Source organism: Micropterus salmoides, unplaced genomic scaffold, assembly GCF_014851395.1.
Source record: "Micropterus salmoides isolate LMB-PRFRI ecotype aquatic unplaced genomic scaffold, ASM1485139v1 Ms_hic_scaffold_12, whole genome shotgun sequence".
In the NCBI taxonomy this organism is placed as follows: domain Eukaryota; kingdom Metazoa; phylum Chordata; class Actinopteri; order Centrarchiformes; family Centrarchidae; genus Micropterus; species Micropterus salmoides.
Genome location: NW_024040263.1, coordinates 25137788 through 25281966, shown reverse-complemented (window position 1 = coordinate 25281966; position 144179 = coordinate 25137788). Strand labels below are relative to the sequence as shown.

General features: G+C 42.3%; 3 protein-coding genes across 3 annotated transcripts; 2 read left to right on the top strand and 1 right to left on the bottom strand.

Annotated features, from left to right (window-relative positions):
* Positions 1–59344: 59344 nt before the first annotated feature.
* On the bottom strand, positions 59345–94850 carry bcl11ab (BAF chromatin remodeling complex subunit BCL11A b). Its single transcript, XM_038714222.1, has 3 exons — positions 94518–94850; positions 91403–91795; positions 59345–64762 (listed from the first exon to the last, which is right to left on the bottom strand). The coding sequence occupies exons 1-3, from the start codon at positions 94570–94572 to the stop codon at positions 62775–62777; spliced, it is 2436 nt and encodes an 811-aa protein (XP_038570150.1). The 5' UTR covers positions 94573–94850; the 3' UTR covers positions 59345–62774.
* A 2711-nt stretch (positions 94851–97561) lies between these two features.
* cep170ab (centrosomal protein 170Ab) lies at positions 97562–114384 on the top strand. Its single transcript, XM_038714221.1, has 20 exons — positions 97562–97670; positions 99380–99466; positions 99769–99900; positions 100025–100114; positions 101065–101143; positions 101353–101411; positions 101911–102070; positions 103665–103802; positions 104821–105261; positions 105414–105784; positions 105920–106048; positions 106205–106337; positions 107135–108589; positions 109112–109355; positions 109559–109667; positions 109879–110040; positions 110457–110545; positions 110905–110998; positions 112561–112612; positions 112744–114384. Exons 3-20 carry the CDS (start codon positions 99796–99798, stop codon positions 113004–113006), a joined length of 4173 nt encoding a protein of 1390 aa, XP_038570149.1. The 5' UTR covers positions 97562–97670; positions 99380–99466; positions 99769–99795; the 3' UTR covers positions 113007–114384.
* An 8261-nt stretch (positions 114385–122645) lies between these two features.
* Positions 122646–142042, top strand: pld5 (phospholipase D family member 5). Its single transcript, XM_038714220.1, has 10 exons — positions 122646–123006; positions 133530–133666; positions 134665–134848; positions 135087–135195; positions 135724–135851; positions 137435–137632; positions 138349–138487; positions 138671–138849; positions 140015–140105; positions 141186–142042. Exons 1-10 carry the CDS (start codon positions 122857–122859, stop codon positions 141446–141448), a joined length of 1578 nt encoding a protein of 525 aa, XP_038570148.1. The 5' UTR covers positions 122646–122856; the 3' UTR covers positions 141449–142042.
* The last annotated feature ends 2137 nt before the right edge of the window (positions 142043–144179 follow it).

Sequence of the window (144179 nt, the reverse complement as noted above, 5' to 3'; positions counted from 1 at the left end):
CTTTGCTGCATCTTCCCATTGTCTTGACCTTCGGCGTCATACCTGCAATTCAGACTCATTCCTCAAACAACACTGTGTTCTACTTAAAGCGACCATTTATATCGGACTAGCTTACACATGTCTTTTCTCCGGAATCCAATGACCCCAAATCCTTGCAAGACCCTTGTGAACCAATTGACCCTTCGCTAAGCCATGCCCTGAATACTCAGCTGGCCAATCACAGTGCAGTAAATGACTTGCTCTAACTGTGGTCTGACACTTTCATGGCTGTGCTCCATTGACTCTAATGCAAAATTAGTCATTTTCTAGCTTTTTTTGCTGTATTTTTCCAAGATATTGTCAAAGCTGGAGTACTTTTAATAGTTACAGTCGCTACCCAGAGAGGTGGAAAGTAGAAGTACGATTTATTCACTTTCCAAAACCTAAAACAAATCCAGGAAAATGTTAGTTAACGCTAACCAACTTACTACTGAATTCAATGTTATATAACCCTACTGTTCTGCTTTTTAATGGTTGTAATAGCTGTACAGGAACAGTGTTAATCCTTAATATCGTTGTCCTCTTTCTCAATAGTCAATAATAACACAGTGGTTCACTTTTACTCTGTGATCGGTAGGCTTAACTTCTGTCTTTATTTTTTTCACGTCAGTTTGAACAACCTTAATACAACCTTCAAATGCACAATGCAACTGCAAAACTGCTTCTTTCTGAGATCGCTTTTTTTTTTTTAAATGAGACAATATTTCTCCAGGGACTGCAGTAACAGACTGTGGCAGCGCCGTGCTAAATGTCCAAAAAGTCCAACAGTTTGTTGGTTACTGAGCAACAGTAACTAAGGGCGGCGTGGCTTAGCGAAAGGTCAATTGCAACTCTGGAATCAGAGTACAACCACGTCAGAACATCTCCGAGTCGGTTCCAGTAGCCTTTCGATTCCTGGTGCCACCACCACTTCCGCCAAGCACTCTCTTTTCATGCTTTCTCGCATCCATTACCCCAGTCAATCCTTCAGTATCAGAGCTACCTTTTCAGCCTCCGCCGTCATTCCCGAGCACCTGATACATATCACGCTGGTCATCCCAAGCATATCATCATCACATTCATTCAGATCTCAAAGATCTCAGGTCAGCCAATGCTCTCACGTAACTGGAAGCTTTTGAGGGTCCACCGTGCCTGGGTGCTACGGCGGATTTCCCTATTGTAACTTCTCCACAACGCTTTCAAATGTCTATTCAGCAACTGCAAGCCTCATCCATCTTTCCGTTTTGATCATCAATAAATCATTTAATCGTAAGTGTTGATTGTGTGGTCCTTGATAGTGAAGTGGAGCTAATCAGCAGAGTTTCAGGAGCAGGACCACACATTAATCACATCATTGCCAGCATTTCCATAAATACCTACATGTCCCATATCCTCTTCTTCACTCTCGCATTCTGCATCCCTCCCCACAACCCCTTTCTCTGTCCTGCCTCCCGATCTCCTTCTTCCTCTCCATAGGTTTATAGGGGGTCCATCGTGCCCGGGTGCTACGGCAAATTTCCCTTTTGTAACTTCCCCACAAAGCTTTCGAATGTCTATTCAGCATCTACAAGCCTCATACATTAATTTCCGTTTCGATCATCAATAAATCATTTAATCGTATCTGTTGATTGTGTGATCCTTGCTAGTGAAAGTGTACTTAATGTTTTATCACCTCAATACTTTATGCTTACAAATTACTTTTTGTAATTTTATGTGAAAAATTGTTTACTTTGTGCAGAGACTGATATATAATGTTTACACATACGAGGAGTTTGGCTCTGGTCTTACATTGCTCCCAAGGTAGATACGCAGAACAAGCATAAAAACAGTAGTTACGGTAGTTATATATACAATGGTGAGACCTGGCCTTCGGCTCCCAAAATGCCTTTTCTTCAGCACTGAGAAGTAGCGATGTGCGATACCACTTAATTCCTATCCGATCCAATACCAAGTAATACCCAGGCTGGTATTGCCGATACCGATACCAATACCAATACTTTTTACATATTTTATTTATAGTTTAATGTGACCCCCCCCCTCCCATTTCTGTATTTATGAGTGAAATAAGGAGTAGGCTGTAGCCTTACCAATTCAAAATAATAGCTGCATAATGACAATCAAACTACTGTCATATTCCTTAATTATAATAAAAATATCCTGCTCAGAACTGCCGCTTCATAACATCATCCTATTATTGTGACAGACTTAATCTGAGATGTTTAGCGAAGTTTGCAGTATTGCCAAAGTATTTCATTGTCTTTGCGCACACATCACACAGAGCAACATTATTACCTTCACAGTTAAAATACAGCCAGACGTGACTGTTTTTACAGTCAGCCCATAGACTGTATATAAGAAATGGACGTATTCATCGTGACGTCACCCGTTGGTTTGTGGACTGCCGTGTTGAAGCCTCGAGTTTGGCGCCGCCATGTCGGGTTTTGCAACCAGGAAGTCATTTTAACAGGGCTGATAACTTTGTATAGCAAACAACAGTCTTAAAACTATGTACTCTTCAGAGAAAGTGAACAGCCAACTCCTAAAAAGCTACGAGTCGGCTCTAGCCTGATTGACAGGTTGCCATGGTAACAACTTGTCAATCATAGATAATCCTGCCCTGAAACATACTCTGCTTTATGGTCTATTTTAAAATAAATGGGACCATAATTTACTAAATGAACATCATTTTGTATTGAAGAAGACTTGAAACTAGCGACTGAGACCATAGACTCATCAGGAAAGTGTTTACTGGGGTAATTATTCAGCTGAGAAGAAGGGTCATTTTCCCATTATTTCTAATGGAGCTGGACTTCTTTTTGCAACCAGAAGAGTCGTCCCCTGCTGGATTTTCGATAGAGTGCAGGTTACAGGGACTTACGCATCGGCTTCATATTGTAGACCGGAAGCTTCCCGCTTGAGTCAGCCAGAATCAGTATTCAATTGCAGGAAATTTAAGGAGCTGTGGTTCACTTCAAAGAAGCCTCGTCACAGAGCCTTATTGCAAGCATGACTTTGACAGGCGGAAGGAAAAGTAGTTCCTATCAACCGAGTATAATTAAACCATCCTGGTGACAGTAAGATACTTATGATAAAACAGCGAACACCATCCTGTCACCAAAACCCTCATGACAGGACGAGATGGCGGCAACGTAGGTTTTAACTGTACTGAACGCCAGACCCCTGTCTACGAGCAGTTGGAGGATTGAAAGCACCCCCGGCAGTGGGAAGGGCACCGGTTCCAACCCCTGGTTCAAACACCAGCATTGGAATGCCAACTACTTGGAGGAGTAAGAGGACTGAGTAGAGGCAGCTCTCGAACCCTGGATGGTGCAAACCACTTCATGGGAGGGACCCTCCAGGTGCACCTCTCAGCGGCCAGCCCCACAGGGGAAGCAGACAACTCCCGATCCCCCTCCCCCTCTCCAGGGAAGTTTCCACGGCTGTCCCGCCAGCAACCGCTGGAGGCAGGGAAACCAGGACGTGCTCGTGCGCTCTGGAGCCACCAGAATCACGACTAAGGCTGAAAACTGTAGGCAGCAGTCTACATCATACAGCAACAGGGGATGTCCCGCGGGCTCAGTGAAAACCACAGGGCACACTGAGCGTTCTCCTGGTTGGCAAACAGATCCACCTCTGCCACGCCGAACCGGAGCCAGATCTGGGCCACCAGATTTGGATGGAGGCGCCACTCATCTGGGCGAGGGTCCCCCCTCGACAACAACATACTAGGAATGTACTCCGCTCTGATGGAGAGCAGATGAGTGTGTGCCCACGGGAGCGGCCGCCTGGCCAAGCCCAGCAGCTGCGCCGAGCGCACCCCACCCTGGCAGTCTATGTAGGCTGCTGCAGCCCTGTTGTCGGTAGACCAGCACGTGCTGGTCCGCACCACTTGCACCACAGAGCTGACAACATACCAACAAGTGCCAAAGCCAGAGAGATGAAACAGAACCACCTGAAGGGGGCACTTACAGCCTGTGGATACCCTAAATGGACCTTTGTGAAAACAGGCACAACAGACCAACACTACAGGGGATAAGGGGAAGAAGGGAACAACATTGTGATTCCATATGTGTCTGGAGTATCAAGGGAATTCAGGAGGATTTTCTACAGGCACAACATCCCTGTGTTTTTAAACCCAAGAACACACTAAGACAGATACTGGTACACCCTAAAGACTGCACACCCAAACACAAGAAAAGCATTCTAGTGTATGTTATCCAGTGCAGTGAGGAATGCACAGAACTGTACATTGGGGAAACTAAACAACCACTACACAAACACATGGCTCAACACAGAAGGGCTAACTCCTCAGGTCAAGACTCAGCAGTTTATTTACTTACTATCTGAAGGATAAAGGACACTCGTTTGAGGATCACCAGGTGCACATTTTAGACAGAGAAAATGGATGGTCTAAAAGAGGTGTCAGGGAAGCCATTTACACCCAGATTGAGAAGCCATCGTGAATAGAGGAGGGGGTCTACGCCACCACTTATACCCCACTTACAATGCTGTCCTTTCATCACTTCCCAGGAAACTAAACAAGCATTTACTCTTGGCCCCAGGTGAAGATGCCAACGATGGTTGTTCAGACTTAGCCATGGGTGGCTCTAACAACCATGACGACTGTCGTTACCACAGCCAGGAGCACTAACGAACCAGCAGTATCGACGATCCTAGCTAACGATCCCAGAGGTTAAATAGCTGAGTTTCCCTACCAGTCAGTCAGAACTGAAGAAGTCTCTTGGATGTGGGATGAAACGTCTTCTAGTATCTTCTACCAAGTCCAGTTGCCCTTGAGCTCAACCTTTGTTGGAGACACAGACATCTTGTAGCCATCTTGTAGACATCTTGTAACGATTGCTTGCCTCACTGCGGCAACATAGCAACGTCGAGGCCGGCGTCACTGGAGGTTGGAATGGGGGAAGCTTGGATCCCCTGGGGGACTCCTGCTCATCCGATAGGAACAGGTTGAGGGCTTCGTCCAGAGAGAGCGGGTGGACCGCCACACCGCCTTGTCCTCACCAGCAAAATTATCCGCCCGGCGCTGCTTCTCTTCGTGGGCGTCCAGCCCCGCTTGGGCCGACTTGCTAGAAGACATCACTCTTCTTTTCCAACAGGAAATCTTCTGCTCTTTGGACAGATACAAGGTGCAGATGTGTGCATCTGTGCCCTGCTGATGCAGTCGCTGTCATGACCCTGCCTGCATCTGTACAGCTGCGGGGCCCCCCATCCAGTTCCCCGACTATTACACATGGGTCTGCCTCTCATGTCGCACCATCGGTGCTTGTGTGCACGCCGACATCAATGCCACGGACAGCGGGTGACTGGGTGGCTCATTTATGGCTTTGGACAGGTGGATTTTGTGCTTGGTGGTACCATATGGGCCAGTGAGGCGTTGACTCATCCTGCTTCACCTCTAACCCAATAGCGATAGCCTTAGAGGGCGAAGCCTATACGGAATACAACAGGACAACAAGCTCAACAAAAGCAGACACAAACTACCATGTACAGATATTCACATACATACAAACTTAGTTAAACTACATAACATGTAGACAGCAGGACCATATAATACATAAAAAAATCACCTCCACATTGACATTAACCCTTGTGTATTTCAACTCTTTCTTACATCGTCATAGTTGTATATTTACATTGTTTTTTAAGTGATCTGTCTAAATTGACTGAAAAATGACTGATTACTGCTGTCTGGGGCCTCAGCGCTTTAGAAAATAGTTAATACAATGCATTTTTACACGCTCTATATCTATGACTGGTGGTGACAGAAGCCTAATTTTTACGCAGCACTATCATCCCAAATCCCAAATATGTCTATTTGAATTCCTATTAGATGTTTATTATTTGTTTAAGAGACATAATAGGAGTTAGACCTCAAACAACAGTGATGTCACTATGTAGTAGGGCTGTTCCAATGGTGGTCAGAGACCAGAGACAGAGTTTGTCTTTGTAAACCGAGGCAGGTGCTTTTTACAAAGTTGGCAAACAGCCTTATCTTTGTTGGTAAATTTGAATTTTCCTCCACACAGTGCTTCTCAGATGCTTCGTTGTTGGGACTAATTGATTAGCAGGGCTTTGGTGTCCTACTCCAATTTTGTTTTTGATAGGTCAATAGGGCATGCTACACGTCAAGCTAAGAGTGACTTGTAAGGGCACCCTCTCCTGGACCACATTGCAAGCCAGTTTGAATATTTCATCTTTTTCCAACATTCGAATGGAAGTTCAAATTGCAAATAAAAAGGGACCTACTCTGTAGATTTCTCTGTGAATGACTTTTTGGCAAACCAAAGGAATATACATTTGTTCATGCTTATCCCATTTACCATCTAAAACATGAATACTAAAAATGAATACTGTTGCACATATTCTGATAAGGTCAGGAGAAAAAGAGGAGCTGTACATGTAACTTTCCTTGGTTCTGTTAATTTTGTATGAAGTGACTATGCCCTTCACTTACACACTTTCTTAGCAGCAGCATGAATAACTTTAAAATATGTTGTGGCACAAAAAAAAAAGTTCACTCTCTCCAATATATTGACGCAACTACTTATCGCTTTTTACAAGCATCATAATGGTGATGAGTTAGGGTTTAATTCAGCACTCAATCACAGGGTTGTGGAGGATAGTCTCTGTTCTATGTGCTGTCTCGCTCCCAGCGGGCCTTGTCCAATAAGCCTGCATCAAATCCGTCAGACTGAGAGTGAAAAGTGGAGGAGCTCGGCATGTGCAAACATCAATCCTAAATTTCCAGCCTCAATACCATGATGACCTTGGTTTGGAATGACATCTATTTGCTGGCTGGCTGCACACATCTCTTTGCAAATTGTATGGGCCAGGCTAATTTGTTTTTATGCACGTTTAGTCAAGAATGTGATGCCACGTTAGCTTTTGGGAGCACTGCCAATGTGATGTGGGGTTCCGAGTGACAGACAGAAAAAGGGTGATTGAGGATGATTGTTCTGCCGGTTGTGTTGATATATGAAAAGAAAGACCCACTGAACGCATCCTAGAATGGGTTCACGGCAGATAGGAGTCCTTCTGGGACCACCTAAAGCCGAATCTCATCATCTGTGCACAGAAATAAACAATGACCTTTAAAGCTCAAATCCTGGAGTGAAGACAGGTGCTGGGTAGTAGCTTAACAAATCTTAAAGTAGAGTATGCTCTACTGTGTCATAAAAAAACGTATAAAACATTTTTATGCATGAATCACTCTGAGTAAAGAAAATTTATGGACAAAAGAATTTAAATGAAAAAAAATCTTGTCAAGCCTGTCTGCAGTATGCTCCCTTGACCTGCCTGCAAAACAATCGCCGTGCCCTCACTAAACTGAAATGTAAATAGTTCATGCAGGAAAATATTTGCCTTCCTCATAGCTGAATTGACCTCTCATCTCTACGCAGTCAACCTCAAGCTATTGTTCCATTATCTCTTCAGCGCAAAATTGAGGCTCAGGTTCTGGTGCTTTTATACATGCTGCCTCATTACCATCATCAGTTTTTCAAAGTGAGGCCTATATAGAGTAATCAACACAATGAGTTTTCATTCACAGGGAAACATAATAAAACCTTACACATGACATGACTTTACGGCAAATTGATAATGTATAGTACACTAAGAGCAACAAAACACACAGAGATAAGTCTTTATCATACACACACATACACTGCATACACTACCCCCACTCTCCCCACATGTCCTCCTATGACCAGGGCCCAGCTCACAAGAAGCCGTCTTCATATTACGTGACAGAAATAGTGTTGATGTGTTCTTTTCCACATACCTTGCACGTACACAGATTGGGCAACGCGGACAGTTTAGGTGAAAAGGGTCACACACAGCTATGGACCTGTGCTCACACACGCATGCACACACACATATGCATGCACACATACACACACCTAAAGATAAATGCACATACATACTTACAGCACCAACACTCACGGCAACACACATTTCTGTTCTCTTTTGAGAGGATCGTGTCAACCTGTGTGCAAAGGTTACACTCCACAGACATAGTTCACACGTCTTAATGATATATGTGACTTGAGTATGTTCTCTGGTCAGCGTGCTTCACACTGTAGTTACAGAGCAGACAGAAAAAGACTGAGCAGAGGGGAATGAGTTTATTTACCACTGTAAGAAACTTGTTTATTCTCTGCCTGTACCAAAAAAAAAAAAGACTCTTGTTGAAAATACTTGTGTCAGTTTATTTTTTCACTTATTCAGAGTGGTATCGAGCCATACATATTTTGGCAGTGTGTACAGAGGTTTCGAGATATCAGCCTCTGAAATCACCAGCCATTGCAATAGAGGTGAATTTTGTTTGTTCTGCTGAAGGCATTGAAAAGTATGAAAAACTCAACAGTGACATCTCTGTTCATAAAAAATGTGCCACTTAGTAAGGGTAATCCACAGACCCTGCTGTAAACAGTTTTCTTTAGGACCATCCCTTCAGTAGAGAGTAGTTCCACTGAAATTGCTCTGGGATATTGTTTATTGTATAGAGATGTTGCCTTATAGTTTTTTAATTTTGGATGTTTCATTGGCCTCTATTGTATTGTTTGTTCCTGCATTAATAGTATATATCAAATGTAGCAACAAAAACGAAGAGAAAATACTTTTTTATATCCAAATTCTTATTTGACACTTTTGTTTTAAAATACCATGAAATAATTGTGAATGCTGCTGTTCTACTGTTTACATTGCGATCGTTGGTACAGATGGTAAAATGATTGTCTCTAAACTTTGAAACTTGTAGTATCATGAACTGCTCTGCAGTGTTTTGGCATTTGACAGGCCTTCAAACTCATGTATGTAATAATCAAAGTAGACGTCCTGGATCATCATCTTAACAGTTCATGTGGCAACACACACAGTGCTATTTTCTTTGGCTCAGCGTCAGCTAACTTCTCACTCTTGCATCACAGTACACCTTTAATGTTTAAATAAAGAACTGTTACTTCCGACAACATAATGAAATGTGTGATTTTTAGCTAAGATTGAGTAGTCTACTTGAATGAGTCAAACTCGTAGCCTTTTGTCCTTGTGTTTGAGAATTCAGCATGCTCTCAGGTCCACAGATAATAGATGTCCTTTCATGAACGGGAGGCCTGATAGCCACACACTGGCCTCATACCCTTTGGCTGCCCAAGGCTACTCCTCGCCCACATCAAGTCATACGCTCGACCAAAATTTGATTGAAACTGGAATGAAGAGATACAAGAGCATGTGATATGGCTTCGGGGATGGAGGGCAGTTTGGACACAATCTCATAGACGGAGTGGTATCAGAAATATCAGGTATGCTTGTATAGCCGAAGGTTATTCCATGGGATTAGAAACCAGCATTATCTCTCCGTGGCTTGAATGTGAAAATAGACCATGTTGGGTTTAAGTGTGTGTCAGTCAAAGCATACTCAGGAATGCCATCCAAAAAAGGCTATCAAAGACATAATTTAGTATTCCAGGAGTCTTATGCAAGATATAGATACATATTCACCATATATTATTCACTACTTCACCTAAATCAATACCACTGATGAATTCAGTTACATAGCTTACATTTTTCAGGTTTAGGAGATGATACCGTATGTTTGAGTAAGAGTGAAAAGAATGAATTTGCCCTGGTAAAAGCAAATGACCTAACTGCTTTAAGCTGCTGTGCTGATTTACGCTCAACCACCAGTAAAAATCTGTTTTTTCCAGAGTTACCTGCATTGCTGTACTGTGCTCATATTAAGAGGATAAATCAAGTCCAAATGGTTACCCAAGGACTCAGCCGGCTTCTTCCTCACCTGGCCCTATGAGTTCACAGGTCATTTCCGCATCCAAAATCATCCAAAACGGCAGAATAATCACTCCTCATTCCTTTTCTGCTCTGCCTTCCTCCCACGCACCATCTTCCTGTCTTCTCATTTTTTTCCTGTCTGTTTCTCTTGCTTTCTGTCTCTCTGTCCCATAATTTTACCTTCCATCTTGACATCTCTCGGCCTGTCACTGATTCATGCTCACCTCCTCCCCCGACCCACAGCTCCTCCGTCCCTCCATCCGTCACTCTGCTGTCCCGAGGCGAGCGGGCAGCAGCCAGGCTGACTGTACAAGAGGTCTTGGAAGGGTGACCACTCCCTGCTGTCTGCTCAGCTCGTGTTTGATGACAAGACTGTCCATTTAAAACGCAAGCTGGTTCTGTGTGTATGGCGAGCTGACGTTTTATGGAACGCAACGTATTGTTTATGCAGATATTTTTTTCTAATCATTGGAATTCACAAGGAGACAGTTAGGCATATGCAACGCTGCAACAGCAGCTTGTCTTTTCCACTGGTTCCTCACTTTTTTCCAAATGGCTCACTAGCCGGACAGCAAAAAATCATATATTTTGCTGCTATTCTACTTACGAGGTCATGCTCATCCAATTGGAAGACCCGAGATTACATTGTGAACCTACAATTGCTCTAAATAGCAAATACATACATAAGCAAAGAAATATTAATGTTAACAAAGAGTATGTGTACATTTTTAGCTGGCGGTATACCTTTTTCTTTGCTTCTCTTTGCTTGCATATGTGCGTGCTGCGCATATGCTGGCTCGTCTGTGTGTCTATTTGTATTTTAGCCACTGCTGGACACAGCCATGCATGGACTTACAGTCATCACTCTATTCTCCATCAACTACAATCACACACACACACACACACACACACACACACACACACACATATCTAGGTCAAGGCAGCCAGGGGTAATGGGAAAAGCCTGAGGCGTATCTGCCAGGCAAATGATCTTATGAAATGATTAAAGAGTGGTTTCTCGAAGGCGGGGATAAAACAGACCAGCGGTGCATATGTATATGTGTCTGTGTGCATGTGTTTGTGCGTGCAACCGGGGCTAATCCAGGTTCAACAGTATCCACCCAAAGGTTCCCTGGGAAGCGTCAGTTAAGAGGCAGTTTTGGGCAGTATGGTGTTGGTTTTAGAGAAGATCTTTCAATTGAAAAAAATAGGTTAAAACCGATACAGCTGTTATACTGAAGTCCTTCAGCGAGATAAAAAGCTTCTGTACCTTACCCTGCACCTCTATAGGTTGTATGTTCATATCACCATCTCCATCTTCCCAGATAACCATACATGGTACTGTACTGTGGAAAGTATTCATGTAGTGTCAATAACATGTTTAATACAGTTTTTGCTGCACATTATATAGGCCAGTCTTTGCCCAAGGGAGATCTCGCTGCATGTTTTTGAACTCCACAGGAAAAAGGGGAAAGCTTGGTAACCGGGCTTTATTAGTGAGGGCCTGTGATGAAAGAGTGCTAAGGTTAGAAGTGGAAGTGGAGCTAAATATGTAATAATAATAATAATAATAATAATAATAATAATAATAAATAATAATAATAATAATAATAATAATAATAATATATTAGCTATTCTTTGTGAAAACAAAACAAAAGTGTGGTGTCCAGCCATGCAGATGCTCTATTGTTGCTTTTATATCTCAGTTTTTAAATGTCTGTCTGCAAGATATCTGCTTCTAAGCAAATAAAGGAAAGAAATTTAATTTATTGTGCTCACTGCGCTGAAAAAATACATTTTAAAAGGTCAACAGCTGCATTTCTTTTTGGTAAAACACACTTGTTTTAAGTGGACGGTTAATTTATGAGAACGTTCCAATGAAAACTTCTGACAGCATGTTCTGTGGTTAATAACTGGGACGTACGAGTTATTAACCACAGAACATGCAGTATCTTTATGGTTTAGTTTTGAACTTTTATTTTTTTAAAGCTTTGATCACCACAAACAAAATTCAACTCCATTGTCTTAGGGTGTAAAAAGATGCTTTGTATATTTTATTATATCCAATACTATGTTCATTGTTAGATACCACTGGACACAAAAAAAGTGAAAGAAATCTGTTTTTGTTTGGTGAATTGAACCTTTAAAGTGATAATTCTTAGGAGTTCAGTACTAGTTTATTTGGCGACACCTGTGGTTATGGATGGTAGCGCTATTAAGAATGTTTTAATAATACAATTCCCAGAGTTTTGTTTATAGTGACACTTTTATCCATCACTGGGGACAGGAAGTGTGCACTTTAAGCAGCTAATCTCTTAGAAATCCAACAGATGGAGAGAAAACTTCTGCTTTTATAAAAAAAAAACTGTATTTTTTATAAACCGCTGTAGCTATACTTCTACCGACGCAAATATGTTGTCTCTGCAAATTATCCAAATTAAGTCCCTGATACATGCTCATATGCACAAATTGCATGCCGTGTGCGTATTGGCAGGCTCTTTCATTCAGCATGTGCGTGCATGGTTTCCTGTGAATCCGTTGTGCATGCACTTGGCCACTGATAATGCAAACTAACGGTAAATAATGATGTCTATATATTTCATGTCCATGGCAAAATAAATGCCAGCCATACATACAAAATCAGACTTGATATTATGAAAAATCAACATTTTTCTTTATTAACAATTCACCTTTATTACTCACAAACAGGGAACAGCTTCTAAATGTGTTTAAATGCTGACAATGGTACAAACTTTTTTACTTGTTGCAAACTGATAAGAAGTATAAGCCCGCCATTTTTAATTTGCTAAAGGAATCAGCTATATTGCAATGTGCTGACAGATAAGCACACAAGCAGAATATGTGTTAATGACTGCTATCTTAATGCGTGAATAGCAAGGTGTTGATTAGTGCTGTTGCAAGCTGCTGTAGCAAAGACAAGCCTGGCCCACCGTTATAGCATACACCCTTGGCCAACAATAACTAACTTCTGTCCGCAGCAACAGCTCTCACAGTCACTTCTACTCTTGTCCTGACAGAGGCGATGCTGTCTTAGTACAGAACTTGCCTTCTGGCCATGTGGGGAAAGAGGGGGAGGATAAATGAAAACCTTTTGGACAGTGTTGAAGTGACCCACATGTTTTCTCTGGTCATCTCACCATCTCTTCGTCTTATCTCATTTTGTATTATTTCCCTATTGGCCATCTCTCTTTCTCTTTCTCTCCCTCTCCTCTTTTGCCTCTGCACTAATGCCGATGCCTCACACCATTAGTGTTGCCACAGTGACAGCAGACAGATGTTTGGTGCCACTTTTGCAAAGACGTAGTGCAGGACAGGAAGTACACATGCAGTCCACACATGCAAATTTATAGATGTGCATGTACTGCACAGTGACAGCTGCACCAAGCTGTGTGTGAGTACTTCTCGGTTATATGCAAAGCACTTCAAGTAAATTCCTAACACAAACACATAGACACACATACATTTCCGGTGCCCACATCAGAAGAGAGAAGAGGCTGTGTAGTTGTTGCCGGTGTCACAGGATCACCCTCACCACAGATGACAAACAGATATAATCAACTCTCCAGAGACCCATCCTGCTGCTGCCACAGTCATTACAGCTGGACTAATACATACATCAAACAATCAGAGGCCACTGGCCACTACACTATAATGACAAACACACACATTGCTGCTACATATTTAATAGACATATGCACACACAGTTATATGCACATAATTGGATGCACTGTCAACACTCATTGTTGTCATATCAACAGATATCTCATATCAAAGGAATTGTCCCTTTGACCCTCCATGGCACATAAACCAGAATAATCACATAATCTCCAAACTAAGGAGTAATATACATATCTAAATGACTGGCTGCTCCGTCCTGTCATTCCATCAGTAAGGATTTGCATGTGTGTGATGTATTTAATACTTTCTCAGGCCTGATCCACCGCACCATAATAACACAGCATGTGAATCAAGCCGGGGCTGACCTGGAGCTGATTTATAGTCTTACTCTGGCTGGAGGCACCGTCTGGGGTGTTTGAACTGACATGAGCATGTCTGTGTGGATGAATGGATGCACATAGATACACATATAGGTGTTTATGCATGTGTCTGTGTGGGTGGATGAAGGCATGTATGTGTGTGTGTGTGTGTGTGTTGGGGAGGGGTTCGCCCGTCTGATGCACGTCGTCTAGACAACATTTGTGCCCTGCGTCCGAGAAAGGGGTGATTGTCTTATGCAAATGAGGCCACGCTAGCTGTGACATGTCGTCCAGCATGTGGGTCATGTGATGAGAGAGAGCAAGGCGAAGCAGTGACAGTTGATAGCCTGCTTTTTTTATTTATTAGCGCGGCCATTGTTCCCCATCACCTCTTCAGGCATTGAAGACACTGGTTGGTATTCAGGCCGAGAGAAAGAGGACAATGTGTACGTATGTTGTGGTATATGAGCCCAACATACAAAACCTTTCCAACTACCTACATGGTAATGAAAATAAATTATACGAGGAGGTTTGGCTTTCTTAAAGACATGGTTCACCCAAATTACAAATAAACATATCTTCTTACTTACTTTTAGTAAGTATCCAGGCGTCCAGATAGTTTGGGGTTTATATGTCTATATATTAGTTTTAAGATATATTCCTCTGAGATTTCTGCAATTATCCAAAATTGGAGCCCAGCACCTTGATCTAGTCAGTAGACAAGAAGATGGCAAGAGACGTCTCTTGGCAAGTGCCAAGAGAGCATTTCTGATTTTTTTTCAATAGTTTACTCTTTATTTTTCATATAATTTGCACTAACTTTATTGTCATCTGTACCTTTTCCCAGCACAAGTTTCTTTTTTTTTCAAATGATGCTAAATGACCATATGAGTTATTATGGCCCATTTTATGTCAGAAGCTTTCTATTTGTTTTGCAATAGACACATTAGTCCAACTTTACATTAATCTGGACCTCCTCCCATTATATACATGACAGCTTTTAAAGAAAATCACGCAATACAACCCAGTGCTTTTCTGACTTCTGACCTCCTGTTGTACTTTCACTATTCATTTCCATCTAATTTAAGGTATGTGGCTGAAATATTTTAAGATTTTGTTGGCACTTACTACTGAAGTCATACAGATATTTTTGACATAAACAGATGCAGATAGTAGCTTTGCATTGTTTTATCCCCATTTCTTAAAAACTACTAGAGGTAAGTATGTTTCATCGTAATTTTGGCGGAACGAACCCTTTTACATGTCTTCTCTTCCACATTTACAATGCCATGACAATTGCGCTTGAGCAGCATTTCACATAGATCCTGATGAGGCCTCATGTCCAGCTGAACTGTGGGATACAACTCTTATTCGTCCCATCATACTCTCCTAGCCCTTTCCACCAAATGTGGGAACCATTTTCTTGTAGCTCCCAGTCAAAATGCCCTCTTTAATTATGGAAAGCCAGAAAGGGTTGCGGTGGAGAAGGAAAGCACTGTCAGGCTGTTGGGGTGGGGGGGTGGGGGGGGGTCCAGGACGGAGGGGAGTAGTGTGGACTTGACAACCCAGGGCATGAATTGTGTAAATGGATTTCAAAACAGATGACCTGCATGCTGATCTCATGATCTGTGCCTTCCAGTCCTTTCTAAATGCACGCTTTTTACTTCTCATCTCTCTCTCATCATTCGTTCTGTTTTTTCTCTCTGTCTCGTATAGACATCACCCCCCCCCCCACACACACACACACACACACACACACCACCCCTCACATGACACAGCCCGGGGTATTATCATAGGATATGTCCAGAGGTCCATGCTGACCTTTAACCCCAGTCCCTGGGATAGAAGGGGCCCCGTTCGCTGCCTGAGCATAAAGAGTGGCGGGGCCAGTGGCGGTATTGTTGGAGGGGGCTGCTGACTGACAGGTCATTTTTCAACCATTGTTTTTTTTTTCAAACAGCTATTTTATCTTGCAAAGTAACGCCTTGGCAACCATGAAAAGTGTAGCTTCAATGTGCTTGTTATTGTTAAGTGATGATCCGATGCCATTTAGAGCATAAAGGTAGCCAAGGATCTCTCCGGGGTGAGTTTCAAAAAAGGTTCATTCAGTTTAACATGAGCCGTATTTTCCTAATTTATTACTGTCTGCTCTTCTGATGTTAATAATTATCAGTTTTTTTTAATAAAGCAGCAGAGTAAAAATAAAAACGAACAGCTGTGAAATATTTCCAGACGTCTCTGTAAAACTGTACAAACCAAACAGAAAACAAACCAAGGAGCCACAACACAACATACTTTCCATGAGTTTGTTTACTCGAGGTACATGTGTGTTTACCGTTGACACACCAACGTGTGCTTGTCTCAGTAGCCACAGCTCTCAGTCATCTATTGGTATCTGGCGCTGTATCAAAGCAAGGGAACAAGACCCACTCCAAGTTTTAAATTGAATTTCATGCTGGATTAGTGGCACTCCTCTGAAATGCATGTGAGCCTCCCCTAATGACGTGCTCATCTTTACACTCCAGAGACACTCTGTGTATGCATGTGTGCTTATGTGCATTTCCCCATCAATTAGTACAAGCAGACTATTGGCACATAACAGATATGTTTGCCTTATCAGTGGAGGTAATTGCTTTGTTAGGTTCTTGGCAGACTTCATCAGACTATTTATGACAGGAAATGGATTGTATTCAACAAACTTAATGTCTGTTGAATATAGGAAATGTAAACTTATTTTAACCCACTGCAGTACTAAAGGTTTCATGAACTTGGATGCTGATCAGTCAAATTCTTCAAAATTGGAACAAATCAAATCAATCACACTTACTCACAAACACACGTTTTATTTCTTGTCTTCCTTCCTCCCTCCTTCTGTCCCTGGCCAGGTCTGATGGGGTCCAGGCAGCCTTGGGTCTATCTGTCCTTTGCCATGTGTCCTCTTTAGCACTGACCCATGCTGGAGGAGCAGGGACTGGGGCCTGGGGGCTGAGGTGGTAGAGGAGGGAAGGAGTGTGAGAGTGGGGGGGGGGGGGGGGTTCTCTGCTAGAGGCAATGGTTGAGCAAAGGGCAACAGTGTGGGGGTTGAATGTAAGCCTCTCTTTCCCTTACATCCACAACTCCACCCCTCCCTCGTGATCCTGGCCTGAATGGCATGGATGAATAACAGAAGAGATGTGCAGCAGTACAGGCTGCCCTGCCACTGACCCTGGCTGCTCTGGCCAGGCCAGGGACGGTGTGTGTATCTATATATCTATATATGTGTGTGTGTGTGTGGCCAGCAGGGGAAAATAAACAATGTGCTCTCATTGTCAAAGGCAAGGCCCTGGGCTGTAGAATATCTCGGACATAGCTCACACAGCGAATTAAATCAAGCAAAGGAAAAGGGAGAAAAAGTGGCTTCACTCCAAATGGCACATAACTGAAGCAAGTTGGTGTTATGTATACATGCATGCTTCCGTGTGTGTGTGTGTGGAAGCAGACATTTTTTGGGCTTTTGCAAGTGCAGATTTTGTTAGATGCCTAACTGATCTGATATATACATCAATTTTACTACTTTGTTGTCTGGCAAAGTGGGTGTGTATACACACTCATACACACACACACACACACACACACACACACACACACATGCAGAGTTCATATGTTTCACTATTAATGTCTTGTAAAACTCTGACAGTTACGGTCCTGAAAGATATGCACTTCTATTTATGTGTGTCTGTGTGTTGTTTGATCTGCAGATAATGTGCTGGGTCAGAATGTCTTCTCCAGCGCTGGGTGGGGGGGGGGGACTTGCCAAAAGAGAGAAAGAAAGACAGAAAATAGGAATAAAGCGCTGTCAGATATCATTTATCCTTAGATAGAGCAACAAAGTATTTGGCAGTAACTGATAAGTGTGAATAAAAATGGGAAGTTAAACAGATGTGTGAATATTCACTGCAAACTAGTCACATCATCAGATTATTTTTAACGATAGACAGTGAGGAAGGAAACACACCTTGAAAATCAAATTTACACACTGTGAATATCAAAAGTAGTATGATGGTTAAAGGCATTAATGGTTAAAGGCAAACAGATGTCAGCTATTTGAATCACTGTGGCAGGAAAGCATTATGTAGCTTGATGGCGCTGTTAATGAGCACTTGAAGTGCTTATTGCACCTAAGGAGATGAGCAGCAGGCTAAAGGTGCACATTGAGTGAGCAGTGAGTTCATATGAATTATTGGTCTTTATTTTATTTTAAGTCTCATTATAATATAACAAGAAATATTTAATTATATCGTGTTCTGTTTTAGTCTGTTCAGTTGTAATTGGTTGTGCTCTATACCACTCATCCTTATCCCTGGCTACTGTACCACATGTAAACCTTACTGTGTGGTCTGGTGATTAATGGCACAATAAAGATGGACATTTCCGACAACTGCGGTGACACGTGCTGCAGTAACGACGCTATGCAAATTTCTCAGCAATCAATCTTGGCACAGAAGGGGTTAAGTTTCAGAGGGAGGTGGAACAAAAAGCCAGCCATATTGGTGGTGCTGTGTGCCAAGTGGTAGTCATGGCCCCTGCCCAGCCCTCCTATTACGAGGCTGGCAATAAGTTGGCCTGCCCGCTGGGGAAAACAGGGAGCTGACACCAGGAACATATGCACCAACACCTGATTGCTGTGCCACCGCCACAGACCTGGCTGCCAGGGAGCACAAACACAGCACATGTAGATTCAAAACACGCACACACATACACACACACGCACGCACACACACACACAGAGCAATGCTAGAGAGAGAACATACTTTAGTATGTATTATAATGACATTTCCATACAATCTGGGTGAATACCTCAATATAAAACAAACAAGCATGTAGACTAACATATGTTTTTACTCGTCATCACTCATGCTACACAAGTATTACATCCAGTGGAGCACACGCGCACACACACACACACACACACTCTGAGTTAGACAGCAAACCCACTGGGGATTAATTTTCTTACTCAGAGTGTGTATGCCAGGCTTGGCTGGTGTGCCAGTCGCCCGCGGTGCACCACACGCTGCCATGCTGTGCCAGCAAACAGCACTGATGCCCTCCATTTGCAGTGTCACATATATCAAATGCATGCTGCTATCACTTAGCCCTCAGTAGTCTGAACCCTGCTTGCCCGCCTGCCTCACTTTGCAAATGTGTGTGTGTGTTTGTGTTTGTCTATAGCATCTGGTTTCATCTACTGCTATATACCCCGATGAATATTTGATTGACGACGGTCCAGTATAATGCCATGATTGATTGTGTGAAAATCAGAGTGAATGAAAGTGTTTTCGGGATTATCTATGACCAGACACTCACCCCGCTCTGCCTCAACACAAACTGACATTTCTCGGGATTTTATTTCCCGCCGTTTTATAGAACTTTATACCAATTCACAAACCCATGACCTCAATAATCTCACACACATGAAAACACCCCCACACACACACTCAAAAATGCACATACACATTGAAAATTGCACACAGATTTTGTACCTCTCTGGCCGGTAAACCGCAGTCAGTGCATCATTATGGAGCCTTGTGTGGTAGAAGGAAGAAAGCTTGAGAGAGGAGGGTGGGGGGGTTGTTAGAAACTAGGCCTGCATTGTCTGCTCCCTCTCAAAAGGTTTTACTGTTGTTCATGGTCACGTTCTGAACTGGATGCGACCCTACAGGTGTCCCTGCTCTCTAAATGTGTTCTCCAGACCCTTCACCAGCCCCCCTCAAGCCGCACGTCTGTGACCCCTGACCCCGCAAACCCCGGGAAGTATGGGTAATGGCAGGCTTGTCAATAAAGTTCAGGGTCACTAATAGACTAGCTTTGTTCTGCGATGTCAGCAACCAAAAAGGAAAAGATGAGGGGGAAAAAAATCTCCCTCTAGCCCACCGTCCTTATAACGTATCTGGGTCTATTCAAATTAAAAATGGGTGCTTTTGATTGTAAGCCCACAACACACCACCTTTCTCTCCCCCTCCTCCTGCCTGCCTGCCTCTCCTCATCTTCTTCCATCTTCTTGCCCGGCTCTTTCGTCTTTAACTCCAAAGAGGTGCTTGTGCGCTGGGCTAAAAGGTCTTAATGTGTCTGCATTCATGGAACCAGACCATAGAAGGCTGTTTTTAACCCTGTTTACGGCCTTGCATCCATTTGGCCAGGAGTCCTTCACTCCGCATCCCTCCCCCTCTCCATATCTCTCTCCATTTTTCAACCTCCTTCACTCTCTCTTGCTCTCTTTCTCTCTTCCACCCACATCCCAATCCTTTTGTGATAGGATATGAATGCACTTTGCTAGTTGATAATTACACTCTCCTTCTCTGCCCTTCTCTCTCTTTCTGACAGTGGGATCCACAGGCAGTCCTTATTCAGCCAGTAATTTGCCTGTCCTCCTCATTCATTGAGAAGGTACAAATTATCCCTCACACAGGCACTGGCTCCCTCTTAGCCAGCATGATGAGGACTGCACTAAAAAGAAAATAGCCAAGAATATGCACTTTGTAGCCGCTCCAAGTGTAATTTAAAAGAAGAGATTTGTGTTTCATTCAGAACGTACAGATTCCTAGTTAATATGGCAGGCAAATGGAGAGAAGTAATAATGAACACCTCTAATTGTTTGGCATTTTACAGTTGAAATTTGATTATGATGATACAGGCATCTCCATAAAAAGGATTTCAATTTGTTTTTTTACTCTGTCTAATACAAAATGTTTAGCTTAAGCACAATAATTACAGTCAACAAAGCAGTCAGCCATCTTGAGATAATTCACTGAGATGATTCCTGGCATTACAGTGTCCACACTGGACACATTTGGACATTTGCTCCTCATTGCCTTCTCATCAACACCCATAGCTGAGGTCTCACCGCCGACCCAACTGTCTTTAAGCCTCGTCCAAAATAGTCAGAGCGACAAACAGATAGTTAGCAAATGAAAGGATCCCACGACAAATTACTTACAGGACTCTGGCTTCTTGTGAGCATATGTGTCTGCAGCCATTTATATCGCCTTTATGAGTGTATAGTTTTGTCAGGATTTATGGCTGGATATGGATTGCGTACAGTATAACACCCTTCAAGGCTGGAGTGTTTTGAATCCGTAGACAGGGATGGTTTATTTCAGCATATCTGTGTGAATTTAATTACAAGTGCTTTGCTCAGTTAAGAAGTATGACAGCACCATGGGCCATTTTGGTCATTTATTTATGGGCTGCGTTGGCAGGGTTAGAGGAAACTCATTGGCTGAGAACAGGGTTCAAGCAGCCGGTGGCGATTACAGGGCAAACGTGACCACTGGACAGACAACAACTGGCCCGGGAAGTCAACAGGAAATGCTTTTTTTAAAGACCATAATCATGTTTTGTCAAGTAATTACAGAACCGGAATAAAATACCAAAACACATGGTGATAAGGGGACAAAGCATTGATCATAACCGTACAGAACAACGCCTGATGGTCATGGTGGGACAATGGAATACAGAGGCACCCATTGTTCCTTGACTCAATGAACTATGTAGCTCATTAGGTGGAGCTTCCCAAGATTAAAGAGATGGATATGAGCAGAGGATTCACAGCCCGAGGTTAGAACTGTGGGCGAAAATCGACACTCTGCCATAGCAGAGATCCAGTACCCGGGTCCCTGACCCCACAGCGGGCTACAGCCTTTGATTCCTGTCCCACATATCGTTTCATCTCTTTGCATATTATCAGATTCCACCCTGTTTTCCTCATCTCTAATAAGGAGTATCTGTCTTTTCTTCATCTTTCCTTTTCTTGCTCTCTTACAACTTGTCGTCTTTCTCTCTGTAAGGGGTCCGTAATTGATGGATTTCATTGAAGGGTGTAGGTGTTGTATGTATATCTGCCAAAAGCACTACGGCATTGATATTCTCCCCCAGGCAAAGGAAGAGAGAGAAAGAGAGACAGAGGGGGAGAGAGAGGTGACCCTACTGGCTGAGTGGCAGTGGCCGTCATGCATAGCATCTCTAAAATGGAGGGAGGGGGTTGGGGGGGTGGAGGGAGGGTGAATGTCACTTTCAAGTGTCTCCTCGGCACTCTCCCTTAATGAGAGATGGGTTCTGCTCCACAGACAGCCAAGGGGACCAGGGAAGGGCCCTCCCTGCCTCCCCCCCTCATTCCTCCCCTCCACCCCTCAGATCTGCAATCCTCCAAGGAGCTGACAGCTCGAAGATCCGCAAGCCTGCGTCTCCTCCACCTGCACAACCTCATTTCCCCATCATAACAACAACAGCAAAGGTAGGAGGATTTTTGTTTACTGGTACTGTCTCTGTCTTCCCAACATGCACATCCTCTGTTCATCACTCTTAATCAAAATGACCCCCACTTATATTTTCTCTGTAGTGGCTCATATCTTATCTTCCTGTCTCACTCTTTTCTTAAGTGAGGGACGCACACTAATGCTATTTAGCTAGCCTGGCTAGTGATTCATCCATTCCAGCTGAAGGGAAAGGTGAGAGGAGAGATCTCCCAGGACTCCTTGCAGCCCCCATCTGTCAGACGCACCCGGCCCACTGATTTACATTTACCGCAAGGATTTATGGGATGCCCGCCGCAAAACGAGTCGAAGCAGCAAGAATCATGGGGCGAGAGACAGAGCGGGGAAATTATTCAAAGCAGTGATTATTTTGGGACGGCCATTACGCATGCACACCTGATCAGGGGGTGTCACCCGTGACTCCCCCCATCCACCATGATGGAGAGAGGCCTCATCTGTGCTGCGGTCTTATTTTACCTGGCTTGCATAAAGGAGAATTCTCTTAGGCACCAGGAGAGCCTACTAAGGCTAAATTAGGCCCCCGGACAGGCAGAGGAGAAGGGAGAGAAGAGCAGATGAGGCAGTTATGTATGCACAGGGGATTGAGATGAGGGATACTGGTCAAATTCACGATCAATCTTAAACCCAATGCATCGTGGCTCTGTGTAGTTATTCCTGTATGAGGTTATTTCAACATACTAGGCCAGTTTCACCAGCTTCAAAATGTATTCACATTTAAACTTCAAATCCATAGCATTGCACATCAGTAGAAACAAAATGCAGCAAATTACCATAAATGTGTGAATTTCTGTACGTTTAACAGATGACATTTGCTAGTCCAGCTGCTCTCTCTGTTATTCAGAAGCCCAGAAAATGTCACAACGACAGCCCTCCTTTCAACATGGCTCTTAAAGCTCTGTTCACTTGCCACCTTCAGAGGATCATCACTTATAGTCATTACTTACAGCACTTTGCAGTTGGTAGCTGAAAAAGGTTAGCGTAGCCAAGTTTGAGCACATGCTCCTCTGCTGTAGCGTTACAACTGAGGTGACCTCAACTGCAACTCTCGGCCCTCCTCCCTTCTCCTCTACACTTCCCGTCTCCTAGCCAAGTTCATTACCAGTGGCCCCCAGGAACGACCTGATTTCAATTCAGAAGCACTTTGTTCAATTGCCCTACATATAGAACATAAGAACTTGCTGGAATGGGGCCAGTCGATTATGCTCTACTACCACTATGCTTATTTTATTTAATGCCCAAAACAGCAGATAATTTGAAAAATCTAGGGCAACTAATCATGAGGTTCTTTTTTTTCCCTTCTTCTTTCATTCACTGCCTTATGTATTCATTTCTTCCACATGTTATTTTACTGTCTGAGGCAACATGCTGAAAATGTTTCATGGTACACTTAGCAAGTGTCTCAGTGGTGTCAAAGAGCAGTTGAGAATTGGTGATTAGCCGTTAGCAATTAGCTGATCTTAAGATGAAAGGAGCAAGGATGAGATCTTAGCTGTAGTGATGAGGTCAACATAAATGACCGGTAGTGTATGTTTTAACCTCAGAATGAAAAAAAATACTTCAAATCTACACTGAGTGATAAGCAGAAGAGCTAATCCGCAAGTGCGAAGTTAGCAGATGTGTTTTAGAGAGTGGCTGTTATTGAGTCTGCCACAGACATTTCCCTTCTCCTTTCATGTTCTCTCAGTGTAGGCAACATGGTCTCAGGAAATTCTGTGAGCATGATGTTATTAATGACAGCTCTATCTTGATTTATATTTTTACAGAGACCTTTTTTACCTCACTTTAATGTACTGTAAATTTTGAATATTTTACATCAGACATTTTTATTTCATCCACTGCTCCCAAACTTGGGTTATTGCATTTTAAAATGTCACGGTGGTAATTTACACTGAATGCCTCATTATATCTGCATAGTGTTTATTTTTAAATATTTATTTAGACTATTTATTTTGTAGCACAAAAAAGTTAAGTTTTTCATGAAATCAAATTAGATTTACTTAACTATTTACTGTTTGTATGTTTTCATCAATAGACGTTTAATGTACTTACATTCTGCAGTTACCTCTCTATACAAATGTTTTCATTAGCGACATAGTTGACCATTCTGGTACTGGATTTGATGCGCCAGTTGCCTTTCTTTTTCTGACAAAGTAGCTGCTCAATTGACGTGTGCTGCACCTATAATTCTGGGACCTGTAGGCAAAAGATCCTTCTAAAATGTTCTTTTAAAATTCATCCATGGCCAAACTTTTTGGCTAACCCCAAACAAAACATTTTAATACCATAAATCTTAGCTATACCTCTTTATATAGAACTACAAAGTTTTTCTTTTAAGGTAAGAAGGAAACCGTGCTGCAAAGAGTCTTTGTGTCAGAGGAACTAGGGCGTTTTATTGTGTCTCTCTGGCCAAGGCTGTGATGCCCTTACCTATGAGACACATTTACAGGCATTACAGAACTGGACAAAGTTCAATGCAGAGCAGTGCAATATCTCTGTTTTACTACACAGTCTTTTCCCTACTCATTTACTGCCTGACTTCTATATAAGGGTCTTTATTGAGATGAAAAGCAGACTGAGAGTCACTATTTGAATCCAATTCAAAGAGTCTTATTCGTTCTATGATAGTCTTTTTCCTGGCAGTGAATGATCAGCTCACTAAAAATGGCCTGCTCTTTGTGCCAGCTGATCCCGGGATGATGAGTCGTTTCAGCTGGTCTAAAGGAAAGTTGATTTGCCCCCAAAACACAGAATCCTTATTTTGTCTGTTTGAAAGTAGAACACAGAATGAGAACTGACTGTGGTCCAGTTGTGCCACACTAAGTCTCACAGAGAAAGAGGCGTGAGCAAAGCCTACTGTAGGGCTTAAACAGGCGAGCAGGAGAAAAGCAGCTTGGACGGGAGAAGTGCCGGACTAGGTGGGCAGATTAGTATCACAAGGATTCCTGTAGAGGGATGAAGTGATGATGGAAGTCTGCTTTGTGTAATGTTCTCAAGTTATGCTGCTGATTTATACTTAAAATCATCACATTGACAGATTAAAGCAACATAATGCATTAACCTAAAAGAAAGTTGGAGAAAGCATGGTTAAAATTGCTAAGGACACTTTACTGGCACCATCCGACGAATGAATAATAATGAATGGACGTTAATCATGATTAGCATATTCCTCAGCACCCAGACCCTTCATACCATTGTCTTTGTCATGCATTCATACAAACCAGTGGACATGGTGATGGTGGATATGTGGCATAACATATGTGGGAAATATTCTGAGGCTTTTGTGGCCTGACGGAGGAACCACCTAATCTAAGGGACTATCAATTTCCAATACGGCTTCATCGGTTGTCAACACAATTAACAAATCAGGGAGGGATCAGTCTGTGACAACTGTCAGAGCACAACCTCAAGACAAAACCACTATTGTGCCTGAAGAAAACCTACATTCCCTGGTCAGATAGACGAGTGGGGAATAGGTAATGCCGGACATGGGGTGAAAGAGCAGAGTGTGCATATGTGGGTGCAAGCATACAGGTGCATGTCTGTTCTAGGTGTGTCTATAGTCACATAAACATTTTATACACATTTCTCTCCCTCACTCTTCTCAATTATCTCTTTAGCAGAGGCCAGTGTACCAAGCCGTACTGACGGTATATGCGGCAAATTTGCAGCGGGTTTGCTGCAGTGTTGAGGCTAAGTGCTGGTGACAAAGAGAGATGCCTGGAGGACTCTTCAAATGTCCATCCTCACACGACATGAAGCGGACAAGACCTGCAGCGGCTCTGAGATGGGATGCCCGTCTAAGCATATGTTACACAGGGACAAAGCACCAGAGAGACACACGGGAGCGAGATGAAGAGGCAAAGGGGTTAATGCAAGGCATGATAAGAGAGACAAACAGACAAGCAGGCAGGCAGGCAGGCAGGCAGACGGACGGACGGACAGACAGAGAAGTGTGGGTGAGAGAAATAAGAAACAGACTGTGCATGAAAGGAAGGAGGGAAGGTGGGGGTGAAGGAAAGGGGGGTAAAGAGAGGGGAGGACGTTTGAAGTAAAACTGTTGGGACGTGTGTGACATTAGGACATTGGGGCCCTGGCAGGAGTTGTGTCATTGGTCTATATGACTTGTGTGTTGCCTGGGTGAAATAACGCGTTGTAACAGTGGTGGAATGGTCACTGTATGTCACTGCCCTTTCCATCAGAAGCCCTGTAATGACATGTCAAAACATTTAGAGGGGCGCCGTGCTGAAATGTTGCTGATGACTAAATGTCCTTTGGCTGACAGAAATTACTGTTTTGGTCAAGAATTAATAATTCAAATAATAACACATTTATCAGGAAAAAATGTCTGGTCTTAGTATCCCGAAAACAAAAAGAAATCTTGTCTCTCTGGGGCCTTTGTGATGGAGGCCTATGTGTTTAGTTGCTGTGGGCTGATGAGACTGAGCAGAGTCCTTTGGCCATATAAACAAAACCCCCCAGAAGAGAAAATGCCAGCGTACCCCAGACCCCCCTACCAAGAAATCTGACTTGACAAGAAACAGACACAGGTTCAAGCCTTGGCCTCCAGGCCCCGCTGCATTCTTCACCATTCCACAAAACATAAAGTAGTGCGGAAATGTTGACATTTTTCCCGCATTGCACCACAAATTAGCCACACGAATGAAAAAAAAGGCTGTCTTCTCAAATTAATAAATGTGTATGTTTCTCCAACTGTATCTCTGACAAATTACTTTCATATAGAAATATTGTGCATTTACTATTAAGTTTGGCATAGGAAACATGTTACCACACAATTTATAGTAATTTATTAATAATAATGACGTTATTGTGGACACAAAAAAGATTCATAACGCACTAAATAAAACTGATACTATAAACAAAAATACAATAAACAGAGGAATACATAAAGACATAAATCAGCAAACCGCACCCACATAGAAACATAGTCATAGTCATAGGTAGTTATAATTAATTGTTTGCCAAAATAGTAAATTCAGTCTATTATAACTGTAATTTTCTAGAGAATGGGCTTGTTATTGAAAATCTACCTGATAATACTTTAACATGTTTAAAGGGCCACTTCACAGATTTTACACATGAAGTTCAGTCACTCATGATGGGAGTACTACTCATCTTGTGAAAACAGATTTTAATTTGTAATGTGGCCCTAGAAAGAGCTCTCCAAAGTCTGAGTCGCCCCCGTTTGAGTTTCCTTTTTAACTATTTAACCATGATCACCATAGCCAATATTAACCAAGTGTTTTTTGTTTTTTGTTAACCCTGACCATAACGAGGAAAGCAAAATGTAGTTGCTATTCACAGATAATAATTGTTACATTGTTAAGAGGAATATTTATTTTCACTGTGCTGTACATTTATGTGGGACATTTGTATGCCTTTATTACAAATAGTAGCAAGATGACAAGAAGTAAGAGAGAGAGAGAGATGCAACAAAGGTCCCTGGCTGCATCCTGAATATTCTGTCTAATTTGCTGACATTTCAACAATACCATAAGTCCCTAAAAAATTTGAAAATCTCCTAACTTTAGTCTGTCAACACAGTTTTGGTCTTTTGCTTTTGCGTCTGATTTTTTTGCAACTGGAAAACTTCATTCTCTTGACATTATTAATGCTATTGCTATTTCTGTCTCTATTTACAGGTAACTAATGGCTGGATGCACCGCTCAAAATGAGTAGACTTGGAAATGTTCCGAGGGGAACATGTAGGAAACACACACGCTGAAGTAGACAGAAGTGCATACAAGAGGAAAAGGAGACGATGTAAGTATGTAACAACATTGTGGGTTATGACAGGTAAAAACAACTGATATAAGATATATATAATGACTTCATAATAATGAATACTCACTCTGGAAAAAAAAAATTCCCAAAGAAGCCTGTTTAGAACTGCATTTCATGTGCTGATGGAAGCTGCACACAGGATTAAATGCTTTGTTGAATAGATTTCACTTCAAACTCTTCTTGCCAGTTTCAAAGCTTGAGTGTCCTTCCCTGTGCATTGTTGACAAACCACCAGTAACTAATAATAGAGACCGACCATCCCAATGTCAAATAAACGGGACTCCAGTTGTGAATTGCAAATTGGCCTTGGTCATACAGTCAACTAAACAGGCTATTCATTCTTCAGGGTTAATATGAAAATAATTTACTGAGAGAAGTGAGGGAAACAAAGGTAAAAGAAGACATGTCAAACTTTAATAACTTAGGAGAACACTCACTATGAGACTTCATGAGGATTAACTCTTTGTTCTCCAAATACTCACCGATCAATAACCAACAGGCTCAGACATCTTTATTCACAGACAGCGCAAACGCTGCTCAAAAGGTAGAAAAAGAACAGAGCCCCCTGCTCGCACTGCTGGTTTCAAGGCGCAGTGATATTCCTGTCTTCTCTCCTTAATCTAGCCAGCATTCAAGTTGGCCTTCTTTAAGCGCAGCATTTTTTGTGTGTGTTTTCAAGAACATATGCTGCGTCCGCATCGGGTGAGCGAAGATCACGCCAGCTAATGGATTAGAGGCAATACAAATTCTAATGTGTTCTAAAAGACACACATAAAGCAAAATATAAGTGTGTAAACTATGCAAAAGATGTACTCTCAGAAATGAATTTTATTAGGAATAGGACGAAATAACGAAACGAATAGTCTGGGGTGAAAGGAGCATTTAGAAATACCAGATAACGGATGGGAATAACAATAGAGGGCTGCATTTAACATGTGTTTGTCTACCTAATCCTGTGGCTTCACTCCCACATCCTGCCTTCTTCAGGCTTATCCAACTGTAAACAAAACGACAATCTTTGCAACATATCTAATTATTAGAAATATGACTAAATAAGAGAAACCACACGAGAGGGGTAAAAACACAGTTTTCCTCTTAAAATGTGTGTCCTCATTCCTTTCTCCCCGATGGTGGACTCCCACAGTCCTTGGGCCTTTGTGTCTGTCTCCTCTTTATGAATAGAGGCTTAACCATGGCCTGAAGCAATGCGTCTTCTGCTCCCTCATTGATAGCCAATGCATTATTCATTTATTTTCATCATATCATCAGACATGCATAAGCTTCACCAAGCTATTTTTGGGGAGCAGCATTTATTATTTTTTTTCCTCTGTTACTTCTCAGGGTCTCACGGAACATATTCACACTATTGAACCATTCATGGCCTCTCAACTTAATCAAGACCCCAGCCGAGATGAAAGCTAATCTTTATTATTGATTATCAGAGGGATTAACTCCCAGTGAAAGTTAAGGTTAGCCCCCCAGTGCCGTTGGTCAATGGAAGAGAGCCAGTCCTTTTTGTTCGTGAGAGTGTCACTGCACGCTACCCTCTTATGTGCGGGTTAGATGCCATGTGCGTATGCAAAGACAGGAGAAATAATGCTCAAATTGTACATGCATTCTTAGTTCATTCAGACTTCATGCACCCCAGGTAAGTGATGAAAAAGCTTTTTTCCATCTTCAGCAGACAAAACACAAGCGGGCCAATAGGTAAGAGGAGGAACAAAGAGTTTGAAACTCTATATCCTGTCCACAGCCCTGTGTGTAAGTCAGTGCCCTGGACCAATTATCCATAGCTCTTTCCCCTACCTTTCTTTACTTAGAATGAAAGACAAACAAAAAACCAAAAGCAGCTGGCTTGCTTGGTGCTTCTGTATGAAAGCACTGCCTTTCTCTCGACCCGCTCTTCATCCAGTGCCCACAAGTCTCCAACCTTGACCATGCATTATCTTTCAGGCTCAATGTTCCTCTTCCTCCTTATTTTTCCTCTTCTCTCCTTTTCTCTACCTCTACAAGAATAAATGCTCCTAATGACCGTGGGCTCTCAAGGGCCTGCTGGTACCCGGGTACTCGAAAGTGCAGTGCGGTGGAAAGGGGGGCACCTCCTCCTTCCCTTCCTCCTCTTTTATCACAGGTGAGAATAGAGGGTCAAGAGGGGTTAATGTGCTGCTGTTGCACAGTGGTTCGGGCTATCACCATGGCAGCATGTCGAAAACCAAGGTGCATTTCCTTCCTCCTAAAAGAGAGGTTTGTTTGTGACTTGTTTTTTTGGCCTTTGGGTTCAACTTCATTTTCAAATTGTTGGTTGAAAAGGTTTACCTTTAGATGTTGTAGTTTAGTAAGTTGAGGATGAAAAGACGATGTTTTATGGAAACTTTGTCCAAGTCCAGCAGCCCAGGAGAGTGCACTAAATCACCCCAAAGATCCACAAGTTCCTTTTTAAACACCAGGATGTTTGTTCGTCCTGCAGTCTTATGAGGCCTACAACACATGAACGAAGGGTCACAAGGTCAAGGGCTGAGGTCATATGATGGGTTCAAGGGAAGATAACAACTGGCCCATTGTTGTGAGGTTCCATGGTGCAGCAGTAATGTATACATAATACAGTACAAATAGAAAAAAGAACTTGCTTTGACACGCAGAAAAATTGTTTAGCATGGTTCAGACCTGAGAAAATGAATCATTAAAACCCTGCAAGGCTCCATGTGCTAATTTAAATTCCACTTCTACAATAAATTAGCTTTCTCCTTTATTCTTTTTCTCTCAAACTTGAAACAAATGCAAGCAAATCGAAAATAATAAATTTCAAAGGGTGAGAATTAAAGAACATTTCCATCTAACCATTCCGATGCAATTTGCATTTTGATTTCTGCGATTTCTGCACTTTTTTTATTTTGCTTCTTCACACTCTCTCTCAAGGTTCTCACTTTAATATCAGTGTGGATCAAAAGCCTTTCATTAAGGTTTTCTGCACTCCTTCCAGCATTGTTTGGCTCCTAGGATAACAACAAAGTGCTTTCCCCTACTCCAGGGCCAGGTTAGCAGAGAAGAAAGGAACGGTTATTCCTGGGCTAAGTTCACATCAAACACAAGGGGCTCCAAGTGAGAGAAGATGAAAGCGCCAAGCCTGACCCGGAAGATTAGACCAACACTGCTGCCAGCTCTGTAGCACCCAGGGGCCATTCTCACTCCAGGATCCTACCCCTCCTCTTCATACAGAACAATGGACTTTAGCACAGAGAAAGCCTAGAAGAAGAGAGTAAAATATGAGAAGAGAAGGGGATGAAGAAGCAGAGCAGAGAAACAAAGATACAAAGGAGCAGAGTAGGCAGACAAAGAAGGAGAGAGGGAAAATGGATGAGAGGGAAAAAAAAAACGAAAAATGTAATATAATTTCAAGAGTGTGAAACTGCAGACTATCCCAACCTACTTTTCTCGCCTCCTCTGCCGCCTCCTCTGACAGATAGCGGTGAGGCTAGGAATAATGCATATTATCATAATTGCTTAAAGTGTGTGTGAATATTCATGATTTCTCCAGCCTTATTATAGAAACAAATCCACACCACAATGAATGTAAATGCATTGTGATTATTTTACATAGCGCAATGCCCCCAACCCTTCTCTCCCTGTGTGTGTGTGTGTGTGTGTGTGTGTGTGTGTGTGTGTGTGTGTGTGTGTGTGTGTATGTGTGTGGACTGCAGCTGCGGGTGTCAAGGTTGGGTGCTATCTCTAACTGGCCCTCATCAGCTGGCCAAGCTGTTGCCATGCATCACATACAGAAGAGAGAAAAAAGTGTGATGAAACAAAGGGGAAAGATGGAGGGAAATAAGAAGTGGGAAATATAGAGGGGATAAAGGGGCAACAACAACAATGTGATTTGTTAGCAAAGAAAGTAAAGTAGGTGAGGAAAATAATATGTGAGAAAGTGAATGGAAAGAATATAAAGCAGGAAAGGGAGAAAAAGTGCTTTCATGTTATGGTTTGAAGTCTGGAAAAAGGGCAGAAGGCTGAAGGAAGAAAGACAGAAAAAATGAATGTGAAAGAAAAAATGTTGAGGTGCAGAAATTAGGAGTATGAAGGTGTTTGGTTGGGGCACATGGGACATAGAAAACACACACACACACACACACACAGGCCCCCTCCTGCTCCTGTGCCCATGCTTCTGAGGTGCCAGATGGCACAGGACAAACCCTCCTTAGGGGAAACAGCGTGGTGACCCCTCCCTCCCTCTCTCACCCATACTTTCTCACACATTGAAGACACATGGAAACAGAGATGGGGGTGGGGGTGACGTGGGGAGGGTGATGCCCATCAAAGTGTGCACACACACACACACACTGACACAAGCATTGCACTGACTAACTCCCGAGATGCAGCGATATCAAGGCATGCCTTGACATATTCTGAGGCAGCCAAAGAATTTGAATAGCCCTTCAAAAATGTGGCTAGCCTGTGGGCCTGCTGCACTGCCTCACGGACAGTGCCCTACATCAAACATTAGCTGCCTTCACTTTGTCTGTCATCCATGCCCTGCTACCTGAAGATGTTATCTCACCTCCGTCTGTATGGTACACAGTGACCCGCCCTTAGACCTCTGCTGCTGTGCAGCAACAGGACCTGTGAATTCTGTCCAAAAACTTTCATAGGGAGTGGTGGTGGTAGTTATGGGTGAGCAGTTCAGAGAGAGAGACAGAGGAAAAGATAGGGGAGATAGAAAGTGTAGGAATGAATGTGGGTGAAATTAGAAGAGCTGAAGCATATTGTTGTTGCTAGTAGTGGCCATATAAATCAAATCACCTCCATGGCATATGTCATATAAATGGTGGCTGTGAAACAGTTTCATAATGGTGCTGCTACAACAAAGTGCGATGGGGCCAGAAACACAAATGGTCAGATGATCAGACAGGTTGCAAACAAGCCAAATGTGCGGCCAGATCATCTGAACCACTTCAAAACTAAAAGTGAAATTGAAATTCTCAGTAACAATCCCACATTGACAAAAAACTGTTTTACTGCTATTGCAAGAACATGCTGAAGTAAGAAGTCTTATGGTAAACTGTGATGAATGTTAACGGTCAGTTTGGGTAATAGTTTTACCCTTCACCCTTATTTTCTTTTCCAAATAAGTTTGGCTGACCTGGGGGTTTGTGTCTCTTGCCCTGTATTTTTAGCAGTGTCCCTGCATTCCCAGTTCTCAGCAATTACCTTGTAGGGAACAATCTTATTATTAAGTTGAAATGAATTCAAGCTGATGCGTAATTCATTCGAACCCACACAGTCAAATTCTGAACTTCAGGGCATTGAAGAATTAATGATGTCCAGCTCATTCCTGGAGCCTCTGTTGCCTCACTTGAGTGACAAGCTAACGATACTGTAGGGCAGTTGTTTTATAAGTCAGCCTTACATTCATTGTCAAATTTGCCACGTGCGGCGTCAGCCGTTCCACACATTACTTCTCAGATAGTGTGGTGTCCATTTTGAATGAGAGAAAATAACAGCAGCCGAGTTTAATGAGGGCAACAGGGTCAGATCAGATGGACAGTGCATTTTACGAACACCTCGCATTGACATAATAAGAATTTTGAAATTTTCAAGAAATTTTTGATGAGGAATATTTCATTTTTCCCACATTTAAAATGGTAGGTAAAATAAAAATAAAAACTGTGGCAGCCTCTTTTGAGCTCTTCAATGATATTTGGCCACAGTTACATCCAAAATACCTCTGTCTTTCCATTGCTAAAGAGTGACCTATTTGATTTCGTCTCACTCCTCTCTCTGTGCGCCGGCTTGGAAGGAAAGAATGCACCGGGAGGACAGGCCAAGCCGTCCCAACGGGCTCTACCACTTATCACCAGCCTTCTGAGATTCCACCAAGATTCACCCCCTTATGAATAATCTCACCCACAGGCACAATAGAGCATTGGAAGGGGGAAAAAAGCGACAGATTATTTAGAAAGACACAGGGGGCGTTAGGGATAGTTTCAGGGGGAATGAGAAAGAAAAAAGAGAGAGGGAAATCAGGAGACAAGGGTGAGAGAGAGATGCAGGATGGAGAGAATAAAGGACGAGGGATGGAGGAGGGTGGGAGGGGACGAAGGGTAGAGAGAAAGTGAGGACGAGAGGAAGTCTTTTGATGTGTTTCCCTCTGCAGAGGGGGCATCAGGGCGGATGGTGGATCCGTGGCTGGCCCTGCTGCTTGAAGGGACTGACTGGTTTATTAAACGCTCCCACCGCCCCCATGCCTCCGAGCATGATGGGATTAATGCTGGCATAACCCTTTACTTAATTCATTACAGGGGGACGCTGGCTAATTTGATTTGATATTATTTTAATAAAGTTCTGTGATGATTTGGAAGATTGTTTCAGGCTATCAGAAATAATTTTCCAGCTATTACTGCCGTTCAGGCAAGTCCTTTGATAGCAGCAGTCAGTCTTGCTGTGTGCAGAATTCATTACCCATAAGTGCAAGTACTTTAGCTACAAAGCTACTGAAGAAATACTAATAATGAGACCACTCCAAATTGCTGAGTGTTGTGAAATGATGCTCAGATGTGCTGTGGGCAGGCGCCATGTAAGACAAACATGACAGAAGACTAAGAAGAAGAGAGGAAGAAAGAGAACAGAGAAAGAGACAGAGAGAGAGCAGGGGAGAGATATTTTGTATGCATTGAGCTTACACATGTCACTATTGTTAAATCTCCTAGGGATACATGGTTGCCTTTCAGAGGAGCACCAGTGCTTTGTGTTATTCATATGGTTATTGAAGAGTCAACTGCTAACATGGGAGTCTCAGAACAAAAAGATGGCCTATTTGTGTTTCTCTTGGCTGTGGATCTTGTTTGTCAGTGTGTAAATGATCAGATGTAAAGCATGAAAAATGACATGATAGTGTTATCCTTTGAAAATATATGCTAGTTTTGTGTACTTTTAGCAGTATTTAGTACATGTTTCTGATATGTTTAGCATATTTTATTTTCAATGTTTTTTGCTTAGTTTGTACAGTAGTAGGAGCTTACTTAGGTTCCGAATCTTTCTCAGTAATATATTGGCCCCTCTGTGTTAGAATAATCCTGTTTTCCACTGAGCCTTTTGTCCACCTCATGTCATGAGCTGTTGCCAGTTGCATATAATCCTGCCTCTGTCTCGTCACCTATTTACATATTCCTCAAGATAATTGGAGACACTGTAGATGTCTCACACTATTTCCTTAAGCCCACGTCCAGACCCTGCAAGTTTTGGAAGACTAGGGAAAGAAGTGAAGGACCGGGGGTTCTGGGAGGGGGTCGAACTGTATGGTAGTGACAATGTTTTTGTTTTGAATTCTCCTTAAACCCCAAATGACACACATTTCCCTCTGAAAAGATAAGCCCTCAGTCAAAGGCCGCGGGAGATGTCTGGGACCCTGTGAAAGAAGTGGGAGAATTACCTACCAGGGGTCTGGCATGAAGGGGGGAGGTAGGGGTGGCGAGGTGCGGGGGTTACCCTTATTCATTAGTCCGTCTGGGGTCCAAGGCGGGGTCAAACAATGTGACGGTTGTTCTCCAGACCCCCAGACCCCAGCAGACATGTTTAATGGCCACCGTTTCCTCTCCAGACAGAGAGAGAAAGAGAGGGAGGGGGACGGAGGTTGGAGTGAAGGTGACAGAGAGGGATGGACTTTTGGAGACTGAAGAGGAGGATGAAGAAAAAAGTAAAAAGAAAAAGTTAAAACACTATAGAAAGAGAGACAGGAAAAAACAAGATGTATGAATGAAGGGAGGGGTGGTGTTAGGTGGAGCAGCATTTACAGAGGAGAGACGCAATATTGGGTCATTGAGGTTCTCACTCGGAACATGTTAGTACCTGCCCTGGGAGAGAAACGACGGAGCATTCCACCTCTGGATGCCTCCTTCTCTGTTTTTTCACAAGCTCAAAGGTTCAAAGGTCACAATTTGGAACAATTATTGGGGTCAGAGTTCATGGTTATCATGGGTAAGTGGAATCACACAAATGTGGAATTTCATGGCCCACAACAAATGTTTAAAAAAAAAAAGTCTCTTGAAATTGGATGGTTTCCACTTGACACAGCACTTGACATAGCCATCTCTAAAATCCGATTTGACATAGCCGTCTCTAAAATCTGATTTAAACATTTTTTTTTTTAAATAATACAGATCAACACCTGCAAACCAAAATGGATGATGTGCAACTTCTCATCACTTATGGAAATGGCATGCAAATCATATGTATATCAGGCTGTATTTTTGTTTAATATGTGCGTTTCAACCAAGGCATTTGATAATGTCAAACTGTCAGAGGTTTCGGTAATAGCTAGCTTTCTTTTAAGTTCATTATATCCGCGGAGATAGGCTGCTCCAGGTTCAGTAGTATGGCCCCAGGCAGAAATCAATGTCCGCCAAAAGGTTTTTTGATACCACAGCAAGTAATCAAGGTTACAAAAAGGGCACACATTAACACAGTTTCACTGAAATATTCAGAGTTCATGTGCATATGTTCTGAGATTAAATCAAAAACTCAAATGTCAAGTGTAAATGCATGCAGATCCAAGCAAATAGGGCAGAAATGCTGATATTGATACTATGAGTGGAAGGTTCAGGGAGGTATGTGATTTTAAGTAATGATCACTCAGTGAATTCAAATCACAAAATAACTAATGCTTGATATTTAGCCTCTCTCAAAAATCAATTGTTGTATTAATCATCTGTTATGAAGATATGAAGGTCAGATACAACAATTTAGATGTTGTGTGAAATCTGCTTGTATTTATAGCCCAAAACCATAGACAGAACTAGACTCTAAACTAAACTAAAGAAATATATATGTATACTGTACATGTGTCATATGTCATCAAATTAACACATGTTCTGAACAAAGCCTAATGGATAATGGCAAATTATTTTTATCTAATTGGCAGTTTTTTATACCATTTACAATAGGGTTTAAGATGGAATTAAAAGATATAACATTAACTACCTAGGTATCCTTTCCTACATCCATCTCTCGAGGTTCCCTCTTAGTCCCTAGTGTGAAAGGTAGTAATTTGTCACTTTACGCCGGCTCCAATTAGATTAATTGCATTAGACAGGCTAGTTTAGTGAAACCCCCTCCTCTGGAAGCTGAGAGACACCGGTTTTCTGTCTTCTTTTCTTCTCTCCGTTCTTTATACGCTTTTTCAATCCCCAAAGGTTTTAGTCATGATCTTGAAAGATTTTGCGATCCACTCTTGAATAATTTCTTGTAAATAGAAGAAACAAGTTAAATTAATGTTAGAAAATACCTTTAGTAAATTAGTTTTTCCAAGTGTAGTTAAACATCCAGGACACTAACTATTTTCTTGGAATTACTACAACATTTAGAATAAAAAAAAATCCTAACAGTAATAAAACACCACAAACACATTCCTGTCCTACCCACCTGCGTGTCTCAACCATGCTAAAGACACACAAAAACCAACTAGTTTTACTATAAAATCCTCATTGTTCTGCACCTTGTTTTTAAAAGTCCAGTGGCCAAAACACATGGTGGTGCTGCCAAAGCCTTAGTTAGCGTCACTCACCCTGCTGACTAGAGCAAGAAGATTAGGGGTCATGTCAGCTCCAGATTATTGGAGGATTTTACATTTATAAACCTGTGCTGGCTCTAATTTAACTGCACCTTCAGGGACCTTAAAGCTCAGCTGGAATGAGAGAAACAGATGTGGGGCCCTGTTAATGGGAAAATAGCAGCGCTGGGATGCACCCGCAGTCACTTGAAAAGAGCCAAAAAAAGCTGTGGACACAAAGACAAGGCCAGACAGGCTTGCTCATTCCCCCATATTCTACATTTTTGTATCTTTTTCCTGTTCTCCCTCTTGCGCTCAAACACTTTCACACTGTTTCTCCCTCAATCTCCATCTCCTCTCTTGCTACTTCCTCTCCCCAGTCTTTTCTCTCCCGTCTCCTCTTTTCAGGTGGAGCTTTGCTAGACTAGGCTATGTTTCATGCCATGTACTGTTGAGTGGGTTCCCTGCCAAGCGCTCAGCATCCAGGGATACTTGCCTGGCACTGGCACACTGGCCAGGGCCCAGGCCTCTGTAGCTTGTGCTCTGGTTAGCTGGCAAAGCAGTTGAAAGTTAAACACCTTGGACTGTGAAATCAAAGGCATTGCAGTGATTTGACTTGTACGATCTTTGCAAAATATTATGTCACAGAGTCCTGGGGGCAAGAGGGATGAAATGGAAAGAGATATTGTGCTCTGCTGCTGTTTCTGGAGGAAAGAAGGTTTTTAGCCACAGGATAATTAGATCACTGCAGGGCAAATAATACTGACACTGACTGAAAAAGAATATTCTGGTTAACCTGCTGGTTAAGTCAGTGCATAACTGACTGATTGTTGACTGACTTTTAGCGTGTTAGCTTATGTAACACCAAATGCTAATATTTCTGTGATTCTCCCTCCTTTGGGTTTTCAGCCTGAAGTGGGTCAGAATTTAAAGGGATCTGCTTCCCATTTGAGGGCCCTCAGCCATCACCATGCCTAATGACAGAGGGCACTAGATTCCTCTCTTTTTCTCTGTCTGAGAAATCTTACCATGGAAGGACTAGCTACCACAGAGAGGGCTGTACAACTGCAGCTTTCTGAGTTATAGAGCTGCATTTACATCCATTCAAAATAATGAGCAGTATGTTGTGATGTGCTGGTAAAGATACCCCGTGGAGTTTTCTTATAAACAAACAGTGTTTACAGAGAGTGTTTCACACCCAAATGCATAGTATATATTCTTACGGCAAACAAACTTGTTCAGTGTGTTTCCTTCCACATTTAACACTTTTGTAATATCATGATACTTACAGCGTTTACGTTCTTGTTAACATCATGTTAGCACTGCCGTATTTATTGCCGTGTTGCTGCCACTAACTATCAATCAGTGGAATTGCGTGAATTTGAGCGTAGTCACACAGCTTGCTTGCATTACACATTCACATAACCATGAATATGTAAGCAGAGAATTGTTCTGAGTAAGGAGGATCTCACTGAGATCTTATTTAATTTTAAGGCATCTGGGTGTCATCGGCATAACGGTAAAGGGAGAAGTTGTATTTTTGGATAAGGTGACCTAATGGGAGCATACAAATAGAAAAATAAGGAATAGGTCCAAGTATAGAACCCTGGGGGACCCCACATGAGATGGGGCCTACAGGTAAATACAACAGATGAGACTGATTTATTGGCCTAGCTTATTAGCTTATGGCAGATATATTGTTGATATATCAGCGTATGTATGTTGATGATTACCAAGAAATTTTATAAGAGAAATGCCAAAGGTATGTTTGATGTAATTTAGAAATGTGTCACCATTATAGCGAACACTAACACCGAAGTATATTTTTAACAGTAAAATATTATGCTTGTAGATAACACTTCTTTAAAAACACAAATTCAAGAGCTCCTCATCAAAAATGTAGCCAAGTGAGACACTAAGATATATGTTGCATAACTATGAAGAAATCCAGTTTAAGCAAGAGCCAGTGACCTCTGTCCAAAGCTATAAACTATGGCTGACAATGGAACTGTTTAAGTAATGTTTAATAAATCATTTTAGTTGGACAGTCAAACTAAAGATAGACAAACACAGGCTATTGTGCTGTGTACAATTGTGTACGTTTTGTTTTAGCCTCTATTTTATTGTGCGGCAGTGGGACCATCAGGCTGAACAAGTGTCATATCATGTGTGGCCGCCTGTACAAAGTTGATAATTATAAGTTGTCCCTTTAGATCACCTTGCTCATAATGCTTCTGGCAAGTCCTATCGTCCCAAAACTGCAAAACTGAATCTTCCTCATTCACGTAAAATGACTGCCATAATGTGTCCCATCGTGTGCGCACACATGCAATGACACACACCCACCCCTGTCATACAGTGGCTTGGTGTGAGAGGGGCAAAGCAGTGCTTCATCAGTGGCCAATCAGTGGTTCTGTTCCATATGGCACAGATCGGGAGGCATCACATGCTCGCTGGCTTCCCAGTCCTACTGCCAGACAGGCCTGTTAATTGGGCGACAAGATCAGAGGCAATATTACAAGCCAATTAAAGCTATCGGGACAGATTGCCAAGTGATGAGCTCCACTGCGTAATTGAGAGTGTGAAGTGCTTGTCGCCTCTCCCTCTCTTTATCTGTCTCTTTCTCTCTCTGGGTCCATCTGAATAAGTGATGAGACTGTCGAGGACTAAAACTAGTTAGCGCATTAGTGATGTCACATGAGGCCCCTTCATCATTACTCTTAGAGCAAGTAGATTTGTGTTAGAGGATTTGGTGCTGTACCAACATCAGATCATACGGCTGATATTATACAGTGAAATTGAGTGAAACTCTCTCCAGACTCAGCCATTCAAGTTTGAGAGATTTGTTGTTTCATGAATCTCTGTTTGTTTGATTTCTGCCTTTCCCCTGGGATTTGAGATTGGCTGTGTCATTAGTTTGTTTTTGGGTTGGTTTTGTTTGTGTGTGTGAGTGTGTGTATGTGTGTGTGAGAAAGAGAGAGAGAGAGAGACAGAGAGCGAGAGACAGAGAGAGAGAGACAGAGAGAGAGAGACTGATCCATACGACAGCTACTTTAATTTGTTCTGGGAATATTATTGTACTGGTGCAGTCCACTGGGTAGCACCTGCATGCCAAGTTTGCTTAATCATGCAAAAAGAACAGCAAAATGCATTACAGATGTCAGACTGCATCCCAATAGAGACAAAGATTTGACAAACACCTTGAACTCTGAGAGAATAATGTTTGTAGTGTTCAGGTAGATCTCCTTGTCACCAGAATATTAAGTTTAGAGTTCTGCTCCCAACATTTAGTACATTAGCTGAGCATAGAGTAATTAAGCATTATCTCTGATTTCCTATATGTTTTTATTTTTATTTTATTGAGTGAGAAGGGAAGCCTACATTTATAGAAAATATAATAATTGCATAAGAACAAAAGAAATAATATTTTTTTTAAACATTTGAAGCATAAACTGTGTAAACTGTTATGGTGGAATTGGAAATTCAGTCTGTGTCACATCAAGACTATGCAATATATTCCATATAATGATATTTAAAAATAGAATAAATAAATACAAAATTAGCTCCTACATAAGCTAAAACCACTTCCAGGTTTTTCAGCTGGTTATTTGTTTACGTGTTGCTAATGTCCAATTAGCTTGGACAGAAGGCTCAGCAGCCAATATTCTTTAAAAAAAAATCTACATCTGCAGGATACAACCAGGAAATCTCACAATAGTCCAATAACAACCTCTCGTGGAACAAGGATAAATTCCATCAAAACCAAGACAAATTACAAATCTCAGCTTGGATGGGAACCAACAGAAAAACACACAAACTTAAGAGAAATTACAGCTTTATAATATTATTGTATTGAGCTATTGGAGACCTCCTGAGAATTTGAAAACAGCTGTACACCAGTAGTTACTGAGATATGTTTTCACAAACCACTGGTAACAGAGCTCATTTACTGTAAGCTCCTTGTGATTATGTTATGACAGTTGTGACACTGAAGACTTATCTTTGGCGATAGCTTCATGTCATGTGTGGTTTGGAGGTAGCTGGTATTTAGCGTAGCTCAAAACCAAAGTCTATGCCCTTTGCTATCTGTCTCTCTCTCCCTCTGTCTCTCTTTCTCTCTCCACCTCTATCTGTGTCTCCCTCCGCCTCTCCCACATCCCTCCATAATACCACAGTAGCCCTTTAATATCCAACGGCTGTGATTATCCAGTCAAGTCAGAGATTTTCTCTGATATTTTCCATCTGATTTTTAAAACTAATGGGGTGTTGGTGTGCGTTTTGTGTATGATACACTTTTGAAAGGATTGTAGGGGCTCCCTCTGAGGGCTCGGAGCCATTTCAAATAGCAGCTAATGCTAGACTCAACTGGCTTTGTTTGTTTTAAAGAGAGGAGAGTGACATTTAGCGGCTAACCAAGGGGCGAGGGAGAGAACATGAAAGTGAAAGTTTCATTTTTAAAAAGAAAATGCCAGCCTAAGGTTTCTGTTACAGGCAGGTTGTCGTACCACACACACCCTCTCAAACCACACGCGCATGCACGTGCGCACACACACACACACGGCTGAAGTTCCAAACGTAACGACCATTTTCAGTTTTCCCCATCAATCTTAAATGTTCTGCAAGGTGCATCCTCGTCACATTTAAGCACACTTCTCTTTAAATGGGCCATAACTTTAAAGGGAGTTGACAACCAACTTCCCATTACACAACAGTTACAACTTTCACAGCCTTTTTTATGAGCTTTATTGACAACTCTCCTTACAACGTGAAGCAACAGCAGTTCAATAGTTGAATTGTCCCTCTTTGCTCTTTTCCCTCTGCTTGTACTGCTGATGTTGTTCTAGTGCTACTTGGGGAATAAGAGACCTCACACTGTGGGGACTTGTAAAACCACTGTCATGTTGATGGGGAGACTCAGCATTGTGTATGTTTGCGTGCATGTGTGTGTGTGTGTGTGTGTGTGTGTGTGTGTGTGTGTGTGTGTGTGTGTTGGTTCAGACTGTGTGTGCGCCTTTGGATGTGGGTATGAGCACACTACGGAGACCAGTAAAATGCTGTCTGAATGAAGTCCCAGTGCAGCAGTGGTGAGTAGTGTTTGATGGCCATGTGATTTGTTTGTTCAGCCCCAATGGCCTTTTCTCCTGGCTAAGGGAGGGAGAGAACGGGAGGGAGAGAAAAAGGAACCAGGAGAGAGGGAGGGCTGATCGCTTCACACCTTCTCCCCTCCTAGCCCCACCAATGAGCCATTTAATCCTCCTTCCAACAGCTAAATCAACACCTCTCACACACTCCTAGCTCGTTCAGACCACCACTGCAGACGGTCTGCAGCTCTATCTGACCGTCTGTTTTGGTGGGATTTCAGTTGTCAATGGTGTGCGTTAAAATTTTTTGGAATATCTGTGTTGGTACTGGTGCTTAATGGGCATACAGTATGTCACTTCAAGATACATTTAGCCCGGTGTGGTAATTGTGTCTCTGGAGTGATATCTTTGGACCTGATCCTGGCTAAGATCAGAGAGTGAGGCAGACCACTACAAAGCAGAAAAAGAAAGAGAAAGAATTAGTCAGAGAGAAGGAGATAGAGCGAGGGAATGGTGTGTGTGCTTGTACTCATAGGTTGATGTAATTGTCAGAGTGTATCTATGCATGCACACCTGTATGACCATAATTCTATGTTTTATAGAGGTCAAATACAATAGGCGTTAATAGCAACAATGAGTCAGTTTAAATAAACTAACTGGATACATCAGGTTAGATAGTGCTTCACACACTAAAAATACAGTGTAAGTCACAGAAGCAACAGATACTCACCCCAAAGACATTTTGACATGCCGCAGCAGGAAAGCTCAGGTGTACATAATAAAATGAATGATGGCTGAATTCCATTTAGCTGCTTCAGTTTGAGGGTCTGGCTCTCTGGGACACTTGAAAACAACAGGTCATTGTTAATGTTATTAGTAACACCAGTGTTTTTCCTACTATGGCAAGTCAAAATGCCTGATGAGGAAAAGACCTGTGACCTTAGAGGATTATTCAGTGTCAGTTATGGTAGCATAGTGGTTCAGAAATCTGGCTGAACAGTTAACCTTAATACATTTTTCCCCTTTCAATTGATGCACTTCTAAACTTTATTAATGGAGCAACATGTTTCTCCTGGGGAGAAATTATGGATTAACAATGACAGCATGGCTTATAGGATGGTCAAAAAAGCCATGTCTCGCTGAAAGGACTCCAAAATGAACAAATGATTTGTTCCCTTCATCAGGGCACGTTCCTTGGCCCATCACACTTTGTTGTTGCTGTTGCACTGTTTCCAGATCTCTTGTTTTAGTGGGTAGAGATGATGCAGAAAACTACACAAACAAGTCCTAATAAATGATCCTTTAACAGTAACACTGAATGAGTTTTTGCAGATAAAAATGAGCTAACTTGATCAACCAGATTAGACAGCACACATGGGGATGCAGCTTATAATACATCACAGAATCAACAGATTAATTACCTGTGATCGTCACATGTTAAATAAACAACAGTTAGTCCATTTTAGTGCACTTCCACATACTTAGTGCACTTGACCCGCTCAGCTAATGTGTGAAAAGCTGTGAAAAGCTGTTCTGGGCTATTTTGTTGCCTGCCAGTGTACAGAAGGGCCACTACTTTGCTCCCTGCTGAAAGACCAACATACTCTCATGTGAAACACCTCCTTATCTCTCTCTCCCAGAATGACCAGGTTTGTTTCCCTGCAGGCCCACCAACTCTCTCACAAACACACACACACACACACACACACACAGTCACACACCACCCAGGGAGCTAGCACTGGACTGTTCACAGACACATGCTGATGCAAACAGAAAAATGTGTATGCAGTTGGACAAATTCAGACACAGAAACGTACATATGCTCTTGCACATCCTCTCCCCCTTTCTCTCCATTTCTCTCTCTATCTAGTGACAGCAAGAGAGCGAGGGGAAACGTGAGCGTTGGCGGTCCAAGTACCTTGGTGTCGACTGACAGATATAATTACAGGCACGGTCTCTCCCTACCCCACCACCCCCACCCCCTTTATCCCCCCTCCCTCATCTCTCGCTCCTTCCGTCACCCCCACCCCTCCTTTTTCCTCTCGCTACACCCTCTATCCCCCCCCCCCCACACCCGCCAACGCCACTCTTACCCCCTCGGCCCTAACCATTATTTATTTTAGCAGCTCCAGCCCGCTTCAGAGGGCTCAGCAGCACTCACAGGGCCCCTGCCAAAAAGTGGCTTTCTGACTGAAAGCTTTCCAAACAAGCTCCGCTGGTCCATTTGGCCAGGATCCAATGCTGTGCGGTCTCACTACTACCTCTCCCTCTCTCTCTCTCTCCAAGAAAAGAGGGAGAGAAGGAGTCTGGTTTGCATTAAGATGAATGTGTGTGTAGCCACATGTGCACCCATACTTCTAATGTCATGGTGTGTGTGTGTGTGTGCTTCTGGCGATCTGACCCAGACCCAGAGAGATGGTCCCTGGAACCTGAAGCCACACCGCGCTATATAAACAATGAGCGGTGTATTTACACAGAGCTAAGAGAGCAGGAGACTGTGGCTCCTCCAGTTCATCACGGCAAAGCCATGTCTCTGATACTATGCAGACAACCTGTTTATGGCCTTGTGTGTGTGTGTGAGAGAGAGAGGGTGAGAGAAACCCTGCTGGGACCCTTCTCTGGTCTACCCCCCTCCCAGGTATCTCATCACTGTCAGACAAGATAGGAGTATATGGAGGAGCTGCTATAATGGCCCCTCAGATAAGTCTGTGTACAAGAGAGCGAAGTGAGTTGATAACACATGAAAACGGTGGTCAGACATGGGAATATTATGTGTTCCATATTGCTGCAAGTCAGCACATACATATGTAGAAGTGTCTTACAAGTAGGGCTGAGAACTGTTTAAAATTCTTTGATAGAACATATAGGCAGTGATATCTGATCAAACCCCCCTTTTTTCATTTAACAAAAGAAGCCAAAATTCTCTACTGTTAACTTTTAAAGCACCATACAAAAACTTTGCTTAAATAAATTTGTCAAAAGCTTGCAAAAGAAGATTTGAATCTGACAAGACAATGGCGCCAATTTAGAACACTTGACAGTTTTTGATACTGCAACAGACATGTTCATTGGAAAGTGTTGAAGTTCAATACTCAGCTCTACTTACAAGACAAGCTTTACAAAAGAGAAAGAGAAACAGTGTGACTAAAAAGGATAATGAGCATGTGTTTGAGCTTGTGTGTGTGTGTGTGTGTGTGTGTGTGCGTGTGTGTGTTTGTGTGTCTAATGGCATTGCATTTGTGTGAGATATTGCAGCTGTCCACTCTTCCAGGAATCAGGAACCAGACCCAATCTCACCTGACCTCCCGTGAGTGGTGGAGTGTAACAAAAACACGCACGCATACACACGGTACACACATGCATGCACAGGCCCTAGGGGAACAGAGCAACAGGACACACACTCTTCCCCAGGCCAGCAGAGAGGAAGGAAGTAAGGGCTGGTGGTCACACAGCACGCCAACGGTAAATCTGCCTATCATACACTACAAGTTGCCGTCTCCTCTCACCAGTGTAACCTCCAAAATGAAAAGAAGACATGCAATTTATCTTGGTTTTGAAACTTTGACTCTTGATGTGAAAACTTAAAATCTATTAGAAACTATTCAACACATGTTCATGATGATGACGCTCTACAGCATGTAGATTATTATTTTTTAATAATAACTACAATTCTTAAGTCTTTTTCAGTTCATATTTGAAAGTGGATGCAACAAACGTTTTGGTTTAAAGGTGACAAGGATTCTGTATATTCCATTTAAAAAAGTCCTGAAAAGCCACAGTCCACTGTTAAGAAGTAAGTACGTCTAAAAATTTAAAACAGTATTTCCATGTGTCCATGTCAGAAATGTGGACTCTAAAACACAGTACTGCATATAATTGTCAAATTGTGAAATAATTCTCTGATATCGAGTGGAAACCTCCAAACAGACATAAATGTTAAGCGTTCCCAACAGACTTGCAAATATACCTGAACAGCCTCTCACTAGAAAGATCTTTATCTGGGACATTTTGCATGGTCATGCCTGGATTAGTGAATTAGTTTGTCATTTTCCAAAACAGGTTACAGTGTAATTTTCACTATACTCAGCACAAATTGTTTCCAATAGACTAGATATTTATTATGAACTAATTATTTTATGAAAAACAGCTAGTGTGTAGAAGCAGAGGCAGATTTCATTTAAAAGATCTCTGTGTGCACACTTATGTTCAGGTAAAAGTTAGCTGTGGAAACAGGTTGGGAGACCATACGTTAAGTGGTCTCCCAATCTGTTTCATTTGGTGGTTTAGTTTGAGGGCACAGGCTGATGAAATATGGTGAACGCAATTGTTTATTCTGCTGAATGACAGCAAACAATAACTGCCATTGGATTGGTTTACTAGTTTTATGTCACCAACAAAAATGTACAAATCTGGAACAGCTGGTTTTATGTGTGTGAACACAATGTCCATGTCAATAACCAGCATTCAGGAGCAAGGACTGAGCAATGTCGCAGAACAGAGAAGTGATTGTTCAGCTAGTTAGTTTGCAGTTGCTGTTTATCAGAGGGGTCAAGGCTGGCGGTTATTGTTTGAGTGCAGCCACTGGTCCTCTACTGCACGTAGATGACTGTAACGAGCAAAAGGTTGCCCTCGCTGATAACTGTCAGCGAACCAGAGCGTCACCACTTACATCAATCATTTCTTTGGCCGCTCAATTCACCCCTTTGTGTCTATTCTTTCTTCTCCCCTCTTCCTCCGTTTCCTTTTTCCTTTTTTCTATCTTTTTATTACCCTGCAATTACAGCTTATCTGCAGTGGTAAACTTGGCCCCTCCACTTCCTTATCTTTCTGGCTGGGCAGAGCAAGGGTCTCTTGAGTATGAAGACAGGGAGGACAGAAGGAGGACGAAGAGAGCGAGTAAGCGAGCGAGCGAGCAAGAGAGTTGAAAATAAGAAATACTGAGCAGAGAAGAAGGAGACCTCAAGCAAATGAATGGACAAGTTGCAGAAAGGAAGCAGGCTTTACTTATGACTTCCTACCCTCCCTTCTCTTCTATAACAGCCAGCACAATAAATTTCCTTTTTATTTTCACCCTTTCACAGTGCCAGGCTGATAAAGAAAATAGCTGGGTTAAATGGATTAATTCACATTTACTGAATAATGACAGTTCGAGGTTGAGGATTTTTTTTTCCTTGCACTAAAATGATTGAAAAGTTGCTCTTTATTAACTAATCTGCCAAGTTAATAGACATTTGCTTACTCAAATATTAACCCACATTTTACCATCAATGCTTGTATTCAAACCCATTCCTCTTTCCGTGAACCATCCCCCATCATTGCCTTCTTTCACTCCCTATGACCCCTCCTCAGTGTCCCCCTGTCCGTTGTCTTGGCTGGTCAGTGGGTATGCGTGTGTGTGTGTGTGTGTGTGAAGGGCCACAGGGGTTAGGGAGTAGACCTTGGCCTTGTGGTCTGACCCCAGAGAAGAGACTGGTGTCTGGGTCTGAATGCCCTGTCTGACCTCACTGCCACAGCCTGCGTGTGAGTGAGCGCGGGTGTGTGTGTGTGTTTGTCCATCAGACAAAATGCTTCATGTGTATGTCTATGTGTGTGTATATATGTGCTTATGTCTTCCTGTGCATGTTTGCATGCACGCACCCTCTTATACCCATGTGTGCATGCATGTGGGGAACCTATTTATATTAAACTATTTGCATGTGTGCAAACATGCATGAGCCGTGTCATCGTTTGTGTGTGTGTGTACGCGCACATCATCAAACCCTCCCACAGTGTGTCGGGGGGCAGGGGAGCAGGGCTCTGACCAGACGAGACAGAAGTGACAGGTATTGATCATCGTTGCTCCAGTCAAGCAAAGACCCTCTCAAGCCTGTGTGCTTTGGGGAGAGTCCTGTCTGCATCCAGGGGGAGAGAAGGAGAACGGGACAACCACAATCAATGTCTGATCCTTCTCTCTGAGTGGGAGGGTCAGTCTGGATTTACCTCTCTTTTTTGACAGCAGTAAAATAAGACATATCAGTAAACGGACATCCAAGTAACAAAAACATCAAAATGTCAATATTCATTTTCCTGATGTCTTCAGTCAAAAAAAGATACAGAAAATTGGATTAGAGAAAACAATGACGACAAAATGCAAAAAATATTTCTAGAATGATAAAAAGTCTTGCTCAAATTACTACAACAAAATCACATCTCTCTGTGCTAATTGGCCTTATTGAAAGCCTCATTTGTAACAAATAGTGCAAAGGAGTAGAGACTATGACATTGTTTTCAGGAGGGAGAGTTGCACACCTCAGGCTTTTCACCGAGTCGTCCTCTACGCTCCACAATCCCCCATCCCACCTCCTTGCCCTCACCCCTTCCACAGACAAATTGATTTGCAAGGGTCCGGAGCTGGCGAGCCCTCAGAGCACCACCTTTTTTGCATACAGAGCGCTGTAGGGATAGCACAATGACTTGGTCCAACAAAAGGCGTGGGGGGGGTTGGGGGGTTTGCGGGTGGGGGTTGGTTGCACCAGGCCAAACTCAGCAGGACGGGGAGAACTGGCTGGTTCACAGGTCCATGATATCAACTAGCACGCGCACACACACACACACACAAACTCACTCACTCACATATACGCAAATAAGCACACATGCACACAGACGCACACATGTATACACACTCCAGTGCCCTCATGTCCTCAGCCCTCCCTTCTTGTCCCTTTATCCCTGTCTGGTTGGAAAGGTCAGTGCATGTCTGGGAAAGGGGGTCCCAGGATCCCCAAACCCCTTCATTCCACACACACACATGCAAACACTCACACACAGAGACACACATGTTCACACACTCCAGTTCTTTCATTTTTATGTGAATTTGCAATAATACGCCAATAGTGTACATACTTAAAGATAAAATACACACACTGCTTGTGATGTGAGGGGTTTGAGAGAAATATATGTGTGCTGGTCAGCGTCAGCTGAACCCCCCAGACGGGCAGTGCATCTCCTTATTACTCCAGCCCACTCCTCTCCCCTGACCTTAGTGAAAGAAGAGAGTGAACACATTCAAATGGAAAACATAGTCCATTGTGTCCATTTTGTCTCCTCACGATGTAAATAGCTACACTGGCCAACAAACAGAAATGTGAAATAGTAGCAACGGCAGATAACAACGCAGCCGCTGTCAGTGATGTCATACCTACTGTCATGTGAAAAGATGTAATTTAGTTACACTTTTGCAACTTTACAGCAGAAAAGTTTGTATGTCCATGCACAGTTAATGTTATTCTGCTTTCTGTGCAGCTGTGCACTATCCTCAACAATATAATAGAGTAGTAGCATATTTTGAATAAAGTACTATGCACACATATACATGCAGACATGTGTGTACATGTTTAGGTGTTTAGTGACATGATCTGCTGTGACATGATCTGCTGTCTGGCTCTCTTACTTTTCCCCTGATGCCCGTGAGACACTGCTCTATGTACGCACTCACACACACACTCACACACACACACACACACGCACAGTCTACGAGAGGGAAACCCTCTATATCTGTCATGAACCTCCCGACCTGGAGCACTATTCAGCCTAACAGGACAGGGAGGGAAAGAGGGTGCGATGGGGGAAGGAAGGTTTTGAAGAGGGGAGAGACCGGGAGCCCAGCTGCGGTGGGGGAGGAGAATAAAAACCTCCCTCACCCTCTGCTCTCTGACCTGCTGCGAGGAGGAAGACTTGCCATGTCTGGTCCACTACATGGCTGTGCATGAGTTGTCCAGCACTTTTTAGTGGCAGGAACAATGTTTCTGTTTTACTCAATGCAACTACGCTATGATTTGCTGAACCATAATAAGAGATGCTGACTTACGCCTAAGTCCCAAAATGCATTTCAAAGAGTCACACATCCCATGCATACAGTGTAGTTTAGAACACAGTCTAATTTGTGGTGCATTTTAAATGTGTAACTGTGGAAGGATGTTCAAATTCAAAACTACTTATTCTTGGTAATAAACACATACAGTGGTGTTACATTGAGCAACATTACTACCTATATGTGTATGTATTACTACCATTTCAATATACAACATACTATGCTGACCCTATAGTGTCATCGTGTACACTGAATACATCAAACATAAATATACATGATTAGTTTTATGACTGTCAAGCTAGTTTGAATGCACCCACTGAACTTGGCTAGTCATGTTGCATTTATGGTGACACTGGCAATTTTTTTAGCAGTTTGCTGGAAAGTGGAGCACTTATTCTTCGCTTAGTCTCATTTTCTGCATCACTGCCACCAAAAACTACAGCTAAACGGTCAAAACACTCACAGATTACTTACCTGCTTCCGGTATGTTCATATAATGAACATCTGCGCAGTTTGCTTTCCGGTGGAGGCAAGCTCCTAACTGATCTTTTTTCCCTTGGTGCAAAGCATTTGTTGTTAGGAACTGACTTCAAAATATTGAGACATTGCAGTAAAGATCAATGTGTCAAATATAGAAGCACTGATAAATAATAATAGATAAGGAGCAGAAATTTCATTTACATTCTATCATTTGTCTGTGGTTCAAAACAAACAGCAGATGATGAAATGGAGGGTGTTATGCTATGTTACACTATACTAATCAAATATACAAAGGAAGATGGAACAAAGAGGATGGATGGACAGAGCAAATGATAAGACTGAAAAAAATCAACTGAAGGAATTCACTTGTCCAAAACATGATCAGACTTGTCAAGAAGATGTTTGATTGGTAACCTTGTTTACCAGGTGATGGGCTATATGTTATGTTACCCATTTCCACACTCCATGGTTCTTCTTGATATGCTGCTTTGACTACACTACACTTAATGATACCCTGCAGTATCTCCTCTACTGACAGTGTGCCCCTGACCAAAGCAAGTGACCCTCACCTGTAAATAAAAATGATGCTGTCGCCGAGAAAGAGTCTTCTTCTTCGCTGTGATCTCCGTCCTGAGAGCATCTGCCTGGAGCCAGAGAAACACAGACAAAACAGTGACATGTAAGATAGACACAGATAAGTCACAAAGAAATAAAACCAGAGTGGGACAGAAGGTGAAGGCTATATTGTGTCTGAATGAGCCGTTTGTCTGTGACACTGATGCAATACCATCACTTTGTCTATGTCTGTGTTTGTATTTGCTCGTCTGTGAAAGAACTTGTATTTTTGTGCGTGTTTAAGTGTGCTTATGTTTACATTTACACATCAGTGCTTTCAGCGAATGGAACACATGTTCACCTCGGTCCACTAGGTGGTTCCCACACACACACACACACACACACACACACACACACACAAGGGTTCCTACTGGTCCTGCCCCTGATCTGGGTCAAGGGAGACCCCATTCAGGTCCATTCCATCCCCCAGAACCCCCTGCTGCTTCTGTGCCCCATCCCCATCCCAGCAGCCTTTCACCCCTCCATGCCAGGGATTGTTTCCAAAGATTAGACCTAATATGAATATCCATAAACAGAATGGGACTCCCAGACTGTGAAAGCTATCAAAGACATATTTGCATCTAATCCTCAAAGAACCCCCCTCCCACCCCTTACAGAGAACCCCTTTGGCCCCCTGAAAAAATCCTACTAAACCTCCTCCGAAAAAACCCTCAAACCTGCCATCCCCCAGCCCCAGAAACCCTCCCCTCTTGCCCCCCGGACCATCCCATCCATTCCCCAACCGTTGGGCCAGACAAGACCAGACCAATTCTGTTGGGGATTATTTGGCTTAGTGATGAATAATGGATGACCATCTCCCCTCTGGCTCTCCACCACAGCAGCACCTCTCAATTGGCCTTGGCATCAAGCCATTCACTGGCCTGTCTGGATGGCTGCTTGGCCGGCTGGCTGGCTACCCAACCCAAGAGATCTACACAATGATTGCAATATTGGGAAAGTATGGACAGAATATTAGCCCTGAATTTTGAAGGAAATGTTGATATTCATTTAGTTACGTGCTGCCAAGGTTGTAACATGTGGATTGAGGCAATTATACAAGGTATGGAGGCAGCTATTATTAATTTAGCAAGCAAATGTTGGATATTTATTTTGGCACTTTTATTTTGGTGGCTTATGTCAAAGGACATTTTTTCAACAATAAAAAACTGTTGTTTGCATTTGTTTTAATTCTCTTTTCACACACATTTGAAAGTGTGTCTTTCTTCTTGAAATATTTATTAGAAAGCTGCTTACTAAACATGAAATTACTGAATGCAATTCAGGGAATTAAAATATAAACTGATGGTCTTGGACACTAAGTACTAGACCACGGGGCAGAGAGAGTGTTGTACAGAGCGTGGGAGAAAGGCCTGAACATTGTCCTTGCCCTGAAAAGCAAGGAAGCCACTCTTCTTTTATTCCTCCTCTCATCCTTGTTTTGCACTTTATCTCTTTTCATTCGCTGTGCTCTCCGTCTTATTTTCAATGGAGCACTTGGGGCCAAAGAGATGTCAGTGCTGTGGATACAAACGGACGCGGACACACACACACACACACACACACACACACACACACACACACACACAAGGACACACCTGGGCATAAGAGTGCCAGCTGAAAGGAGACAAGTTCATCCAAAGGGCCTGGCTAACAGTAACACAGGAGGGGCCAAGTCCCATTGTGCCCCAGGTCTGCTCAGAAGCTTCTTACCCCTCACTCTTCCTGAAGACAGGCTCCCAAGGTGCAATTTGACAAGATGTTTTTTGTACACTCATTATTTGTGACCCTTTTTTGTCTTTCATTTTCTTGTTTTACGGCTTTGTTTGTTTGTTTCTTTCAGGAGAGGGTAGAGTAGCCTTGGGTATTTTGACGACAGCTGTGCTGCCGAGCGCTGCATAGAAACAACACAAGTTCAGCACAATGACTGACAAGCGCTTTGTAGGACATGAGGCCCACAATGAATGTGTCCCCACTAAAGACCACCGGTTGGCCCCATAAAGACCAGAATATTAGAGGCTGCCTGGTTCAAGAGAGTCGACTGCATTCCTGCGACCCCCTGGAGTAGTTTGGACAACTGCACACCATCCTGCTGGATGGCGATTTGTGGGCAAACGCTATCAAAATGTGTATGTGAAGTTTAACAGGACAGACTATTTGGAGACCAAAAACGAAAGGTGTAGATGAGGGTTAAAGGGTTCATTTTGAAGATTGACATGTGAATGTCTGAAAGAGAGTGTCAGATATGAAAAAGGAACAGAAAAAGCTAAGAGAGCCTATAAAACACCAAATATGGATGTGACACAAACTGTCTCTCTCTCTCTCTCTTAGTGACAAACATGCAATTTGATCCTGACATTACTCAGAGGTAACTAAAACAAACGTCAAAACATACAAGCTCATACACAAAAACTGTAAATACTGCAGGCAGGAGGAAGTATGTGCAGGCTGTAATAAGGTCAGTCTGGCAGGTCAAGCATGTGACCGTGGCCCTGCAGACCCTCTCCCCTCCTCCCCGTCCTGCTCTCTTTGACCCCTGTGCCTCAGGAATGAACCAAGAATGAACCAGGAGTAAGCCAGGAGTGGTGCGGCAATTCTCAGAAACTCCCAGAGCCCTCTCACCCCTCAGCCTCGGCTGGTCTTAGCCTCTGTCACCCCTGCAGCAGCTGGAGTGGCTCAAGAGAGCTCTGCTGGCCCCCACGGGGAGGGTCAGTACCACCATATACACCTTTAATACACAAACTCATAGAGGGACACACACATGAGAATACATATTTGGCAAAATAAAGGATGTGTAAAGTAAACACATGTAAATACAAAAGAACATACATGTAAACAGGATACAAACAGGGCTGTAGCCAAGGTTTTAGAAATGCTGAGATCTGATCACCACACAAGATATCAGTGTTGATTCTGCAAAACCAAGGAATATTTTCAATGATATTTTGTATTCTCCACAATATCTATGCATGGCAACAATGTTATGGTTAGAGTTAGGAAGAGATTGTGGTTATGGTTAATAAAGAAGTGGGAAAGGGCACTCTAGCAGTTTAGTATTGCAGTTCCATAAAGTTGAGGGACTTGCAATAAATAGATTTTTAAAGAGTTATTAAAACTGAAGCAACAGAGGTCGACATATTCTCCTTTTTAGTCGCAAGTATAGATCAAGACTCTAAAACACTGCATCCTAGCACTTAAAAGCATATTTCACTTGACCCTCCTTGCCAGGTAAATCCTTCAAACTCCATGACCAAAGGTTGTAACAAAGGCTTTCTGCTAAAAAAATCTGTCCAAGCCCAAGCAGTAATAACCCTCAGATCTTCAGAGTATTTTTACTTTAAAAAAAAAAAAAAGTATTCATTAAAGTGTGCAATAATATTTTTTGAAAATCATATTGACCTAAGAGATGGTCTAAAGACTGTTTTCAAAGCCACCTACCAACACCTGCAAAGCTCACTAATTAACATATTATATCTTGATCATTTACTTCATACAAAAAGCTGAAGTTCTTATCATCTCTGTGAAAGTAAGCTAATTGGCTGCTGGCTGTAGCCTTATATTTACCGGCATTGTTGTGTAGCTGTGCTTAAAAGATATTAAAAATATGCAGAAAGAATCATCCGATGACAGGCTCTCAGTGTCCTCAGTGGAAGCTACAGTCCTTGACAGAACACATCAAAGACAGGAAAAAATAGTAATATCTGAAAAAATACAATTCTTATGTACTTTAGTAAAATATCAACCAGAATCAATCAATCTGAAAATCCCAACGGTCATGGGTGACTTATAGTAATTTAAGAGCTATACATAATGTATTGGCTGAGTTACTGTCCCGCTTGAGTGACACTGAAATGTAGCGGCATAAAGTGGCCAGAGGATGAACTTTAACTCTCTATTTACAGGACACAAGCGCCCAACTGTCTCACACTGTACACTGTACACACAGCTCACACACGCACTGACACACATTCGGGTGCACTAAACGCACCATCCATCCATCCATCCATCGTCATCTGCTTATCCTGCGTACAGGGTCGCGAGGGGCTGGAGCCAATACCAGCTGACATTGGGCGAAAGGCGGTGTACACCATGGACAGGTCGCCAGTCCATCGCAGGGCCACACATAGACAAACATCTGGAGAATACACACGCAGCCATATTCAGACACATGCGTGTGAGTCTTACTGTGCATGTACATGTCCACATGTAATAAAGCATAACACACATGCATAAACATATGGTTTTTGGCAGTGGTGGATGAGTACCGAGGATTTAACAGTTAGAACATGGTTCCACTCTGAGCTCTACACCCCACACCCCGCTGTTCAAGGTCAGATCATTCGGTCTCTGGAATCTACTGCCCCTGCCCCACCCCACCTCCCTCACCCACTGACCCTCCTTCCTCCTCCAACTGCCTATGCTCTGGAATGAGCCACCCCTGCAGTGTGCCAAAGGAAACCCTTTCAGCGATAGACCAACCACATACTGATACTGTACAGAGCAGCTTTCACTGAAATAGCGCTGGCCTGTACAAGGCTGGTCCTAAATGTAACACAAAGCAGCACAGTCACTTGTGGCACCGGAAAATGAGTAATATGAAGTAGAATTTTTAGGAATGTCAAACGTCCCAAAGGTCAGTAATAAAGGCAATACCTTAAGGCTCATATCTGATTGCACATCATGAAACCAAAAGAGTCCACTCAATTATGGTCAGCCCACTATTCAAGACATTCCTTCCCCCTCACCCCTCAGCGCCTGTCCTTCTTTTTCACTCCAGGGTCAAAGTTTTCACCTTATCTGGAAGCCATCTGCAGTGCCAGTCCCACCTCTGTGACTCATTTAGTTGAAACTGTTGCACGTCGTTAAAATCTTTCTCTCTAGGTCTGATAAGTAGGGGGGGGGGGGGGGGGGGAGTCACACACACAGACATTTAAAGCAATACTTCACAAGCGAGGTAATCCGGGTCTCTGCCAAGATTTTCACTGCCAGTTACAACACATATTGTCTAGCGGGCAGACTACGACTCAGATGTTGTAAAGGCGAAGGAGGAGGAGGAAGGGGGATTCTGCTGTGATCCAGTTTACTATTTTGGCTGGGGCTTTCTTCTCGCTGTGTGGTCATGGGGGAAATCAGCGCAGCCAGCAGGCACTGAGGACACTGGCTGGCCACAGCCCGACACAGAAGCCACATTGCCAGAGAAAGAAAGAGAAGGAGAAAGAGTTAAGAGAGGGAGCCTTGTAAGAAGGGCCAAGCAGAGCTATAGGGTGAGGAATGTGGGTGAAGTTATTCTGGTTTTCTCTTTTATACTCTCACATTTTCTCACCTTCTGCCCTTGTCTCATCTTCCTTTCCCTCGTGTTTCTGAAACACTTCCTCCTCGCTCTTGCACTTCAATTTCAGCCTGACCAAACTTCAACTTAAACCTTGTCCCTCGATCCATCCCTCTGTCCCTCTTTTCTCCCTTCCCCCTCCTCAGACAGACAGAGCTACCCTCCTGGACGTTTCCTTTCTGCCGGCCTGCCCCAACAAAGGTGCTCAGTCATGTGAAACCTAATCTCCAGTCCCCCAAAACCTGACCTTTGACCCCTTCAGTCTTCACACAGCCAGAGGGGGAGGGGAGCCAGGGCAGGAAAGGGAGGCTTTTGGGAAAAGGTCACATTCCCGAAGACACTTTTGTGTACACACGTGTGTCTATGTGTGTGTGTGAGTGTACACGCACCCAATCCATTATGTGGTTTGTGTTCCAGCATCAGCATGTGTGTTTGATTCTGGGTCTGCGTACAAAAGTGCATGAGGGGAAGTTTGCCTGTGTACTCCTGTGAGCCTAACTGCCTTTTAAGTTTTCATGTATGTGCATGCATGCACGTCTTTGTACAGTAGGTATGAATGTGCGCATGCATAAGCACATTGTATGCACGTATGTGCATGTGTGTGAGAAAGCCTTTTCAGCCCCCAAGCATTGCTGCCCTTAGACAAAACACAGACTTTGTTTTCTAGCTGAGCCAGACCTGTAAGTCTTGTCTGGGCAGAGCTCCTCTCCTTCCACCCTATACTGGCAGTCCTCAGATCTTTGTGTCTGTGTGTGTGAGTGAGTGTGAGGCTCTGGGTGTCAGCTGTCCTGGGTGATTAGTGCTTTTATATTGTTCCAAGGAGCCCGGACGAGGCCCCCTCTTCACTGCACCACATCACAGCTGCAGTCTGCCTCTCCATCTCTGCTCTTCAGCCTTTCTCGACTCACTGGCACTCGTGAGATGGGCTCAGGCCCAAGAAAAAATTAGCCTGAAACAGAGGCAAAAAGTAGAGGAAGAGGAATGGACAAAGAAATGGAGCACGGCAGAGTGCATTTAATATAAGGAATGAAGAAAAGAAGGGATAGGAGAGATAAAGAGGGATGATCCACTGACTGTTGACGCAAGGAGGAGACAGAAGCAACAGAGGGACGGAGGAACGCAGAGGAATAGAGGGAGAGAAGCGAACAGGGAGAAGTGGCATATTAGGAGGATTAGAGAGTCAATTCAATGCGTCAACTCTCTCCTGGACAGGATTTCCCCAGCAATGCCTGGGAGGCCTCCCCTGCTTTAAACACACAGGCAAGTCAGGACAGAGAGAAGGGTGAAGTAGGGAAGGAAACTGGAAAGAGGGAGGGGGGAATCTTTATCTTTTCAAGAGTGTTTGTGAATTAGTTTCGATTAGCATAATGAACTAATAAATTCTTGCCCTTCAACAGAGAACCAGTGTATCCCCTAAGACATGCCAGAAATTTTCATTTTCTCCAACATCTTGTTTTACAAATGAAAAACAAGTTTGATGAAGAAAAATATTCAAACAGGAGTTATTGCCTGCTCAACAAACGTTTTGAAAACTCTCCTTTCAGCTAAAGAGCTGTCACTGTTGCCTTTACGTGTTCAGGACATACGTCTACACAAGGAAGACGAGGAGGGGCGCAGGAGATGGTAGGCAAGGGCCAAGAGTCTGCTATGGAAAAAGTATGTCTGCTATGCATGGGTTTGGTGGTGGGATTTGTGGGCCAGAGCATTGTTGCTTTCTTGACACTGAACTTGGGATATCGGAGACAAGGGATGGGGTAACCACCCTCCTTAACATTATAAGTGTGTATATGTGTGAGAACACACACAGGCTAACAATCCCTCGCTCCCAAACTCACACAACCACCCCCACTTCCTTGCGACTCTGCTTTATCTTAACTGTCAACACCTGGCCTAAGCAGGAACCTCTCTCTATCTGTGAACTTTAATCTGGCCCTGCTAGGCAAACAGCGCCGGGCTCGGACAAGGAGAGCGATTAGTCTGTCACGTTGCCCTCCAGTGCTTCAGCAGGGAGAGAAGGAAACATCGAAGGGAGAGGTCGGAAGAAAAGAGAGAGATTGGGACACAGGAGGATAAATAAAGTTAGCTCAAAATGAAAAAAAGAGAGACAAAACACATGGTGGACATAAAGAAACTTAAAGACAAAGGCTGAGAGAGTGAAGTGGGGGCGAAAAAAGAGGAGGGGACAGGGAGAGAGACAGGATGAGATGGGGAGGGTTTGCTGGAGATATCACACAGATGGTTAGCTGACCTGACAAGGCCACAGACCAGAGATATGGTGGTGAACTTCCACCCTCCATGATGGGTGACTCAAGCTGAACCATGCAAACACACCTGGGCGCAATACATCCAAACAAATATTATCACAGTGCACTTAAGGACAATGCAACATTTATTAAATGGTCTGTGTGTCCATGTGTGTGTGTTCTGGTGGTTCCTTCTGCTCTGAATAGTCTTCTATAGTGTTTTTTTTTTTTATTAGACTGTGTGTACACAGACCACAATAAAAAACAAAAGCTCCAAATTCAGATATGTATGTAATACTTTTTATTTTTTTCAAGACAAAATGGCTGAGTGAAGAGAATAATGCAGACAACAGCTGAAAATAGAGTGGCATCTCCGTAACTGAAAAATAACAACAACGAAATCTGTAAGTCGAGCAAGATGAATGTTGATGAATGAATGTTGGTCAATGACCTTTGGTCATCAAACAGAGAAGTTAAGCCATCACAATTCATCAGGAGGGAGAAAAATCAACTGATTTATTTTGCAGTGACTCTGTTCTGAACAGAGCATGTGTGTGTATAGTCATAATAAATAATGTCGACCAATGCCGTAGGTCAACTTCAAGTTCAGTTCAGAACAAATAGCTTGAGAGTAAATACAGAACACAGGATGAATCAGGCTGAAAACTCAAATGTACCTCAATACCATCAGCAATAACATGTACCAATCTTTAATCTTTCTATGATTTCCATTATATTTAGAATATGCCTTGCATATGAGATGTACCATATTTAAATTATAAAGCACCATGGTTCTTTTGGCAATGGAAAAACAAAAACTAAATTTAAAAAAAAGTACTGTAGCAAAAAGAAAATGCTTTTCAGATTGGTGTTGAATTGATTGCATATGACAAAAGGTCTTTTTCAAAAATGGCTGGAATGTTATCAGGTGGTACGTGTTCAAGGACAGTAAAAAGTTGGCTACCGAGAAAACCCAACAATAGCTTGTATTACTGCATATAAAATGGCAGGAGAGAAAAATATATAAAACAAACTAAAAAGATATGTACAACCACCTGTTTTTACCTCATTGTGGTCACTCCAGCGGGACTGCCTGAAAAGGCCATTATATGACCTCTCACCCTTTGGGAACGCCACAACATTTTCTTTTTCAAAAACATACTTATTTTCAAGCATACAAATTATTCACACTATATTATCCTGCCAAATTAAGAAAATATACGGTGGCAGCTTGTTGGGATTTTTTTCACTACAGAAAAAAAGTGTACATTGAAACCTTTAAAGAGTACAGGCAAAACAGTTAAAAATACAGGCTTCAACATAAATACTATAAGTGCCTACACTAAGTGAACATTAATTTCAAATACCATTCTAAATACAGGAAAAAAGTAGACCATAATGTGTTTTGAACATAGGAACTTACATGAGTGTGCATTTTCCTATGTGTTTTAAGTTCTCTCTATATATTTATATATCATAAATCTCTCCCCAATGCAAATTTTTGTTCAACCTGAAGACTTGTGTATAGTAAAGGCAAAAAAGATGAAAGACATGTTCATTACAATTCATTACATAGTGATCAAGTCTCAGATGTCACCAAGACAGAAGAAAGAAACAACAATAAACAATAAAAAATAAAACAACATTTAAATACGATTCTCCCCTAAATATATTGAAGTGTTACTTTAAAAAACTCAACAACACAATTTACTTAATCTTTAAAATCAAATTTGTGGATGTTTAATCTTTCTGTACTGAGCAGTATATTTCTATAGTTGGTATGAAGCAGGATATTTCTATGGCGGTTCCTGCATTTATACCCTCGAGGGCCAAACTGATGTTTAGCTCTCAGAAGGAGACATGGCTGGCAACGGTTTCTAGTTTTTTTTCTTTTTTCTTTTTAATGCAAAGCAATGACACCACACTAATCTGTCAGCATAAGAGCATGTTTTCCCTTGAGTGTCCAACTGTAAACTGGGAAAATTGAACAGTGCACGTAGGTAGTCCCAGATCTGAAATCTGGTCCTTATTTTATACTCAACCGACTGTACCTCCGATTAGAGAGACAGATACAGAATCCAAGGCAGAGTGACAAGTGCTATATCATCAACAATGAAGGGGGGTGGCGATAAAAAATACCACAATGAGGTCTATAGCATGTTAACTGAAAATAACACAAAACGTGAATATTTTACTCTTAAAAATTTGTGTGGAAGGGGCAATTGGTTTGTTTTTAGAAAATTCAGATTCTTGACTTTTGAAATGGACAATTTAAGATTGTTTCCAATGTGAGTTAATAAAAAAAGATTTCAGATTACTTAAGGGTTTCTAATATTGAATGCGGTAAAGAGAATAAGCGCTATAAGGACATAAAAATTTGAATTGTAGAGACACCTGGTCAACCCACTCCCCACCCGCTACCCTGACCCTCAACCGCCCTTACCCACCGACACCCACCCAAACCCCACCACCCAAAATCCAAAATCTGTCTGGCTTAGAACAACTGAAACCCACTCTGTGGTCTTCAAATGGCTGCTCGCTACACTGCCTGCGTGCTGACACTGAAGAGACATAATTCTGTGCTACTTACAAAAAAACCCCCTGCAAACTTTTAATTTTCAAAGAAAATAAACACTCTGGAAAATTAAGAGCTTAACGTTGGTTAAAACAACTCGTCAGACTACCCTCTCAGTATGGTACACCTGTACCAGAAAACGCCTAAACCAAAACTCTACACACCAATCTCCTACTCCTTTTTAGCATGTAATATGCCAGTAAACAGAATCATAATCTGGAGAATAACAATATACATGAGTCAGGCAGATAAATGATTTACCAGAGATACACATAATCTTTTTTTTCTTGTTTTTGTTTCAGCTGGTTCCTTATGCTCTGCTAAGTCACAAAACAACATGGGTCGTGCAGGTGCTTGATGCAAGGACCTGCTTATTCCATATGTGCACAAAAATGTCCTGTAATCTTCTATAGCTGAAACTCCGAGCTTATAGCAAAAAGGAGGATTAACTAATGCAGGTAAAATATCCAAGGCACTCTTTGTTGTCATTTCACACCATAATGTTAATTTCATTGCTGTTTGAAATATTTGATGGCGCTAGTGCCTAGCATTCCATAGGCAGCCCAATTTACATATATATATATACATATATATACCTTTTATCTCAATCTTGCATGGAAAATCTTTCACAAAGATCAGTTTTAAGTGTGACCCTGCTTGTCTTGATGTTTTGATAATATGACACTGTCCATTTATGTTTGAACACAAAACTGTACATGATATGTAAAACAGTATGTACTGTATGCAGCATGAGTTCTCATAACTAACTTTTTTTTTATGTTGAAGAAATCAAAAGTATCAACAGCAACACATGTACAACCAAACCCACCAGCTGAGGACAGTTTTCTCTCTAAGTAGCGAAAACACACCGAGCATGCTGTCCAGTTACAAAAAATACAAAACGTGTAAATTATTGCACAATAGAAAGGCTCAAAAAGTTTCGCGTTTGATGCAATAGTATCGCCCCAATGATGGATCATGCAATCAGCTTTTCCAGTCAGGGATGATAACAGGGCTGTACCGTGTACTGGTGTCTAACCCTGTTGTCCTTTCCCCTCACTTATTGGCTAGTTAGCCAGGGTCGCTTATTAGCCAGGGGAGCCGAGAGAGAGCTGCAGCATGCTGCTCTTTGCCTACTCAGTCTTAATGTCATTAGCCAGAGGGCGGTCACTGTGCCACTTCTTCATGTGTTTCTCCAGAGTGCTGTATACACTGAAAGGCATGTGGCAGATTTCACATTTGTACACGTCCTTGCCCATCTGTCCGTGGGTCTTCATGTGGCGGGTGAGCTTTGAGCTCTGGGCGCACGCATAGCTGCACAGCTCACACTTGTATGGCCGCTCTCCAGTGTGACTGCGTCGGTGCACTGTCAAGTTGCTGCAGTTCTTGAACACCTTGCCACAAAACTCACAGGTGTCACTGCGGCGGCCATCCTTGGAGCTCGGCCTGCCGTTTCCACTGCCACCGTGGGGAGTGCTGGCCCCACTGCCGGTGCCGCTGCGTCCTGAAGTGGCCCGTTCCCCATCCAGCTCGCCAGGTGGAGTGGAGAAGCGCAAGCTGCCGTTTTCTGACGAGTGCTCAGATGAGGAAGCGAAGGGCGATTGTCTGGAGTCCCCACCTGTAAAGTTGATGAAGGGGTCCTTGAGTTGTCGTGAGGCAGCGTAGCCAGCTAGCCACTGGGAGTACACGTTCTCTGTGTTTGGGATTGTGGGCGTGGGGGGGTCAATGTCCTTCTCCACCTTGATGCGCTTAGACAGCGGACTGAGAGAGCCAGGGCTGACCACTCCACCCAGCAGCTTCCTTGACAGACTATCAGTGGATAGAGGTCCCAGGCCATTGATGGTACTGATGGGTCCATCATCTGCTCTGTCTGACTCCATGACCAAGTCCTCATCTCCAGGCTCCCGGGACAAGCTCCGGCGGTGTGGGTGCAGGGCCTCACTGTTCTGGTGGTGACGGGCCCCTTCTAGCCGCAGGCTGAAACGATAGTCATTCCTTCCCTCTCTTTCTTCAACACCACGCTTGCTCTCAATTCCCTCCTCCTCCCCCTCCTCCTCTTCTTCTTCTTCTTCTTCCTCCTCCTCTTCCTCCTCCTCTTCCTCCTCCTCCTCCTCTTCCTCCTCCTCTTCTCCATTTTCAGACATCAGGCCATTGTTCTCACTCTTGAACTTGGCCACCACTGACTTGAGAGCATCTGTGGCACTGCCAATCAGCTCACTGGTACCGGGTTCAGGGGAGCTTGCAGTCGATAGGCCATCATCTGACTTGGCATTAAGCACAGATGACTTGCTCTGACAGTGCGTCTTCATGTGTCGTTTCAGTTTGCTGGCCTGAGTGCAGGCATGGTTACAGAGGTGACACTTGAATGGCTTTTCGCCTGTGTGGCTACGCCGGTGAACGATTAGGTTACTCTGGAACTTGAAGTTCTTCCCGCAAAACTCACAAGACTTTGACTTGAGAGGTGTGCCCGGCTGGACCACGGTGGACACAGCATTGGGGGTGGAGCGTGAGCCAGAAGGTGACTGAGACGTGGAAACAGGAGGCGTAGCTGAAAATGGAGGCTTAGAACCTGGCTGGAATGGCTGTAGCAGCCGTTGCATAGGGCTGGGCCTGTTAGGGGAGAGAGGTGGGGAAGCCCCAGTTGCATTCCCAGCCAGCTCACGTAGACGTCTAGAGAAGTCCATGCTCGGAGGGGCTTCTAGTGGCACTGAGTTGAGCCTCATCACCCTGTCAAAGGCGCTGGGATGGTGGGTTGCCAAGGCCAGGTCATCGGGGCTGAGGTGGTGGCGTGGTGGTGGGCTGAAGAGTGGTGGGGTTCGGGGGTAATGGCCCTCACGAGGTGTGGACGCTGAATCCCGGCCAGACCCGGAGCCTGGCATCCTCAGGTGGCTGTAAGGACTGCCATCAGCCAAGTGGACAGCATGGAGGGGAGGCTGGGAGGAGGCACAATCACCCCCCATCCCAGGAGCTGCAGCCACAAGAGGGGTGAGGGGGCTGCCAGGTTCGCTCTCCAGATAGATGCGGAAGCCGTGGGTGTTCTGGGCATGCTGGAGCAGGAACCAGGCACTGGTGAAGGGTTGCTTACAGGTGGTGCAGGTGTAACTGCTGGGCTCATCTTTATCTGACAAGAAAACACAGAGAGAAACAACATTTTAAATTGGCCTGTTAAAAAACTCACTGATGAACAAATAACTGATTTAACACCATGACGGTAGAATCTTTCATGACACTTCAATGATGGAAGTGAGATGTTAAAATGTAAAACAAATTATCCAATATGATCATCAAAACCCAAGACGACATGGAGGATTTATCAGCAAACTCATTTCATTTTAAATTTTTCGCCAAATATTTTTGGACAAACTGACTGTGATTATATAGAAGATTCAAAAAATATTTAATATTTAATTGATCTTGAAATTTCACAACAAAATTGGGTGAAAACAATTTGGTTAACAAAGAGAAATATAAGTCTTGCTTTTCACTTTTTGTGATCATTAAGCATGGCACACTGCACAATGTATTTGAAAATCGTCATTACAGAATCTCAGATCTTGAACTATAACATATGTGAAAACGTGAAAACTCATTTCATATTTTTTCAAACCAGCATTCACTTCCAGTAGGTACATGCTTAACAAAAGAATAAATAAAACAATAATGAGAGATATCTCAGGCAGCTAATACACAATTTACACAGTTGAGAAGGCAAAGGAATATTTCCAATAATAATTGACTTTCAATAGCACTTGCACAGTGACTGAAGATTTGCCTGACAATGCACGCCTAATCTCGTTAAACACACTCATCTCCTCTCCAATGCCATGTTTACAGAATTAGCTAGGCTAAAGTGGGACATGTATCTGATGCTGCATATTAATGATGAATACAAATAAGAGGTCACATGTTAATAAATTGTACCACCGTTTATCATGCAAAAACACACATTTGCAGCAAAAAGAAGCAAAGGGAAAATTGTGTATGTGTGTTTGTGTGTGGGTGGGGAGGGTCCTATGAAAATGCATTTCATGCATTACTTTTCTATTTCTGATATTTCATGCTTTATGGATTTATTTAAATCCTCTCAGGTGAATAGAAAAGGAGAAGAAGGGGAAAGCAGAAGTGAGAGATATGCAAAATAAGAAGCATCCGCCACTTGCAAATGTGCTCCCTCTTTCATCTTTTGGCTTTCTTATCCTTTCTTCTCTTTTTTCTTTTTTCACTGTAGGGCATTTTTCTGAAGTCATTTGAACCCAAAACCATGGCCATACTGTGCTAGAGAGCTAGAACAAGGGAGAAGGCGAGAGGAAGATAGTCCACGCGTGTGTGATTGCGACCATGAGCGATCCCTAAGATGGTGAATGGACAGTCTTGCATGTTTTAAGCCTGCTGTGGCTAAGAGACAAAGGGGTGAAGAAGGGGCAGAAAGAGAAGACGGCTGCTGAGAGAAATAGGGATGCTGTGGATGAGCAATACACAGAACAGATGGGTGTTTTGTGGTTCTTCTTTCTATCTCATGTGTCCAGGGCCACTGTGGCCCCCTCCGAACAATCTCACTTAAAGACCAGAACACGGCATAAAATGTGCACCCAATCAAACCTCCACGCAAACCTTTTTCACTTGACAGAAAAGAGTTGGAAGGGGGTATACTGGTAAATTATGGATCATTACAATCTGCAAAAATTACAGTTAATTGCTGCCACCTGCAAGGGGCTTTGACCCACTATGGAATTTTTCCATCATAAAAAAGCCATTTGCCCGTACACGTTTTTGCTCCCCCTCTCATAAGCACAAATAAAATGTGCCCATTACATTGGCCTTGGCTATATGTATGTTTCCTGATTATGTGTGTTTTTATGGCTTTAAATAGGAAGCCCCCTATCACTCGTAAAACCGTTGCAATAACCTGGCCTCTCCTGTACACTTTACTTTGATTTGCACCCATACACACTTCCTCCATCCTGCATTAATGTGTGAGCAGAGAGTGTATATGCATGAGGAGGAGAATAGATGAATTTTTCAGTTATTGTGAAGGACGAGAGAGGGAGACGGGGGGTTGGCTGGAATGTCGTCTTCTCCTCCGAGACACAGCCGCGTCGGTCAGAGGAAAGAAAGCACTGAGGGATCATGAAAGTGAATGACGGAGGCAGGGCAACGAGGAAAGGGAGCGAAGTAGGGAGAGAAGTGTGGCGTGAAGGGGACAATCCTAATGACAACCCACCACATTTCTGAAGGACACGAGCGCCACAACACAGCACTTCAAAGCCGTTAGTCAATTCATTCTCTTATGTATCAAAAACAGCTTGTGTTGTGCTATGCAATCACAAGCCCATCTAGGGACGTTTGACAAACTGTGCTCATGCCACAAGCAGCGACGATAATTGTTATTCCCATCGAGGCAGACACATTGATGGGCGTGAACAAGCCAGACCAATGCATGCCCAGATTCACAACAACAGCAGAAACGATATCTAAATAAGCCCAACATTGTCCTTAATAGCTATCTTCAAAGGAATGGAAGGACAGTTATTCAAAAGGCAAAAGGATATTCTGACAAGGCGTTTGATGGAATTGAAGGGTTTTTTTTCTTGTAAAAAGAGCAGAGAACTGTGCGAGGGAGGAAGGATGATCTTATAAACGAGTCTGTCCTCTAATAGAATAAAGGAGAGCTCCCTCTCTCTCCCCGTCTGTTTCTCTCCTTCCATTAACTCTAAGTCTGTGGTGAGTTAGGGCTGGAGAGCAGGAGAGCTGGGGCTAATGCTGGATCTCCAGGTCCCTTTGAAATAGGATCAGCAGAGAGGAGAAACCACACTGACAACCCCTTAGCTGCCATTTCATGGCAGTGGCTGAAAGAGGGGACTTTGGGGGGAGAGAAGACAGAAAGCATACAGGAGAAGTGAGAGAGGCTGGTGGGATCAGGAGCAGAAAAGTGGAAGAACGATAATCACTAAAAAAAGAGAAATATAAAGAACTAAAAAGGCAGAGAAGAGAAGAGAGGCAAAGAACTGTCAAAGGAACGGGTGGAGGGGGGGCAACAAGTCCTTCTAAGCCATTTCAGCACATTGCAACACAAAGCTAGGCTATTATAGTGTCTAACAGACACAGTGAACCGCTATCAGGCAGAGAATATGATCCAAGGCTCATGTAAAAAGCACAAGGCCGACTGACGCAAGGCTCTACCTCCTTAAATAGCAGATATGGTCGCCTGTAGCTTCTGACTCAATATTCACACCACCGTCCCAGACAACAGTGCTGACCAGACAAAGCAATACACCCAAGCAGTCTAGCAGGCTGAGGCATCATGTACACTTTGTTCATGCAGATTACTCTATTGTTAGTGACCCTACCCCCAAAGCCAGTCTCACACGCACTCAGTCTCTCTCAGTCACCAAAGCACAGCAACAAATAAACAAACAAAACAACAGATGCCAAGACAAACATGACCTTGACCCAGTGTAAACAAGTTAACGATGTGTTAAGAAAAAAACTGACCTCCACTGTTTCTTCTTCTCTGCATCTCTAAAACAAATCCACCATCCATCTACTGTAGCGACTCTCTCAAACTTTGCAGCCATACATCCAAAAGTTAGCAGACTTGGCTTGACCTCCATATTTTATTTTGTCCTTGACCACGTCAGATAGTGGGCTTAGGCCGTCCTGTAACGACCACGCAGCTCTCACTGATATTGGTCATTTAGCTAATGGACGATCGAGCTAACAGGATTAGCTCGCAGGGCTTCCAAAAGGGGAAGGAGGAAGAGGAAGGCACAGAGACGGGGGACACGGGGCGAAACAGCATGTCACCGCCATTTCCCAATGTTATAAGTCGCCTGAGCTCGGGAGCACTCACACACACCTGAAAAGTGATTATGCTAATACCAGGTCTTTGCCAATATACATAAGTGTTTATAGGTGTTGGAGTGAATGCCTCGGGAAGATGAAGGGTTGTCAATACAGTGCCTCTTAAGAGTGCCTAAGCCATAACTGGCGTTAATGTGATTACTACTCTGTTTATGTCATTAGGGTATTCACAGTCAGGGATTGGACAGGGGTGAAGGGCGAAGCAGGAGAGGACAGGTTGAGGTGGGGAAGCAGTGGAGGCTCCAAGGCATCCATTAGTGTTCTGCATTTTCTAAATTTACTCTGTTGTACATGAGTTCCACCTGACTTGAAGGCCTGAGAGGAAAAAAGACTGTTGGCAGATTTCATACTTGTGTATTGTCTCATACATCTCATCACCCAAAGATCTTATATCAGTCTCTGCATTCGTTTGTATTTGTGAAAATACCTGATAGAGCAGCTGGCTGGCCTTGACCTTCCTCTGTACTTCTCTATCTCTCTCTGTTTGTCTGTGTTTCTCTGCCACAGCCACACACACCAGGGCTCATACACTCACTTCTTTGTCCCGGGCCAGACTCTTTGTGGTGCGCTGAGCCGCTGGACACAGACAAAAGGCTTGTTTGACCAACACTTGTTCCTGAGACAAAGCCGGATGCAGGAAATACGGTTTACTAAACAGAACGCCAGCCAGGGAATAGAACAGGCTTAAATCCCAACTTTTTACAAGTCTGATGTGGGCCACTAGAGTCACACACTATACATGTGGGAGAAGTAATAAAAAAGAAGAAAAAAAAGCAGGAGATATAGAAAAGGGCAGCGAGAAAGAATGGCGAGCTGAGAAAGCAAAAGACGGGGAAGGAGAGGGGTAGACTGGGACAAGAGAAGCCTAGCTGGCATGAACAAGCAAGGGAGGGGGGAGCCAGATCTCCAGATAAAGATGCATGGTGGTCTTTGAGGGCCTGTGCCCAGTATAAAGTAATCTGCTGGCTGCAGCTTTGTCTCCAATCAGACTTTCACACTTCTTACCTTTCCTTTCCCCTTCTCCTGAAAGTTGATAAGAGCAACAGTGGAACTGAGGCGTCTCTCTGAGCCACTAAGAAACCATTATGGACAGATGGCATACAGGGGCCAATGAATACATGCACCATACACAATAGACAAATGTTTGTATGTATGTATGTATGTGAATGTGTGAGTGTGTACGTGCTGGAGAAGTCAGTTTGTTTCTCATATGCATGTGCTTTTGCATTCGTGTGAGTGTTTCTTTAATGGGCATGCATGCTCATTGTTAGCGAGTATGACCTCATGACTGTGTCCATGTATGTGTGCATTTGTGTGTGTGCATTTTAGGATGTAATACACTTGCTACAATGATTTTAAAATTAGAGTTGCTCCACGCTGCCTGTTTCCCTGCGTAACCTTACTCCCTTTGATCTTTTCTTGGTTGAACTGTGTTTGAACTGACCATCCAACCACCCATCCATCCGTCTATCTTTCTATCTCTCCATCTCTCCATCCATTCACCCATTCTGACTAAGCCCAGCTGGACAGTTTCGTGCTTGGGTGTGGCTTGGTCCGGCAGACCTTATAATAGGCTGGGCCAGCCGTGTCTCTGATGCAGATCATTATTTGCTCTCTGCTTACCAGCGACGGTGGGAGGCTGCATGCTGTTGTTTCTCATCCTAGCTCTAATGGTACAGTGAAAAGACCTCTGGGCTTCTAAGCTTAACCAGTCTAATTAAATGGACCATTGCTTATGTAAGCATCCGCAGAGATTATTTATTGAGTTGGGATCCGCTTCACAGGATCAAACCACCATCAACAAAAGCCAACGCTCAGTGGAGTAGGTATTAAATAAAGGAGTGGAATCAAAGAAACTGCAAACTGCCAAGTGTCAGTTTAAGCACACATATCCAGGTACATAAGAAGACTTAATCAAGCAGGAGTATTTTTGGACTCGGGCAATATCCCAGATGGGCGAGGAGTCTCTGAGCACTTCAGAGGGGAAATGTGAAAAGTGTTCTGTCATAGACAAGATATGTCTCAATAATCTGCAGTTTAAGGGGAGGAGGATAGAGTAACATAGGCTGATGAAGAATAACTGAATAAAATAGAACTTAGTGGAATGCAACAAAATACAATAAAACAGAAATTTTTGCCTTCTTTGCTTTCAAAATGCAGGCTGCAACATTCAGATGAGAGCATCTGCTGTCTTTCCTTACAAGCATCATCCCTGTTTGAAATGCACAGACAAGAAAGCCTTCGTAAGACATGAGGCCAGCAGCCTGAGCTTCACTATCTCTGCATAGCTCAGCTTTTGACAGGCTGGCGTCCCTACAGAAAGGATGGAGGGGGACCAGGGAGGTCGACTAGCTGCACATTTCTGCATAAATCTCCAGATAGATAGCATCAGGAGAAACAGGGGAGGGAGGCAGGCAAGCAGCGGAGGATGATAAGGCCCCCGGGGCAGGGCATTCGACACTGTCAAAACTGCTTCGTCTCTGGCTATTGGATGAGTGGAGCACGTTATGAGCCTGCATACCATTTGCCAGGACGTGATTCGGCTTCACCGGAGCATGCAGGGCCCTGTATCTGACCTTCCCGCTTTCCCCCTCTTCAGTCTTCTCTGACGTGCAGGGAGCTGGACAGAACAGCACGGAAAAAGACTATGGACATTTGAAGCTGAAAAGCTCTGATCATCAATAGCTTTACTGGAGAATATTCTGAGCAACGTGAGGCACAAACAGATTTCATAAGAAGCCAACATGTCAGTTGCCGTACTGACACAATATAAAGAAACTAAAACCACAGCTTCAGCTTTATAACACTCTGACATTTTTAAATCAAAAGGCATACAAAGAGCTGTTATAAGTAGCAAAAAAATGTGATCTGCTGAACAATACCATTGTTTTCTCCTTGTTCTTTTAACCTTTTTTCCTATTGTGAATCCACATTTACAGAATATCGTACAACAAGAATCGACTGTATGTCATTTATTTTTTCCCCAAATAAATGATTCTATGTTTGCCCTCTGGCAGGCGCACAGCGTCAGCCAGGTTGGATCAAGAATGAGTGAATGAACCATCTTGCTTAATTAAAGACACTTCAACAGGAGTACCTTCCCCTCTCTCTTATTACAAACACAATTGAACTTTTTACAGGATGTTCTGGCGAGTGAAGTGTGATACAGATTTTCACATCCTCTAATGCATAAAGAACAAGAGGCTTTCCTTCGTTAGAAATTGTCTCTCACCACCGGCATAAAGCACTCCTACAAAAACAGAAGATCTTCTGAAAGTAAAGAATGGCCATGCTGTTCATTATGTTTTTGACATTTAGCGCACATATTGTTGGTGTTTCTGTTATTTTGTCCACCTGCTGTGTGTTTAACGCTACTATACTTACTAAATGTGAAATGACTAGAAAGAGTTTAAAAACTGTAGTATATGGCAGTATCAAGATTCACCATGCATGTAAGCATGTGCATAGACAAACAGCCACACATAATGCAGCATAATGCAAACTCACTGCACACCCATAATATGCTGAGGTGAAACAAAAAGTAGAAAGTTGGTAAAAAAATGTCAGGAGGCACCTGTGAGTCCACTTTGATGAATGACTGGGACAGTGTTGAAAGAAGGAGGGAGGTAGCGTGAGAGCGAGTGAGCAAGATCGAGAGAGTGAGAGAGACCAAGTGAGAGAGGCAGGGAAGAAAAGTTGAAGAGGAAGAGTGGGCAGTGAGGGTTGGAGACTTCGCCTGATCTACAGGCACAGACCTGCAGTCAGGGTATCTCTGAGCTGATGGAAGTTCGGACACACACACACACACACACACACACACACACACAGGCACTGGACTGAGTAAACACTTCAGCTTGTCTGGAGGATAGAGTCATTCCCTCTCCCTCTTGCTCTCCATCCTTCATGCAGCCTGCATGCTCCTTTGTTACTCCTCCTTCCATCGCGCTATTTCCTTAACATACTCTGATGACAGCACTGAGAGAGGTTAAAGTGGGTCTGTCTTTCTCTCTCTCTCTCTCTCACACACACACACACACACACACACTGACCTGCACACACATGAACCCAGTTTTTTTCTCTTTTTTTTACCTGTGAATTACTCTACCCTTGGTCTATAACACACACATAATTTGTTTAAATCTTTTTTTTTTCTTGAATATAAAGGGACACTATCTGTAAACACCTGCATCTTGATACACCTCTCATCTTCTCCACCCACTCATTTAGAGTCAGGCAGATCTCAAAATCCATCCATCAGGCCAGTGTGCACAAGTCTTTTTTTCCCCCCTATCTCTGCCTGAGGTGATCCGTCACTGTAAATAATATTTCCAGAGAAAATGAGACACACAGAACAGGCAAAAGAAAAAGAGAGGGGCAAAACAGAGAAAGATAGTCATCATTATCTTAATCTCTGTGGGGAGGCACTGAAGGTGGGTTTTGGGTTACAGATGCACTCGCAGTAACATTCCACATTTTCATGCCCTGGTGCTCAAGCAGAAGTAGGGAACTGTTAATAAACACAAAATTACCGCTAATGTTGACCTCGGTTGTTTGTTCATGAACACACTCGCAGTAGCCCCAGAAGCTCTCATCATTTATGGCTACCAGTGAACAAGGGCTGTTTTAAACATGCAGTTATTTTTCACCCTGTCCTACCACCTCAGGGTGAAAGTACGAGGGCATGTGAGCTTGGGCCAACCATAGCAACTCGTTATGCATGCTATCCTCAAGGCATTGTGGAGGGACATGGCGCTTTAAAACAAGAGGGCCAGTGTGTTGGAGTGTCCCGGGGCCTGGAGCTGTGGAGGCTGAGGGTTTAACACGCGTCCCATCTGCTGTGTGTGACTGTGCACACGGTGGTCGAGTGGTTAAGGAAGTATCAATAGCCGGACTCTTTAAATCGAGGGGTATCTCAGGGTCAGATGCAGCTTCCAAATCCATTTTTCTTAGAAAAAGAGAAGTGGGAAGTTAAGAGAGTTATGCTTGTATATGTGGCGACCGCGGAACTGATGTCTGGACTTTGGCTGAGAACTGATTCAATCACAAGTTCAGTGTGTTTTTTCAAAGGTAAAGTTTCACACATCCTCATTTTACCCTGTTAAATTAATTGCATAACCAGTAAGGTCTAAGATGTGAAGTTCCCTGATCCTCTAATAAGGACACGGCCACTAACATAGAGACCTTACTGCCCCAACCCATTCCAATCCAGTCATCCAAGCCTCCATTCCCTGTTCCATTATTTATTCATCAAGGAGAAAACAGTGCTGGGCCACTTCTCAACCCAGACACTTTCCAAATCCTGATTAAAATTGCAAAATGGCCTCCTGTTCAGCCCTAATTCAGCCCCTTCAAGACATTCAAGAGACGTGGCAAAGCGACAAAGTGACCTACAAATGTTTCCTTCAGTGCTCTTCTGCTGGCTGGAACTGGACAGAAATACTGCTCGGGCTACCCTCAGGGCTTAATGCAAAGCAGGGCCTCACCTTTATGACGATTATGATGATTTATGTTGTTTTGGACAAATGCCCCAAACAAATGGTTGCTAAATCAAATGAGTCAATGTTGGATTGTGCATTACGGGGCACACTATTCCTTCCCAATGACTCAACACTGTACGATACATACCAGAGAAAAAACTGCAGTGTTAGAACAGGGTAAAGGAAACCAGTTAATACCTACATGTCACGTTTACCATCAATAACAGTCCATAAGATAGATGGGCCATATGCTTGGTAATGGCAGGCCACACTCCACACAATTCTTCATCTCCTAGGCTTGCCATACCAGATTCCTGCCTACTAATTGAAGACATGTGGTCTGATCAACCGCTATAGCAATGCAAGAGAGGCGGGTAAAACGGTGGACAATAGGACCTAGTGCACCGCAGAGCTGTATTCCTCTGTCTTCCAACTGAAGGCAAAATTTATCAGTGATACCTTTAACTTTGTGGCACACTGAAATCGTGTTTAACACAGCTACCTGTGTCTTTCCAGTTACAACTTGTTCACACGGACACCGTCACAGGCCTGTTAAAAATAAATAAAATGTTTCTGCTCCTTCTCCTTATTCTCCCTAGAGGTGTGTCAGGAACATGCATAGGTCCAAGCAGTAGCGAGCATGATATTAATTAAGGTAGCCAACCTGTAGGTTCCTTTGTGCCCAGCTGTAGAGCATAAATCAGGCTTTTAACGAGGCTAGAGCCCTAAGATCTCAAACCGTGCTGGAATGCTACCTGCACAGCCATGCCAAAAATCTGTCTGGGTCTAGGGCTCCTATAGATCACTATGTTTATAAGGGGGGCTATAGCGACCTACCCTGGAGAGGGAAGGAGGGAAGGCGGAGCAGAGGAGCAGAAAAGGAGGGTGGCAAAAGGGGGGCAAGAGCTATTTCTATTGGGTCATCAGGTTTAAGTAAACGTGTGGTGTTTGTATATAAGTGCAAGTACGCATGTGTGTTGCATTTTATGAGGACTCTTTATTAGAAGCAAAGGTAACCAAGGAAAAATAATAAGAGACGGAGCTAATGAGAGACAGCGATAAAGACATTTAGACAGAGAAGGAGGACAGCAGTAATAGGTACAAACTTCTCCAGTGGATCAGCAACAGTCAAGAATAATCAGCAAAAAGTAACAATAAATTCCTTTTCTCTCCCTCTAGACATACTGTCGTTAATACATGTCTTTGAGAGATGCTAAAATAAGCTTTCAGACCACAGGAAGAGTTGATGAACAGGATATGTGAAGAAACCCTGGGTGCCTTTGGTGACAGAAGGATTTATTCACAGACAGCTGCAGGACGCAGGACACATGCATGTAAAGACTGACTGACTGACTGACTGATTGGCTGGCCGGCTGGCCGGCTTTCTCGTTGAATCCACCTTCAAGCGATCGAGCACAGAAAGGGTCTCTGAACTCAGACATTCCGCAACAGGCAGTGGCAAGACATACTTCCACACATGCTTACAGCCAATACACAGGCTTGATGCAAATATACACGTGTACACTCACTAGATCTCATTATAGCCACACAGAGGAGTCAGAACTCTGTTAAAGCAATGTGTTAAACGATACTGTAGTTTATTGTCCTGTGCATTAAAAAGTACATCAGTTCTTTCCAATGCAGTGCCTACCCTCCTGGAAAGCTTACCAGCTGACCAACTGTATATAAATAAGTCAGTGTGGAAGTGTGGAAATTTGGATTAATGGCTGATCAGGGGATGGGTAGAGCTGGTTTCTCAGGCTGCACTCTGCAGCAGCACCTGAGATTTATGGGCCAGATGTTTGTGCCATTGCTTCTCTAACAGACTATAAAACTTCATTTACAGCGGGCAACAGTGGAGTCCCAATGTAAAAAATCACCAACATGCTAAAATTGCTGCGCTGATGCAAATGTCAACTCCAAAGCATTAAAATATGTAATAAACAAATGGCTTTCATTATTGGGAATTCTTGTGCACTCCTGCAATTTCTCTCGCTCTCCCTCCCTGTTCTTCTTTCTCCCTCTCATGTCACTTATACAATGACAACCCTTACATGAATGTAACTCCACTCCCTGCCAACATGAACATTTTGAGAGGGGCTGACAACCTCTGACTGACGCAGAGGTCGCAGGGCATTGACCCCAGCGGACTACTTGTATTCCATTCTGAGAAATGAACTTTGTAGGTTTGCGCAAGGTCAAACTGTAAAGATCCTATATGTTCATTCCTGTACATGTCCAGCTGACACAGTGTAGGCCTACAGAGAGGCTATCTCATGTGCCTTTGACACAGCCATGTAGATATATAAAGACATAAAAAGATATGTTTGTCCTTAAAACACATGGCCTTTATTGCTCTCGTCCGGTTTCATCACCTTTGCAGTACACACAGAGGGGTAGCTGATGAAAAGCGGAATTAAGGGCAGTGAAAGAACAAGGATATTATCTGAAGAGGAAGGGGTGTAGTTGAAGGGTGTCAAGAATGGCATAAAAAGCTGTGGAGAAGAGAAGAAGGGAAAAACAAAAGAGTGGTGGACAGCTTTACACTGCAGCACCCCATTCTAGATTACATTAGTGGCAGCTGCTTCCTTTGTGTGGTTTTATGGCCTGGCCCCAAGAAAAAGCTGCTAAAATTTCATTTAATCTGCTGCAGAAACTCAAGTGTCTGACAGACACTCAAACAAGGGCCTAAAAGCACCATGCTCTCAGATAACTGAGGCAAAATACCACTAATAATATCTCTCTCCGTGGCCATACAGGCTGACATTTTGTGTAACCAAAGAGGGCTTGCCTGTGCCGCCGGTGCATGGGAAACTGGCCCGCTCTCCCAGTCCAAGGGCAGGCCCTTAATGGTGGGTGAGGAAGCTAGACAACGTCCCCCTTCTTCCGTCCTTCTCTCCCCTTTTATCTCCACCTCCTGTTCATCCTTCCAAGTCATTAGCTTATGTTAATCGCTAAAACTACCAAGAGTGACCCCCAATTTCATTTTGTATGCCAATATACTTAACAGCAGATGACAACACAGCTGCTACAACTGATTTATTAAGGTAAACTAATTGTATGACTGAGCCTATATTTTGTGCTAACTTGTGTCAGTTGCCCACTCTTATGGACTTTGACGCGTACAGTGTGTGATGAAATAAAATCTAATTCTCATACAATTACTTTTCATTTTAAAATATATCCTGAATACAAAATCCATTTGTGTAAATTTAACCCTCTTTATCGCTCATTTAATTGGACAATAATTTTGTTTTACTGCATTGTTGTCAAATGTGCTTTGAGGAACAATATTTTTACCCTACAAACTCTGCAAAAATTCCAGCCAAATGACTTTTGCCAAAAAACCTAAGTCTACAAAACGGCCAAAAGTCTAATAGGATCTTAGTCATAATTCAACAAGCTACAAACAAAATGTGCCACAAATTGGAAATGCCAACATGTTCCTTAAAAAACAAATGCTATATCTCAACTGCCTACTCAATATCCTGCTCCTGAAGACCCAGATACCCAAAAGTAAACACAAAAAAAGACCCACAACATTTTTCTGCATTAGCCTGACACAGGGCTGGAGCTTTGACAGCGGTGGTAGCTGACAGAAAGCAGCAGTACAGGCAGCGGTTAGGGGCAGCTTCCTTCCTGAGCTTTGCATTCACAAAGCGACATGTTCACATATGTCCACATACATTTTGTTCAGATAAACTGAAGAGAAGGGGCTGTTTTGCCATGTGATGCCACTGATGTAGCTTAAGACAAGAAGAACAGGAAGAGGAGGAAGAGGGGAAGAAGAACCAAGTGGCAACTTTTCCTCAACCTCTCAGATAATAAGATGACAGGAGTGAGGACATCTAGAGAAATCGGGAAGGAGAGGAGCCAGGAAAAGTCCAGGCACCAAGCAGAGAGACTGTGAGGTGTCCAGATCTCTTCTCACTCACTCTGAATGGGGCAGATCACAGATGACAAAAGTAAGCCAGTGACTCTTCCCCACATGAGCAGGTTTCACTTGTATATGCTCGTCCTCTGAGGTTTGGCTTAGGCTTAATAGACTGACACTAGTGTGTGAGGATAATAACAATGAAGTATGGCCGCCACATAATGTGAAAAGTTGTCAAACTCCTTTCTACTAGTCTTGTAAGCAGGTTTTTCTCTTTACAGTCTAATCAACACAACTCTTAGATCTTATTGTAATGCCTAATGCAATTTTGCTACTTGTTGAGCATGCTAAGTTCACTGCAAAATGAAAGTGTTTTGAGAGTTATTGTATATTATCAGTACCTATGGCCAAGAACATTTGTATGACATCAACTAATTTTTTTAAAATAATTGATTTTGGTATATTTTGGGAAACACACTTGCTTAGATTAAAATACTGATACCACTCTCATGTCAGTAAACATGAAGGTACAGCCAGCAGCCTGTTAGCTTAGCATAGCTTAGCTTAGCCTGGCTCTGTCCAAAGTTAAATGCCCTTACAAGCACCTCTTAAGCTCACTAATTATCATGTTGTATCTCGTTTATTTAATACTTAAAAAACATGTACAGAAATTACATGTTTTGGGGGGTTTATGTGCCAGACTATTTCACAGATGGGTACATTGTCTTCCTGGAGTTTCTGCTGGTTGCTTTGCAACATCCCAGTGACGACAGGACTCCAAGCTAGCTATTCTCCTCCATTCGCTGTGCATAGTTAAGCCACCTTGCTACTGACTATAGCTTCATAATTAAAGTACAAATTCTTTAATCTTCCTCTACTGAGACTGGTCAGTTTCATCAGAAAGTTTGCTTGGAGGCTATCAAAAAAGAGTACTTAGCGACTCTTCAGGACAATTGAAAAAACACGCCTGCTGAGAAGAAAGAAAGAAAAAGGAAAATTCTAAAGAAAAGCAACACAGAAGCACAAATGGGTGCTAATGAAGACATAGCAAGCTGTAGAGGGGGGGAAGGAGAAAGAAATGGGCGAGGGCAAATTAACCTTTTTAATTGGAGAGTGGTAGTCCTCTTTGGACCCTGCAGTTGGATCCAGAGTGCTGACAGATGATGAGAGGGAAATGGCAGGCCTATTACAGGCAATCTGGCCCTGCAACTTGGCAGACCACAGCAGTACCAGAGCCTGGGGAGAACAGGGCATGTCCAGCATGGAAAGCATTCGCTGCCAGACCGCTCGCTGGCAGAGAAGGGCTTGCCTCAATAAAGGGATAAATAGAGAATGGTTATCTTGGCACTTTGAACTATGGGGTAAAGGGTTGTCATAAGGGAGTCTGGTTTCTTGTCTGATAACAAAATACTACCTGGTCAAGAAAAAGGAGAAGGGCTTTGCTTTAATGAAAGAGAGAGAGAACCAGTCTGACAGGTATGAGAGAAGAGAAGGGCCAGGGAGGGAGGTGTGGGGGCGAAGAAATGCACACCGAAAAATCCACAAATCATTTGGGTTCACACGACTTTGTACTCATGCACACACACATTTTCAAACCCAATACATCTGTGCGGTGTTCACCAAGGAGCCAGATGCAAGAGAAAGACATCAGAGAGGATAACTTCCTGTCTGTCTGTGTCTGGAAGTGAGAGCCATGTTTATGTCTGGGGATACAAGGAAAACAAACATCAAGGTCAGAGAGGCTGGGTTCTGTCCAAGCGATAGATAGCCCCTTCGTAACAGGGATGCAGGGCTGTTTTAACATTGGGCCCCAGGGAGACACCAGGATTTAGACAGAACCCTTAGGCGGGATTTCATATTGAATATCCGGACCCTTAAACTCTTAGAGCTATCTCCCAAGCTGAGTACTTTTAATCTGACATCTGAAAGACAGCACAAATGATGTACTATTGTAAAAGACAAAAATATATTGTGTGCTATTAGTGCATAATTTTTCCTTGTTCTCAAAGGTTGGTCTAAGAAATTACTTTCTGAAAATCAATTAAAAGCAATCCATGCCACTTTCTCTACAATAAACAACAACCATCTCATTCATTGTCTCACTTTCCAGCAGACAGTTGATGTAAACATAATCCTGATGCCTGGCCTTCAATGCTGACCCCATTAGCCAGACATCTATGGACATCTCTAGGTCATCACCACAAAGACAACGAATCACCAATCCTTACCTCTGTTCTTCTCCCACCTCCCTTCCCCCGTATCTGTCTGTCAGGCCTTCTCTCAATCCACACCTTCTCTTTTTCTGTCTATGTCTCTCTTTGTCCAACTGTCTTTCATTATGTATTCTAATGCATTTTACACAAGGCATTGACAACACTGCAGATCACACAGGGCTGCTTTTAGACACATCATGCAAAGCTATCCAAGTATTGCTACATGGAGCTGTGTGAGTCCATAAAGTCTCACACTCTTCACATATACGCCCATGTGCATGCATAAACACAATCAGCATCCTCTGTCTATATCTCTACACAAAGTCTCACTTGAAAATTTTCTCGCTCACTCTCTGTGTCTTTGTATCTGTCTCTATCCACAAACACACACACACACAAACCAGACACATGGCCGAAGAGAGCAGACTACCATCTGGGAGTAGTGGCCAGCTTTGTCAGGGCGGGGGAGGGGGGTGAAAGCGCCGACATGACCCCCCTTGAACATACACACACATAAACCATACACACAACCCTTGCAATGGCCCCCATTGCCCTCCCCATCCAACTGCTCTAAGTGTGAGAGCTCTTCTCATACAATCTGCACATATACATATGCAAATTTGCAGGGGGCATAATAAAAACAGCCATCATCACACACACATACACACACACACAGAAGCTAGATATTTAGTTGGCTTCGGCACCAAAGTAGCCACGCAAGAGTTTTGGAAAAGAAAACGTGTTTCTGGGAAATAGAGCAAGAGCTGGAAGGCTGGAATAAAAGAGCACAGAAAAAGGGAAGATGAAAAGAAGAACCTTTATAAATAACAAATTAATGTGAGCATGTGTGAAATGCATGCAAATAGGATTGCATGCATTTATACGGAGACACACAGAAACACATGCACAGGCAGACACACAAACATACATTATCCATGTTTGCCCTGCAGCATGCATGTGGTGAATTTATACATAAAAACTCACTCAGTCAATTGAAAAGATGCATCACAACTGTCCTTAGATTCAGAATCTAATATATTGTTTTAAAGAGTTTCAGTATGATACCAAGACAGTGTTTGTTGTCATACTTTAGTTTGAGGACTATTTAACAACATCTTCTCAATGTCTCAATGTTAAATGAATAACTGTGCCTAAAGCTTCCTGATTTAGATATCTGATCAAAGAATGAATAAATGACCCTAGAATAACACCAACAATTTGATGCCAGCTTTTGATATTTGACACCTTTCGATTGCCATCCCGAAGGAAATTAATAATTTGAAGACATATGATACTAAATAAATCAACTTCTCTATGGCTGCACTTGAACTTGAAGCCTTTTGTCTAGTGTCCATTTGTCATAATCAAAATCCACAAGGCCCTGTGCGAAGACAGAAAAAGACAGAGCAAGGGATAGAAAAAGAGAAAAGAGGGAGAGAAACACACCTGCAAGGCTAGCTGGAAAGCTGACACCTAATCCACTCCCTTTCTTACATAAACCTCATCATAGCTTCACACACGTTTCACACTTTTTAGAAAATCACTTTTCTAGCCTCAGCAGTTCATGTTCTCTTTTGCTTTAGTCATGATCACATTTCTTCCATTTTACTCGATATTCTATTCATACGCATGTTAAAATTGCTTGAAGGTGATAGACAAATAACAGCTATAGCCTGAACGACGACTCACATTAAGAATTTGTACAATCCTGCAGTGATAAACTCTCGGTTCCTTGAATTCTTTAGATGTTCATGATGTGACAGAGCTTTCTGATCTGCCATCTCGAGGCAGGGTTTGTGTGTGAGCTGAAAGCATTTGAAGTGGGATGGTGAACAGCCTGGTCTCAAAACTCAAGGGACACATCCGAGTCGTAATTAGGAGACGAGCTGTGTGCATATTTTATGGCATACAGACACAGACACACTCACAGACATGATTTCCATTACTGCCATATGTGTACTTATATGATATATGGATCCACGGGTATATTCAAGTATGTTAAGCTGACACAAATAGAAGGTTTCTCGCCCACACAGCATAACAGCCCATTATGTACATCTTCCATATCAAATTCTCTCCCCCAGTTTTCACCACTCTCATGTTTGCTGTAATGTTTTCAGAACACAATAGCAGCAGTGGTGTTAAGCTCATGTTGCCCCATCAAGAGGAGAGCACCAACAACAACCAAACACGTTTCCCTCCTCTTCCCACCCTGTTTACGACTGCATCCATTCGTCTCTCGCTTTCTTCCCACGCTCCCTCGCTTCTTTTTTCTCTTCTCTGCATTGTCCTGTGCCCCCAGGTTAGAGGTTCTCTCCGTTTCCTCCTCTGAAGCCTGGAAAACAGAGGAGGAGGACGAGAGGAGGCGAGCTGGAGAGAGTCGAGAGAGAGACAGAGAGAAGAGGGCCGGGCAACAGGGCCTGTCCGTCTGCCTCCTTCGGCCTGGCTGGCTAACCGGTCTGAACTGGTTCTGACATAGGTGAACCAGAGAAGTGTCCTCTTTCGCCTCTGGACAAAAACGAACCACGGTGGCATTCCATCCACAGTCAGCAGGTACCAGGGAAGTGTGCATCCATGTGTGTGTCTGTGTGTGCATGTGTGTGTGCCTGTCTCCCAAGACCTTTGAGGCCTGGACCACTGCCAAGTTCATCTGTTAATGGACAGCTACTAGGAGAGCTGCCCCACCCCCCTCTTTCCCTCCTCTCTGTCTTTCCAGCAGCCATGCCTGCTCACGACCCCCCCTTAACCTCCCCAGCCCCCAGCCAGGCCTGCCCAGATACAGGCCCTCACTCTCCCTCTCCCTCCTCCTCCACTCCCTTTCTCTCCCTTCCCCTGAAAGCTATATCATTCCCTTTCTCCTCCTCCTCCTCCTCCTCCTCCTCACTGCCCCCAACACTCTGTGCTTCTCCTATTCAAGATAAACAGAGTGCTTCAAGTTCAGGGGACACCCTGGGACCCTTTAACAAAGCCATCTATCATGCTGTCTTCCTGAAACTCCTTTGGCCATAGCGGGCTCTGCTGCTGCTGCTGCTGCTGCTGCCCTTGTTGCTGCTGCTGCTGCTACGTCTCGCTGTCAATCTGTGTGTCTTGAGTGTAAACATACACAGGCTGGACATAGACCAGCAAGGCTGCTAATCCTGACCAGCTACTTGCTCTGGCTGATCCTGAGGTGGATATTTTCCTGTTCTCCTAGCCACTCTAAGACCAGAGCAAATTCAGACTCCCCCCTGCTCCTCCATCTCTACCAATGCCACCCCCCGACCCCCGCTCCTGTTAAAAGAATACAAAATCCTGACACGAAGGCACGCCACAGAGCGAAGAACAGCATGCGCGAAGGCCACTTTCTCTCTACACATTGGGGACGGACTTCCCTGACCTCTCTCCAATCCCCCTGAAGTCAAACTGAGGGACGATTAACCAAACTGTCAACAGCTTAATAGTGTGGGAATAAGAGACTGACAGTAGGCCTAGGAGCTGTGTGTAGACACTATGGAGATTATGAATGGTACACAAGAGAGAGAGAGAGACAGAGGGGGAGAAGCCCCTTTCCTACATGGATCCTGCAACATTTATGGGTTCAATTATCTAGGTAGCCTTTTTCAGCATTCAAGCACAGGTCTGCTATATGGAAATATTCTGTGGCAGGTGTTTTCCCAAGCGATATTCCATGCATTATTTTCTGCTCATTACAGGAGGCAGCAAAGTAGGAAAATAAGGACACCACAGAAGAAGAGCATGGTGAATCATTATAGTGAGTTATGACTTTTAAACTTATAATCAGTTCCCAGTAACAGCCATAAATCCCACCTTCATGAAGGTTGCCATGTTTTGTGTCAATTTTGTACACTGTAGTTTGTGATGCTGTGATCTGTCTTGCATTATACTGAGAGTCATTACAAATACTTTTTCTACCCACTTTATATCAATGTGGGTAGACTAGAAGTAGAGTGTGTTTTGTAATTAAATAATAATAAATAGCATTTTAGAAACAACAACACTACCTTCTGTAGGTGGAGATAATATGTTATTCGGTGTAACGCCATTGTTCCTATTGTGGCTAAGAATCTTTGGCATTCCGTATTTATTTTAGATTTCTAAATATAATTAAATGAAATGTTTTTGTTATTGTTGTTTCCACTCAACACATGCTTGAAGATTTCCCAAAATCAGGTCCCGAGAATGCAAACTGCCAGAGAGTCTTACATGAAGAAACTTATGTAGTTATGAGGCCAGAGAGTTCCCTGGCTAGCAATTGTGACACAAGAAGCTCACTCCTGGCATAGGAGAGGAACTAGCACTGACATGACGGTCCCTCTTTCAGTCCCTTTCTTCCTCTTCTTTCTGCTTGCCTCCCTTTCTGCTGGCACACAGCAGTCCCAAAAGCCCAGCAGCTGCTGTCCTCTCCAGCCTGCTAGGGAGGAGGACTGGCCTGCCGGTTTTAGAGCGCTAAATAATCCATTAGATGTTATCAAGTTGTAGCAGGGCAATGCCATTCTGCTAGGAGCCATCAATCTTTCATAAGTCCCAGGCATGGTGTGCATTGGGATGCACTACCAGAACCTCCCCACCTCTCCCAGTGCACCACCCACCCCATCCAACTCACCAAACTGCACGCAAACTTAAACATGTACACTCAGTCGGGGCGCTACTGTAACTCACCTGGTACACCACGTACCACGAATCAAGGCTGAGTACTTACAGCAGCCTCTCTCCCCTGCCTTTCCTGTCTCTCTCTACTATCACTATAAAATAAAGTGGAAATGCAAAAAAAAAAAACATGTACACACTGTCAGGGGGACATCCACGCACAAAGTCAACAAATACACATGCTGACATAAATGCAGCCAGGTACACGCTCTTGCACTCAAGCTCTGCAAAAAATAGGCCTGTTTAAAGAACATCCAGTCCTACATTTCTTGCCTTGTGTCTTTCATCCCCACTTTGCTCACCCCACTTTCCTCCCTAAACAAAACATTTTGAGCCAAGCTTCAAAATTTACGCTGCCTAAACCGTGTTTCACTACTCCCTCACACCACCTTCCCTTGCACGCTCTCCCTTTTTTCTCTCCTCCTCATCTCTCCCTCCTTCTGCTTCTTGCCATGGCCTGGCAGGCAGGCAGGGCAGACATGTTCAGAATGCACTCCGGTAATGGGCTAATCAAAAATGCAAAACAATTGGCAATTACCGCGCAGGGCCCTAATGGTCATTAGAATTTACAACAAGGTAATGAACTGAGAGTCAGCTCAGTCCATGCATATTCATAAAGCAATCAGGCCTTTGAAGATTAAAGAAGCGCTTCAAATTTAAATGAGGGCGCCAGCATGTTATCAGTGAGATTCAGCCTGCAAAAGTAAAGGGTGCCTGGGACAGGAGTGTGCATTTATGAGTGTGTGTATATGTGTGTTTGTGTGCGATGAGGGTTGGGGGTCAATTTGGCATGGGGGATGGAGTGGACGTGTAAGTATGTGTGTGTGTGTGTGTATGTGTGTGTGTGCATGTGGTGTGTGTCGGTCTCATTGGTGTGCCAACTCATGCCTGCATGCTTTTGTGCAAAGCAAACTACGGTACACCAGTACCACCATATAGTCTAAAGTGATTCTAATAACCAAATGAACACTCTCTTAAAAATGAATGATGCCCTTATCTTCTGATCATCGTTTAAAAGATGTGGGATTTGAATCTAAGATCAAATGTACAGTTAACTTAAGCTGTTAGGAGGCGATGAGCCCACCCACCCCGAGGAATATAGCAACCTATTAGTATACATTTCTGAAAAAAATGCTGCAGTAGAGATGGTCGGCATGCACACCATGTACATGCTACACACAAACAGAGGACTGTGAGTTTTCAATTGTAACGTCAGACACAGGGGCCCTCTATGTCTTGTATCTCTCTGGTTGAGATAAGGCTGGCGAGACACAGCTGTAGATGACCACCCACCCACATACAAAAGGTACAAATAGACTCGCACACACCCATTGACACACAGATTCTGACAGGCCAAGCTCAGCGCTGGGACCTGCAATGGGACAGATAGTGGAGGAAGAAACACTAGAGAGACAGATAGTGACCAGGATCACTGGGTTCAGACTAACACAACGCCCTTGTCACTGTGACTCTCCCATGGCCTCAGCATTATCACCATGGGTGTGAGAAAGCCTAAGCAGTGGTCCTTCAGCACCACAGCTTTAAACACTACAGTCACAATAGGAGCAGCAGAGGTTGAGCTGACATACTGAATGGTGATACAGGGTGTGATAATGTGATACAGACTCTCCAAGACACAAAATAATACAATCTGGATCCATTTCAATCAGTGACCTAAATGATGAGTTAAAATTTTAGAAAAAATAAAAAGAACGATGCCTTGTTAAAATCTCTATTCTCATTCTAACCCCAAACTAACCTGCCTACTTCCTAAAATACCACTTCTGTCGTTTTTGCTCTCATCCACCCCTTCCTGAGCTACAGCTGTATCAAAGACACTTTTTCTTCTCTGTTTCTGTTCTGTTTAAAAATAAAGTCATTAACCTGCAGGTGGTGAAGCCAGCGGCTGGTGTGACAGGCCCTGACGCTGTCAGATGACCCCTGACCCTATGACGTGACTGCCTGCCGCGCTATTGACAGGACAGTGGCAGGACACGCTTATTTCTGAGGATACTTTTTCATCCCACGTGACACGGCTGTGGACAAACAAGGTTGTTTCTGTCATACAGCTACGAAAGAGGCTGCAAATGTGTGTGTGTGTGTGTTTGTGTGTGTGTGTCTTCTGGCTTGCTCTGTAGCCAAATCTGAGAGAGTGAGAATGAGCTCTAGAGTGCATATTGGAAGCCTTTAAGAGGTGTAGACACGCTAATGTAGCCAAAACTTTGAGTTTCCAGTCCCTCGAGACAACACTACTGGAGCAATGCATGGAGAGAGTGCGGGTAAGAGAGGGAGAGACAGAGAGCAAAGGAAAGGGGGGGGGGGGGGGGCTGAAATAAGCATCATATGTTTCTGACAGATCTCATCAACTCACAACACATCATGGGGCCTCCGCCACAACACATTTATTACAGAGTAAACGCAGGTTCACAGGAGGGGGTATACACCATACATGTGAGTCTGTGTGTGTGCAAGGGGGTGGTTGGGGGTGCATTGTTGTGTTCATAAAACAGGTGCGTGTCTGTGTACATATGTGGGTAGGTAAGTTGGAGGATGCATGAATTTATATGAGCCTCTTTTCGTGTATATGTGTGTGTGTGTGTGTGTGTGTGTGTGTGTGAATACATGAGCTAGCCTCCACCTGAATGGCCTGAGGCTGTCGTACCGGGGTTGTTAGAAGACAAACAGAGACACAGGAAGCCCACGCCAGGAGCCCTGAGGACAGCACACACACACAAACACACACACACACACACACATACCTACCACCCTTAAGTACACACACACTCTCAGTCCCACACATAGCAGACACCTCACCATAAGACTTGCTTCCTAAACCCACAAAACATTGCTTTAGCACACAGATACACCTCCTCTACCTCCCTCTCTCTCTCTCTCACACACACACACACACACACACACATATGGGCCCAGCCCGTCCCTCAGGCCCAGCGCTGTGTGCCAAGTCAGGCCTGGCATGGTCCACAGAGGGGTGTCCTCAGGCAAGGCTTGCCAAGTCAAAGACCCTTTCATGTTCAGCCTGCACGCCCAGAGTGGTAAAGCTTTAACAAACAGCCCGACACACACACATATCCACTCATTCTCTCTCACACACCCGGAAACAGTTTAAAAAAACAAAATCCCACTCATACACAACAAACATGCGCACATACATTAGTTTGACTCTGCATCGACATTCGAGATGTAAACATCCACTAGACACTTGAATGCAGCCAGAGCCACTAACACTCAATCCAACAACAAAGGCTGACGAATCTCCTCCGACAACATTTGCGGGTGTTTAGAGCTTAGCTTCGGAATTCAAAAATGTCCTCTATGAAAAATTCATCTTAAAAACCATTCCTGTTCACCTTCATTAAAACTTAGTGGAGCCCACATCCAAAAATAGGACAGATTTTTTATCAGAGCCCAGAGCAACTGTAGGATCAAATTAGAGTCATTTTTTACAGACAAAGGAGGGCTTATGGTGAAAATATTAGCTGGTGTCCAATAATTACAATAGCATGCATCTGTTCCTTTTCACTAACAATTAAACTGATCACCGAAACAATTGCAAACACCGCATGTGAACTTTCAAAGCGACCCATATCCACGCACATACACACTGGCCACAGGAAAAAGATAACAAGAAGCCGCTCACCCTCCCACCCTCTCACCCCCACCACCACCACACAACACTCTCACTGCTCAGCCCCCCCAGTTCTGCCTGACAGATACCCAGTGTGTATATGTGTGTGCTTATGAGGGGGGCGGAGGGGGGATTTGGAGAAAGGTGGCACAGTGCCAATACGGAGCCTGCTAAATACCTTTGTCTCCACAACACACAGGGACAAACAGGACAGGCAAGCTGCTTCAGGAAGACACACTACTACAGCCACAGGGAGGTGTTACAAGTAATACCGCTCAGTTGTTAGAATGTTTTCCTCCTCATAGAGAAAAGGGGGGAAAGGTGGCTGCCATAATTAACTCAGTATCGATTCAGAGTCCAGGTTACAATAGAGGCAGTGCGCTGGAAAGAGGCATAAGTGTGAGATGGTGGTCGATTTGAGCGGCTACAATGGCCTCATTAACACACATGGCTACACTGGTGAGAATGCAAGAGGTGCTAATGCAGGGCTGGAAAATACAGGCCACAGCAGTGTGGCAATACGAGCACAAGAATGTGATTCCGCACTCATAAAATGTAGTGAGGAGAAACGATTTGTAAAAACACTAATTATGGTGTATAGGACATGATAAAGACTATATAGAGTATGGTGTGGTTCTGCATCCTAAATCATAACAATGAAAAGCATCTTGCTCCAATTGCTCAATGTAGAAAGCCCCAACAATCATTTATTGCACTGATAACAAGCGCATGTAGTCCACAGAATAATGAATGTGAATGTAAATAAAAACTATGGATCCACTACACCAGTATGCTTGTTTAATAGTGATTACATCCATAGATAAATAGATCACTGCAGTCACTTATTGGGCTATATAAATAAAACTGACTCGACTTAGTTTGTGTGAGAAACCATCATCTGTTCTTTTTCTGGGCCATCCATAATCTGGAGACAAGCTACGGTGTCCCTATGCATATCTTAAATTGTTTATCATGCAAATGATGGCACACAGGCTGCTCTGCCCTCTTCTAACGGCCCAGAGCTCCAGACTGCAGACCCCAGCCCCAGCTGCAGCCATGAGACTCCCAGACGGCCTCAGCTGTCCCAAAGGCAGTAGCTGAGAGGCACAGCTTCATCTCCAGCTCTGGGTGTATTACAGACAAGTGGCCCCCACCACCCCCACCTCCAAGTTCAACCATCCTGGGGTGTCAGCTCCTTTAGTCCAGCAGCTTCACTCCTAAAGCTAAGGCCCAGCCAAAGCCCTTGCCTGTACAAGCTGATGTCCATACAGAAATCCATCTACGTCAAAGAAGCAGGGTGGGGAGTGGAGGGGTATATTCATTTGAGTGTATGCAGTGCAGCAGGATACTGTTAATCTTTAGGGGTGTAACATATAATATATTCCCCTGGAATAAGCTGGGCATGAGATAGAGTGCGTCGGGACAGTATTGATGCCTCATCTCACTGTCAGCCTCTAACTGAGCAGGGGGAGAGAACATGGCAGCTAGCATATGTGGCATAGGGTGGCGCGCTGGCACTGCCATTCTGGATCCATCAATCTTGGACAGAAAGCGGGGGGGGTTTGCACATGTGACCGATGTGCGGTCTACCCTGCACTGTGTTATTCAAAAACACACACTTGTGTTTTTTTCAAGGAAATGCTGTAACAGGGTTATATCACAATCAGATGAGGTGTGCCAACAGGACACAACCTCACTCCGCATACAACCAAAATAATCGAACCATTACAATGCCAAGAGACTCAGGGCCTATAAATAAGGCTCCGCTAACAATGCTAGTGACCTTATGATATCATGTGAACTCCACTCCATGATGATCTAAAAAAGCATGTTCAAACAGCTGACAAAGCCAAGAGGCATGTCAGATGTGTATGTGTGTGTGAGGATGACTGTGCACATGTCCGTGCGCCCGTGTGTTCATACACAGGGCAGATGTTTAACAAACTGCACACTAATGAACACTGGTCAATCTATGTGACAGTGGGCTGACTAGCTAACAACAGATAACAGTAGTCCCTTTACAATGCCATCTGCTAAGCTAGTATCTAAGCTGCAGAGCTGACTATGATGGTACTGTAGTACAAATTATTGAGTACAACTCTCTGTGCATTTAGCCTGAATTGGCTTCAAATTAAATCACGACTGCCCAGACAATCAGCCCAATCTAGCACACGATCAGATCTGTAAAAGAAAATGAATAAACACTCAAATAGGCTGGTCAAAATCAAACCCCACTCTGTAAAACCAGTCATAAGGGACCCACGCTTGTTTGCACAGCGACTCATGTTTTCACTACAGCCTCATTTGCACAACAAACCGAGCAGCCGCCTTATGAAGTCCTTAATTACCCAAATCAAGAAAAACACTGACAATTAGTGGCTGTAGGCTTCCTCAAATAAATGAGTCTTCCTTGACAGTTCTGCATAATTACATTCTTTTCTATCTCTTTTTAATTTTAGCATTAAAGTGAGCCGTTGCAGGCGCATATTTGAGGGAACGAGAGATATGGCAGTGGAATAAGCCAAGGAGGGATACAGATACATCTCTCACCACCACATGAGAGAGAATGTGGAGGCCACAGGATCTGAGCACATCTGTGATGCAGCAACAAACCAAAAGAAGCCCATCTCTCTCTCTCTCTCTTTCTCCCTCTCTTTGATAATCGTTTTCTTTGTCTGTCTCTGTGTGTCTTGTTCACTATCTGCAAATGTTTCCATTTTTCTCAATCATTTTCAGGCCTCCTGGTCTTCATGTGGGTTCATTGCTCGGCTGAGGAAGATTCACAGCTCCTAAATGCAGTGGCAGATATTTCACACTCACTTCACATTTGGTTATGCAAATTGGATACATCCCTACTACCAGAAGCAAAACCAAGGAAATCTGAGAAAGCACTTGTTTCCTTTTAAAATAAACTCTCCGCGAACCTCGGAAAGTGTGACCCACTCCACACCTTTAGACCTCAAAGACTCACTTGTCACATTTTTTTTCTCGCTCATTTGTTCACTCTTGCATGGCAGCCATTTTAAGCTTCCTCTGTGTTTACCTGTGTTATTCTCCTGCTTAGGGATTATTCCTTGCAAGGGTGCAGATAAACAATCCTCATCCTGCGGTGACACCTGAATGGCCACCTCCACAGGGTGATACACCCTCCGCGGGTGCTGATGGTGGGTCCGCGAGTACGAGGAGGACGTGGAGAGGGGCGAGGCAAGCGGGGAGGACGGTGGCCTGTCCAGAGGTTTGTCCGTACAGAGGCTTCCGTGGCACTGCCTCCGTTTGTGTTCAATGAACAGCAAGATGTCAGCTAGGGGGAAGCGGGAGTGGCACTGGCCACAGGTCAGCAGGTCCTGGTCCCCTTTTAGGGGCTCACCCTGAGCCACTCCCAGCCTGGGGGAATCCTGAGAGTCTTCTTCTGGTAAAACACCTGACAGCGGCTCAGCTGGACGGGCAGAAAAGAAAGAAGTTCGTGAGACATAGCTCAGTGAGAGGTAGGGATTCTGTAGCACTTTTAAACAAATGTGTCAGGAGAGGCAATGGAAAAGCACATTACTGAGTCATACACTGCTACGGTATATGAGGACATCTTCAGGAATAAGGTCAAGTTGTAAAATGTGTATTAAAATATTTTTAGAAGAGACAAAGAAAGAAAGAAAGAAAGAAAGACCACACAGACTACTTCGATAAGGACTGACACGTACAGCTTGTAGGCAGCAGCCAAACGATTAAGTTGCGTGACCCTCTTTATTGTGCTGCCAATCTCGCTTTTTTAATGAACCTAACACCTCTGAGAATCAAAAAATAGATTCTAATTTGAGTTCAAGATGATTGGACCCCATTTCGTTAAAAGTGCTGGGATCTCGTGAACCAAGGTTAGACATTGAGGGGTTGGATGTGGAGTAGGTCCCTGAAGTACCGACAGAGAGGCAGAGAGAAGAGAGAGAGAGCATTTTAAAAGAAGTAATCTAGCCACACGGTAAACTACATTGGGCGCCCCGACTGGGATGTTGAGATAAGATGTGATGAATTCTTGCCGCCGGTTCAACCTTTAATTCCGTGTCGGGTCAGACGAGAAGGTGGTGAGGGACTATGCAAGATAGGCCCTGTTACCTGTATGTTCAACTGCATTAAAGATGAGGGAATTTGCTCCTATTTTCCTGGAGCTTATCTTAACCAGCTTATGCCATGGACATATAGGCGAGGTGTGTGAGGCTGGGTTAGGTGGAAAGATTTTCTTCAAACCAAATAATCTCATTTTGATGCCACGCAAGAGTGATGTGAATAACTTTGAAAACTAAAATATAATCCTTTTTTCAGACATCTGACTGCACCAGAATTTAAAGTAGTTTAGGCCAGTGTTTCCCACTGGGCGACAGGAGTAGGTCTGTTTCACTATCGGGAAAATCATTAGGCCTCTTCGTTTGCTATTTTAAACTATAATGACTCCCTGTTATAACAGTGGATCAATCATTTCCTTTCAACTCACTCACTGAAAAGTGGCATAGGGGACAACATATATTTTACACTTTCAAATGGAGTAACCAACAAATAAATGCATCAAGCATGTAGGTACAATTCCTCTCTGCTTGTATGAATATGTAATTAAGTGTTTACTACATGATGGCTTTGGTCCCAAAATAAAATTATGCAAAGTGTGATTATGCAGTCTCAAGACTTTTGTTGTTTAAGTGCATAATGTGAATATATAATATGAGCACTAAATGTGACTGAACTGAAAAGGATCTGGGTCAGAGGCAAAAAATAGAAATTATATAGGCTAAATTAATGAAATCTCTGTGTAAAAGTGTAAGTGTAAGTTTTTTAAATGTATCTATTTTTAATAAATGGTTTCAAACGTAAGTGCTTGTCTTTAAAACACTCTGTTTTCTCTTTGAATGTTTGAAATAATTAATAATGTTTATATTTTTTTCTCCTTTACAAACCATACATGAGCATTACAAGGTACATAAAATATACAATCACCTATTTCTGCTAACACGATACTCTGCACGCGCTTGGTCAAGCTGCACAGGAATAATGTGGATCAAGTTCAAGTTCATAAGTGGCCCACAAGACTACAATCATATTGCGCCCCCCACTGACAACCCTTTTGACAATTCTCCGACAAATGAAGGCATACATGTTGCAAGAGCATAATTGGTTTCAAACGAAATGGGAACTGCACGCAGACACTTTTACTATAAAAATAACTCAGGGCAAAAGATATCTCCACATAAAATTTGGGGACGTGTCCACATTCACTGACGTGCTTTATTGATTAAGCATTTCCTATTGTTATCAGACGCATGGTGGGAAATAATCATCCTGCAAACGTGAACGTATCTCGACAGCGTGAAAATCCCATCATGCAATATCAATCGATGCCCTGCAATTTTATCACACACGCGCGTAAAACGTCTTTCCACGGTTTCCTCTCCCGTAGTTGTAAAACGGCATCGCGCACGAGATCCATTTTTATTTATTTATTTATTTGATTTACACAAAATATATCTGTGAATGACACAAGATAACCTACCGAGCATTAAAAACACGGTGTTTAAAACAGCAGCTGTGGGGAATTTGTGGCATTGAAACTATATTCCCTTTAGGTTACGCACACGAGGTCCCTGCGCTGTGGACAAGTGGGTATGTAAACACACTTCCCTGTGACCAAACCAGCCCAAACCTCTGTAAATAAATTCTAACAACAGAAAGAAGAGTGTGAGTTGTTGTAGTGGAAGAGCTTTAGCCTTCATACTACACCTGAAAACTTATCAGCGAATGACAGCAGTAGCAGGCTGCCTTCATATAGGCTAGCCAAAGGTCTCTGGCCATAAAGCCCATGCATGCCCTTTAATGGCGAAAGAAACCTTGAAGGCTGCGTTATACAACACGTTAACCAACACAAGTTGAAGCTCTCTGTCACGTTGTTTCGAAACTTCCACAAGAGAATCCCATAATAAATTTAAAATAACCTGTAGTCTTGTCTGTGTTTGCGTTTTGTAATTTCACCCAGGAGAGCGGTGGGTCCGGTTCATGGCCGTACCCTACCTAGCCTATTTAAATTCCCTAAGGAAGTTGCACTACATGACAAAAACAAGAGGTGGCTCGTTGAGAGGGACAAGCGGCTAAATTAAGTCAAAATGCGATTCATCTACACTTACGCGAAAACTCCCGTTTGCTCAAGTGCTGGGGTTTGCCTTGCTTGCGGCGAGACATGTTGGTTCAGTGGCGGCTTTTCAGCTGAGTTCACATTGGGAAATCCGTTCCTACAAGGTAGACTCCAAATGAAATATCTTCATTGATGCGTCTGACATCCAAATAGGAAGGGAAAGAAAAAATTGAACGGCAGATCATACGGAGGCTGAGGCGTAGCGCGCTGCGGGCTGTGCGGACCTCCTCATGACTTTTTCGCAAAGAGAGAGAGTGAAGGGGGTACGGCGAAGCCCCCCAGAGCTGCAAGTTCAAGTGCGGACGTGACGTTCCTGCGAACTTGAACGTCAGGAGATGGACGGACTGAGACATACAAAACGTGGGCAGGGCGAAGCCGGCCAGTGGGAGGGGGACAAGCCATAATAAAAACCAATGGACAGTCATTATGGACTACCTATGGAAGGGGGGGGGGGGGGGGGGGCATCGAAGACACCAATGGACAGAGGAGATCAAGGAGGCTGGGCTAAGAGTGAGAGAGAGACAGAGGCGAGAGAGAGAGAGAGAGTGTGTGTTATCCAAGGAAGTACTGTAAAGGAGCAATAGATAGCGCGTGAAGAAGGGATGTGGGGAAGGATAAACCCAGCTTTGCTGTCTATTCATATTTATTAGAGTTTATTTTGAGGCTGAGATGAATATGCAGTGATTATGTAAATTAGCAGTGTAGACTGCATCTTACAGGAGGCTGTTTCTTTTTTTTTTTCTGTTTATTGTAGTTATTAGACTACCTAAAGTGCATTTGCCACGATAGGAGGAGACGATGTCATTTTCCATGTTTATTTTCCACTTTCTTTCTTGTTAAATTTGTTTCATTTGTGAAGTTTAAGCTTTCTATAAGAGACCAATGAGGAAGAGCTGTTTATACTGTTTCTTCGTTTTCTTTATACTTGCTTAGGTTGTTGTCCAACTGCTGGAGAGGGTTATAACCTGCTACATGCAAAAGTGAGATAAGAAGATCAAATTAATATTAATTTAATGATAAAATGATCCGGCTGTGGGCACATCGGGCTACTAAATAGAAGGAGGAAAGAAGGAAGAAGACGAGAAAAAAAAACAAAGCCTACAAAAAAAAATAATTATTACTTACTTATGTGGCCTACATTTAGAATCCAACGTCTTTTGATTTATAGGCTACATAATTTGATACGTTTAAACAGCGTGTTAAAGGTGTTAAATAAATTATCTATGCGTGAACAATGCACCAGAGTCTATATTAAAAAACTATGAAGTGAAACTGATTTGTTTTCTCCGTTTATCTCAATGTTTTCATCTGACAGGTTGTCTAAATGACAAATAAGCAGAAACCGAGGACAACAGGCTAGAGGCACAAACATAAAAGCCTCAAATTCACATTTTATGTCCATATTGGGATTCAGAAAAGACAGAAAGTTACTGTATCGTAATATTCTGTTATAACGTTGTGATAATATAGAATATCTAGCCTGTTTAGCGTCTCTGTTGAGCTTTCGATACCGTTGTGTTGTGATGTTATAGCATTTACTGTAGGCCTACAGGAGCACAGACAGTAAAGTCGTTTAAATAACATGCAACCAGACAAATAATTAGGTAAGAATGAATTAATAATTATAAAATAATAATAATTATGACAAAAACATTTTGAACAATTTTGATTCATAGCTGCAATTCTCCCGCTTACTGGATTACGTTTTCGGCATAATGTTTATATTTTATATCAAAGCTAAATGTTTCCACCGTTCAGGGACACAATGAGGATTAACGCATCAGTGAAGTGTGGCTGCACTTTAAACCGCAGGCTAATAATTGCTGTGTGAGGGGACATCAAAGCATTATCCAGCTGAAACAATGAATGTCAAATGAAGCCAACCTAAAGCCTAGTTCTATTTACTGTCTCACCTGGGCCCTGTTGTTATATTTATATGATTTACAGATATGTCGAAAATAACCTACGCAAAGGGATTGTTTTCCTCTTCTGTTTGGTTGCATATCACGAATATATTAAATCAAGGTATAACAGCTTGAGTCTGAGCCAAATTAGTCACATTTGCGTCATCAAAACTGTCTCTCTAACTTATTACAGATGTGGGCCCATGAACAACAACCAGGAGAGATAATTCATATAAGCTAGGTTTCATGGTGAGAAAAATAGCCTACCTGTAAGTGCGTTGCCTGATTGCTGGCGTTCAAACAGACTCGACAGTGGTTTTGAGTATTTTTAAGCGTGACTTTTAGTCATTTTGTTGGTGGCATTGTAGCCCCATAATTGATCAGGCTCAACAACTGTACCCAAGCCCTCGCTCACATCACATCTTAATACGTTGGCGCCATCTAGTGTTTCACCTCGAGATTGACTATAAATACAAATGATGACGCAAGTTATCGTTTAATCATTTGTTTTAGGTGCGGTTTTTCCATTTTACCTTTGCCTTTTCTGTAGGTATTATTGTTTTATTACAAGGTACAATGTAGATTTATTCATAATTTTACAATACAGGCTTGTAGGCTAAAACGAGATGAATTTTGTACTGTAAGATTGTATAATTGCCTTTTAGCCTATGTATTATTCCTTTATCACTTATTATCATGGACGAGGCACACTAACCCATCTGCCTGCTTGGACAACACTTTGGGTCAACTCTGCTTTTAAATGTGCTTTATAGATAGTGACTTGAATTGACTACTTAAATGGACTACTCTGTAACACAATATATTTTTAAAGAGGTAGCCTACATACAAATATTTTCAAATCTTAAAACTATTTTTGCAACAATATATTTATAATGTATTTTATTTTACACTGTTTTATTATCATAAACTAGTTTTTCTTGCTTACTATCATATATACAGCCTATATAGTTTAATAATAGCTATTATATATGTAGGCTATTAGCCTATAACTCACTGTCACAAAATATCACGATCACACATTTAATATGGGCCACTCACGGTTTGCTGTCAGTAAAGTATTACATAACCTCGTGCTCTTCCTTTATGAGCACGTAGCGCCACCTTGAGGCCAAGACACGGGAATGTTGGAGGAGCTGGGCTGGGCAGCGGACTTGCGGGAGCAGCAGCAGCTCCGTTCATAAATCCTCTACATCGGATGCTGATTGTCCGTATAGCACCTGGTGAGTGGCACGTATGTTCTCCTGTTTATATTTATAAGAGGCCGACCCTGTTGTCTCCTGCTGCTGTCTCAGCGCTGAGGATGGAGACTGTGAAATGAGCGTCGCTGTGTGTGTGTGTGTGTGTGTGTGAGAGAGAGAGAGACAAACCTATAGCCTATGTCGTCCATAATGGGAGAGCCCTAGCTGCACATTAGCAGACAGCCTCCATAACCTTATTTACAATAACACGTGATGGCTGTTATTGAAAATCTGTCTAAATTAGCCAATTTAGAGCGCACGTAAAGGAAGAGCTATCGTTAAGGATCAATGCGCTTCAGATGACTAATCGGTAATAAATATCCACACTGTCGCAGTCACACTATAGCTATACATTTATGTACATTATTATGTGCATGGTCTTTGTATAACATTAGATATTTGAACTGAATATTCCCCTATAGCATGGTGTCCTTAGTAAATGGCTCCATGATAAACGCTGGACTGAGACACGGCCTAACTGTGCTAATTTTCTGGCTCTGTCATTGGCCGACTATAACCCATCGGTTACTGCCGCTTGCAAGCACACTTGATGTGTTGTCATTTGCAGTTGAGATTTATATCTGAGGGTGGATGGAGCCGTGTGTGGTCAAGCGTCTAAAAGGGAAATCTGGGCCACAAGAAGCCAGGCTTGTGAAAGGGTTAACTCTTCCGTGGAGAGAGAGGGGGCTGTCGGGTCCCGCTGGGATTGAGATGATGCACAAACAGGAGTCCCAGATATGACAAAGTGTGCGTAATTAAATGCCTCAAAATCACCTATGGCTACAGCGTGAGTCAGCAAGGCCTGTGTGCTGATGATGCTCCTGCAGAGGGAGGACCGGCTGATTGTCTCAGTGAAAAGAGCCGTTGTGCTGTTTTATGGGCATGGGGATCCTGACAACTGCATGGGAATCATATGAGAGCGTCATGGGGACCAGAGATGTAGGTTTTAAAAGACAAAAACATCATTCAAATTAAAAAGGGCTTTATTTGCATGGGAAACAGTAGTTTACATTGCTAAAGCAAATGTGAAATAAAAACACAAAAGTGCATAAACAGAATAATCATGATTTTGCGGTTAGAAATATGCAGATAAGAAAACAATAAAGTAAAATAAACTAGACTTGCAGTTAAAAAATACAAATACAAATAAGTGAGAACTACATAAAGTGTGTTTGTGTGAATGCCTGCCTGTACTGTGTGTCTAGGTCACTCACCATCCCTCAGGTTGTGGCATGTTGCTACTTATTGGACAGCAAAATTTTAATTGTGAGAGCTCATTTAGCTCTTTGAACTCTGAGATTACAGAGTTGAACTTGCTAAACTAAATGTTCCTTATTTCATTAAATATTTAACATTGTAGGAGAAAGTGCACCTCAGTGACCAAATTTTTTTCTTTTGGTTGCCATGATGTTTTTTGTTATCTGTGGTCACGGAGCCTTTACTTGGTTAGGAACTCTTGTGCTCTCTTAATTTTCTTTTAACGTTTGCCTGACTTCCTGCCTCTTTCTGGCCTGTTTGTGCTAATATGTGTGTGTGCATGCTCTCTATGACTTATCATCAAATGAAATAAGCTGTTCTGATACACATGTATCACTATCTCTGTCTTTCTGGATGCCAATCTCAGGTATTACCCTCAGTCATTCTCACTCCCACCTTCTCTTTGTAAAAACTCCTCCTCTCTTTTTTTCCAGTGTTGTGGTGCCGGATTTGGTGACCTCGGGACTCTGCTGAGCAATTCACTTTGGGAGTTTAGTAGGATGCCTGGATTTCTGTAAACTGTTAGTGGATTTTTACACTCACAGCTCATCTTTCATGTTGCATGCTACAGTACGTTGAGAGATAGGCATGGCATTGTCCTTGGGTCATACTTGAAATAGCTACAGTGCGTGTTACAGACCCAAACATGCACTCATGTACACAGATGTTCATGTCATTTTTCCTCTGTAATTGTATGAAGTAGCATGCTTCATGCACGCCTGTTAGCACTGTAAGAACACATAATATCTTTTTATTGATCCAAGTATGACTCATAGATTGATAGATAGATAGATAGATGCAGTCTAACTCTTACTGTTTTCAGTGTCAAAGGTGAGCTAGTGAGGCAGAGATGAGTCTGACTTCCTGGTTCCTGGTGAGCGGCGGGGGGACGCGTCACCGTCTCCCCAGGGAAATGATCTTTGTGGGGAGGGACGACTGTGAGCTCATGCTCCAGGTACAGCACTGTAACTCCTCCAGATTCACACTCTGAGCTGTCATTCTTCATCTGGTTGGATTATTATCTGAAGCACAGAGATTAGCGTGGATTACAGTGATTGACTGGATTTTGTGTGATTTAGTCCCGCAGTGTGGACAAACAGCATGCCGTCATCAACTATGAGCCGAATAGAGACGAACATAAAGTTAAAGACCTGGGCAGCCTAAATGGGGTGAGTGTTTATTTATCCACTGTTCTGTGTCTCTCTCTACTTACTGCTTATAAAAGAAACAACCTCTAAGGGACAGACTGTGGATAGATCTCTTTTTTTAATGTGTTTTGCTGCTTGATACTTTACTTGGATGTTTGAGCTTCACTTTGTAGAATGATGTCTGCTGAAAGGTGAAAGCTATTCTGTGCTCACCTTAATTCTCGTGTGTGTACCAGCGCGATTTATGACATCACAACTAGTCTAGTCCCGTATTCAGTTCACACAAGTGTGATGTGAAAACATCCAGCGCATATATACTGGAGACTTCTTGTGTCCAGTAACTTCAGACATATTAAATTATTTGCATATAAACAGATTCTGTGTATTTCAATGAAGAACAGGTTGCAGATGTAGTTTTAGCCATTTTTAATTAGTTACCTGAACCTTTATGTGGAAAAATTATATCAGGCTCGAATGATTATTGTAAGAAGGGTATATTTTATTTGTCTTAAAACATGTCTAGAGAGGATTTTGAAATAAATTTTCTGCTGAAGTTCATGATTCAGCATCTCTAAACTAAAGAAGATTTTGTTAGTGTTGTCATCAACTAGCACCAAGCTTTCAGCACTGCTGAGTTTTAGTACGAGTCAATTATACTTTGATGAGTATTAACATATTTTTCTAGAAAATCTTTTCTGTTTTACAAAAATGGACAAACAAGTTAAATTACATTATAGGTAATGCTGTCACAGCACAAACAGATAAGACTTGTGCCAAAATACAGTGTAAATATAAAATTATCAAATATCTGCTTCCGGAAAAAGTGAACTAAACACGGATTCTCACCAAGCATTTGAGTATTAGGTTTTATGGACACAATTCAATAATTACATGAACACTACTGAGTGTCAGTACTCTAATCCCTAATCTTAACCCCGTTGTTCTAAATCACACTCTGTATTTGTTTGCAGACATTTGTCAATGATGTCAGAATCCAGGAGCAAATCTATGTCACGCTGAAAATGAATGACAAATTAAGGTTTGGATATGATATCCTTTCAATATGGTCTTGCATACCTGTCAAACCCAGTGACACGCAGCACAAGGTCAGTGTACATGGACAACACTGTAACTTTATATGTTCTTGAATAGCTGTGAATGCTCATTGCGTTCTGCCTGCTGCATTATTGATAAGGCTATCAGTGCATGTTTCTCACCCCTGCAAAGAGTTCGTTGTCTTTTACCTTAACCTGCCTCACATACCAACCTGTTCACTGTGGTTCGAGGGGAGATGCATATTCCAGAGGAGGCCCTTAAGGTTAGACTGTATGTGAGAAAGTAGCCAGAGTTCATTATGTAATTGGACATATTAGGTATGCCTGCTCAAAACAGCAAAGCCAGAAAGCTCTTGTATTATTTCATCAGTGTGTAAAAAAGCCTGAGAGAGGTGGATTTTAGTCAAAGAGAGAGAAGACTTCTGCTGAACTGGGCAAAAAACTACTTTTCAGGATTGATGAAACTGCTTTTTCATCACAGCAAACTGCCCAGGTATCTGTAGAAAGGATAGTATTTCATCTTAATAATGAAGATGAAAGTTCAGCAGTAATATTCACAGTGTCTCTCAAATTATATATTTTTGCTGAGATAAAAAAAGGATAGAAAATGTATAGTCTGGAGTTATGCACTATAAATGTGTTAGACATGTTTGTTTTCAAAGTTTTTCAAATAAAATCTAGCTGCCCTTCTATAGATTTAGCAGCATTTGACATGTTTTGCCTCCGTGTCTCTAAACTCTCACTGCTCATCTCATCTGTCAGCATGAGAAGTTCAGCAGCCAGCTTCAGCTGACCCAGAAGAAACCTCCAGACGGTGAATCATCTAAATCTGAGGGGAAACCTTCTGAGGCTGCAGCAGCACAAGTGTGCGAAGGGGCCGCCAAGCCCCCGGAGGCCAGCAGGGTGGACGATAAGACGACAGGTGAGATGCAGCATGCAGGAGACAACACTGCATGAGCATGGCACTGACAGAGATCTCAATCTTCAGGTACCACTTTCACACATTTACAGGGTAACATATTTGTGGTTAGTTATGTTCAAAAGTATTTTAGAGCTGAAACGGTAGATTTATTTGGCAACAATTTTGAATAATTTATGAATCAAAATGCCAAACTTGCTGATGTTTGAGTTTTGGTTTGTTGGTCACACAGTAAGAGCTAATCTTGGGTTTTGGGAAATTGTGATTGGTATTTTTCACAATTTTATAGACTAAACAAACCCAGTAGCTTCCACTGGGTCTGCACCCATCTACCTAAACTCCATAATACAAGTTTATTTTCCTTCTCGGCCACTACGCTCCTCCAACGAATGCCGCCTGGCTCTGCCATTCCTATACACAAAGCAATCTCAGTCACCAGCTGTTCTCATCTGTGACACCACGATGGTGGAACGAGCTACCACATGCCATCAGAGCAGGGGGCGTCCCTCTCTAACTTCAAGAAGCTCTTGAAAACTCATCTCTTCCAAGGACACTTTCTCTTAAAACACCTCTAACTTCTAACCTCTAACATGCATTTCCTGTGCTCTTCCATCCCTTTACAAATATCTTGTATTGATTGCACTTTTTGTTAACTCACTTCTTTCCCTAGGTATTTACCCCATTGATGCGATATGTGCTGTTAGCTCTTACTAGTACTTATTAGTGCTCTTACTAGTATGTATTGTCAGTTGTAGTTCTCGTGCTGTATTTGATGTTTTGTTGATGATTGTATGTTGTTCATCAAATGTAAGCCACTTTGGATAAAAGCGTCTGCCAAATGAGTAAATGTAATGTAAATAATTGGTAAGTCAGTTAGTCTATTAATACGGGAACAAACTAACAAGCTAGCAACAGGGTGATTCACATACCCCGTAGTCACTCCTCCATTCAGCGTTTATTAGCAGTATATAAACAAGCGTTATATTATTTTACATTTAACACACTATATTGTCCTTGTAAGCAAATATAAGGATATTTTAAAAGTGTTTATCATTGTCTTTGTCCAGTAGTAGTTATAAAACGAAGACCTAAAACGAAGAAGTTTGAAAAACGCTGCCAACCCCGTTTTTTGTCTTGAAACTCCAGGTAGCGTTTTAGTGTATGTCGCCGTATTTACTTTGCGACCATTTCCATCTGTTTTCTGCGGCCACAGTCGCTTTTAACTCCCATGTTACATTCAACAGTCCCAGGTCGTTATTGGTCCATGCAAAAAAAAATCTGGTGTGGTTCTTCATCTGTATTACTTAATTATTTCGCCAAATTTTCTGTAACTATAGAATAGACCATCTGCTTCATGTTTACACCAGCACGTACATGCCCAGTGTACGTGAACGGCCACTAGATGTGCGTTTTCAGTCGTTTTAATATAGTTGGAGATCAACTCTGATACGCAGCTAAAATGCTGCTGTGGACGGAGATCGTATTCATTTTAAAAGAGTAGTGTAAATGGGGCATGGGCTGTTTAAGATGTCTTAGTTGTGGTAAATTCAGCCGTGCCATTTCTTTGTAAGACCAATCTCCATGTTGTTTTTGCCAGGGGACCTAGCAGTGTTGCACAGAGGCACGCCCCTCTATGGCCAGCCCGCCTGGTGGGGAGATGGAGATGCTGATGACCAGCAACCAGGGAGACCTGAGGAAAAGAGCTCAGATCGGAAGCAAGAAAAAGTTGAAACGGGTATTTACAATGCTGCAAAAATATTTTTTTATTTGATCTCATGATGTAGCTGAGGCAGTAACAAACAGGGATGTCATGATACCAGAAATTAAGTAGTAGATGCCGATACCAGTCTCAATAGCAATTTGATACCACAGTAAAAAAAACAAAAACAAAACAGTAAAGCTCATGTACCTCAACATACACTGTTTAAATAAAAACATTTGAAGATGACAAAAAACAAGTAACCGCTGTGAAAGCTGATGAAAGTTGATTTGATGTCAATATATTCATAAATGAGCAAGCTGCTGAAATTACAACCTTATACTGTGCATTTTTAATTATTAAATGAATTACTTAATTTTCTTAACTTTTCTTTACAAACTCACAGGTGTGAAATGTTTAAGGGTGGTCACTATCTATATTGGCAGTGGTTTGAGATTTTTTTGTTCAAAAACAAAACATTTATTAATGATTGAAATGGATCGTATTGCACTTTTGAGACGGTCCCTGACTCCGCCTACAGTGACAGACATGTCGGACAGACATCTAGCTGTTAGCGCTGCAAACTGCATAGTCATGTTTGGTGATTTTTCAGGTGATCAAAACTGTGAAAATCTAAATTAGCTTTGCAACTGTGATAAATCAAGGTTTTACACAGAGCAATTGAAGGTAACAAAACTAACTTCACCCCGGTTTTCAAACTCTTTTCTGTTGGATGTTTTTATACAGTCTAAGATTGGATAAATCAAGGCGGAGCTTTCACCTCAGCTGTACTTTGCTATCTTTCACGTGTTGGGTCCCGGGTACCTTTGGTACTAAGCAAAACGAGCACCGACATGTTTTCAGAATTTTGATATCGATTTGGTACGTATCCAGTACGTATCAGTTCTTGTGACATCCCTAGTAACTAATGTGGTTTGTGCTATTTGTATTACTAAAATTGGCTGTTAGTAGTTTTAAATTTGTTCACTTTTTATAAATATATTAGTGCTTAACTTATATTTAGTAGACTTTGTGGTTGCTTAAATTTTGACAGACAGCAAGAAAAGCACAGAGGCCCCAAAGTCTACTTCCAATCAGGAGCCTAGCTACTTCGAGATCCCAACCAAGGATACTCCATCAACAGGTAAAGTGAGTGGTGAAGCCCCCTCACAAGAGCAAGAGGCTGGTGCGTCTTCTGGTGCAGAGCCCACCCATGGCCATGCCTCCTTCACCATTGAGTTTGACCCTGGGGCTACAGGTAAAGCGACCGTCAAAGATCGAGTGGCAAAGGTGGGACCGGAGACCAGGCCACGTCCTAAAAGGGCTGTCGGAGAGGAGCTGAGTCCACTTCAGACAGCCATGGTAGCAGCGGAGGTCAAAGTTGCCGACTGGCTGGCTCAGAATGAGCTGCCGTTGGCTCTGAAAGACACTGTAGCAGAGGATGACGGGGAAAGTGTGAAGAGTGATGTGCCTGTACAACTGAAGAGTCTTAAAGGTGTGTGTGTGTACAGCCATTTGTGCAGCATGTATGCATTCCTTGCAGCTTAATTTAGCCTAATCCTCCCTTCAACCCCCTTTGTCTCTTTCTTTATTTTCATTCTGACCCATTACCTTCTTCTCTATTCCTCTCCTCCTCTCCTTTGCCAGGCAGTAAACATGAGGACGGTACTCAGAGTGACTCAGAGAACGCACTTGGAGAGCAACGCAGGGCTGCAACAATGGAAGAACACTCATGGGGACTTTGGGGCGGTGCAGGGATGAAGATCAGAGAGGGTCGTGCTAACGTACCAGAGGGGCTCTTTGCAGAGGAGGACAGTCCCGCTCGTCGTCGCAAGTCTTCGACTTCCAAAGTAGCAAGTGGATTCGTTGAGAGGCGACGTGGCTCTGCACCACATCAGCAGAGTGGCCGTGATGAGTGCTATCACCACAGGGATGATTATAGTGACAGAGGGACCTATACCATTGAGCTGGAGAATGGAGATCAGGAAGAGGAAGAGGCTAGGAAAATGATTGACAAGGTGGGGAAGAAGAAACTTATAATAAAGCCCCTTTTCTATATTGAGTCAGCGTCTGATTATAACATAAAAGAATAATTGTAAAACATTATGTGTGTTTGTGGAATATGTGTATGCTTGTTCACTTACATGTTGCAGGTGTTTGGTGTGGATGAGCAGCAGGCTGTGTGTGTGTCCAGAGTGGGGGTAGCTGACCAAAGAGAGAGGTTTACCTCCCAGAGGTCTGGTACCGGAGACAGAGGAAAGCCTGGACGCATGGAGACAGAGGTGCAAAAACTGAAAGCTTTTATAGTCAGAAAACCCCCCACCCACCCAAACAGCAGTCCAACTTGTGTCATTTTGTCACTTCAAAACAATAAGAAGCTACTGCTACTCTCTTTATAAATACTATAAATGTTTTCATATGTATCTTTCTTTCTCCAGGTACTACCTGAGGAATTGATGGTTGGTGGTCCTCGCTGGGTCTCACAGTGGGCTACTCTAGCTGCCAGTCACATTAGGACAGACCCTGAGGGGTCAGGAGGGGAAAGTCACATCATGGTCACAGAGGACAGAGGTACTTCTCAACTGAACAGAAAAGGCACAAAGATTTTGGTCCGAAGTTCATAGTCTAGACTGGATTTGATTTTTTGAATTTCAAGAGATGAATCCTTCTATCATAAGGTGAAATTACCTAGTGGGGGGGAAATATAGCCTAACTATGGAAATCTTGCGATGCAATATGTCATGATAGGACCTCGTCAGAGTACTCTTTTTCTGGGGTTCAGGTAAATATTGTAGTGACTTCAGGATTTTGGTCATTTAAAGCGAAACTTTGGTATGTAACTTTTCCTGAACAAAGTCCAATGTTATCACAAGAGAAAATTACAGGGTACAGGTGAAAAACAAACAGTATAACAGCAGCAAGTTTAGAGAAGAGTCAGAAAGGCAGTCAAACTGACTCTGTAGTCACTCCAAGTTCGCTAACATCAGCTAAAATTAGCTACCAGAAGCTAGGTATAGCAGCAAAACCTCCAAGTGTATTGAACTGAGCAAGGGTGTGTATTTCTCACTATGAATTTAACTTTTCATTTGTAGGGGGAAGATTGTATAGTATGGCTTTAAGCCATGCTGTGAGTAAAGGAACAAATTCATGTAGGGCTAACTGTACTGTACACACATTTTTCAGTACTATAAAAATGACAGACTGCCTGACAATTCATTAAGTATGAAGAACATAATAACATCTCATGGTTCATTTGATAAAAAGAGAATGGTGGAATTGAAACCACAGCACCAGTGAATCAATTCTACCAGCATACAACCCACCACTGAAATGTAATAAACATGTTTTAAGTTTTTCTCTCCTTTCAGTTGAAATAAGTGAGTCCAGCCACTCAGCCTCAGAGCGTAAGAGGAGAACTCTACCCCAGCTGCCTGGTGAGGAGCTCATTCTAGGTAGGAGGACCCCAGGCTCAGGCCTACGTACAGATATGGGAGAGAAACAGGACACAGAGCTACAGGAGAAGGAGAACCAGGGGGAGAAAATTGCCAGGGGAAAGAATCGGCCTGGTCATGGCACTGGAGGTGTGGGCAGTCATGGCGGTAGCCCCAGCCGCTCTTCACCCGCCAAGTCACAGGACAGTGGTGGCGGAAGATCAGGCCAGTCAGGTGTGTTGACTAAGCTCCCCCCTCGTCCGCTGACCAGTGGGGAGAAAAGAATGGAGGAGGCACGGAGGAGGAAAAAGGAAGAAGAGAAGTCTAGGGAAAGTAGTGGGAAACCATTGCTGAGGCAGGAGAGTTTTACTGTGGAGAAACCGAGCTCCAACGTGCCCATTGAGCTCATACCTCGCATCGATGGTCTCACACACAGCAGAACTCAGAGCAGGGAGTCTGGCATTGACAGCACCACACTGCAGAAAGACTCAGAAGCTGTGGCAGCCTTTTTAGAGACGACCATATCAGACCAAGGTGATCCACCAAGTCAGTCCATTGAGGGCTCCATGTCACCAGAGTCAGATGTGGATACGACCAGCACAGTAAGCCAGGCTGATGGAGCGAGAAAAGTAGTCCAGAAACGTCGGACTCTTGCAGGACAGCTGAAGGAGAGAACAGTAGTTTGCTCATCCAGCAAAGGCCCCGCTGCAGCCCGAGAGACCCAGGAAAGGAGGGTCAAAACCAGGGCATCTGGTCCTCCACAGCCCAGCCGCCCCTGGACTTCCCAGGACCTCACTGATGATGATGTAAACTCCAACTCACTCCTCTCTGACTCCCAGCCCACCTCTACACAGGAATCTAGAAGTTCACATGCCAGAGTCCAGACTGGGTGCCCAACAGTGGGGGCTAGCACTAAGTCTAGTCGGGCTAAAATCACCCAGGCCCCAGCTACTTCTGCAGCCAGTAAAACCACCAGTGTTACCAAGCCCAGGCCCACCAGGGCATCCCTGCTGCGGCGAGCCCGGCTGGGGGACTCATCAGACACCGAACCTGCGGATTTTGACCGGATGTCAGTAGCCTCCGAGGCCTCCACTGCTAGTTCCACATCCAGGACGGGCTTGGCAAGAAGGGGGATGTCCAGGATAGAGGCTCTGGCACAGCCAAGGAGGCCGAGGGTGGGCTCACCGTCAGCCCAAAGTGACTCAGAGGCCACTGTGACAAGGAGTAGAGGTCTGGGGGCCCGAAGTGCTGCAGGTGATTATGCCATCAGACAAGGACCGAGAGGGTCTAATGTGACTTCATTGTCGGGACCCAGAGCTAGGGCTAACAGCGCCTCCAAGCTGCCTGACAAGAATAAAGGCACCGCCTCCTATGGACATGCCACACCTGGGTGTAAGTAGTTCTGTTAATATTATAAAATCATCTGTAATTACCAGCCTATAAAACTAGCTACTCCTTAAGGCTACATTAATTAATATTTTCATATAAACAGTGGGCCAAATTATTATGTATTAGGAGTCACTCGTAGTGACGAATCCACAGAAAATTATCACCTGACTACACCCACTGTACGCTACCTGCCCAGCACCAAACAGCAGACAGACAGGGTTAGCGACTACCTGGTAAACATCATGCTGCATTAAGAAGCTAAAAAGCCAGATATTGTTCTCAGTAGTTGGTGGAAACCAAAACAGAGTGAATTGGACTCGTCAGCTTGCCAGAAACACTCAAAATGTATGCTAACATTGCTCAGTGTCTGCTGGATGTGGAAATAAGCAGCTGTTTGGTAAAACGTTTGCCATGAATGTTGTGTTTACAGCTTGTTGCACTTCTCCCAAGTGGCCAAAAATGTCTAGTAATTAGCACAATTCAAGCACAATTTAAACTTAACATGCCATTCTTTCCTAATATTAGCTGGCACTCGGTGGCGCCGCGTCCCTGTGGAGTATGCCTCCACCTCAGAGGACGAGTATGGCTCAAACCGCCACATATCCAAACAGGGCCACACACGGCCATTCCCTTCAACTCGGGTAGCCCAGCTAGGAGGTTCAGCCCCAGCAACTCCTAATCCTGCAGGCCTTGCTACCGTGAAGCAGCACTCCAGGGAACAGGACGAGTATATGAGAGACTGGACAGCACACAGTGAGGAAATAGCCAGGTACGTAGGTGCGAGGTACTCCAGCTCCGTTTGAAAGCAGCAATGAGTCATGATAACAGTATTCAAACATTCTGCTCCTGCTTACAGGTTCAGTATGCAGAGTTCTTGTATGAAGTATATGAAATAAATATCACAAAATAAAACAGGACAAAATGGTTTGATATATATCAGATGGTGATTTCATATTTGTGTTTGTTCATCAGGATTAGCCAAGACCTAGCCAAAGACCTTGCCATGCTTGCCAGAGAAATTCATGATGTAGCAGGAGAGATCGACTCAGTCAGCCCTGCAGCTACTGACCCTGGCACTCTGGTAGTCAACACATTATAAAACAACCACAACACAACTTGCTGCGAGATTCAAAACCACAAAATATCAGGATTTTCATGTATTTGCTTCTACCCAGATTCAACCTGCAGTTAATGAAATTCAGCTTCTTAATAAAGTCAAATGATGTACAATTGGCACAAATAGGATGTGATGAATTAACATTTCTTTTGTGCGCATTTTAATTCTGTTTTAGTTGGAGGAGCGTGTATTTGATGAGAGCTTGGATATGGGCGGTCCTTCTACAGAGCACGGTAGCATCATGGGAACCAATGGGCGGTCTGTGGAGCTTCGACCCCGAGGCTCCAGTGGACAGAGCTCCCGCTCGATCCGCAGACAGACATGGAATAGAGATGATGTCAGTCCCAGTTTCAGTATTAAACAATACTCCTTAAAGCCATTCCGCACACCATGAATGTTGTCTCAATGTTGATGTTTGTCTCAATCAAGTCTTTATTTCAAGTACTAGTCAAGTACGTAGAAACACTGTGAAATGAAATGGAACTGAAGGTTTGCCACTAGAGGGCGCTTCCTACATACCAACTAGAGTCACCTCTCATAAGACAAACGGCTTCTTATTGGACCCAAAGCTACTGGCTAAACTAATGAGAAAGACTGTTTTAGTAAATGTGTAAATGCATAAATAGTCATGACTGTACTTTGAAAAGATTGTTAGCTTCTATAGTTTTTCTTAACAATTGCACCATCTGCATTCATTGTATTCCACTGTTAAAGAAATGTGACATTGATGTGTTTATTTCCATCCTCAATCAGGCGGTGCTAGACAGCTTACTGCTAGCATCTGTGACTCAACTCTCCACAAGGATACGTCAGTCTGTTGACAAAACAACTTGCAAAATCAGGTGAGCATCATGTTACTGAACAGGAAGACGTTCCATAAAAGAATATGCTGTGGTTGTAATTTGTTGTGAATGTAATACTATACTGAGAAAAGGGCAAATGCAGGATAGAAATGTCAAAATAGGAACATATTATAAAGTGTGTTAAGATTTCTGTCGGATCTAGGCCGTCCAATACAATTTGAGTGGCACATCACAAAGGTTTACACTGACAACCAGCTACATATCTTTCTCATTATTATACCATGCATAATGACAACTCATTCCTACAACAGTCAACTAATACTTCTGTCGAGAGCTATATAAAAAATATTTTTTATGTATTTTACTTTCATCTATTTTTGCACCAACTTGGCCTCCAGGATCCTCTTCAAGGATAAAGAACAAAAATGGGAAGAGATTGAGAACAAACTGCAGGCAGAGCATGACTCCTTACTACTCAAGAGCTCCAATAAGGTGATGAACCTGTCCACTTCTAACACTTGGTCTCTTTTATGTGCTGAAGCCTTGTGAAGTAAACAAGACAGCCATATTTTTAGCCACGCTAGCAGCAGGGCTCTTGGGATGGCAATGTTGGTTGGCCCGCCTTTTGTCTAGACTGAAATTTCGCAGCTATTGGATTTGATGAAATTGGGTTCAGACATTCATGTTTCCCTCAGGATGAAGTTCACTTTGGTGATCCCTTAAACTTTCCTGTAGCGCCAGCAGGTCCAAATGTCACATTCTTCAGTACATGCAAAACAAATGACATCACCCTCAACTGTTTGTGTTTATTGCTAATTAGCAAATGTTACAATGATAACACACTAACTAAGATAGTTCCTAGTAAACATTTTACCTGCTAAACATCAACATGGTAGAATGCCAGCGTTAGCATTTAACTCAAATGCAAAGCTGTGCTTGAGTACAGGCTAGCTGCTAGCATGGCTGTAGACTCTTTTAGTGTTGTTTCAAAATGTTTGAGGTGAGGACTTCAGTACAGTCTCAAAATATTTAGTTTGAAATAAACGTGAAAAACACTTTTTAAAAGTTATGGCTGAATGATCATGTGGTATATCCATGGCTTGCAATAGCTCTAAACAACCCTGGTCACAGAAAAAAAGTAAATGAGTGTCTGTGTGGATGTGCATGTGTGTGATTATTTTATCTACATAACTTTAAAAGTATTATATAATTATTATTATTTAACTACGTATAATCTGCTGAAGGGTGTGGAAGAACACCAAGACTGTCAACATGATGTGGACAGCTAACTTTCTCAAAACTAAATCTGCACAATCATCATTTTTGTGTAAAGAAGTGCATGCAAGTGCGTGAGGCATTTTAATACAGACAAACGAATTTCAGGGTAGTCTAATCAGCATAATGTTTGGTTTTTGGCATTCATTTGGCATAAATTAATACAAGAAGAAAGAGACTGAACAGCAGTTTGATATGGCTACAGTAATGAAATATTTTGCCTAAGAATTTGTTTATGTTAGTAATCCATTAGCTTTTCATTGTGAGGGATTAATCCCATACAGTATTAAATCCACTCCCTGCCTTTCTCTGTAGGCATACAAACCACACAATATCTGATTACCTACTGAAGCAATCATATTGAGTGCTGACAGTATTACAGCTGTCTGGGGGATCAAATTAAAAATGCACATACCAGTTAGATTACAATGCAAATTCCTATTTTGGAGTGCAGAGCACACCAAATATGGCTGTTTTGATGGAGAAGAAAGACTTACGAGCTGTTGCTGCGGGTGCAAAAAGTCATAGTCCACAAAACTAAATTGTGGTCATAAATTCTGCCTTTAAACCAGTGTGGCCTCGTGTGAACCCCTGAAAAGATGTCCATCCACCACACCGTCACAGGGCTCATAAAGCATTACTGAGTGTACACGGAATGGTTCCAGACTTATTCCTGCAGCAACGAAGAGATGAATTGAGCTGATTTATTTGGTGTATGAACTTTCACTTACTTAATCATCCTGAACCAGTCCTATTTTTTATTTATGTTCTCTTTACAGGAGATATCAACCATTATTCAAGACTTAAAAAGAGTGGAAAGACAACTTCTTGGTATGTATGTGATGCCCCTCTTTAGTGAACTAGGAACATAAAATTACAACCGTGTGTAATTTGTAGTGTTTGGAACTGTGTTACATTTATGAAAACCCATTTCAAATGTTTGTTCCGCGCTAATCCTACAGTAATCGACATTATGGTGGACCCAGACGGCACCCTGGATGCTCTGTCCAATCTGGGCATGACCAGCCCTCTGACTGACCAGAAGATCAGCCCTGGGCCGCAGCAGGGGGTGTCGGTGTTGCACCCTGGAGCTGATTCTTCCTCCACCACACTCTCTTCCGCCAGGCCTGAAGGACTGGCCACTGAACCTTGTGGACTCTCAGATCATGGACCGGTGACAGGGCAAGACCCACGGCCCGAACAGACCTCTAGATCCTACAACTGATACACCAAGGACATAATTCATAATGCAGAAAGTGCTGTGAGGTTAGAAGATTTTATGTAAGTATTTGGTTTCAGATGAAGGAGGAAAGATAGGAGGAGAATGATGCCTATTCCGTGGGAAAGCCTGACTGCCTGACTGCCCTAACTGTCACTCAGACTCAATCGTGATAGGACTTTGTAAAAGTCAAACACTACCAAATAGCAGCTTTTGGGGTGTCAGATATACAATATGAAAAACATTTCAGTATTTATTGGTGGGTTTATGAAGAAGCTGTGACATAATATACATTAATCCTTCTGCATTACAGCTCATTCTTACTATCCATTATCCTTAATAACAAAAAAGAACAGATGTAAAAGATGAGAGGGTGAGAGTTTTTAAATCAGAGCTTTTACAAAAAGTAAAATTCAGTCTTGCTCAGTAATTACAAGCTTTGAAATCTTTGTGTTCCAATCATAAGCTTGTCAGTCAGTTGACTTAAGGCCAATGTAGAAACCCAAACTAGAATAATTTTAAAATGAATATATTGTTGGCCTGCTGCAGTTGCAATCCCCAAACGTGTCTCAGTAATGATTTTCCATCAGAAAAGGCCACGTTGCTTATTGTCTTGGAAAAGAACTGGGTATGTACAGTATGTACCAGTGTAAATGTTTATTATAGCTAAATGAAAAACTCCCATCCATGCCTTTTTTCTTGTGGCAATGTCATTTGAAACCAGTGTATCAAAGATAGACCATGGGTTTTAATATAAACTATAAAATCAAATGTAGCTCCCAGAAAGGTTTTCCTCTTCCAAATGTATTTTGTCACAAGTGCCCTGGATCAAACAATCATTACAGTTGGCGATAAGAGGTGTTACAGTGTTTTAGAAAGCTGATATATGTTAATATTCATCTCTGAGGGACCAGGACCTGACGTGCCCCATGACGCTCCTTTATCATGTTGATGTCCTTGACCAAATACAAAGCAGGGTGAATGCCAGTTGCCTGTAGATGAATGCTTTGTCAAATTATTTTCTGATCACAAACGAAATGTTGTGTTTGAACCAGCATTGACAGGGGCTACCTCCACGTCCTGCAGATAGCGATGCAATGGAAGGATGGAGACTGTAATGACTGTAGGTTTCCAATGTCTTGCCTCATACCAATGTTTACACATGAATGTAACCTGATCAGAGCTGTTTAAACATTTCAGCCAAACTTTAATAAAAGATTAATAATTGCATTTTGCCGTTAATTCTGTTTGAGCATTTGGGTAATTTTTGTTTGGATGTTTTGTATGAAGTTTTTTTTTTGTAATGATGTTAGGTTATATGTCGACCTTAAAAATACCTGTGCATTGTTTGTCTTATTTCCAATAAAATGCATGATAATTATGAGATATTTTGTTTTTTCTTTAAACATTAATTTCAATGCAGTGCATGTTCACAGTGTTGAAATGATTTACAGGGGTACTTGTACTGTACTTTAGTATTTCCATTTTATGCCACTTTTTACTTCTATTCCACTACATGTATTGTACTTTTTGCTGCACTACATTTATATGACAGAGTTTGCAGATTAACATTTTACATGCAAATCATAAATATAAAGCAGCATAGCTTAACCTTAATCCTAACTATAGTTAAAATAAGCTTCAGTTGCACCCTCTACAACATTAAAATGCTGCTGACATGTTAAAGCGTCAATAATAACTGAAACACTGAAAGGAGTCATTCTGCATTATTAGCACTTTTTATCAGTTTATTAGTATTATTTGTTGATTTTATTTGATGTAATTTTACGTGAAGCAACTATATTATTTCGATAATGATGAAGGTTCAAATGACGGTGTAATGTGAAAGCTGGAGTGATGAACACACTCCACATTCCACAGAGAATTATCACCGACTCTGTAGTTCCCACCGTCTCTCAGCTTGTTGTTTTACCAGGAGCTAAAAAAAAGAGTGAATATACTTATTGTAGGAGCCATACTGCCTGTTTTCCTCCAAGCCACAGGGGGCATGATATTGTGTTGTGTGGTAAGGCCGATGCTGGCCTCAGCATATTTAAGGTGTGGTTAATTGAAGAGGAGCAAACAGTTTTTAATTGTGCTCGGATTATTGTGTTCTGATTATGTTGTTTATTCTACTTTATATTACGTATTATTTATTGTAAGTGGACTGCAAACTTTACGGAAAAGACTGGACATCATTTTTCGGGTACACGTTAAGAACAATAAATCAATTAACTACCTGTAGTGGCTAAATATAGGGCATAGTCACTACACTTACATTTGCCATTGAATTGCTTGTAACAAAGTATTTTCACATTTTAGTATTGGTATTGTGGTATACATCAACTTTTAAGGACACCGAGACCATTTTACACGCCTTCATCTCATCACGCCTGGATTATTGCAACAGCCTTTTTACCAGTTTAACCCAAAAATCTATTGATCGACTCCAGACTGTCCAGAACCCAGCTGCCAGGCTTTTAACCAGAACAAAGAAATATACTCCTATTTTAGCTTCATTACACTGGCTCCCAGTATGTTTTAGAATTGACTTTAAAACTGTATTGATCACTTTTAAAGCTCTTCATGGCCTCTCCACTTGTTATATTTCTGAACTTTTAGTCCCATACACACCAGCACGTACCTTGAGATCCTCGGGCAGAGGTCTGTTGTCTGTTCCAGAGTCTCGACTGAAAACTAAAGGGGACAGAGCGTTTGCTGTCAGGGCCCCGAGGCTCTGGAACAGCCTGCCCGAGGAAATCAGGTCGGCTGAGTCAGTGAACTCTTAAGTCCCTTCTTAAAACATACTTTTATAGGAGAGCCTTTCCCGATCTTATTTGACTTTATTTTATCCCTTTTATTTTATTGTATTTTACTAATTTTATATTAATTTTTCATGCTCTTATCTTGTTTTTTTTTTGTATTATTCTTTACACTTGTTAAAGCACTTTGTAACTTGTTTTTGAAAAGTGCTCTAGAAATAAGGATTATTATTATTACATACGAATTTGATTGCTTCTTCTACCACTGATTTTTTAAAATTCTATATTAAAAAGGGAAAAGGTCCATGTCAGATAATAATAATAATAATAATAATAATCCTTATTTGTAGAGCACTTTTCAAAAACAAGTTACAAAGTGCTTTAATGCAGTATTTGCCATCTGCTGAGACCCGATGACCAGGATTTCTGTTTTGTCTGAGTTCAGCTGGAGGAAATTATTTGACATCCATTTTTTAACTTCACAAAGGCAGTTGTTAAGTGAACTCAGCATTCCAGGGTCTGTGGATCTGACGGGCAAGTATATTTGTGTGTCATCAGCATAAATATGAAAAGAAATGCCATGTTTATGGATAATATGTCCAAGGGGAAGCAGATACAAGGAAAACAAAATGGGTCCTAAGACCGACCCCTGAGACACACCATATTTAACTGGACAGAATGAGGAGACATAGTTGTTTACAGACACGCAAAACTTCCTATTTGACAGGTAGGATGAAAACCATTCTAGGGCAGTACCAGAGATCCCCACCCAGTGCCTCAATCTGTCTAACATGATGTTGTGATCAATGGTGTCAAAAGCAGCGCTAAGGTCCAGGAGTACAAGGACTGAGCACATGCCTTCATCAGCAGACATTAAAAGGTCATTGGTGACTTTAAGCAGGGCAGTCTCAGTGCTGTGGTACTTCCTGAAACCAGACTGAAACTTTTCAAATAATTTGTTATTTTCCAGTACAGTGAGCAGCTGTTTGGACACAATTCTTTCTAGAATCTTTGCAATAAAAGGCAGTTTTGAAATTGGTCTAAAATTATGTGGGAGGGAGGGATCTAAACCAGGTTTCTTTAAAAGTGGGTTCACGCAAGCCGTTTTAAAATAATCAGGGACACAACCAGTAGATAGGGAGCTGTTGAAAACAGAGATCAAATGGGGCCCAACAGAATCTATTACTTTCAGTAAAAATTTTGTAGGTATTACATCAGGTGGGCTGGAGGACACTCTCATTTGTGATACTGTTTTTAAAAGCTCAGACAAGTCGATGGGATAAAACTGGTTAAAACTCTCTTGTTGCTGGTGAGGAACCTCTGAGTAAGAGGCCACGGGGGTAATAGAGGCTCTGATTGACACCACCTTATTGGTAAAATATGATAAAAACAATTCAGTCATCATTACTTCCAGCTGAGGCACAAGGAGGGGTTGGGTTTACCAGCTGATCCACAGTCTTAAACAGAAACCTGGGATTGTGTTTATGTGTAGTAATGAGTTCAGAAAAATAGTGTGTTCTCGCATCCTTAACCATGTTATTGTAGTTAATTAATAAATCCTTCAGACTGAGGTAATGGACTTGGAGACTGGATTTTTTCCATCTGCGCTCTGCTTTCCTGCATTCCCTTTTTTAGGCTGCGAATGCTGTCATTTATCCAGGGTTGCTTACTAGCTTTAGATGTAGGCCTAACCTTTAGAGGAGCAGTAATATTTAGTGACGACAAGCAGATATGATTGAAGTGATCGACCAGATTGTTGGTGTTGGAATCAGACAGGTTTTGGCTTTGGCTCTGAAAGAATGTGCAAAACTTTGAAACACTTTGTTCATTAAAGATGCGAGAACACACGGAGCTTGGTGAGGCGGCATGAGTAACAGGCGAATCACAGCTAAAAACAATACATCTGTGGTCAGATATGGTCATGTCCACTAATTCCACAGAGGAAATGCTGACACCCAGGGTAAAAACCAAGTCCAGTGTATGACCACGGTTATGGGTTTGCCCTTTGACATGTTGTTTGAAGTTAAAAGAAGTGGCCATATTTAAAAAGTCAGTTGCATTAACATTGGTGGGGTCATCAACATGAATATTAAAATCGCCACAAAAAACAATTCTGTCATAATTTAAAACCAGAGTAGATAAAAATTCAGGAAGTTCTGATAAAAATCCTCCAGGCGGTTTTGGGGGGCGATAAATTATAACAAATATGATAGGTTGCAGCCCTCCAACTTTAAGAGTGAGAACTTCAAAGGAGTTAAATTCATCACAGCGTACTTAATGACATTTAAAATTTTTCCTATACACGCTCACTAGCCCACCACCACGACCACTGATCCTCGGTTGACTAAAACAATCATATTGAGGCGGACACAGTTCAGCTAGCTGGCTATAGTCATTCATTTGCAACCAGGATTCAGTTAAAAACATAAAATCTAGATTTGCAGACAAGATAAAATTCTTACTTGAAAGTGATCTCACATTGAAGAGAGCCATTTTAAATGTGTTTGTTCTAGGTGCTGGAGTTGGTGCAGTTGTCCTAATCCTTAAGAGATTACTAATATTTCTGTGTGGGATGTGCACATTTCGGTTTACTGGTCTATGCGTGATGATGATAGGAATAGAAGTCTGTGGAACAGCGCTGGTAGCAGACGACTTTACATGCCAGGTGGAGACAGTTGTTTGTGGCAGAGAGGCAGAGATGTGTTCAGTGACAGGTGGTGTGTCCAGGTGTGCTGCATGAATGATTAGTCATTCACGTAAGTCATGTGTGGACCGCACCACATGCTGTATGTGCGCAGCTAACATTTCTGAGCCCCGTTTGTTTGGGTGAAGTCCGTCTGTCTTAAAAAGAGACATTCTTTGCCAGAAAATATTAAAATTATCCACATAACACACATGATGAGCCCTGCAGGCGGACTGGAGCCAGTAGTGGAGGCCAAGGAGTCTACTGAAGCGGCCAGCACCGCGACCAGCTGTGGGAATGGGACCAGAGATAAAAACGGACTTTCCGCACTGCTTTAAAAAGTTAAGAAGACGGTTAAAATCTGATTTTGTCAGCTCAGACTGCTGAAGAGCTGTGTCATTTGTTCCGACATGGACTATCACACTCTGGAGGACGGGAGTGATGGCATTAGGTCCTGGAGTTTTTTTAAAATGTCAGCTGTGGTGGCACCGGGGAAGCAGCGAGTGGTAGCGTTAAAGAAACGGAGGTTTCTGGTTATGGAGTCACCAATTATTAGTGTGTTTGGGGAGAAAAGGGGACGAGGAGATGCCGGTTGTGTGGTTCCAGAGCAGGACTGAGCAGAATCTGCTTCAACACTGCGTGCGGACTGAGGATGGAGTGTGTGAGCTGCCAAGTGTTGTGTTGGAGTAGCAGTAACAGACCTGAGAGAAGGGCTACCAGACGGTGCAGGGTGGAGACGGCCTTCCGGAGCGTCTGAGCACAGCCTCCTTCAGGATCCTACGTCGGGAAGCGGAGGTTTTTGACCGGGATGACGGCCGCCGATCAGGCCCGGCGGCAGACCGGCGGCCCAGTGCAGGAGATGTAGCCGGTGAAGGAGATGCAACAGTGTCGGCAGGCACTGTGCGCCGAAAGAGATCCGTATCAGGGAGACTGGAAGCCGCAGGTGCATCCGCTGGATGGACCGGAGTGTCGTTAGACAAGGCTGCATAGCGGTTGGAGAGGCCGATGTGCGGAGGAGAGGCAGCCCCATCCGAGCCTCTCTTGCAGCCACGGACCACCACTTCAGCCCAGGTTGACTGATGCTTTGGAGTCGAGCAGGAGGAAAGCCTGGGAAGGTTAGAGGGGTCCCAAAACACGGTGTCCTGGATGTTAGCGGTTGTGCTAAGAGAAACAATCTGTTTGGCTTGTACTGAAGCCACATCCATAAAGCCAGTCAGCAGGGAATCTTTCTCTTTGAGTTCCTCTGAAAGTCGTCGGATGTCTTACATAAGGTCAGCAATCTTCTTGTTCGCTTTCTTAAGGAGTGTGCAGTCCTCATGGGGCAGAGTTATTTCGGCTAGCATAGTCACCGGAGCTTTGTTGCGATCAGTAGCGTTGATCACGTTTTTACGGTCATCTAGCTTAAAATCCATGTCGGATGGCTAAAATCCTTAACCCACGTAATACTTAAGTTTTAAGTTAAATAAAAAGGATATAAAAAATGTAACGAAAAAGAGTGGATTAAAACTGGATAAGAGTTCGGTTTAAGACGGAGCTTCGGACAGGTGGCTACAGACGCCAACGCATGCGCAGAGTGCAGATTAACATATCATATGTGAGAACAAACCTCATTTGTTTAGTTCTACTAAAAATTACTCTATATAAGTGTCTACTTAGCCAACCCAGTATCTCCTCTGTGAAGCTCCAACCTCCCAGATCCTTCCTCCACAAGAAGCTCAGTCTCCCTCCCTTTCTCGCCTCTCTCTCATTCTTTGCAGAGGCAAGTCAACACGACAAATTAGGTTTTAGAGGCCCCACTGCCAAAGCCACTGCACTACTAATTGTATGTCTCCAGATATTCTGCTCTACTTCCTTAATCCTTAAATCTGTGTCAGGGTTTTTCTCCCTTGCGAGCAACATTAACTGCGACTGCTGGTGCACATCAGCGCTTCTGCAGGTGTTCACCTAAGTGAGAACAGTTTGGCTGAATTGTTCCCACTTAGTTTTATCAAGTTCAGGTTCCCTATTGGCTTCATTGCTGCACTCACCCTGCTTGCATTTATTGCACATAAATAAAATATTCAAAGCACTGCAGCTTTTTTGGCTCTCAGGTGTCAGCCTGGACCTCCTTAAAATAAACATAATGTGTTTATTTCCTAATGTACACAAATTAAAAAATAAATATGAATAATACATATTTGCCCTGATGATGTGCCCTATCTCCTATTCAATGTAATTTGAACTGCCATAGATGATTTAGCACCCATGTGGCCTCAGTATGAGTAAGATATATGACACTACACCAAGTGTCAGCAGGATACTGGAGGCATTTACATATTTTGCACGTACTCATTGATGGAACGTCATTGCTTATTGGGGCGGAGGACATTCGGAAAAAGCAAAAAATGCTTTGTCAGCAATTTCAGTGTGCAAATCCGCTATAGGCTGGTGCAGAAGTAGTGCATAAACACAGTTAGATAGGAACAGTCCATCAAAAGTAATGATTGACTTTTGTTGTTGAAAAGCTGAAAGATTAGCCACCTTGATATAATAATATTGTTATGATATTGTTAAAGCCAGAGTTAAACATTTTTAAGCATCTTTACAAAAAAGAAGTAACTAAGCAAAAGCATGAGACTGACTGTAGCCTGCTGCAGTTAGCTTAGCTTATCATAAGGAATTGAAACTTATTCTGTCTGAAAGTAACAAAATCTGAATACCAGCCCCTCTAAAGCTCACCAATTAACACATTATATCTTGTTTCTGTAAAAATGGAAAAGTGGACAAACAGGTTGCAGTTTTACAGGGGTAATGTGCCAGACTTTTCTTGGCTGGTCTTGTTTTCACCATGCGGTTGGCAAGCAACAAAAGAGACTTAAAGCTGCCAGTATGCTTCATCAGGACTCCTTGTTGGATGGTCAACCAGGTTTGGAAAACCCCTCCCATAACTTTCTGGGGCAGTGTCCGACAATTTCTTAAACTTTAACTACCAATAAGGGCTTCCCTGTTCTGTAGTGTATAATCTTCTCTCTTTTTAAGTTGGTGGCCCAGTTCAGCTTCACAGGAACCAGTCCCCACACTGTGGTACCCTGCGAATCCTCGTGCTGTGATTGGCCAGCTGTGCAGAGGTGAGAAAGAAAGGAGGCGGGGTTTTAATGGTCAAGCTCATTTTCCATGTGAACAACCAAGTGCAACGCTATGAATTCCTTCCAGGAGAGACTATAAATGTGTGCCATTATCCCATTCTCTCTATGATGACCAGCTTGTCACTTTAAACACATCTGATTCATAGGTCCTATGCTGAGTTTACTTGTAAAATACCCCGTTATGTTTGTGTCATGCATGCGCACAAGGACGCACACATTCACAGAACAGACAAAACTGCCGTTTCCACTTTTTCTGTTAAGCTAAGCTAACCGACAACTGACAAAAGCCTTATATTGACTGGATATGAAACCGACTTGAGAGTGATATCAATTTTCTCATGTAACTCTCACCAAGAAAGCAATTAAGCGCATTGCCCAAAATGTGGAACTAGTGCTTTAAATATAATGACAGCTATCATGGTCTCATTTAAAAATGCTACACAAGGACTGAATTAATGAATCTAAAGACTACTTACAGTAGCTCTGCTAGTATTGACACAGGGGCCACAGGGGGATTTGTGTTTTGCAATTAGATCAGTGTAAAGTCAATTTTTCTTACACCAGCACCTTTTTGTATCCATAACTTAAATTGTGCAGGCTATAAAATCACCTTGTTTGTGTGTGTTTTTGTGTGTGTGCCCCTACTACGTCAGGCATATGGTGTCTTTCTAGACCTGTGCCAAAGGTTTCTTAAGGTGAGGGTACAGTACTTCAGGGCATTTTGTCTCTGCCAGTATCAGTATTCTGTTAGTGTGGTGCAAATGAGATAAATTTCATTTCATACAGTTTGTGTGAGAGTGCGTACGTGTCTTCATGTCTGAAGTCTGTCTCTTCACACTTTTCTCAATCAGATTACTCCCGTTCTCTCTGCTGCTCTCTGTCTTGCCCAGTGCAGCTGCTCCTAATGCACCGCCGCCCCATTGCCTGCCCCTCCCATACCGCCTGGGAGACTGTACTACATACGCGTACACAAAGACACACTAATACACACACACACCCTCCCCAACAAGTGTGTGGGAGTGTGAGGAGGAGTTGGTGCTCTGGCCACAAACAGGCAGGGTGCATACTGTAGCTCAGACAGCACAGAGACCAATAGTGGCTGATTCAGCTACTGAATGATAGATAGAAAAGAAAAGAGGGACGACAGGAGTGACAGCATCTCCATGTGTGTTTGGCTGTGAGCGTGTGTGTGCGTGCGTGTGTGTGTGTGTGCGTGTGCGCCCGTGCATGCGTGCGTGTACATCGGACTGTCTGTGCTCCAGCAGGCAGCAGCTCATAGGTCATCAATGGAACTGTCAGATGATCCAAGGTCGAGGGGGAAAGAGGAGGCTCCCAAAGCACCCCTGTCCTGTGTGCCCCAAATGAAAAGCAGCAGCTACAGTGCTGTCCAGTACTCTGCATCCATCTTTCTCCGACGCAAAGAAAAGCTGGAACAGGTGAGATAAGTGTCAAGTACCTCTCAAACATTATGCTATGATTTATTGAACTGTATATCTGCTTTTTGGAAGGTGAAGGGGTGAAGTTAAAACTCATAAATTGAAGAGGGGCATGTGAAAAACACAACAAAGTAAGCCACTAGCCTGAAAACTGAATATTCTATTGTAAGTATCTAAAAGTGTATCCAGAAGTATCTAAAGTGTGTAAAAGTAAATGCGGAGGAATTTGTTCAACAGCCACATTGTCGAATATGCCATATAGCATCCCGTGAGCCCAGGAGAGGTATTAGTTTCACCCACTGGAAACTCATTCATTCTGCATGCTTGTGGTGCATCAGCCTAAGCACAGGAGAATTGCTGCTGGAGAGGTGTGCAATTGAGCTGTTGCCTCCAATGAGAATTGATTACCACTTTCTTCAGTGCTGCCACACACCAAGTACACACGCTCACAAAAAGACACACACCAAGGCTCCTACACTCTCAACTAGCAGAACTTACACGTGATTTTTTTAGATATTTTTATATTTTCATTTCTGAGTGTCAGTCTAAACCTTCACCTTTACTTAAAGCATGTTCTTTAGAAACCAGTGGCACCATCTTCAATGTATGTAAATTATCTTAGTTACAGATAAATAATTTTCATGACCTGGGGACTCCCTTCTGCACACAAAAGCAAAAGCAGGACAAAGCTAAAATGATTATCAATGGTCATTTAATCAATTAGGTGATCAGCAGAAAATAAATTTTGATAATCGATAAATCCTTTTCCAAGCTTAAATCCAAAACATTTGCTGGTTCCAGCTTTGCTGCTTTTCTTATTATCTTTGGGTTTTGGACCATTGGTCAGACAAAATAAAAACTATATATATCATCTTGGGCTCTTTGCAACAGGCCATTTACACAATTTACTGGCATTTATATACAGTATATTTACAGCCTGGCTATGGTCTGTGATTCGGTGACATAATCAGCTGATGAAACTGCACAACGGCGTAAGGTTGGGGCAGACTAATCCAAACTGTCTTTTCACACCAAACAATCCAAAAGTCTGACATATTTATAAATACAGATGATATACCTGTCTAATTTAAAAACATTTTGCCAATGATTTTAATGGATATTTGCATATTGGGGTTTGTTATGAGTGAGTCTTTGCCAGCTACAAATGAGGTTTAGAGTTGATTTCTGATTAATGCAATCATGTGTGAGAGTGATGGAGGAGGTGGTGGAAGGGAGGGATTAACCAAAAATGAAAACAAGGGCTGATGATAAATGTATGCAATTTCACTGGTGTGATTACATGAGCTTGTAATGTTTCAGTCTTACTGTATAGATCTACAGGCTAAGTCAATTTGTTAGCAGGATATCTCAAAACCAATTTAACAGATTTCAGTAAGATTTGGTGAAAAATTAGGCCATCTGCAAAGGAAGAATCAAAGAGTTTTTGGTGCAGTACCACCAAGTTGTCATTCATAAAGCATAATAAAGAAAATATTGTTCACCATTTTGAATTAGTTAATTTTGCAGGGGTTAGTTTACATCCTACACATTTAATCCGATCCTCACCAATCTGGTACATGACCTGGTTCAGGACTCACCTGAGCCAGCCCTAACTATAAGCTTTATCAAAGAGGAAAGTCTTAAATGTGGAGATGGTGTCTGCCTCCTGAACCCAAACTGGAACCTGGTTCCTGGAGAGGAGCTTGATAGCTGAACGCTCTGACTCCTAGTCTACTTTTGGAGACTCTAGGAACCACAAGTAACCCTGCATTCTGGGAGCGCAGTGCTCTGGTGGGGTAGTAAGGTACTATGAGCTCTTTAAGATAAGATGGTGCCTGACCATTGTAGGTAAGAAGAATGATTTTAAATTCTATTCTGGATGTTACTGGAAGCCAATGCAGAGAAGCTAAGACAGGAGAAATATGATCTCTTTTCCTGGTTCCTGTCAGAAAACGTGCTGCAGTATTTTGGATCAGCTGAAGAGTCTTAATGGACTTTTTCAAGCAGCCTGATAAGGAATTGCAGTAATCCAGCCTAGAAGTAACAAATGCATGGACTAGTTTTTCTGCATAATTTTTAAACAGGATGTTCCTGATTTTCGCAATATTACGTAGGTGAAAAAAGGCGGTCCTTGAAATTTGCTTAATGTGAGACTTAAACGACATGTCCTGATCAAAGATAACTCTAAGATTCCTCACAGTGGTGCTGGAGGCCAGGGCGATGCCATCAAGGGAAACTATATCTTTAGACAGATGCGCCCACATGAGTGGTTCGCCAGCAGATTTTGGAATCTCTCTCTCTCTCTGCTAGGCTGTTGTGGGTCACAAGTCAGGCTAGCTGCAGAGGTCACGTGGCAGGTGTGTGGAGTTAGTACACAGGAAGAAGGAGAAGATAGGCACAAAGAAGCAAGTTTACAAGATCCTTTTTTGTTGTGGCTTTATACAGTACATTACAATCTATACTACAGTAACCAGCAGTGAGCTTTACATTAAGCAGCATATGCTGGCTTTGGTTAGATAGAGTAAGACAACAGGGGCTGACGCCAGAATCCTGATTATCGTGGCAAACAACAGCTACAACTTTATCAGACAGGAACCGGTAGTAAAATTTACATTCAGCAGCCATGTTACTGGACTTGAATAAAATACTGAATATATTTTCACTCAGTTATAGGAACAGAAGGGTGGTACTAACACAATAAACATGCATGGCACGGAAAAACACACAGCAGTGAAGCAAGACACGGCCGTCTTTAAACATTCCTTGTGAAGCTTGTAAAAGTTATAATAAAACAGTTAACTTATCTTCTGTCCAGACATACAAGCCTCTTACGTGATCGATCTTGGTAAAGGGGTTTATAGGCAAGTCCTGCCACTTGGCAGCCATCTTGGTAACGCCTCCAAGCAGTTATTTCAGACTAACAAGCCCCTATCTGAATGAATGGGGAGAGAGCCATTGCTGCACTTTCACAGGTCACCTGGACATAAAAACTGCATGCCTAGAATCAGCAGTAAAATCTAATAAAAATCACTGAAAAAATTTGATGACTTTGCCCCAAAATAATTCAGCGTTAAGTAACCTGTCTCCTTTTTCTGCTCACACAGTGTGGAAAAGACAAGGAGAAGTTTTGTTGCCCTCTTTTATATCTCTGGTGCCAAGATGGCTGCACTTCCGGGGTTTACTCTTCCCCCATGAAGGGTCAGCCAATGGAAAACCTCTTTTTGGTTCCAAGTTAAAGTTCATTTACATTCACAGCTTGTTTTACACAAGCTGCATTTGCAGACTATAGCCATGTCATGGATGTGAGACCCAGCACCTGTTTGGCATGAATTGTCTTAACTGAGATGAACAAATGATTGCATTTTACCTAAACGTCAGTGTGCAAAACACACACACATCCTCATGTGTGGACTACGTGCAGACTTTGTTGATTGTGTTTTTTCATTTTTTTTAAATAACCTTTTTATTATAGGTTTTCCAGAAACACGTACTGTTTGGACAACATGCATGACATTTTCCCATTCATTTTATCCCTACTTTTGTTATCTGTTACATATACAAATAAAAAAGGGGGGGGGGTGGCAGATTGTCAGTAATTTCCACCACTGAGTGTTTTCATTTTTCCATCCAGCAAGTGCTTTGTCATGAAAAAACATCTATTATCAAATGATCAATAAAACAATTGATTCCTCCTCTCTCTATCACCACGTGGCCTGCTGTAGAGGCCAAACATCTAGTACTCTGCTTCTGAACAAGACAACCTAACAGAATCTTTTTTTTAACCTCTGGATCCCTATCTGCACCCCATCCCCAACCCCATTGGCATATAGCCCAGCTGTCTCCCATGGCGTTGCGCCCAGTCAGCCTTCACTCAGCACATATCTCACTGAGAATGACGCCATGGCAACGTTAAAAAAAACCCACCACATCCTGTGCACACATGGAAACTTGCTGTTGAGCTTTGGTGTGAAGGTGAAACACCTACATTGCAGCGTCCTTCATTGGCCCTAATGTGGGGATATGTTTGGATGGGAGAGGGGCATAATTCCTGCATAACTAAATAGCAACAAAATGTCAAAACCTACGAAAAATGAAAGACATGATGAAGGGAAACCCAGGGAGCCATTTCCTATTTCTGAAGTTAAAAAAAAGTAATAACTGACTGATTGAAGAAATATAGACTTCAAGGTTCTTTTACCACCATATATTATCATATGTCATACACACACACTGTGCATAAAAGCCTTCACCGGTATTATGATTTGCTCATTGGTGTGTAAAGTCTGAATGTGCCTGGCAGTGTGGCTCTTAAAGATGAGGACAGTTTATAATTGGTCCATTGTGTTGGAGAACTGTGCCGTACATTATTGTATAATGATGTCCTGTACAGTGTCGGATGGGAGTAGGAATAAACTGTTAAGGGTACCATGACCTCTGAACATCTCTCCTGCAAAAAGCGTTGTTTGAAAGTGTACAAATCAAAAAGTGCTCTTCAGCAATTCAACATTACAGAAAAGAAAATGGACTGGTAGGCACCTCATACATTTGTATTCAGTGGTGCATCAATCATAGTGGTGACTGTGCTGTTGGTCAATTGTCTATGTAAACAGTTTCCTGGCGTAACCGGTTCTGACCGTTAGCTGGGGATGTCGTTCATGTTTTTACTCAGATAGTTGCCCCACGGTTCTGTCTCAGTTGATGGTCTGTGCTCATGATAAAAAAGTAAAAAACCCATCCTGTTTTACAGAAGCCGTAAAAGGCAAGTGAGAAAAACAAGTTCCCTATTTTTTTAGCTGTGAACAGACTGTTGATGTAGTAATACTAATTTCGACCACAAGAGGCTGAAGGGCACCGCTACCCCATATTCTAAAACGACTGAAAACGCACATCTAGAGGCCGTTCACTTGCCCTGGGTATGAGCGTGCCAGAGTAAACATGGTCTCTGCAAGTATCCCAATGCAGACGAAGAATTGCACCAGATTTTTTGCAAGGACCAATAACAAGCTGGGACTGTTTCTGAATGTAACACAGGAGTTAAAAGTGACTGTGGCGGCGTAAAATAGTCACAAAGTAATTACGGGGACATACACAGTACAAGAGTAGGCTGTAAATGTTACTTGCATGGTACAAAATATTTTAATAAAAATACCAAATCAAAAACTCTGTCAGTAGCATCTTGTTTCTGGTTCGCGTGACTTATAAGACTCAGAGAGCCAAATGTGAGCATCTGTGTCATCGTTTTAAAGTCCTCCGGTTTTGCCCGTCCCAACTAAAACGCTACCCGGAGTTTTAAAATGAAAAATGGGATCAGCAGCATTTTCAAACTTCTCAGTTTTTTGGTCTTCGTTGTAGACGTTTTAGTCTGGACGGGAGGTGCAAATGTAGCTGTTTTAAAACGAGTAGTGTGGATGGGGCCTAAGACTGAAAGCATTAATGTTTTCTTCCAGATGAGTTTTAATTTCTACCTTAAATACAAAGAACACAATGCGTATTAGCAAGTTATGTAACATTATTATAATGTTGTAATGTTTCTGTTTCAGCCTCTTGTGGACAAAATTCGTTTTACCACAACACAAAAAGAAAATTCAGCTGCCAAAACCTTTGTTTTTCATCTGTTTTCACAGCGGAAGAAAACATGTTATGGAAAGATTATCCTGGCAAGCCTGTTTTTTCATCTGTTCTTCTGAACACAGGAGAAAAACTATTAGATCAGACTTGGAAAATGTGTCACCAGAATATTGTTTTCTCACTTGAGGGCAACCGTATCTTTGACTTCGCCTCTTTGAAAATGTGACTGTTTGACCCCATATATGCAGCTTTAGGAACATTCACCTCTCTTGGGAAGTGATCCAAACATTTCTGTCCTCTCTGACTCTTTCTCTCTCTCTCTCTCTCTTTATTTTATGCTCACAGACAGGGTGACGTGCAGAGGGCACCTGCCTCAGACAGACACAGCAGGTTTCACTGCTATGACTTTGTTCCTCTGCTCTATCTCTCTGGAATCTCACGCATTGCTCCACAAGTCTTTATAATTAAAAATCACCCTTGCTGTCCATGCTGTGTGGGAATGACATTGACAAATCATCAGTTGTTTCATTGATAAATATTATGTTTGGTTGTGAGTATGTAAAGGAGGTATGCCTCAGGGCTGGGACATTTTTACAAGGTAATTATTGTGTAATTTGATATACTAAAAGACTAGCAAGTACAGCCATGGTAGAGTACAGCTCTGCGAGGTGTACGAAAAACAGCAGTGCTTTAAGCTAAATGCTTATGCTATCATGGCAACAAGCACACAGCGACTATGCTAACTAATGTTAAGAAAGTTTAGATAGCACGGGTCAACCTTTGTTTCTCTAGCTTGTTTAACTATCCCTTAGTCAGCTTTTCATTGGTCCACCTGAATAAATGTGTTCCTGGCTTTAATGTTCCCTATTCTAAGACAATTTGGCATCCGCTACAGCAGTTACTATGAGAAACTGAAACAAAGTTAAACAACTATTACTTTATGAGCACAGAAAAAAACTGCAGCTCCCCTGAAAAAGCTACAGTCGTGCAGCACAGGTACTTCCGTCATCCAACCTCTCTTCTAATGTCAATTTCCCACTCTTTAGTTGTAATCTCTGCTTTCTAAAAACTTCTACACTTCTTTCTGTCCTGCTGGGAAATAGTGTACACATTAAAACGAAAATAATGAATAAACAACAATGTTATATTGTTTTTGTGAAGTGAGCCACTGTTGAGTGACTCTGTTCCGAGGCTGGACTTTTAGTTATTAGCATTGTTGCAAATGTCAGTGGGATTTTTGGATGAGGTTTTTGTATATTTGGAACCAAACCTAGAAGTTCCAGTTTTACTACGGTTCTCTATAATGTTTGCCATGTTCCCCATCTTAGTTTAGCATGTTAGCACGTTAGTTTAACATTTATCAACAAGAACAACTGAGGCTGATGGGAATGTCATTAGTTGGAAAGATTAAAATGTGTACCTGATGATGGCGCTAAATGAAAAGTAAGAGGATCACCAGTTTTTCCTGATTATTCCTGAGGGAAACGTGACTGTCTGAACCGAATTTCGTAGCAATCCATTCAGTAGTTGTTGAGACATTTCACTCAAAACCACAAATGTCTACGGCGTGGCTAAAAAAATCTTTAAACTTTTTTTTAACACTATATAGTTCAGTCTATTGCGTCAGAAGTTACAACTGTGAACTCTTCCACCTTCCTTCTCTGTGTTATCTCTCGTCCCCCACTGGTTCCTTCTTTTGCTCCCTTAACTGTGGTGAGCTCATAAACAGAGCAGCAGCTTGCTTGCAGTCAGCAGCATATGTTGGTTTCTGCTATTAGGCAACTCTATATCCATCTGTGAGAAAAGGGTTGGGCCAAATAAAAGGTGGAAGAAAGTGTTTGCATGTTTAATGTTTCCTCACTGAGGCCCTACAATGTGTTATACTGTGCAGTAGGTAGAGGCAGAATTTTAGATCCATCCATTGTCAACCGTTTATCCTACGTACAGGGTCACGGGGGGCTGGAGCCAATCCCAGCTGGCATCGGGTGAAAGGCGGGGTACACCCTGGACAGGTCGCCGATGGATGGATGGGGGATTAAAGCAGACAATACTGCTCACTTGCAGTTATGTCATCAGTTGCAGTTATTAGTGAGAGCTATGGGGCTGTTTTAAATTATGTTGTCTTTTCTGGGCAGAACTGGGTGCATATGTGTATGTATGAGTGTGTCCCACCTAATGAGTTCAAAACAATATGGTAGTTTTGCAGCAGCTGTCAAACACTAGTGGCATGTTTCAGCATCCCTTCCCTCTAAGCTAAGCACAACTGCTTTCTGCCAGATGAGGTTTGTTCACAAGACAGATAAAAGAGGAAGATAAAGAGAGATGAGGAAGAGGAGGGGGGTTGCTGTGGCTCTGAGCCACAGCTCTGTATTGGCCGTTTAAACGAGAGGGGTTGGTCTTTCTCTATCTCTCTTACCACCTCGGCTGAGAAGCAGAGGGTGAGCTGCACACATACAGCTCTCTTACATACAGGCAGTCAGAGGCTGGCAGAACCATGTCAGGACATGGTCCGGACCAGGAGCTGAGATGTACACACACACCTTCCAGGACAGTGAAGAACCAGCAGGATGAAGACAGCAGCAAAGAGTTAAGACATCAGAGTGGGACGGGCTGAGGGGTGGGTGATAAAGACAGAGAGACAGACAGACACAGATGTGTGACTGAGCTGCTGTTTCCCACCTGTCCGAGAAGTTTGAAGAAGTGATGGCTGCTCTCATGGCGGGACCGAACACACAGGAGCCCTTGAAGGTGATGTTCACAGCACTCAGCTACACTCTGCATCTATTTTATACGTGATATCATTCTCACTTTGTCTCTTGGTGAGATTTTAGTGCATGTTTACAGGCTTTTCTTGCTGCCTTACATTACATTATTCATTAATTGATTAATTTGGGTTTTAAGCCTTGAATTCATTCAATGTGTTATTATCCAGTGAAAACCCAGAAGTATATAATACACACAGTAAGGACTGCAACTAACAATTTAGTTATTGATTAATTTTGCAATTATTTCTTTGAATAATCGCTGAATCGTTTTTTCTGTAAAATGTTTTCTGCCACATTTTCCCAGAGCCCAAGGGGACATCTTCATATTCCTTGTTTTGTCCAAACAACATTAAAAAATCCAAAATATGTTAATTTACAATGAAATACAACAGAAAAGGTAAGAAGAAAATCCACACACTTGGGGACACCAGCTAATATTTGTCATTTTGCTGGATAAATAATAAAATTGTGGCCAATTAATTTTCAATTAATGATTAAGTCTAAAAAAAATGTCAGAAAATAGTTAAAAATGACTAATCTAATTTCACACAGCCCATCTTCACATTTATTATTTTGTCACAGTAAAACAGTAAAAGAAGCAAAGATGTTTTTTATATGAAATGTTGAAAAAAGAAACGTCCCACATGTGAGAAGCTCAAACAAGCCAATGTTATTTTGCTAGATAGATTCTAGTGATTATTCTTATGATTTTGAACTCAATTTGTCCCAAACGAAGTGTTTGTCTTCAAATTGCTTTCCTTGACCAAACTTAAACCCCAAAAACATTCAATTTACCATGATATAAAATCGGTAATCGATAAATCACAATTATCCATTTTTTCCAGCTGACATTCTGCGTATTAAAAATTTTATTATCACTTTATTGTGTCAGTTACCTCTTGTGGATCTAGTGTATTTTGAAGAGAAGAAAATATTGTATGTTGCTGCATCTGTAGCTGCGATCAATCTGTCGCACTTAGTCAGTCTTGTTCTGTTTCATGAGGCTTTGTTTCCTAACAGCCATGTACACATCCAAAAGTCAAGCATGGGCCTTGACTCTGCTAAATGTGATGAAGAGCTCAGTGGTCTCAGTGGTCAGCAGAAGAGTGTAAGGTGCATCTGACTGGCACCAGTCTTTCAGCCTCATTGCCCGAGACACACAGTGTGAGATGAGGTTGACAAACATCCTCCCCCCTATCTTCTCTATGACTTGGTGCTGAATAGTGTTTTTCTTTTGTTTCATTGTCAAATTTTATAAAAGTTGTAGCTGGGAATCATCTCTGTGAGAAAATCAACTGCTTACGCTACCGAACTTAACAGCAGGATGCAATTCATTTGATTGATCAAATGCAACAAAAGAGAATATCTAATGAGATGTGGTGACAGCTCACATAACCCACAAAGCCAAACAGAGCAGGGAATGAGCAGTGAAAACCTGTAGTCGTAAGCAAAATAGAAGTGCCTAACTGCACTTTTAAAACAGTGAAACTCAAATCCCCTCGGGCTGGATCAGGGCAATAAGGAAGCTGCTTCATAACTACTGACCACACTGACTGTCACTCCACCCTTATTACATTACTAGTATATACCACATACTGCACATACATACATGCGCAGTAATATAGCCTTTCATATTGCTTGTCATACTTTTTGAGCATTGGGCATATCACATGGCACAAAGGTCATAAAATCCCTTTCAGCTGGGATTTACTTGAACAACAAAGCAGTGTACAGAAACCAGAGCCTTCCAAGATTTCTTGTTGTTGTGCTTTAGTGTGTATAAATTTGCCTTCAGCTGGAAAGTGTTCCACTTCACTTGTCCTCTGCATTGTGGCATGAAGTGGGATTTGTGAAGCTGGGGGATTTTGACTCCTGGGTTTTGAATTCCTCTTCCTCAGCCCAGTTGTCAAATCAACGGTTTCTACTGTCAAAAGAAGACATGTTGTTTTTGTACTGAGCATGAATCCTATCCTCTAATCAATGATATTGACTGAGGACATTGGGGTTGATCATTTCCCTTTTGTACACCACCCAAAAATAACTGTCAATGACTTCACTGCAAGATTTTAACCTGCTGTATAACAACAGGGGAAGAGTTGCTTTCTACAGTGCTGCGGACCATGCATCTTTCACAAACACTCCATAAAAGATCGAAGTCTGACATGTGTTTGTGTCTGTCTCATCTTCCAGACCCAACAGAAGTGCATTGCCATCTTTGCCCTTCTCTGCTGCTTTGCCGTGCTGGTGGTGCTGATCTTCTCATCAGTGGACATTTGGGGGGACGATGAGGATGGTATCACAGAGGAAAACTGCAGCACAGACTGCAGGTAAGATGCTCTGCAAGTGTGATGTGAAAATAAGGTTTTCATTCATTTATAGTGCAAAAACCTATGAACTAATCATAACATAATGCTTCATGAATATAGCATCTCCAAGTCTGTTCTCCAGTAATTAATCATTATTTACTACATAATCCTCAAGTTATTTAGGAACAACTACGATTCACAAATTATTAGTTATTATTATTGGTTCATGATTCGCTCCAAAGAGTACTCCACCAATTTATTATTGCACTCCTGCAACATTGTCAGTCTCAAGATGGACAGTTAACAAAAAATGAAAGGATCAATATCAATGCAGCAGAACCGGAGATAACTTTTTATTCCACACTTTCTTCTCTGTTTCCAAAACATGGCACCTATGTTACCCACAATGCAACTTACATAAAGTGACCTGGATACAGCGTTGGAGGCGGGGCTCAGTTCATTCCTATGAAAGCTGCTTAGTGGCACGTGATGCCAAAAAAGTTTGACTTCCAGGTATAAAATGACCTGGAGCTTCCGTGTTGGGCAGCCCAACAGGAGCGGGCGCACTAGCATTTCCTACACAGCAAGCCCGCTAGATGATTTATTTGTGTGGCTCTTCTAGACTTTCCAAATGTTATTGGACCCAATGAACCAAAGTATCAACCTTTTAACTGCAGTTTCTTTAACAATGTTTGTCCATGTCTTTTGGGGCAAGTGTGCATCACATGAAGTTGTTATTCCATGGTTTGGCCACCATTTCAAAGTGGCTTCAAAACATGGCGTACTTCCTCCTGGGGGCTTTGTTACACCAGTAACTGCAACACCACCTAAGTGACATCACTTGAGGCAATTTGTCAGATTTCACACAGCTTCCCCTGGAGCCACAAATGGCTTTATACAACATTTTTTCACATTTGTACAGTAGTACTCCTAAAGATGTGTAAAAAGACTTTAATGTGTAAAATTGCTGAGTTTCCCTTTGAGGCTTCAGAAACTCAAGGTGCACGTGTTACTTTCAGCATCGAGCTTATGGAGAATATTCCAGATGACCTCTCTCTCCCCATGGACAGCAGACCCCACCTCCCTCTCTCTATTGGCTTTCACACACTGTTGGACCAGGCAAAGCACTCAGTTGAGGTGGTGTCACCTGTCTGGGCTTTAAACCCCTGGGACCAGGAAACAACGCCAAGCACTGCCAAACAGGTACAAAGTCATGGCAGACTGTCTGAACACATCCCCCTACATTCCTGCAGAACATGAACCAACTGCATTTCCCAGGTGTTTTGTAAGAAGAAATGCAATTATTTTCTAGTAAATCTGTCTATTGTCTTTTAATGAGGTTATTCCTGCTGAGATGTGAGTATTGCCCTTTTAAGAGACATATGGAAACGCTGCTCAAATGCTCAACTACAGTAATGCAGAACATCACTCTCTTCCTCAGGGTCAGCTTTTGTTCCAGAGACTGCTCAGCCTGAAATCTCGTGGGGTTAAACTGAAGATTGCCAGCAGTCTGACTAACTCTGCTGAACTGAAGACCTTGGCAGCACACAGTGAGTGACTGTCATATTTTCATTCTATAAAAGCAATTTGTAGTTTGTAGTCACTGTAGCCAACTAGACTGAAGATTTATAGCTCCTAAGAACTCATATGACAACATTTCTTGTGCAGAAACCATTTTTTTAAAGAAGATTCCCATGTATTCTGACAATTTTAGTAAATGTTTTAGTTGGCCAGCAACACTATATTATACATTTCGCATACAGCATCTCTGATTTGTCTCAAGGAAAAGAGATTTAGGGTCATTTACACTGTGTAGCCCCATCCAGCAGCTCCACAGCACAGGTCATACAATCTTTATGTCAGCCAAACTTTGCAATGAAGGTCAAAAAATCATGAACGTGCAAATGTACCTGACTGGTTTCCTGTCAAAGCCTTCACCTCTCGGGCTGCATGCCTGCTTTGCCCACATATCTGTCCAAGGGCAAATGGCAGATTTCCATGATTCTTCCCATCTCATACTTTCAAACATTTCATACTACCGCCACTCCATGTCTGTCTCTCTGTCTTACGTTGTCTAGATGCAGAGGTTCATTTTTTAAATATGACAGCTCTTACCAGAGGACAGCTACATTCCTCATTCTGGATAGTGGATCGGAAGCACATTTACATCGGGAGTGCTGATATGGATTGGAGGTCACTCTCCAAGGTAACAACAAACATCAACAACCCTGAGGATAAATGAGCCCCTGCAGCCAGGTGTGGTCAGGTCTACGTTTCATTTCTGGCCTTAAAATGACCTCAGTAGCTTTTGGTCTCTCAGAAACAAAAGCTGGACGTACACAAATTGAATTGAATGATAACCTTGGCACCCGACAGAGACTTGAAATATAACAGAGTCTGGATTAATTCCACTTCACACCTGTACCTTTTTATGCAGTTAGTTACTCCAGCAGGTCTTAATGGGCATCAGGGATGATTAAAGATTGCTGTATGAGGCGGGCCAAAAAGACAAGTAGCATTTCAGTTTGCATTTAATATGTAATTCACAACAGGGGAGGAACTAAGGAGCATTAGCATACTACTACTTGAAGTGATTACCTGGCAGTTTTCATGCTTCAATGGTGGCTGGAGGTATAACTACTGTTCAGTGAAATTAACTAAGGAGCCAGAGGGAAGGTAGTGGTGCGCGCGCGCACACACACACACACACACACTGTACAGAGCAAATGATAGAAGGACAGGAAAGAACAGAGACAGAAAGGGAGCAAGGCAGAATCTGTCAGAAATTCATACAGTATACATACAGCAGAGTAGACTAAAACATCTCTGTGCTTCCTTCTGGGTCACTCACCAAAATAGAATAAACACAAAACAAACAAATTTCTGCAGTGTAATTAATGACCAGGCGAGAATATATTTAGAACAACTGCCTCTTATTCACTTTTCATTTTGCTTCTTTTTAGCCATGCTTGCGGCTCTATTGATTGCCATTAACTTTGATACCCATTCTGCCCAGAGGAGGACTCCTATTGACTTTGGACATCCCCTGACTTTTCCTCTAGCGCCACCATGGTGTTGATTATTGTGGTTTTGAGTTAAATGTCTCAACAACTATTGTATAGATTTGTCAGGATGAATTGTACAATAATAACTTTGGTGATCCATTAACTTTTCATCTAGCACCATCATTAGGTCAAACTTGTTGTCCAACACTTTGGTTTATGACATTCCCAGCTGCCTCAGCTGTTGTGTTTAGTGGTATTTAGCAAATGGTAACATGCCAATACGTCCAACTGTATAATATTTACCATGTTCATCATATATGGTATTATACCCGATAAATGTCAGCATGTTACTGTGAGCATGTTAGCATGCTACTGTAAACTGTGCCTAGCCTCACAGAGCCGATACCATGGCTGTAGAGACTCTTTGCTGCCTTTTATGTTGCCTTATTGGAACCTATTCTAATGTTAATTACTACTATTATTCAATTCAATTCAATTAAATTTTATTTATATAGCGCCAAATCACAACAACAGTTATCTCACAGCGCTTTTCATAAAAGAGCAGGTCTAGACCGTACTCTATGATGCTTAGATGTTATTAGATGATTAAATCCTCTTACAGTGTACTATTCTGACTCTAATATCAGCATCATGTTTGCCTTTTATCTTACTAAACTTTCCTTTCTCACTAAACCATGCCTATCCAGAGTATACACCTACACTCAGACTGCAACTTTTCTGCTGCATCACCTCTTTCTGTGTGTTCCTTTCTGACACCCCACAGAGGAAGGAACTAGGCTTAGTGGTGTATAACTGCAGCTGTCTGGCTCTGGACCTCCACAGAGTCTTTTCATTTTACTGGCAGCTCCATGAGAGGGACTACATCCCCTCCATCTGGTCAAAGAGAGTTACAGCTCTCTACGGCAGGCATGAAGCCCTGGAGCTACAACTCAACTCTACCCAGGCCACTGCATATGTGTCTGTGAGGAACAACTTTGTTATGTTGCAGTATTTCTTGCATGTTAACACACTGATTGACTCTTTGCAAAATGCACAAACTACAGGTTGTGTCTGCAATAAATTCTTAGACTATTCTATATTCCTCTTGAGGCACCAATATCCTGACTCTGGACGAGATGGTGAATGTCTTTATAAAAGTTTCATTACCGACTAATAACAGATGCACACAGGGGGTGATTAATCGTGTTAATATCATGCCGAGGAACATCTTGAGTCTGAAAATCACAGTACCTCAGCCTAATTTGACAGTAATGAATCTTGTTACCCTCTAAGGGACAAGACGCTTATCAGTTGCATTTAGAACATTAATCATCCTACAGGAACTAATGGAGCCACACTGTCACAAGCTGCTAGCAACTCCAATCGGCTGTTGTGCCTCACTTCTTCTAGTAATGATACATGGTTGGAGAAATGCGCCTTGTTGTTGTTTTTTGCCCTTTGGTCTGTCAAATGTTTCACTGAATCTGTCGGATATTGTGGAAAATGATAAACCCAAACTATGTTGACCTTATCAGTGTAACATTTTCCAGTGGGGTGTAAATTAAAAGATACTGTTTACAACTGTTGTTTGTTGAACTGAAACAAACAGATCCAAATCTAAATGATGGTCTTCAACTTTTGTGATCTTTATAATATTTTGGGTACAAGACTTGTCTGAGTGGTGCATCCTTTCTACAGACCTCTCCTGAAGTCTTCTGCTCTAAAGATCGCACCAGAGATGTAGACGCCATCTATCAAGTCATCCAGAGTGCAAAGACGTTTATCTTTATATCCGTGACGGACTACCTCCCTCTGGTGAGCCGGAATTTCAGAGGAAACCTCAGTCACAAGGTACACTAAAACTGTATAAGAGCTTTCACATTCTAGGGAAGAAAAATGTAATGAAATCAGATCTGCCAGTAACTTAAATTTGAGAAACACACTCAAATTTAGAGTCTGTATGTATTTGGATTGTAAAATATGGAATATAAAATATGGAATATAAAATATGGAATAATTTCACTTGTTGCTAGGTACTGGTCGCCTATTGATGAGGTGATCAGAGAGGCTGTGGTTCTGAGAGGAGTCAGAGTTCGCCTGCTGATAAGCTTCTGGAAGAAGACTCACCCCCTCACCTTTAACTTCGTCACCTCCCTCAAGTCACTCTGCATGCAGCTGCGCAACTGTTCATTAGAGGTGGTACGTGAGTTAACATAATTCCTCCAAATGGTATTTGCAGTGAACAGGACATTCTTCTTGAATTATGCTTATGTCAGGGATGGGCAAAGACACATTATATGTATTTCTAGATACAACAAATACTCAAATGTTAAGTGTATCAAATTAAACTACAAAATACACTAATCACTCCATGTATTAAAATAAACTACTGTGTATTTGTATTTGAAAAATACTACAAATACTTTTCCAAGGAACCATGAAATCACTTTGCAAACCTATTTGATATATCCCTTCAGCAGTACACTGACTCAGCTGATTAAGTGGACAATTTTAAAGAGCAACAGCTTTTCTCTGCCTAATGAGTCATGTGATATATCTGATTTAACGGCTAGTGAAAGTTGCAACTAGTTAACAGATCAAATACTCACCCAGATGAAGGTTAGTTTTAAAGTAAACAACTGTTTAATGTTGAACTAACAGATTATATTGCTAAGGTGTTTACCTTAATGATTGTTAATGAGGGACCTAAGTTGCATCATCGAAGCTACAACTGACACCAGTGGTGTATGGGTTTAACACCTGCTGTTCAATGGCGTTGCCGTTCAGTGTTGTTAATGATTAATTAACAATATGACACACGTGTGTGCAATTTACACCAAGTTACACCATCACCATCAAAGTAATTTTGTACAACAACTCTGCTAATGCTTCTTTTTGTGCATTTTGACAAAAAAAAGCTAACATTAACTGTGAGGGCTGCTACTCAGGTCAAATAGTTAGCTAGAACATTACATAAATTGGTAAATGATTTAGCTGATGCTACAAAAAGAAACACCTAAACTTAACAGGAAATGTAAAAACTACTACACATTCTCACCTTGACCTTCTTCCTGAGTAGGCACCAATCAGAGGCAACAATTTCATGATGTCCTCACGTAAACTTCACACAAAGTATTTTACAGTATTTTTAAAGTACAAAATAAAAAACACTTAAGTATTTTGATACAAAATAAGAAGCTGTTGTCATCGACCCTGTCAAATACAAACAACAAAATCAAACAAATTATTTTGTATTTGAAATACGTATTTTAAATACATGCATCATAAATACTGTCCGTCCCTTCTGCAAGAGATAAATTGAGTGGGTGGGGTCACTTACACACTGATTTTTTTAAACTTGCAGAGGTTTTTTAGTCACAAGGAACAAGAGGATGACATTCAACATGGACTCAACCACAACAAGTACATGGTGACCGACAATGCTGTCTACATTGGTAGGCAATGTATAACATTTTTATTACAAATTTTTTAATACATTTTGTCGATTTTATTTTTTTCGAGGTATTTCAGTGGGTCTTGATTTTAGCATGAGTACTATTTTAAAGACATTAGACATTAATTTTTTATAGTGCTAGTATAGAATAGTAGACAGTTTGGGAAATAGGCTTGTTTGCTTTGTGGCAGAGAGTTAGATCAGAATATGAAGCTACATCCAGGAGTTTAGCACAAAGACTGAAAACAGGGGGAAACAACTAGCCTGGCCCTGTCCAAAGCAAAAAAAACTGCTTAAAGGACACCTCTAAAGCTAATTATCAAGTTCAATCTTAACAAAAACAAAAGTTGCATGTGTTTTGTTGTTTCAAGGGGCTTATTGAATTTGCTTCATAAACAAAGGTGAGAGGAGACATGAGGGAAATAACAGAAAGAACCTGAATCTCTGGTGAGTTCTCTCATTCAGAGGCTGAGCTAAGCACAAACACACTGCCACCTACACTGTCAGTGCATCCGTTGCTGGCTAGTTTACAGTTTACAGTCGTATAGCAGACTATACAGGAGTTATGGGGGTTTGCTAGTCTTGTTGTCACTGTGAGGTGTGTTAATAGACAAACCAGCAGAGACTCGAGAAAGTCACAGTCTGCAAATAACTGCAAATAACATCTCATTTTTTTTTTTTTCTTTTGTATATATATTGTTTTTCATAGGGACTTAAGAAAATATAACGTGTTAATGAGTGAACTTTAGAGGCGGGTGCTGGTCAGATTTCTTCACCTTTGGACAGAGCCAGACTAGCTAAGCTAAGCTAACCATTTCCTGGCTGTTGCTTAATATTTAACAGAAATAGATGAGAAAGTTATCAATTTTCTCATCTAAGCCCTTAGCAAGAAAGGAAGAGACATTTTTTTCCAAATGTGGAACTAAAATATTTGCCCACTCACAGGCAGACACTGACACACAAGCACCAAACTGTATCTGCACATACACACCGAAAAGAAAAATACAGTGCTGGAGCTGACTCAGAGTCATCTTTTGAGACCTCTTACAGAGAATATGTAAGGTTTGCCATTTGTCCACAGGTAACCATGACTGGGTTGGGAGTGACTTTGCCATTAATGCAGGAGTTGGGCTAGTGGTCAAGATGAAAAATGATCCTAAAGACGGTGGAGTGACAATCTTGGAAGACCTCAAGGCTGCTTTTCAAAGGGACTGGAGGTCACGCTATGCTAAGAGCCTACAAGGAAACAAAGATCAACAGGGGAAATACAGAAATCTGCAACAAGCCAAAATTCATATGGAGACTAAAGAGGAAAATGAATGGAAGAACCCTGTATCTTTATAAGCACATACCTCTATATCCTAAAGCCTCATAAGGCTGAATACTTGATTTTTGAACACATGTACTCAATACGAGAATGTGACTATACAGTCAACAAAGACAATGTTGAGGTAATAATTTTACTTACTAAAGTTGCAAGTTACAGTAATAGTATCTAACTACTTTGTTGTTGTTATTGTTGACTGTTATATGAGCATGCTATGCTGCATGAATCTTGAAAGCAATATTCAAGTTCAAACTATATACTAATACAAATGCTGATTATAAAATCAATATGCTCTATGTGAAACTTATTTAAATCCGTAAACCTATCCCATCAAACTCACCAAAACAAATCACATTTAGTATGTAATGATGACGCCATACTTTTGTTTACAATTTTAATTATATAATATATAAATATTATATAATTTTATAAACTTTTTAATACTTTTGGATTTGCATAGCACCTAATAGGGCTTGTTGCCATATTGCCTGCAATTGTTATGAATTCAGTTTTTTGAGTGAAACACACACAGGCCTATGCTGTACTGTAGTTTTACAGCTGTTTATCATGTCATTGAAGAGCTTTCCTTATAAAATGTATCCTTTTCCTAATTATTGTTGTGTTTATTTTAGCATCACTTCACTGGGAAGCAAAGACCGGCCAACATGTATACACAAGTGCCGACAAAACAGGGTCAGGTGCTTCTCGACCGATTTTCATGGTTGTGATTTGCCTTCTTCTTAATTTGTTCCCCGCTCTATAGATTATTCATGTCTGCAGCCAGGCATATCCAAGGACGTGTATATACACGTGTGTTTAATTTAATCTTCTTTTGCACCAACACACTTTAAATGTTTTCTTATTGCTAATCTAGTCACCTGCACGCCTATATATCCAAGAAATGACTCTGGTACACTAGACATAGTCCAAAACATAAATTCAGTCTGAGTTGAATTTTGTGTGATATTCTGTCTACAGAGTGGCACACAATGACTTCATTCTGAATGAACCAAACTGACCGCTGGTGGGCAGACAAACGCCCCAACAAGTTGAATGACAAAATACCTGACATGGTGTGCTAGCAAACAGTGGACATTAAATAGAATATTTGAATGAAATGAAAAAGAAGAAGAAGAAGAAGAAGAAGCTTTATTGCCAAGTAGTGTTTTACACATACAAGGAATTTGCTGTGGAGGTAAGGTGCTACACGTAGACTAACATACAGTCAACATAAATAAATGTGGAAATGCATTATTCTGGGTCTGTGCCGTGCAGAAGTAACGTAACTGCCTTTTAAACAGCCTAAATCAGTTAGAATGTATTAAAATTGTATGTATTTTTAAAAAATAGATTGTTGTGAAGACATCTATGGTGAAATTAAGCCAATTTATTGATTTATTATCAAATTGTTTATCTTTAAACATCATCTGTCACCCTCTTCGGCAAACTGGAAGCAATCAGGTTGAGTGGGACACTTTGTTAGATAAAGTGGGACACTATATTATTTAAAGTTAAAATTAAACATTAAACACATGAGAAATACTTTTTACAACATTTAATAACACATTAATAGGCATTTTAATATTATATTAACATTTAACAGCATATATAATGTGTTAGTGTACAGTAACTCAAAGAGATATAATTTAGTTAAAAATATTCAACAATGTGTGAAAAAAAAAATCATGTTTGCAAGTAGCCTAAAAGCAAAATGTCTTCAGTTTATTAATACTAGGCTATGTAAGTAAGTTATTAAATGCATTTCTGAAACTATTTGGGGCTTTTACCTGATGCCTCTCATCAGCCCTTTCATTCACTTTTGTAATGTCAGTTTCATGGTGTTCCATGCCTTGGCTAAAAACCTTACTTTAGGTTCCTGTCCTTATATATATATTCCTCAACATCCACTGCCATTTTCTCTTCCCTCCACTTTTGAGTTTTCTTCCCTTCCTACATTGTTGTCCTTACCTTCTCCGCATACCCTGCCCCCCTTTCACTAATTCCTCTCTCTTTCTGTTAATCTTTTCTTTGCATGGGTGCCATTTTTTGTGTAGCCTAGTGTATTTAAGAAATTACCAACCATAAATTTGATACTCAGATACATTATTCTTACCAACAACTTTAAAATGTTGTCTTTTTTTCATGAAACTGCTGCACTTTGCTTACTAGCATTAGCATTAAAACTGTCCCACTCAACCTGAAATGCCCTGTCCCACTTTATCTAACACTGTCAGGTTGAGTGGGACAGGGCTGTAAATTTAATTTTCATAAATATTTGATCCAGTTACATCCTTATTGTAATTAATCTCTAATCTACAGACAGTATAAAGACATTTAAAAGCAAAAATGTTATTGTTTAATCATAAGTGACTGAATTATCATCCTTATAATTTTATATAGATTTACACTTGCCAGGTGGTTTACCACGAGGTCCCGGAAGTCAACCAATTTGAAAAAGAACTACAAGACCACTTCTTTGATGTCACACCAATCACAACCTCTGTTTCATATCCAATAGACATTCAACAACAACACAATAACAACTGTTGTGATTGGCTTACAAAATTAACCCTGTATAGTACTCATAAGCTTAAGTGTCCCACTCAACCTGATGTCCCACTCAACCTGAATTCACCCCACATATAAATATATAAACTGACAACATAAAAATATACAACAACAAAGATCAAAAATCAACAACAAATATGTGCGACGTGCCAGGTCTGTGCCGACACGAGATGAAACAGT

Coding starts and splice junctions, on each gene's coding strand:
- bcl11ab (XM_038714222.1), bottom strand. CDS start 94,572: ATGTCTCGCCGCAAGCAAGGCAAACCCCAGCACTTGAGCAAACGGGAG. Junction 91,796..94,517: donor GAGCAAACGGGAGTTTTCGC/GTAAGTGTAGAT, acceptor CTGCCCGTCCAG/CTGAGCCGCTGTCAGGTGTT. Junction 64,763..91,402: donor TAAGCAGGAGAATAACACAG/GTAAACACAGAG, acceptor TTTTCTTGTCAG/ATAAAGATGAGCCCAGCAGT.
- cep170ab (XM_038714221.1), top strand. CDS start 99,796: ATGAGTCTGACTTCCTGGTTCCTGGTGAGCGGCGGGGGGACGCGTCAC. Junction 105,262..105,413: donor ACAACTGAAGAGTCTTAAAG/GTGTGTGTGTGT, acceptor CTCCTTTGCCAG/GCAGTAAACATGAGGACGGT. Junction 109,668..109,878: donor CTACTGACCCTGGCACTCTG/GTAGTCAACACA, acceptor ATTCTGTTTTAG/TTGGAGGAGCGTGTATTTGA.
- pld5 (XM_038714220.1), top strand. CDS start 122,857: ATGGAACTGTCAGATGATCCAAGGTCGAGGGGGAAAGAGGAGGCTCCC. Junction 134,849..135,086: donor CGCCAAGCACTGCCAAACAG/GTACAAAGTCAT, acceptor TCTCTTCCTCAG/GGTCAGCTTTTGTTCCAGAG. Junction 137,633..138,348: donor AGGCCACTGCATATGTGTCT/GTGAGGAACAAC, acceptor TCCTTTCTACAG/ACCTCTCCTGAAGTCTTCTG.